General features: G+C 32.8%; 3 protein-coding genes across 3 annotated transcripts; 1 reads left to right on the top strand and 2 right to left on the bottom strand.

Annotated features, from left to right (window-relative positions):
* Window positions 1-59,648: 59,648 nt before the first annotated feature.
* LOC124362884 (activator of basal transcription 1-like) lies at window positions 59,649-76,140 on the top strand. Its single transcript, XM_046817756.1, has 4 exons — window positions 59,649-59,779; window positions 63,430-63,651; window positions 64,878-65,034; window positions 75,815-76,140. The coding sequence occupies exons 2-4, from the start codon at window positions 63,438-63,440 to the stop codon at window positions 76,107-76,109; spliced, it is 666 nt and encodes a 221-aa protein (XP_046673712.1). The 5' UTR covers window positions 59,649-59,779; window positions 63,430-63,437; the 3' UTR covers window positions 76,110-76,140.
* A 323-nt stretch (window positions 76,141-76,463) lies between these two features.
* On the bottom strand, window positions 76,464-84,093 carry LOC124362883. Its single transcript, XM_046817755.1, has 4 exons — window positions 83,026-84,093; window positions 79,533-79,601; window positions 77,829-77,918; window positions 76,464-76,781 (listed from the first exon to the last, which is right to left on the bottom strand). Exons 1-4 carry the CDS (start codon window positions 83,971-83,973, stop codon window positions 76,707-76,709), a joined length of 1,182 nt encoding a protein of 393 aa, XP_046673711.1. The 5' UTR covers window positions 83,974-84,093; the 3' UTR covers window positions 76,464-76,706.
* Window positions 84,094-84,490: 397 nt separating this feature from the next.
* Window positions 84,491-141,316, bottom strand: LOC124363612 (Fanconi anemia group D2 protein homolog). The gene is made up of 28 exons (XM_046818869.1): window positions 140,351-141,316; window positions 135,150-135,301; window positions 132,538-132,677; window positions 130,761-130,896; window positions 129,263-129,339; window positions 126,467-126,662; window positions 123,387-123,556; window positions 121,112-121,262; window positions 118,577-118,674; window positions 118,089-118,257; window positions 113,398-113,567; window positions 113,010-113,149; window positions 111,726-111,845; window positions 111,401-111,541; window positions 111,244-111,362; window positions 110,197-110,270; window positions 106,760-106,870; window positions 106,118-106,376; window positions 102,403-102,545; window positions 101,170-101,404; window positions 99,526-99,771; window positions 98,712-98,871; window positions 97,529-97,735; window positions 94,735-94,960; window positions 94,037-94,226; window positions 92,382-92,531; window positions 89,002-89,169; window positions 84,491-84,872 (listed from the first exon to the last, which is right to left on the bottom strand). Exons 1-28 carry the CDS (start codon window positions 140,985-140,987, stop codon window positions 84,723-84,725), a joined length of 4,935 nt encoding a protein of 1,644 aa, XP_046674825.1. The 5' UTR covers window positions 140,988-141,316; the 3' UTR covers window positions 84,491-84,722.
* Between the last annotated feature and the right edge of the window lie 2,863 nt (window positions 141,317-144,179).

Here is a 144,179-nt window from a genome sequence, read left to right as displayed (position 1 = left end):
GATTGTTCTGCTGCATGATAATACACATAACATGTGGCAAAACGAGCTCAAAATTTTATCGCATCATTTAGCTGGGAAACATTGATCATCTTTCCTATATCAACCTAGCAGTGATGATTATGATATAATTCCAACTAAAGAAACATATTGGAGGTCAGCGTCATAATGACGAAGATGGCATCAAAAATATTGTGCTATAGTGGCTGTTAAAGCAGACAGAAAACCCTACGATTGCAGTATAAAAAGGTTGATCGACATCATGTCATAATATTGGTGGTATTAGATAAATCATACAAAATTAAAATATTTATACAAATTTTACTTTATGTATATATTATTGAACATTTCTTAATTTTGATATAAGTGCAAGGTTAGGAAAATGTATATTTTACAGTATTCATTTAAATTGAGTTTTTTAAGTCATCAAATAGACCAAATTATCAGGTGCAGCCTATTTGTGCTTTGTGAAATGCAGCCATAATAAGAATGTTTTGTAAGTTTTATTGAACATTGGAACCAACTCATTCACAATAGTTTGTTATCTTTTTAACTTATTTTTAAGGATTTTTATCTTTCATTCATTGAAATAAAACAAAATTAATACATAAAACAAATATTTTCATATTCATATTCATATTCAACTTTATTTCACAATTGACCCTCCGCCACCCCCCAAGTACAGACAGTACCTGAGACTACTAAGCTATTATATAATTTTTAACAAATTTGGATCAATTCATGAACTGCAGAGAATGTCAGATCCTAGAATGGCATACAAGGAATGGCGGTATTTCTATTTACAAGAATTATTTTCATCAACTGGTAATTTCAGCTCATGGCTTGCCATCTCGACCGTTGACAGGGGACTGTTTTGTTGTAATCCGTATCAATTCGTTGTTTTTCGCCACTGAGAATTTCAGGTCTAGGCTTGACATCTAGACTGTTGACCAGGAATTTTGTTGTGGCAATCCATCAGAGTTGTTTTCTTCTACAGAGCATTACAGGTCCAGGCTTGACATCTGGACCGTGGACAAGGAATTTTGTTGTGGCAGTCCACCAGAGTTATTTTCCGCTACAGAGAATTTCAGGACCAGGCCTGACATCTGGACCGTGGACGAGGAATTTTGTTGTGGCAGTCCATCAGAGTTGTTTTCCGCTACGGAGGATTTCAGGTCCAGGCCTGACATCTGGACCGTGGACAAGGAATTTTGTTGTGGCAGTCCATCAGAGTTGTTTTCCGCTACGGAGAATTTCAGGTCCAAGGCCTGCATCTGGACCGTGGACAAGGAATTTTGTTGTGGCAGTCCATCAGAGTTGTTTTCCGCTACGGAGGATTTCAGGTCCAGGCCTGACATCTGGACCGTGGACAAGGAATTTTGTTGTGGCAGTCCACTAGAGTTGTTTTCCGCTACAGAGGATTTCTGGTCCAGGCCTGCATCTGGACCGTGGACAAGGAATTTTGTTGTGGCAGTCCACTAGAGTTGTTTTCCGCTACAGAGGATTTCTGGTCCAGGCCTGCATCTGGACCGTGGACAAGGAATTTTGTTGTGGCAGTCTATCAGAGTTGTTTTCCGCTACAGAGAATTTCAGGTCCAGGCCTGACATCTGGACCGTGGACAAGGAATTTTGTTGTGGCAGTCCATCAGAGTTGTTTTCCGCTACGGAGGATTTCAGGTCCAGGCCTGCATCTGGACCGTGGACAAGGAATTTTGTTGTGGCAGTCCATCAGAGTTGTTTTCCGCTACGGAGGATTTCAGGTCCAGGCCTGACATCTGGACCGTGGACAAGGAATTTTGTTGTTGCAGTCCATCAGAGTTGTTTTCCGCTACGGAGGATTTCAGGTCCAGGCCTGCATCTGGACCGTGGACAAGGAATTTTGTTGTGGCAGTCTATCAGAGTTGTTTTCCGCTACAGAGAATTTCAGGTCCAGGCCTGACATCTGGACCGTGGACAATGAATTTTGTTGTGGCAGTCCATCAGAGTTGTTTTCCGCTACATAAAATTTCAGGTTTTCAGATAAAAGGTTATTTAAACTTACGGTTTCAGGTTCTTCGAACGATATCCTGATCACCTGCATGGGTTCGGAGAATTGAATCCTTTAAAATTTGTTTCCACTGATGATTTGGTCGTTGGAACATCGAGACAGCCGGTATGAATCAATTCATAAATTTTCGTTTCCTACTGACGATTGTGAGTCTTGAGAATGACATCCTTGTTTATGCAAGATTTAGAGTTGTAGACATGAAAGTTTACTTGATAATTGATCCATTGCTTTAAAGTGATGATTTGAAGAGCAGTAGTGAAAATTTTACAGTAACTTCTTCTAACTTAGAATTTTGAATGAGATATTTTTCACTTTCCATAACCATAGTTACTGATTTCAACAATACAAAATTAAGTAGTTTACTATCCTGCTAATTTTAACACGTTCACAGCAATATTTTGTACTAAATAATCTTTTACTAGCCAGTACACACTATGGTGTCAGCCGCAGTCAATATGTTAAACGTTCAATAACTGTCCAGCTTGATTTCGTGCCCACAGTGATCCTAACGCACGCTAGTCCGAACGACCTTCAGCCGCAGTCTGTATTATGAGATTTTCATGTCACAACTCTAAAACAAGCGTGAGTCACTGAGCACTATATAATTAGTTGTAGCTTTTTCCTGATATTTTATTAGTATTTCCTCGTCTCGAGCAATAAACGGATTAACAGGGTCTGCCTGTATAAATTATTAATCTTTACCTTGACTCTATATTGAGTTATTTTGAGTACTCCCAATGTTACTCGCAATGTCAGTGTATCTCTGAATATCGCCATATGTCAATTCAATTTCAATTCAGAAAATCTTTTTTTAATCAAGCTATATAAAACTGGTAAACATATGTACGTTTGTAAGATTAAAATAATTGTCTCTGTAAATAATAAGGCAATGCTTTCATTTTGTGAAGTTCTTATTTCTTTATAAATTGTATTTGTATTTTTAACAAGCCACATATAAACATTGCCTAGTAATTATTTTTGAAAAAGTGTTCTACGAAAAGCATAGTAAACTTTATTTAGAAATTTAACACTGCAAATAAGATAAAAATCTTTATCGAATTTTGATTGTTTTAAATTTAAAATTTGACCAAAACTATGATTCAACAAAATTTTTAGCAGGCCGGAATTTCTGTTTTTATAGATTAGGTTGTCTGGTCCTCCTAACTATGGGGCACCTGACTGCCTTTTAAAATGTGTTTTGCGCGTTATGCGGTTAGGTTTACAGTCGTGTCTTAATCATGGTGACGTGAATACTGACATGCTAATAAAAACAACGAGCACTATGTATGCTGCAATATGAATATTACACCCCTTGACACTACAAATAATATTTGCTAAATCTCACACATTCCTAGTCCTTATTATAGTGAATGAGCTCAAAGATGTATTTTACAGAGGATAATTTCCAATTCCTGGAGTTTAAAAACACGGTCTTATCTTCTGTGCGCTCTCTTACAAAAGACCGAAGCCTGTAGAGAGGGTTTGTAAGTATAAGGATTTCAGGCCCTTTATGGAAGACGCCATTCCATTCAATAGAAATCCAGCCGGACATAAATGCAATGATCAACATGTCAAATTGTGTCTGTGCTTGAGAATCAAGCTCCAATAGTAAAAAACCCTTGCAATCCGTTGTGTCGTGTTACGAAGACACCCCGGTGGGAGTGCGATCCGAGCAGGTTCACAACCCTTACTAATAGTACAGCATTTAACTTTTTATCCTAAACCATCTATGAAACTTAAAGAGCCTCTGTTTTATGTGGTTTACAGTACGTAATCAATATTTCATGTCGCTAATTAAAGAAATATGAAATAAAACTTTTTGTTACCACATATCAGTTTCGGGATAGTAGATTTTTATGAATAATTCATCGCTTGTGTGTGTGTGTGTGTGTGTGCATGCGTGAGCGCGCGCTTGCGTGCGTGTAAATATATATTCGGATCATATTTATTGTGTCTTTTGTTTGTAATAGTCTGTATAGTTATGGTCCAGTAACTATCCTTTACTGTGAATCACGTTTACAGTATTTATGAAGAAAAGAAATCATTGTAAAACAATGTACACATTTGGAGGTTGAGATGCAAGAACGTTCCACAGCAGGTAATATATTTCTTGAAAGGCTAATCTTATCCTTGTCGTGCCGATGTTCACATAAATCTTCAAACCGTTCCCTAAAAATTTATCAGGCTCCAATCTCGCTAGTGAATATCCTCAGGAATTGAGACATCTGAGGTGTTTGACCATTTTTCATTTTATTTCTGTGCTAATAATTATTACATGTTGATTTAATTTACATTATATGAGGATTTAATATTTAAAATAATTTTTATAAATTATACTAATTAATTTACGAAGTTCCTAATAACATTTTAGGAGTCGATGTGCTCAATAACTGGATTCATTTATTTAAACGTCAGGATATATTAAATAATAAAACACACTGCCTAAGGTGTTTTCTATTGAAAAGCAGTACATTTCAATTTCTTGATTAATTTGGGAAAGGTCCTTAAACGCTCTCAAGTCAGACGTCGCGTCTCCGTCGCCTCGGAACGTGAGCTATCAACTGGTATATCAGGTTTTCACTAATTTTACCTCAATTTTCACTTTTGTAGGGCTTTGCAAAGTCAAAAAGACAAACTCACGGAAATACCTATTAGCGTCATTTTCCAGTCGTAATTTAGATGACAAATGTTTCAAATATTCTATAACTAGCAGTTACACGCGGCGTCACATGCAACTTCGAAGGCTTTTCACGTGTATGGGCAATTCTGGTTAGAACAATGTTATATTTATGATCATTTTAATTTATACCGGTCTTCCACTATCAAGGCCATTAATCATATATAAATCAAATAAAATCAAATTTGATAAAAATACACTTACATTTGATAAAATACATATGCTACTTACACAGGTCTAAGAACCCTATTTCTGTCAAAAGACAGGTAAAATTCGTTTCATTACAGTCTTTAAATGTATTGTAAAATTTATACAGTAATTTTGTCTTTGATATATGCGTTACAGTACTGACCAAACACTGCATACTTAATATTTGCTAAATTGCACAATTAAAAGTATACTTCTAATTAAACGTTTTATGTCCTTATCAAGATATTTTTATACTGAGCTCAACAGCGGTTGCAGAAAATTTTTACTATTACTGTTACTCTCAAGTTTACTCTAGCATTTACGATTATAAATGTAAACAAATCGAAAATATTTCTTAAACTAATTAAACATATATATATATATATATATATATATATATATATATATATATATATAATTTTTTCAATAATAATTGAATCACAAAAATTGATTCAATTATTATTGTATCACTTATTAAGTTTATTATTATTTATTATTCATTATTAAGTACTTGCTCCGCCGGGTTCGTGTCCCGGCGGAGCAAGTACTTTTTGTGACTCATTTATTATTGAAAAAATTTAATTCGGCTATTGCCATTTATACAGATTAAATATATATATATATATGTTTTGCGATTCAATATTTATTGAAATTATATATATATATATATATATATATATATATATATATATATATATATATATATATATATTCTGTCATAACAAATGTTTACACAGAACAGCTGATTACATTTAAAAGGCTCTTTCAATTAATAATATTTGTTTGCTGTAATGCGACTTTAGAGACAGAGGGGCGTAACCCAGAAGGATTGCCGAAATAAGAATAGGCTTACATGTTAACCTAAGAATGTCTATGTAAAATGTTAGTTCAATAGGTCCTGTTGCGTGATTGAGTAAGACACAGTCAGACTTCATTCCATTTTTATATGACAGTATAGATTGTTATATTACTTGGATGCATACAGTTTAAATATGTCATTTATATTTTTTAAGTCGACGCTGAAGTATCGCATTTCCTGAACAGCTCAATCATCACCTGGTGCCCGGTCACAATTAGGTACCTAGCCAAATATTCAAAGGTTGGGACAAACATCTCCCATAAAATATATGCAACTCAAAATTCTTAAACTTATATAAAATTAATAGCCAGTGCTTAATGAGCTGTAAGGAAAGTAAAATGCTATAGAATGCAAAATCATATAACATACAGTAACATAACATGCGGTAATTATCTTCCCAAAAAGAAAGTTTTATTGAAATAGATGATGACTTTCTCAAAGAAATAAATTTAAACACTTTGAATATAATATTATAGAATATCAAAAGTGTACAATTGTTTTACTTTTTTTGGAATCTTGGCTGGAGGTGGCCCCATTTTACCATCATGATCCATTCTGTATATCCTGTCTCTTTGAATTCGGCAGACACAGGAGACCTTATAGTGCGAAGTTTCTTCAGTGTTTTGTCCTTGGTGTAAAAGTTTATGACGGAAAATAAGACATCACCCACTCTTCAAAGGTTTCTTGTAGAGTCAGATTTCAGAAATTATTCATAAGAGCAATAATTCTCTAGCTAGTACCAGTAAGGAAGGTTAACCATGAACATATTTATGAATAATATTTAATTCTATCATTGTTAAAACCTTTTTTGCTTTTCTCTGCAGACCAAAATTTAAAGTAATATCTGCAATTTTATGTTTTGTTTAGTTTTAACCTCTTGCACAATCTGTATGAAGTTGTTTAGTCATTTCTCTCTATTCCAATTGCCCTGTGTTTGCCTAATGAGTTTCGACCTCATATATGAACAAAAAATTTCGAGTTCTGTATTCTTCAAGGCAGGAACAAAATGAAGCAAGTTTTCAATTGTAAAGGCACTTCAAAGCAAATTATTTCTGAATTTTTTTAGTGGAGAGTTCATCAGTTTCTCTAAGGATGATGTTTCAAAGTTTCCATTCTGTTACTTCAACAAGTCTTTGACACAAGGAGCAAGATAACAGAGTTAGGACAAGTTTGTGGCAACCTGCTGACCACTTTGTGTCCTCTACAGTCCTGGAACTGACGTGAGGTTCTCTTCTATCCTTGTTTGTTATAAAGTATCTATCTGACCAGTTCACACAGGTGTTCGAAGAACACAATTTGCTACAAAAAACCGTTTCAAGGTTTCCTGCAATCATCTGACCACATTGTACAGACGTGAAACTGATACAAATTGTCTTGTATCCTATTTCTGAGGGAAATGTACAAAGTTGTATTTATTTAAGACATTGTCAGCATTTTACAAGCACATAATTTATTTTCGTCAAATTATGTTTCTGACGACTGATTTTTGTTTCTTAAAAACAGTGTTAAACAAAAGCTCTAAGGGTCTGATTTGTCTTTAGAATAGGAACTAAATAAAAATAGACCATACCAATTACATTTATAACTTACATTGACGTAACGGTTTAAAGTGTAGAATCCAAGCCACGTAAACTTCAAAAAAACATGAGAGTTGCAGGGGTGGGTTAGTTTTAAGTTTATAAATATTTGCGTTGGTTTTATAGTTCACGTTCTATAAGGAGACAAAACTCTGAGCAAGTTTAAAGGTTTCCTTGCAATGACAAAAGTTTTATCACAAACTGGTATGTGCTAATTTTATTTTAAGTTAAAAAAGTGTATAGATTTTAGATTTAATTGATAATAATCAACGAGCTATGTTTACTTACCATATACACAATATTAAGAGATAGCTTTCATAAGTTTGTTAGCCAGTCTCAACGAATAACAAGTTTTAAAATAGTGCTGTTCAAAAATTTCCCAACATATATTCAAAATGTCACGCTTTTATAGAATTTAATTAAATTCATAGTTAATGTTGTTTTATATCTTTTGAGGTGTCAAAATGGTAGCTGCTCAGAGTTTGGAAAAGGAATAGTTCAGATACAATGCATCAGAGAGTAAAATTAATAAGAATTTTCAAATGTCCATGTCATTTACAACATTCATAACAACGTCTTTATTTTTATTATAATTTATATCTCATTAGGTCCAAGAAAGAGGCTGTGCTACGTTTTCATAATTATATGACAACACTGAAACGTATTTAAATAAGTTATCAATAATAATTAATTTCTATTCTATTGTAATTGAAACCTATTTAATACTACGTTTTGTAGTAGGGATCCAGGATAATAGAGTTTCTCAATTTTGATAGTGTTACGAGTATTATATCACGCCAATCTGTAAAATCTTTATATTTATCATCATTCAAATTAACCATATATCCTAATAATACGTATTCAGTTTAATACTTTGAGATGATATCCACACGTGAAATCTACTTTTCTGCTGACTGTTTTTCGTCCGTTATAATCTAGGTTTTTTCGGTTCCTCACCCTTCATACTTTTTAGGCTATATCTCAAATCTCATATTCAATATAATCAAATGTTTCTTTTATTTGTTTCTATTTTTCATTGCGGTTTGTCTCAACCACATGTATTTGGATTTTAAGCTAGACGTGCTACACGGTTGGAAATAGTCTTTTTGGTGATTTTAACGTTAAATGTTGGATCTACGAATAAAAAATTGATAGAGTTCTAACGGATACGAACATTCCAAGTGTTTCATTATTTAAAGTCAAAGACCGAAAATATTTTGAGCAATACAATTTTCAGTAAGCAAATGTTAAAGATATTAAATGAATGAAGATGCAAAGTCACGCCGGCTGAAAAGGGCAAAGAAAGTTGTCTTTTCTCAAGAACGTTGAAGACGTCATCAACAACTACTCGAGCGAAGCTGTCCGTGGGTTATCAGCATCGACACCTCAGTCCTCGGCTGCTGGAATTGACATTCCTTGTCACACCTTTCTGAGAATTTTGCATTGTGTTTAACATTTAAATGGAACTTCTGATTTCCTAAATAATTTTAAATTTATTATTTGATTTGTTATTAAATATATAATGTATGAATCTATACTTATAGCCATAGGAATTTGTTGGGTTTTTAACAAGAGGAGTACGATTAGGACCTCTTTATTTGTTTACAAATTATAAAAGCGTGTTAATGATTCAAATGATTTATTCAGCCGATCTACAAATTGTAATAGGCTACGTCTAGTAAAAACAACATTCAACTACAAAACTTAGCTGCGTGCAATAATTAGAGTCCGTGCAATAGTTAGAGTCCATGCACCAATAAATGTCCATCAGGTCATGTATTAAAAATATAAATAAAACTAAGCATTTATGCAGGTATTAAAATTAAACACTAACTAACATTTAAAATAATGACTACATGTAAGACAATAAAGAATTGAATAATAGTTACAAACAGTGTGCAAACATTAGTTCATGTCCATTAACTAATTAATTTATTGATATATAACAGGCCCTGCACTAATACAAATATAAATATAACTAGGCATAAATGTGTAAATTAAAACTAAAATTAGTCATACATTTTGTGAAAGACTACATCTAAGAATACAAAACAGTCATGATATGACTAAGAACCATTATTTAATCAGGGCTCATTAATTCAAGTACATATATCAATCTAAAGAGTATTGGGTCAAGCAATATACAGATAATAACACTAAACACATGCAGAAATTAAAAACAAATTAATTTAAATATCCAAGCAGAAGGGAATGTCAGATTCAGAATATTCAGTTAGGCTGTAGAAAGGGATATCTAACAACCAGGATTTTAGGACAGGCCCAAACTTCTGTACCGGGAGCTTTCTAACTGTAATGGGTATGGAGTTGAACATTTTAGAGGCTATAATAGGGAAGCAATTTGAGATCTTGTGTAACCTAGATCTATTTACAAGGACATCAAGGCATTTCCTGGTTTCATACCTATGTACACCTTCATTAGTGATGTAGTCATGTTCTTTATGCTTAATTGCTAAAAGACATTGGTATATATAAACATTGTACACTGTCATAATTTGGTGTTGAGAAAACAGTGGTCTACAGTGTTCAAGCAACTCTGCCCCACTCAGTACCCTAAGGGTTTTTTTTCTGTAACCGAAGAACTCTAATTACACTGGCAGAGTGTCCCCAAAGCCTGGTACCATAAACAATGTGGGAGTGGAAAAAGGCAAAGTAAGCTAACTTAACAAACTCAAAGGGCATTTCTGCTTTAAGCTTTCGAAGCAAAAAATTACCCTGCTTTTAGCTTACTACACAAGGCATCAACATGCTTATTCCAGACAAGCTTCGAATCAAGATTAAAGCCAAGCAACTTCACTCCCTCCACATTAACACCATTGTTGCACAAGCTAAAAGTAATCGCCTGAGTGTTGTCCTGGTGTGTTGGTTGGTATAACTGAACCAATATGAAGAATTTGTAAAAAGGTGCTTAACAAGTGTTTCTGTGGTTGTACAGTCCTTATGAGTTGCAAACAAGGTTGAGTCATCGGCATACAGCAGAATATTACCTGCTACATTGTAATAAATATCATTAATAAAAATGATAGACAAAAATGGCCACAGAATTATCTACATTATCTTATTGTACTAATATTTATATTGGCTTCTCCCACGAAACTGGCATCCACACACTTTCCTTGAGGAAACCACCAAGAAGAAAAAACAAGCTAAGAGAAAAAAACCTTACGAACAGAAACTGGTAAAGCTAAAGAACTATAACAATAGCTGAGAACTTCATATAATCATGAAAAGAAACTTATTTGAGGGGAAGTGGTATCTGTAAATTCTATCAAAATGCTCAGGAGATACTTTACCATCTGTTATTAGAGTGGAACCGTAGCATTAGTCAGGAGAAGAGCAATAATACTGGACTTAGAAAAAAATCCTGGTTACAGAAAAATTTTTGTTAGTCTTGACCCCTTTCAAGTGATTGGCGTAACTGGAATGTTTTTAGTAAGACATAATAAGAGGAGTTTAATATATAATTTAAGTAATGTTGCCTTTTTTCATCAAACTTAATTAAATATAATGCAATGGTTCCTAGTGAGTCCCCTGTTCGAGGCAATAACTTTTGAAACTCAGGTTAGGTTGCAAAGAGAGGCATTGCTTCCAAACTTAACAAAGATATACTTTTGGTAATCTCACCATCCAGGTTAAAATTACATTGAAGTCTCTGGTGAGGATTCCAATCTTTTTCACTGTATTTGGGTTTATAATCATTAGTATAGTAGTAGTCTTATACAGCAGTAGTTTAAGAAATAATTAAAACAATTTAGTTCATATTTTTAGAACTCCAATGAAGAAACACGCTCAATTTCAAATCTCTGTGGAAGACTTCATCCCAAATAATTTATAAGTAAATTATTTAGGAGGAAAAAAGTGAAAAAAAAAATATACATGGTTAAGCTGTCTCCTTTTTTTATACAAATCAAGCAATGATGCTTAAATATTTTAAACTAGACTTCAGAAACATTGTTTATACACGAGCTAATAATTTATAGGCAAAACTAATGATTTAAAAATCATGCCATTCTCGCACACCACTTCAATTAAATTTAGGTATCGTACGAAAATTTTAATTTAATTCATAACAATAATCGTTTTGTTGGTATAGTCTTCTAATATTGATATCGAATTCACCGCAAAATGACGTAATTTTACTTTAGCAATATATCCAAGTATATTAAAACACATGTCAGTGTATTTGGACTTTATTAAAAAATTATATAAATTTCACAAGGGAGGGTTAATCATAACTAAAAACGGAACTCATTAAGAAGACAAAACAAAGATAAACGCTTAGTGTGCGCTTGTCAGGAAGACAATTCTCGTTTCATTTTCGCCCGTTTAACAAACAAAGAGAAAATTACTGCCATTTCTTTTCCTCTATCTTTAAACAAGATAACAGCGTATGTTTTACCACATACTATTTTTCCCGGTTTCATTTTTAAAAAGATAAAACTTAATTCCATATCTTTCAACACGTATCATGATATTTGTTGTTTTATATTTTTAAATATTGAGGGTTTCTTCTATTTGCAATCTCGATTAAGGAGTTTTTTTTTTAAATAAGAGAGATATTCTGCACTTTATCTGTCATTATATTGTTGATATTGAAACATTAATGTTGTACTATTAAAATTAATCTACTTAGCCACAGTGTAAACGGAAATTGAATATTATAATTTTATAGAATGAAAATATTTACATATAAATTGCAAATTGAAATATATAAGCTTTTCAACCAAAATAGTATTAATAAAAATATATGTACTTGAATTGCGTAGACCACTTGTGCTCATACTATCTAACGAATTCTTTAAAAACCAAATGTATTATTTCCAAACTTAATGAGAAAAATTATGTAAGAAATGTTTTGTTCAAATAATAAATTATAATAATCCATATAATTTAATGAGAGTCATTATTCATATTACTTTAAATTTTTATAAAATAGCCATTTCATTCATAAATTGATTAAAATTTAACTTGACACACTTTTTATTTGTTTAATAGAATTTACTCATTTAACTTCTCCAGAATGGATTCTAAAGTTAAATTTTGTAATTTTTTCTGCTGCGGTTGATGTCTGTGGAAACGTGTAGTTTAATTGTATTCTATTTCTACATTGTAATAATCTTTAATCATGTTACATATGGATTTTTTTAAGTGTACGATTCTTATATACATGAAATATTTTTACATTATTAACTGAAGTCCATAGATCCTTAAACATTCTATATGTTTTAACTATTGAATTGTAATAACCATATAGCCTCAGAACAAAAACCTCTTTTGGGTCAACTTCTATATACACAAATACATTCTAAATTAATACAGTTGACCGAAATATGATACGAGTTTTGGACCGCAGTTTCATTTATACCACAAATGTTTATTTTGCTTCGTGTTGCGCGGAACGACTTTCACGTCCTACCGAACACTTCGCTTGCTCTCACTGGCAATATTTTAACCTTAGGAACTTGGTAAAGTGTTTGTCTCGCTGTCCTCAATAAGGTTGAAGTGTCTCAATCTTACAATTTATTGTGTTAATAATGGTCTGACGCGGGACGACCGTCAAACTTGAAAAGGTAATACGTCGGCTTAGAAAATGATTATGACATAGAATAAAAGGTTTATAGTTGTTGAATAATTAAAAACAACTTACAATATCAGTCAAAGTATATGATCCATGTAGTAATTTAATGTATAAACGGTAATATAATACGTTGAGAAGTGTTTAATTTCAATTTACTTGAAATCAAATTAGGCTATTGCCGCTTAGACAAATTTTATCAAAGTTAAAACTCGTTTTCAGGTATTTGGTCTTCCGAACCTATATTAGTTTGGTTATTTAGACGCATACGTGACAGAAACGGTCAAAAACAAAATAAATGAATCGTGAAAAGTCAGTCAGAGATCCGGGTTCGAGCCCAGGTGGATCGATAATTTCCAAATTTGGAGACGATAAAACAAAATGATCCATCGTTGTACTTTGTTCTTCTTCTTTATTCCCAAAAATCCCTCATTTATTTATAGTGTTATATACATATCAAACATTTACATATACATAATAGGTTTTCTAGGTTATAAGATCGTAACTTTATGTATGAACAATTCGAATAATATAGAAAATTTCAAGTAATGATTGCCTTTTAAGTTAGTTTTAATAAATGCAATAAAACCTCTATCCGCATTCACTTACAGTGGTAATGAGGAAGCTTGTATACAATAAACTAGCAGTTGCCCGCGGCTTCGCACGCAATTTCCCGTTGAAAACAGTACACTATATTCACTTATTCTTTTTCTATCACATTTTAAGCATTGCTGAGATAATTGATAGTCGTTCCTTCGTGAGCCTCTTGGGCGCATTGTGAAGGTGGTACATATTCCTGCCTTTATCATTAGTGGTTTTTGCTAGGTGTTGATAAGTTATTCAGAACAATAAATGTATATGGATGAATCTCGGTAAACTAATTAGGTTATAAAGAATCAAATTCAGTCTGTTAAAATTACTTTTCCGTCTAAGATATTTCCAGTATTATTTAGGAGTGTGCCTTCAAGAAAATGTATCAAAGAAACCCAATTTCGATCATAAAATTTCTTCTTTCAGCTCTTTTCATTTAACTTCGATTTAAGCAAATTCGATTACCTTATGTGCAAACATTCACGGATTTGTACAATGAGGTTATTTTCATAATAGCGTTTAATAGTATTTTCATTTCATTAGATAGTTTATTGATCATTGGTGCAATCTGAATTTAAAATTAGGCAATGACGTCCTCTATGCAACCTGCATTACACTACTGATCAAGCACTTTACAATAAGCATTTTCGGAATTTTAAATGTAAACAAATGTTTCTGCCTCTTTGATGAACTTCAGCTGAAAGTATTAACAGCTGTTAAGTATCAGTTCGCTTTGTATTACGTGTCGTAGCGCAGTCTGTCGGATCAAATATAAAACACTCCAACATCAACAACAATTTATAATTAAAAGATTAATTAAATCTATGTTTCCCTCTCTACAAGTATGCCTATGTTACTTCCAGGAACGTGTAGAATCACTGTACAGAATTTCACGATGTTTCGTGCATTGGTTCCAGAGTTCTAACGGAACATACAAACAAACATTCGCATTTATATATAAGGGTGAGTCAGAAATATGGTAAAATATTTTAAGACGTGATTCTAGAGCTAAAAATAAGAAAAAAATGTTATATAAAGGTAGGTCCGGAAACGCTCCATTACTGAGTAATGGCTGGCGAAAGATTTTGCTTTGTTTTCAGTTCACCTGGTGAAATTAAGTGATTCTGAAAGGTTTTGTTCTTACTTTTTAACTCAAATAAGATGGTTGTTATAAAGAAAATCATCTGAAAAATCAAATAAAACCACTCTAGAGGTTGTAGTGTGAACAGGTTTTGAGAAAAAGTATGAAATTCGCCAAAATAAATCTAATAACAAAAATACCGTCTTAAATGTTTGATGTCGAATAACATTGTTTAAATGACCAATAAACAAATTGTTTTTCCTAATACAGATTGTAGAGAATTTAATTCTGAAAACAACCATAATAAACAAAGTTCACTAAAATGTGTAAAAAAGTTATGATATTGACTCCTCTCACGTATCACACTACACAGCAAACGTTTGCTGTTTTTATAATAAGGAATGAGTATCTGATTGGTAACAGCTAGTAATAATTAATTGTTTAAACAACAACTGTTTAAAACATTTCTAAATAATAAATATTTAGCTGGGCATTTATTATTAGATGACATAATATGTCACCTCATTGTTGAACAAAACAACAAACTGTAAAGATACTATGTGCTTGTGTTAAGTATTTTAACTAGTTATTTCCATCCATTTTATTAGTGATGTTTATGTTGTGTGTGTTTCATTTATTAAAAATGGAAGGTAATATTCATGTGTATTCAAACTCTGATTTAAACAGACATGCATTTTAATGTATGGTTTGGAACGCTGCAATAGTACTTCAGCAAGACGTCTGTCTAGAAAAAAGAACTTTCCTAACCGCACGTGTCAAAAGCGCTAGATTTTTGCCACTATTCATCAACGCCTATCTGAAACAGGTTTCTTTGAAGTCTTCGGAGCATAGTAATGCAGCAGGCATCGTCCGATCATGTAGGACTATTGAATTAGAAGAGTTGGTTCTTAATAAAATTTATGATTATCATGACAAAGAGCACTAGAGAATTGTCACTACAGTTCAATGTCAGCCAATCAAGTATTCGGAGAATACTACACGGGTACCAGTTACACCCATACCACTTCCAGCATTTCCAAGCTACTCCATGGTTTCAGCAACTCTTTTTGCCACAAGACTACGCTCCCCATGTTGTTTTTGTCGATGGCTTCTGTTAAAATGTGCTGATCCAAAACTTTTTGAATACAATTTTGTTTACCGATGAGGCTCACTTTACAAGAAACAGCTATCATTAACTTCCATAACAACCACATTTGGGCAGACAGAAATCCTCATGCTATCAAACCTAATCGCCCGCAACATCAGTTTTCAGTAAATGTTTGGGATGGAATCTTAGCAGATCATTTTCTCGTATTCGTGCTTCCTCCCAGGCTTAATGGGCGTGGTGTACTTGAACTTTTTAAGAGACGAGCTACCTAACCTGCTTGATGATGTACCTCTGCATATGCTCCAAAACATGTGGTTTATGCATGACGGGGCACCTACGCACTACTCTCTGGCTGTTCGTGGACACCTAAATGAGAGTTTCACAAATCAATCGATAGGCTGAGGTGGACCAGTTTCATGGCCAGCAAGATCACCGGACTTAAATTCCTTTGGACTTTTTTACCTTTGGGGACATTTAAAAACATTAGTTTACTCTTCCCCTAATAGATACCACTAAAGAACTCCGATTAAACATTTATAATGGAATAGAAACCATTAAGCAGACACCTGGAGTTTTTGAATGGGGTCCGAAACTTGATGAGAAGACGCCTAAACGCGTGCATTTTGAACAATGGAGGTCATTTAGAGCATCCTTTTTAATCTTCCGGTGAGACTAAAAGCAATTGTAGATGTTTATTGTATTTAGAAATAAAATTTTGAATAAAAATGTTTATTTTTCACCAGCTGTTACCAATCAGATACTCATTCCTTATTATAAAACAGCAAACGTTTGATGTGTAGTGTGATACGTGAGGAGTCAATATCATAACTTTTTTACACATTTAGTGAACTTTGTTTATTATGGTTTGTTTTCAGAATTAAATTCTCTACAATCTGTATTAGGAAAAACAATTTGTTTTATTGGTCATTTAAAAATGTTATTCGACATCAAACATTTAAGACGGTATTTTTGTTATTAGATTTTTGGCAAATTTCATACTTTTTTCTCAAAAACTGTTCACACTTACAACCTCTAGAGTGGTTTTATTTGATTTTTAAGGTGATTTTCTTTATACATCCATCTTATTTGAGTTAAAAAGTAAGAACAAAACCTTTCAGAATCACTTAATTTCACCAGGTGAACTGAAAACAAAGCAAAATCTTTCGCCAGCCATTACTCAGTAATGGAGCGTTTCCGGACCTACCTTTATATAACATTTTTTTCTTATTTTTAGCTCTAGAATCACGTCTTAAAATATTTTACCATATTTCTGACTCACCCTGTATATATATATATATATATATATATATATATATATATATATATATATATATATATATATATATAGAGAGAGAGAGAGAGAGAGAGAGAGAGAGAGAGAGAGAGAGATTTAATGTTCAACATCTGGCCAAACTATTTCAGAATAATCTCGGACTGAAATGTAGCCAATATAAATGTGTGATAACAGCAGCAATAGAGGTGTTCTTACTTTCTAGATCAGCTGATTAGTATTCCGGCTCGACTTCTCAAGTGTTCGTGATGACACCGTCTCCGCCGCGACTTTACATTCTAACCTCAAATTTGTTCCCGACTGTTTCTCAATGTCTAGTGGAATAAAAAGCTATTGGTGAAATTAATCCACTCATTAAATAACATTTATAAATTTAAATTTAAAACATTTACTTATTAACCAAATTCAAATGTTAGGTTTAAATTCACTAATTGCGTTATGGAATGCCGTTCGGGCAACACTGAAACCGACAAATGTTACATCTCCGTGAAGAATTAGCATAAATTTGGTATAGTATGAATTGATTGTTTACTGACTATACAAACGAGGGATGAGAATGTCATCTGCTAATGGAGATAACTCTGGCTGGTCTCTACTAAGTAAATTTTGAATTTTTTTTAAGTTCATTAAATATTTTATACAGTGAATAAAACTAGTAAATAAATTATGAGACATATAATATTGTTAGTAACTTAATTCTCTAAGTACTGTAGTTGTAAAATGGAATATTTGTTATTTGGATAGGATTGTTTGGATTTTTTAGATTTTAGACGCACTTAATTAGTTAGAGTTAATATGTTATGCATGTGGTATTTTGGATATATAAGAAAGATATTATATTATTTAAATGAGAGTGCCTCTTCACCCAGATTGCGCTACATTTTGTAGTCTAGGTTTCCCTGATGTCGAAACTATGCAAGGAGTTCGTTTTAAGCTTCTTCTTTCTTTGTCGCCGACTATTTTTGGATTCTTTTAGACGATCATGACTCTAGATTTCAGAAGTCAAGTCTACAACAGCGTCAGATTTCAGAAGGTGCACGTAAGAGGAAGATCAATTGGAGCTAAACGTAACGTTCGTATTAAATAAACCCTTCCCACCTATGTTATGCAATTGAATAACAAGTCATAATTGAATGACTCGATATCGGTTACTAACCTTGAGGATGCTTTCATGTTTGGGAGTATAATTACTTTTATATTTCAGCGCACATCTTTATTATATCAGTGTTATACTTACTATATCTGATATAGATAGATGTACAATTTTGCACGATTTGCTATTCTTCATTCTTGTTTTGAGTCAATCTTTGGATTAACTACGTGAATACAAATGTAGCTATTTTTTTTAAATTCACCTTAAAATGTCAATCATTATTTTTTTATTTATTCAATTTTTTCTTATCGCTTCCACCATCTCATGAGTATAAAGGTTTCTATATATATCCACAGAAACGGGTTATTCTCTGCAACAAATAAACCACAGTATAATGGTTCAAAACATTTATGAATTTTAGTGTATCTACGTACACTTCTTCAGATAAATATAAATTGTATAAGTATTTACAAAAAATATGACAGAAAAAGAAAGTGAAAAATAAAACAAGAATAACAAATATTACAAATAAATACAATAGATCAACAGCTATTGCACGTCCATGACATTGACGTGCGTGAATAAATTGAAGAAAAGTACATTTATTTTAAATTAAGACCATTGGATGTTTTGTTTGAAGTACCAATTGGTGTACAGTTTCACTTTTTTCAGTTTCAATCTATTAAGGATTTCGTTTAAATTTCAGGGATCTTAATACCTTTGATGGTGTAATAATTTTCTAAATGATTTTCTTTTTGTACATTGATAGCGTGACTGGCTAAAGGTTTTCTACGTCGCTATGGACAATGTCAAATCGGTGGCCAGTTACTCGTATACGTGGATTCGATGTTTGGCTGACATACTGTTTTCACAGAAGTTACAACCAAATTGTTAAATAAGGATAGTGTCCCTGTTTATATTTATTTTGATAGGATATACTTGGTTCGTTGTATTACTTTTGAAAAGTTTACTTGTTGACATGATCTTACACGTTTCTGGCAAGGTTAACGACTAAAAGACTGTGATTACTTATTTACCTCTTTCATAGGACCAGTACAGACATACATCTGTTTAAAATTGGTGAACTTCTTGAATACAAATGTTGGACATTTGAAAAATAAATCTTTAGTTTCTTGAGAATTTTGAAGCAGGTTAAATGCTGTTCTCATGATTGATTTGATTTATGGAAGGGCAGTATAAAATTTGATTATGAATTTCGGATCGTTTTTTGGAAAAGAATTATGGGTTTTCTTTGTTGGTTGACACAAATTGTTCTTGATAGCTTTATCGGAATATCCTAATTTTGCAAAACCATAAGATAATTTATTGATATAATCAACAAAATCGTCCTCATTTCTGCAAAGATTTTCGCACGAATAGAAAGACTCTTCGGTGCATAAGTGGGGTGACAACTGTCACATTACAAGTATGTACTAGTAACATATGTGAGTAATTTATATCTAACCCCTCGATTTTTATCTAATTCCTCGATTACTGTAATGAAAACAATTTGGACAATCGGGTATTAAAAAATGAGCAGAGGCTTTCTTTCTAATGAAGTATGTCATAACAATGTTGTTTATTTTTAAAATATAATAAACATTAAGTTACTATATATTACATTACTGTTAATGAGAACATTTAAAATTTACGTTTAAGAGTTTCCTATATTAAATAATGACAAGGTCTTGGCCAAGGATACACCAGAAACGTTTGAAGAATACCGAATAAGAAGATTAAGATACTTTGTTGGACAAATTAATATTCAAGTCACTACAATAAGTTTATACAGTTTGTTGAAGTATGGAGAACTTTGAATTTAACTTTATCAAGTATCACCACTGAGGTAATATATACTCATAAATTACTTTGTGGGCAAACATTAATGTTCATTGATTATTCCTGTTTGATTATATCAGTTTTCAACCATCAGTGAAAAAACGATTAAAAAGAAATGATTAAATATTTATCTTTACGTATTTCAAGATATGTCCAGTATAATTTCGTCAATGTGCTCTCTCCTGTTACAATGAAAATTGTGATTGTAATAGAAATTTTAAAATCAGCAATACGTTATAAAACCACAAGATATTTTGAATAAAATATAACCATCCTCTGTTTACTTCAAATAAAAATGTAAGTGTATGCACATAAATACCACAAATTATTTACATTATTCTGCCACTACATGCACAAAGATAACTGTTTACTATGAAAAGAATCTATTATTATAGTAGGAAGTAACATGAATACATATTCGAAAACAGTCATTAATAACTATCGAATGAGACAACAAGCTCTGAGAACCTTTATAAAGTATAAAGCATTTACACAGTAAGTATGAGTGCCTACACTCTCCTGTACCCTATAAGCGTAAAAGGATCCTTCCCGAAGAGTCATATTTCTCAATAGAGCATAGAATACTCTGGCGTTCAAAATTTTTGTTGGTGCAAAAAGGATTTTACTCGTTTACTTGGCGAGAGTTCAACACAACTTGGAGACCGAACGTTTGGCTCAAGTGAAAGCGGTCTGGCAGTGCTCCGTCAGTCCCTCTGTCCATCTGTTAATTTAAATATTTATTTATTTATGAAAAAGTGCCAATAATGGATGAAGGTAAATTGGCTTGTAAAATTAATGTGCCCTGCCTAGTATTATAACGTCTGATCCTAAAAATCTTTGGGAAATATTATTACCATATAATGTTATAAGTGAGTTAATACTGAAAATGTTTGGGACCACGTCAGTTTGAATAAAATGTCCAATTTAATGAAACATGTTTTATATCGTTTTTCATTCGTTATTATACAACAGACTTTTTACGGGGATTGCTTATAACGTTTTTCTAAAATCAAACTGAATCCAAAACAACCTGAGCTGAACTTTTAAGTATAATGTGTCTAAAAGGAAAACGATTCACTTGGAATACCTCAACGGGTCGTCTATCCCGCGAGGATTTCTGGCATGATTTATTCATGCTTCAGGTGATTTGTATAAACAGCTTAAGAGGAACCTCTTTCGTATCTGACGCCACCTATTTTGTTTTTCTTCATAGATACTCTTCACAAGTTGTAACACTTCAATAATGTTTAGAACTGTTTCCCGTTCGTCTTAATGATAAACGAGACGGTGTATTCTGGTTATCGTCGGGAACTTCTTAAAGCCATAGATAGACCTTGGATATAACTTTTCTGAACAGATTTTAGATCACTTCACAAACAATCACAGAGATTTAGTGTAAGAATCTTAGGCAATTTTCAATGCGTAAATGAAAATGGCTGAGACTAACATTCTAATAGCTTAAGTTATTGATGAGTTTAGTGATGAGTTATTGCAACATGGAGGGGTTTTTTATAGCGATTTGTGACTTAAAATAAAATTAAATAAAATAACGTGTTTTAATAAAAGATTTGTTTCAAAATTATTATTTATATGTAAAATCATGTAATTTCCTTCATTAATCTTTCATAAACACACCGAAATTATAATATGCTTATCTTAAACAGTTTTTCTCTGAGCCTTATTATAAGATGTCCCTGATTTTAAGGTAAAAAAGGCTATCTCTTCAGAAGGCTATCGTGTTCAGAAGAACAAACACTGATTTTAATACACCGAAGAATTAATAATATTGTAAGGATAGTAGGTATATACATAACTATATTTTATATTTAGTGTGTCCCAAAACTTTCTACCAATATTTTTAGGTACTGTTCCATTAAAACCTTTTATTTGAGAATAGTTAACTGTAACAAGTTGAAATTTGGTTTGTAACTTTATAACTTAAAGGCCTATGTTATTTTAAGGTCTTCCAGTCTTTTAATTCAAAATTATTTTGTGCTATGTTATAATATTTTTAAAATGTTGTAATTTCATTCGGAAACCTGTATAAATAAAGTTATTATTTTTGTGGATTAAAAACATTTTTATTTTGTTGTGTTTATCCAAAATAGACCTAAATGCTGCAATATTTTTCTTTAAGGTTCAATAGATGCAAAGGTGCAATAAGATATTATTATCACTTCAAAAATTTAATATGATAATAAGCTGATTAGAACAGCTAAAAACAGCTGATTGGTGTGGCTCACAAATAGATAGTAGATACTGTTTAGAACTCGGTTTTTTAAAGGAGCATTATTTATGAACCGTATCGTTGGATTTTTAATTAAATTGTTTAACTAAAATGTAATAAATGAGACTTTGTTATTTGTTGTTTTTGAGATATGTTTTTTAAAAATACCTTTGAAAACTTAACTATTAAGTGAATAGTATATAATTTTCTGTGTTGCTGTGCTAAACCATCATCACTTCCGGTATAAGTTAGATTAATATGGTAGATTGTAAATTGACTTTGGTCTCGACCAAATGCGATTCCCCGCATTGTAGCCTTTGGTTCTAATGTTTGTTGCTAGATATTTTTGCAATTATGAAGATTTACTGTTAACCTATGAGTTTGCAATATGGGTTTTCATTTGTCACCATCCGGCCAATGAATTAATCCGGATTAAGATGGAGAACTCGGGAACGGAAGCTCTAATACTACGTAATTAGGGTTTTTCATTTATTGAGATATTATGAAATATCAAGGAACTGTTCACAGCATTAGTAACCGAAAAGCTAATCTCTACACATAGAAAAAGCAAAGCGCTCAATCACTCTTCACTACTTGTTCAACTTCTCGATATTCCAAAAAGTTGAAATTTGATACAGTACGTCTCAAGACTTGAATAGAACATCTAAATCATTTTCATAAACATCAAACATCCTTAAGCGTTCAAATGGGGTTGAAGTTAGTTACTAGAAGGGCTATACAGGGTGTCAATTAAGTCTGGAACCTCTTTTTTAATTTTTAAACCACAATATAAAAAAATACCAAAAGTTCACACGTGCTTACTGGTGATAGTAACGCACATATCTGCCCAATTACCGACCAGATAATCCCTTTGGGGGACGGTCCACAAGGAGTCAGACAAAATTCTTAAATAGCAGCATAGGTCAAGTTTGGTATCAAATTAAAGGTCTTACTTAGCAAAGTACAATGCCGCAAACCGGACTTACAAAAGTGGATTCATTCAGTAATTATAGCTATTTGAATTTTAAAACAATTGAACAATGTAAATTATTAAGTATTACAAGTAAACACCAATTTTTAAGTACCTGTGATCAAAGTAAGTGCTCAAAATGTTCCCCTACCATCTTCAATTATCAATAGGGAATAAAAAGGGGTTGAAGCCCTTAGAAAAACTATGTTATGGTGTTTCAACTTCCCGCTTTCCTATATGTAAAATTTGAGAAATATGTATATTTTGATCTAAACTGATTACTGGCAGAGGATTTCCTTAGACCGGAAATAGTCGCTTTTTGCCAAAAGCCTAAAGTGCTTTCACTAGATTACCATGACGAACTTAGTATTCCTCCACACTTGCCTAATTCCAGTTTTACTGCATTTGTTGGAGCTACTCATTCCAATATTATAGAATTCAGCAGAGGTTTGTATATTTCATTGGCAACAACATTTGAATGTATAAACAATATATCGCTCTTTGACTTCGGGACCCCCGAAACATTGCTATTTGAACTTAAAGTTCAATTATTCTTAATTGGATTAAGAGGCTGGGATGGAGTGTATATTAAGCCATTCCAAAGTGTATGCCTATGAAATATCTTCTGTTTACTAGGAAAACGTGTGCAAAGCCGCGGGTAACTGCTAGCCTCTATATATGAAAAAGAAGCCCTTACTTATAATTAATTCTCTAACATCCCAATTTCTCACCAGGTTAAATTTGGCACAGCCAATAACATAAATAGGAAAACTAAAGCATTTTCATGAAGATCAAACATCCCAAGGGGTTTGAAATGGCGTAGCGACCCAGAATTGACTGTTTAGCAAATAACTGAGTACATTTTTTAGAGTTAGTTATGTGTAAATTCCCTAAAATATAGTTGTAAAAGATCAGTAATTGTTGATTTTAACAATTCATTTTCATTTTTTTTATGAAAAAATATATGAAACCTTTTATATTGTGGAATTTAACACGGTTTTCATATAACATTTTTGAACAGCCATGTTTTCTGAAGTATAGGAAACAATTTCTTTGCTTTTAGTGGAAGGTATATTTATTTTATTTATGTTTATTATTGTAAACAGTCACACCAAATTACAGTTTGTTAACTTAAACAATAAATTGCTAATTTTAAAATGGAAACTTAAAGACTGACGGAAAAAGGAATAGTTTCAGATATACGTATTTTTTTTAAGTTTATGTCTGTTTAAACCGAAAGAAACAATCATTCTGACACATTCAGTTTTAACTGCTGAACACTTTTTAATGACCTGGTTCTTATTTTGTGCAATAAGAGCTTTAAATGATTGTAATTACTCGATGTATCTTTATTATTGATCATTTTTAATTTATTCAAGATATTCAGTTGACACTTACAGAAGAAATTCTATAAGTTTCGGTTCGCTCTTATCAATAAGGCTGACAAGGTGACAAAACTGTACCTTGACCAACTGCTAACCACAGACAAGGGTCTACGTGGTGACACCACATCATGACCCTCAGGGATCTGGGCCTCAGTATTCCCCCTGTAGTTACAAACACAATACCCATAGTACCCTTATAGCTCTTTGTTACATCTGCGTTATATGTCATTTCACCCACATGGTTATAATTTTGCCTAAAATGTACTGAGAACATATTTTTTAATTTTAAAGTCAAACCAATAATCAAAAATTCACTATTAAGTGAAATTTATCATTTTAAAAATATTTTTATGTTAAATTCTAGGCATGTTAAAATAACTTTAAAGACAGAAAGTAGTACATTTTTATCACTCCATTTCAAATCAAATTTATTTATTTATTTCTTCACTAAATACTTTTTAGTTATATACAACTTATAAATTTAAAAAATTACTTTTTTAACCAATCTTTCTATAAAAAAATTAATTTTGTAGTAAATAAAAACCATGGTAATCTCTAAATCTATAATTTGTGTAAAATTGTTGTCTTCAGCTGTTTTTCTTTTGGCCTGATAACAAAATTTCCTAATTTGCCTACTTTAACATCTTTACTTTATAACGATTAATCGGGTCAGGGATAGTTTATAAAAATATATAACCCTAAGACACCGGATAGAACAGTCAAGAGGGGTAAAATCCAAGGTTCGAAAGGGAGAGGTAGTTTCAAAGTTCAGCTCAGACCCGAATTAATGTAAAACTAAAAGCCGAAGCAAATACAGCACCGATGATCAACGGATCAACAGGCTTTCATCATCGCCGACTCGGAAACGAAAGGGAATAAAGTGAAGGCGTCAGCATTTGCTTTAGAATGACTTTTCCACTACCTAAACGTTCCCTAATACGACAGTTGCTAGTTCAACTGAAGTTCTAGCTGAAACTGAAACGATAAACTATATAAAACTAAATGCGAACACTAGTTACTAGTAATAGAATCTAATCCTATTCGTACTGATCTATTTTCTTGCTATACTTTATATCTAAAATTATATTCTATTAGCAGCTTAAGTACGTAATGTCATGTACTTATCTTATCGTTAGTGACTAGGCAAGTGCAGGTAAAAGCGTGTTTTGGCAGGTAAATAAGTACCTACTTACTTGCACCTTATCGTGGCGTATGTGGGGGCGGCGACTCCGACTCGACGACAACTCCAACTGCTAGACACCGACCGAGAGACTCCGACCGAGAGAGCGAGGCAACCAGGCACAGCGTACTTACGTGCTGTAGTACATGAGGTGTCCGCTGTAAGGCGCTTCAGCCCTTTAAGCGAACTCCGGCGGATGTATCCTGAAACTCTGTGTCTTACCCGGTCGAGCCGGACCCCGCCAGCTGACGTCTCCTGCGTTGATGTTGAGCTACTAGAGTATAAAATTGTAGGTGGAAGAAGTAACAATCTTAGCATGTCATTAAGCTAAAAATAATTCTCATCTCAAAAAATAAAAAATGTCTTATTTAAACCCCCTGTAAAAATGACATGTTACAACTTCAACAGGAGTAATGTATCGACTTTAGAACACGCAAGACAATAGTAATGTGCGTCCACCGCACACATTGTGCTAAAACTATGTTGCCTATGTAGCTATATTATATCTTGTTAACCTATGATACCTCTGTAGCTATACTGTAAATTGTTACAGTATGATAACACTTTAGCTATATTATATGTTGTTAAAATAAAATTATAATTTTTATTTACTCAAGGTAGTTATTTTGAAAGGCTATGAATTTAGAACGAAAATAGTCTCCACACATAAATAAATTCATCTGCATCATCTTAATAATTCAATAAGTATAAACTATGAACAACCTTCCAAAAGTTATTTGTGTTAAAGTTGACATCACTTACTTTTAGAATAAATATACTGTCTACTGCTTACAATATAATTCGTATATAAATTCTTGAGGATAATAATAATAAAGTTGTGTAATCATGCAGTGATTCGAGATTTAATCCTAAATGCACCAAAATATTACTCGTGTTGAAAAAACAAACCAAGTTCGAGTAATTTTTGTCTACCCCATAAATATTACAACGGCTGTGGAATAAAACTTGCAAATGATATTGGATTCATGATTAGAATAAACGAGAGCGGAACATAGCTTATGAATTCTAGATTTGTGCTAGAGCAAGGCGTCGGAAGATGAATTGAAATGGTTACCTTGGCGTTTCAACAAAAGTAGATTCTTTTCATGGACAAAATTTAACCAGATGTTCATTATTTATTAACAAAAGCAAATATAGTAAAGAAATTTAATAAAGAATTTAATTTTGTAAGAAACATATTAGTGGCACATATTAACATACTGATTAAATATAAACGCATCGTTTTGCGTAAACATACGTATCTTTAATTTACAATTCCTTGAGAAGGGTAGAAGCAATTCCTGTTTGTCAAGACCCTCCTTGAATGATCTTTATCTTAATTTGGATTTCCGTACAGATAAAAGAAGCGGTGAAACCGGAACAATTTGCCTTATCCGTTTTAAAATGACAATGTCTTTATTATACAGCTTAAGTTTTGCACAGACTAGTATAGTAGGCTATACGACAACATAAAATTTTAGAATATAAGAGTGCTTCCGTATTCTACTAAATCTTTACATTTTACATCACACACACACACACACACACATACACACACGCGCGCGCGCGCGTGTGTGTGTGTGTGTGTGTGTTCAAGTTCAAAAATGTTTTATTCAAAAAATACATTGTTTACAATATTTCACATATCCCATGCGCCCATGCGCAATAGCGCGTGCGGGATACAATATATTTTTATTTAATACAAATGAAATCTCATATTCAGCCAGTCCATTTTTGTTGTACCTGCAGATTTTATACATACACACATCACAGTCAACACACACAATATACCCACTAAGCTTTACTACACTAATACATATATACACATATATACATTTTAATTCCACTACACTACTATAACAAGTCTAAGAGTGCCAAGGTTGCAACAACTAACCACTAAAGTTTTCCAACATTCCAAAGCTGACATGTATCACCCAATACCTTACCCCATAAACTCTTTCATCAATTTAACATTATTAAACTATAAATAATACATAACAACCAGCAATTAAAAAACAGCGAGCAAGTATAAATAAACTATATATAATACTCAATAACAATAAATTATAAATTCTCATTCCAAAGCTGACATATATCACCCAATACCTTACCCCATAAACTCTTTCATCCATTTAACATTATTAAATTATAAATAATACATAACAACCAGCAATTAAAAAACAGCGAGCAAGTATAAATAAACTATATATAATACTCAATAACAATAAATTATAAATTCTCATTCCAAAGCTGACATATATCACCCAATACCTTACCCCATAAACTCTTTCATCCATTTAACATTATTAAATTATAAATAATACATAACAACCAGCAATTAAAAAACAGCAAGCAACAATAAATAAACTATATATAATACTCAATAACAATAAATTATAAATTCTTATTCCAAAGCTGACATGTATCACCCAATACCTTACCCCATAAACTCTTTCATCAATTTAACATTATCTATATATATAAAAGAAAGTCGTGTTAGTTACACTATTTATAAGTCAAGAACGGCTGAACCGATTTTGCTGAAAATTGGTAGAGAGGTAGCTACGAACTGGGATAAGAACATAGGATACTTTTTATCCCGTTCCCGATTCAGGATTCCGCCCCACTGGTGTCTAAAAGTTACAGAAATTCCCGTAAGAAATGCATTGCAGCAAACATATGTTATTAAGACGTGAAAGAGCCTTTTCAAATTTAGCTGTTCTTCAATCAGCTGTTCTTTGTAAACATATATAATGCGACAAAAGAAATATGTTTATATCATTTAATTACCATTTTAAATTGCTTTACATTTATAGTTTGAAAGCATAGAGTAAGTTTAAGAGAAACAGCAAATTTTTCAACTGTTTCTGCAATCACTGTTAAGCATAGACTTTACTATCCAAATTCAAATTTAAATTTTTTGCAATTGAAAGCAATTATCTCTGCATTTCCAAGTCAGATTACATTATTTTCTATCATCATTTCGTCATGCTTTCCATCGAACCCATCTAACCTTTGGCACAAATACAAGGATAATATGGCAGAAGATATTTTACATCAAATTCGTGTCAGTTCAAGAAATTCCAATCTTGAAATGAATTAGGAGATACATAATAGGGCCTTGCTTTTGATCGAAGACATGTGCTATCTCATATGCGGTAGTTTATTAGTCAGGTTAGGAATGCCAGTGCCAAATTGTGAAATGAATGACGCATTTAATCGAGAATTGGAACGGAAACGTGAATATGATCACCAGGAATTAGATTTAGAAGTTCAAACGAATGTACCCCTGATGAATTCCCAACAAATGGAAGTTTATGATACATTAAGGAAGGCAATTGCTGATGGAAATGGTGGTTTCTATTTCCTGGATGCCCCTGGTGGAACTGGTAAGACATTCCTCATGTCAGTAGTTTTAGCCACTGTTCGTGCAAGATCCATCACTGCGGTTGCAGTTGCTTCTTCTGGAATAGCAGCCACATTGCTAAAAGGATGTCGTTCGTCACATTCTGCATTAAAATTGCCGTTAAATCTGGAATCTATTGAAGAACCAACATGCAATATGGCACTCCGCTATGGTCAAATTTTTATCAGAATCAAAGATCATCATCTGGGACGAATGCACAATGGCGCATAAACGTGCATTGGAAGCACTTAACCGAACATTGCAAGATCTACGTAATGACTCGAGATGTTTTGGAGGCGCAATGATTTTACTGCCTGGCGATTTCCGCCAAACATTGCCAGTAATTCCCAGATCGACTGCTGCCGACGAGATAAACGCTTGCCTCAAATCATCGAATCTATGGCACTATGTTAAGAAACTTCAGCTGACAACAAACATGAGAGTTGCATTGCTGAACGATACATCTGCTGAAGATTTCTCTGAGCAATTGCTGACTATCGGTAATGGTCGAGTACCTGTCGACGAATCGAGCGGATTGATTTCATTTCCTCCGAATTTCTATAACTTTGTCTCATCGAAAGACGAACTCATCAACAAAGTATTCCCAAACATCATTACTAACCTCAAAAATAATGAATGGTTGAGAGAGCGAGCAATTTTAGCAGCTAAGAATAAAGATGTAGATGACTTAAACTACATAATTCAGAATGAGATCATTGGTACACTGCATTCTTTCAAATCTATTGACTGTGTAGCAAATGAAGGTGATGCCACCAACTATCCAATTGAATTTTTAAACTCCTTCGATGTACATGGCTTACCACAGCACAATTTACAACTAAAGTTTGGTTGTTGCAATCATGCTTAAAAACTTAAACCACCCAAAACTGTGCAACGGAACACATTTGGTGGTAAGTAAATTGATGAACAATTTTATTTACGCCACAATATTCAAAGGAAAATTCAAAGGTGAGGAAGTTCTAATTCCGAGGATCCCGATGATCCCAACCGACATGCCATTTGAATTTAAACGACTTCAATTTCTGATCCGTCTTGCATTCGCCATGATTGTAAATAAGTCACAAGGCCAATCGTTAAAGTTTGTGGTATTAATCTCGAACATCCATGTTTTTCCCATGGTCCATTATATGTGGCATGTTCACGGGTCGGAAGACCTTCCGCGTTATTTGTTTTCGCGCCTAATAAAAAAAAAACAAAAAATAGTTTATCACCAGGTGTTACAATAAATGGCAAATAAAGAATCATTGAATAATTATATTTTTTTATTTACAATTTTATCCTAATTTAAAAAGTACAAAATGTGATCATGTGATATTGCCTTTAGGCGGAACAAAGTTCGCTGGGTCAGCTAGTTAAACTATAAATAATACATAACAACCAGCAATTACAAGACAGCAAGCAACAATAAATAAACTATACATATATAATACTCAATAACAATAAATTATAAATTCTATACTTAATAACAATCAATAAATCATCCATTATGCAACAATAAAGAAGACCACCTATAACAATAAATAATCTATGAATATCCAATAGCGAGTAACAACAATGAGATTCATCAAGAGCCATCTGTAATAAATTGAAGAGCTTTCATCTTTACCTTCGGTTTGGATTCAAAATAAACTTCATTTCCAAAAGATTCTAAAAAACTATTGAATATTTTTGGCCCAATGTAGTAAAATTGGTGCCTGCTCCTTTCTTTTTTCATTTTTGGATCTTCTAACATTATTCTGTTTGCAGATCTGGTACTTCTCACATTTTCTTTTATTTTAAAATGATCTAGGTGTTTATGTATATACATTACAATGCTGTACATATAAATCTGGTTAAAAGTTAATATACGTTGTTCAAAAAACAAGTAACTCACTCTGTCCATTCGTTTTATTCCATATGTTCCATGTTCTAATAGCATTTCTTTGTGATACAATAACGGGGTTTAACAGCGTATGATAAGTTCCACCATAGTGTATTATTCCATATCTCATGGTACTCTCTAGCCATGAGCAATACAGGTTTCTTAATTGATCAACTTTCAGATGATTTCGCATATGGTAAAGAGAATAATTTACTTTATTTAATTTTTTTCCTAAAATATTTATGTGAGAATCCCATTTTAAGTATTTATCTATATGGAGACCTAGATACTTAACATAATTTACAAACACTATAATTGGACAGCAACAATTATAAATACACAAGTAACTGTGACAGCGAAAGCCAAAGAAATTTTGTATCTCAGTATTTTCTTTGTCCTGATCAAAAAATGATATGCATTTAGACTTAGAAACATTAATGACATTAATGAGCATTTTATTTTTAACTAGCCACTCTGAGATATTTTGCAAATCTTTGTCTACTCTTATCTTCAGAATATCTTTGTTGTATGCTGAACAGACCAACGCTGTGTCGTCTGCATATGCAAACACCTTAGAAAATAGTTTTATTTCTAAAAGATCATCGATATATAACAAAAATACCAATGGGCCAAGCACCCCTCCTTGAGCTGTTCCGTAGTTCAATTGTAACACATCACTTAATACTCCATTTATCTTGACAACTTGTTTTCTTTCTTTAGAAAAAGATTCTAACCATAATAGAGCAGTACCACCAATCCCATACCTTCTGAATTTATTTATTAATATATTTACATCTAAAACGTCGAATGCCTTACGAAAATCGAGATATAAAGCAATAGTGTACATATTTCTATCAACAGAGTCAGTTATGCAACTTACATGCCTCTCTATGGCCAGATCCGTCCCTCTTCCAGGCAAGAAACCGTATTGGCTGTGTGAAAGTAACCCTCTCTCAGTCAGGTATAAAAGTAACTTTTTCTTTATTAATGTTTCAAATATCTTTGCAATGGAATTAATCAGAGATATAGGCCTATAGGACGATACATCCTCTCTGCATCCAGACTTGAACACAGGCACAACTGAGGCAATTTTAAATTTGTCCGGAAATACCCCTTGCTGCAATGATTTATTAAAAATATCATATAAAAGTGGTACAAATAATGCTATATTTTTTTTTACTGTAACAATATTTACACCATCCAATCCACAACTATGTTTATTTTTCATATTTTTAACAATTTCAGTTATTTCATTGCAGGTTATACTAAATTTGTTAAAATATACTTCATGCTCTATAATCTTCATAAAATACATTGTTACCAAACTCATTGCTTTATAACTCTTGCACAATATTCTTGAAATACTCATTAAAAGTATTAGCAATAACAAATTCATTTCCCTCAGATACATTGAGCAGTGTGTCATTTACCTTTATCCTCTCAATATTTGTTTTTTTAGATTTCATCACTTTTTTTATTACATTCCAATATTTTTTAGTATCGCCATGGCTGTTTTCTATTAGATATGAGTAATAATTCATCTTTACTTCCCTAATCTGTTTCGTTACAAATTTCGATAGGTTTTTATATTCTAGGCTTGGTAATAAATTATTTCGATCATTAACATATCTTTTGTACAGACTATTTTTCCTGTTTATTAAACGTACTAGGTTATCAGTTATCCACTCACACCTTTTCCTATGTTTACTGTTTAAGATTTTCAGGCTTTTGGCATTATCATTACAACTATTATAAATTTCATAAAAAATATTTACACATTTATTTACATCTACAGTATTATATTCATTTCCCCAATCAGCTAACATTAATTATCTTTTTAGTATATTATAATCCACTACCACAACAAGCCTAGGGGAGTGATTTCTGCTCTGTACACCAGATACACTAATATCCAGAGCACAATGATCAGTGATCCCAATATCCCTTACATTGCATTTAATGCATAAGCCCTTTGGGTTTCTTATCAAAGCATGGTCTAGCGAGGAAGCAGAGTTATTTACAATTCTAGTTGGGACATTAACAAGATTTTCAAAACCATATGCGCTTATAAGATTCAAATAATCTTTCCCTGAGCCATTGCTGCGCAATGCACAGATGTTCATGTCTCCAACAACAATAATAGGATCGCTATTAATTTTCAATATATTTTCAAATTCACATTTAAATGCATTATAATGAAATTTACATTGACGATATATACCATAGATTGCAAGCTTAAATGTAATACTATTATAACTAAGATTAAGATTTACATTGATTAGTTCAGCGGTGTTTAGAAGTAGAAGGCTGTGGGTGTAGGTCAGTGCAGAGTCCACATAGATAACAACTCCACCTGCAGCGTTATCAGGCCGAGGTTGCAGCAACATGTTGAAACCTGGAAGCTGGAACCGGTCCTCATCCCCTGACTTGATCCACACTTCTGTCAGAACTATTATTGAATATTTTATATGTAAGGAATTTAAATATAATATTAGTTCATCAAAATGTTTTCTTAAGCTTCTTATATTGATACAAAATATATTAATGTCTTTTAAATATATATCGTTCCTGTCCATTTGGAAAAAAACTGTCTATTGGAGACCCAAACACATCCTTATGTTTTTTAAATATAATCAAAAAGAAACTTTTTCTATGTCTTGACCAGCGAGCTTGCTCAAGTCAGCCAGTGTCGACACTTGAACCCGCTGCGCACCTTCTGATTTTCTCACAAAAATCTTTGCGTCTGACACCCATACAAACGCATATCCTAAGTGTATGAGCTTTTTTGCATGATATAATATATTTTTGTAATAGGGAGTAAGGTGCTCATTTACATATACACTTGTGTTCGGGCTGTTCTGAACAAAGTTGGTGGCTTTAATCTGGATGGATTTAGCTTTCTTAATTAAAGCATCACGTTTCTTTCTACTTGTAAATTGGACTATAATTGGTTTTGGACCTTTGTTGCGTTTAGTAGGGATACGGTGAACTGCCTGAATATCTGCCCGGAAATCAACAGGTTCATCAACCACAGATGACAAGTTTTTAATAACATCTGCCATTTGCTCATTAGGTACTTCGGGAACACCTTCCAACTGAATATTCTGAATATTCCTATTCCTGCCATACTGCTCCAAATTTTCTACTTTCAATGCTAGTACATTTATTTCCTTTTTTAAATTAATATTTTCAGACATGATTACATTTTGGTTTTTCTCTAATATCTTAATCTTGCTAAGAGCCTCAGTTAATTTTCCCTCAAGGCTGTCAACTTGAGCGGATATGAAGTTTGCAGACTCCTTTAACTCATTTATTTGTTGACCAATATTTTTTTTTATAAACAGTAAACTGATGTTTTATGGTATTCTCCATTTTAGATAAAAACTCCTTATGCAGATCATTTATAACTTCTTGTGGAAAATGACTATCTTTATTGCTCTGAGACTTACCTGTGACACAATGTTTACACTTCCATGCATCTCTTCTTTTTGCACCATAACGCCTCCATTTATCCTCCTCCACTTCAGCACATACAAAATGATATTTTAACAAACAATTAGAACACTTAACGAAATCAATTTCTTCAGGAATCGGGTCATTGCAGGTTGCACAATCAGACATCTTGATAACAGGGAGCACTGATAATACAAGTCCTTCCTCCACGGCAGCTGGCTGCGCACTGTGTGTGTGTGTGTGTGTGTGTGTGTGTGTGTGTGTGTGTGTGTGTGTGTGTGTGTGTGTGTGTGTGTGTGTGTGTGTGTGTGTGTGTGTGGTGTGTGTGTGTGTGTGTGTGTGTGTGGTGTGTGTGTGTGTGTGTGTGTGTGTGTGTGTGTGTGTGTGTGTGTGTGTGTGTGTGTGTGTGTGTGTGTGTGGTGTGTGTGTGTGTGTGTGTGTGTGTGTGTGTGTGTGTGTGTGTGTGTGTGTGTGTGTGTGTGTGTGTGTGTGTGTGTGTGTGTGTGTGTGTGTGTGTGTGTGTGTGTGTGTGTGTGTGTGTGTGTGTGTGTGTGTGTGTGTGTGTGTGTGTGTGTGTGTGTGTGTGTGTGTGTGTGTGTGTGTGTGTGTGTGTGTGTGTGTGTGGCGCTGTCAACGTGGGACCTGGCTTGTGTGGGGACTATATAATATATTTGTGAATTTTTTTTTCTGATGGTGATTGATATGGACATTATGGTTGGTTAACTTGTTGTATATTGCAACACTTTTGTCGGTACTCGTAATTATTAGTGGTTTTGTTTACTGACTGTTACACCTCTATTACCTTTTCTTAAATTGTGTGAGTGTTCGTTTTTCACTTTGGAAATTTGGTTTCTGCTGTCACCATGAATGCATATTATTTACGGTCGTCATGAAAATGAATATGAGTTGAAACTTAGAGGTTTAGTTACTATAGGGAACATGTTGAGATTCTTATGTTGGGTGATAATCACCGCAATTGGGATATTAAGTTACCTCAGATTGGGTGTGCCCTACGAACGGCAGTACATGAGACCACTCGTCGATCTCCAGCCTTTCTTGTATTCGGACATGAGATCAACTTATCGGGTGAGGGATCTGGGAATCTTGGTGAAGAAGATTTGCCTCAGCTTTCCGATGCAGGTGATCACCTCCAGAAACTGACGCGCTTGAATGAAGTTTTTTTAAAGAGATAAAAGAAAGGATGAAGAAGGCACATGAGATTAATGCTCAAACGATACAACCTGCGGAGAGAGAGAGAGCAGCAGTTTAAAGAAGGTCAACTTGTATGGAAGAGGAACTTCACCCAAGCGGATGCAGTCAACTACAAGTCATCCAAACTCTTTCCAAAATTTGTTGGGCCTTACCGAATTAAGAAGAAAATATCTCCCAGTGACCTATCAGCTCCAATCAGAGATGGGCAATTCATGGGCACCTGGGCATACCTCGGACTTAAAACCTTATCTTCAGTAACGGATGAAAATTTGGGAAAAGTTTCTCATGAGAGAGGGGGGTGGTTGTAACATTTTTTTTGTGAACCTTAAATTTTATAACAGAGAGTAAGAGTTAGATTTTATTAACTTTGGCAGGACAGGCATGATCAACCTGGAAAATCCATATCAGCTGGCTATTAAACAGCTGCAGCTCCAGCTGACCAAACAACAATTGGACTCCTACTTCCTGTTGGACTTTGTTACTTACTGTCAGGCTTCACGAGGCTTAACCTCTCTCTCTCATGGCGATAGTTTGAAGATTGTTCAGTTGGAAATTGAGTCTCCACGAGGTTATCTATAATGTCTTTACCTACATTGCTCCCTTCCTGGCCCATTACTGGATTGTTGCCAAGGTGAGGTATTTTAATATTCTTTTAAGTCAAATAATGTGTGCTGCTACCAAGAAATTATAAATACTTTTGAATACAGATACTTGGAATTAATTTTTCTTTTCTCAACCAACCAGAGTAAATATATTAGTGAAATTAAGAAGCAGAAATTACTTGAGCCTTTATTAATTTGTAAGTTGTACTCATAAATATAAATTCCTTTCAGATTGTAAAATATTATCATAGTGTTTTTAATGGTTCATATTTTCTTAGATCCAAACATATGTTGTTGCAATGGTTAGAACTTTTATTTTAAATAATGCATTTGAAATAACAACAAAATGTACTTTAGGTAATAAATAGTGTTGTGTGGCCTATAAGTTAAAAATTATCTGTTTGTCTGTTTTATTTTTGCTGTTGTTTGTAAATTCAGGATAATAAATGTTGGTAATTTATGCTACGTGCTTTGTCAAAATGTAAGTAAGAAAAGGCATTTGTAGAATTGGAAACAAATATGAAAAGATGTTTTCAAGTGAATTATATTTAAAGCTTATTTTAGTTAATAATTTATTTTTGGAATTTAATTAACTATATCTCATTATATTGGAATACTGTAGATTGAGTAATTGACTAATAGTTAATTTTTGGGGTTATGTACATTACAAACCGATTATATATCTCTCAAAATACTTCATGTTTAAGATTATTTCACGGAAATATTTAGGTTTCATTGTTATTATTGTTAACATAAAATTTTACGTGCTATTCTGAAGCAACTATTATACATCTTTTAGTGTCAAATATTTTTGTAGATTCTATTGTCTGAATTGTGTAAAATGTATGATATACCACAAAACTGTATATTAAATATTTAAAATATTTCAGTTCTTTATATATATATATATATATATATATATATATATATGTATAATTATATATATATATATATATATATATATATATATATTTATATATATATTCATTAAATTTGTATCAATGGCAATAGCCGAATTTAATTTATTTCAATAAACATTGAAATATATATATATACATATTTACATTATATTGAAATAATTATAAATAAATGAAATTTCGTTAAGCTAGTTTTCCTAATGAGATTTGAACATTTTTCAGCAAAATTGTTATTGGAACTAATACCACTCAAAACGGTCCAACATTATTGTTTGGAAAACAATTTTACAATATTGTATTATGTTATTGTTGTTGTTGTATATTGTTACAAACACATTTTTCATCCTTGAATCAAACATTTTGTACATTAGAATTCCTCAATGAGGGTTTTAAGTTCTTTGAAAATATATAAATTTAATCAAATATGTAATCTAATTTTTAAAATCACCGATTCTTTTTTATTATGTCTTCGTCCTCTTCACCTTGTACAACACGACGCCTATTTCACCGTCCGCCTCTAACATCTAGAAACGTTTATCTAGATTAGATTTAGTAGATTGGTAATTTTTAACCTCACTATACGTCTTCTCAGTTTAGATACTTTAACATTTACATTATTTTATTTTTAACATCTAGAAGCGGTGCTTTTGTGTTTATTTGCCACAATATAAGTAAACTTTGCAAATCGAGTATTCATTACTACGACTCAGCGGTATCCAACACCATGTGTTTCGTCCATTCGGTACAACAAAATGAAATTAACGCATATCAATTTGAATTTGAACAATGTAACTCCAGGAGTAAACAGCGTGACTTAACAGTAACGCTGCAGGCGAGTTACCACAAGACAGGCCGGAACATGTTGTGTCGTGTCTGACTGGGGTCAGACAGGCTCACATCGTTCACGATACTTCCTGTCTGTTTCGCTTCTCTTGTCAAACAACGTACAAAATTGTTTACTGCACTAAAAGGGAGTCCTCATGATTTCTTCACGCATAGATTTTATTCAACATGTTTAGTTATTTATTTTTGTAGAACGTTAGTTGTTTCGCGTTCGTCATTATCTTTATTGGAGTACAGAATATTTAAAAATGTGGACCAAAGTGTATAGTAAAAAAATAAATGGATCCAATAAAAAATTTCTTGCGACCTTATATATTATATTCCAATTAGATTAGGATATATGTGCATAAGACACTACCTAAGGCAGGTGAAGCAGAAAATAATTGTCTAACAGATATCTATTGCTCGATCAAGAAATCAACAGGAAACCTGGGTAACATCGGTGTGGTTCAAAAGTGGTCATGAAATTAATTTTAAAATATTTTAAGCTATGGATGTTTATGCAAAACTTCATATCGTACCTAGCGTGAACAGTTAGGAGAGTCCGAACAACAGTTTCCTAAACAAATCACGATAATAATGCTAGGGATTCATCAGGTCAAGATTCATAAATATCAAACCCATCTCCGCCCACAATTTTGTCTACCTAGGCATTTTTCATGTAGGCCGCTACGCCTATACGATTGTTTAAACGTGCCAATTTTGTTTAAAATATTCTTTGTTTTCTGGTTCACCAACTTGGTTCCACTTATACTCAAATTTGTTTAAACCAGATTGGCTAAAAGTTAGGTAATATTTATATTACTTTATTACATTTGTGTTGAAGACAGATTTATTCACTTGTTAGGTCATAACGATTGGTGATACAATCTGTAGACGAGCGCTGCTAATGTACTAATAATAACTCGCTTTCTTGATCGTTCGTTAATGCGAATTTTGTAATCGATTTTAAACAAACCTTGCAGACTTAAATGTTGAATATATCTTTTAATTGAATGACATTGCAATATTAAAGATGGTTAATATAAAATAAATATATAATAATATATAAAATATGGTTATATACTGCATATATAAATTTTAAGAATGGAAATAAAATTCCAAAACTTTTACATTGATGTTATAGGTAGATAAGAAGTGGTAATTGTTTTCTTAAATTCAAAAAATCTATTTATGTACACAGAAATGAAAAGTAGAGAGCTTTACAAAATATTTTGACTATGTCAAGAAACACTGCGCCTATAGTTTCCAAGTCCAGCCCCGAGGAATTAAACGTAATTATTTTTAGACATTGGGAGGTTTGTAAATACTGAACTCCAATAAATAAAGCCATATTGAATAAGATATATTTTATTGAATAAAATCTGATAAGATTAAATCAGATCATTTATCTCTTTGGACAACTCACTTTTAAGTTTCAGAATAAGTGGATTTACTCGTAAGAAATTTTAAGAAATTAATTAGCCTTTGTAAGGCAACTTCGTCGAATGAGGACCGAAAACCTATCTGAATGGCTATCTGAATCTGATTAAGTCAAGTAGGGTAGGAAGGCAGTTTCAATACTTCCCTTTCTCGACGTTGGAATGAGACCGCTATCTTCACCTCATTTTTCATTGTCCTACACAGTGCACCTAGAAAAATGTATTTTTTTTTAATTATAAATGAATTGTATATTGTGAAAAATCATAAGTTTCCTAATTCTTTGCTTACAGTTTTAAATTAATTATTTCAAAAGAAAATATTATTTCGGACTTTTTACTTTAATTTAAATAGTGTTTCCGAGGATTCGATTCTATTCCCTTTATCAGGTGTCAAAAATTGTAAACCTGTAATAAAATGTCTATACACAAAACAATGAAGACTTGAGTTGTTTTAAAAAATACAAATTTACCTGTAGATAGAGACTGATGGGAATAAACCAAAAAATCGGCATGAATGTTCTTCCCAGTCTCTCACTTTATATGGTGCGTGTGACAAGCCTTGTACCTCTTGATTCTGTACTACTGTACAGAATCAACCGAATCTATGTTACTACATAGATTCGGTTTATTCTCACCTGTCTGGACTTTTAAGTATATGCTTAGATTTTAAGTACTGTTTTTTCAGTGGGTTTAACCTTACGTTTTACTGTATGTTAACAGCTGAAGAAGAAGCATATTTCAATCATCGAAAGGAAATACTATGCTGAGTTTTTATAACGTACAATGATGGTAAATTGCCAAGATCCTATTATCCTATCAGCTTCCTAGTCCTTTGCTAACAATCACTAGACATTCCACTATACGGGAGCTTTCAGTGAGGGAGATTCGAAGAAAGATTATTTACACTGGTTTTTGAAAAATGTGCGAGAGGCCAAAGACAAAGTACCGGTAATCTGGCAGTTTGAATAGTAGATCTGCTAAATAAAATTTAACTTGAGAAAATTATTATTCATAGTTTGTGGCCTTCAATTGCCATTGATAAATACATATTATTTTTACAAGATGGCTTTGCTGTTGACTATTTTATATTTTATAAATACCCTGAACCCTTAGGTATTGAATTGGCCAAGATCCTTGCAGTTCCTACACTAACAACATTAGTTAACTTGAACCAACCGCGCAACAATTCAGTTATATCCTTTGACATCAGTGTTCCGTCAATGTTGATACTGTCTACTCCTTGGTATAATTACTGTTATGTATTTTATAGTTGGTATACATAGTTGTTTTTGACATGCCATACTGCACTCAAGCCAATCCGCTCTACGAACTGAAAACTGATATAAGGGCAAAAACACACTTTGCCCCAAGTACAATTATCCTCTGTTTCAACAAGAACTATAATCACCGAGATTTCTTTTATTTAAAAATACATTCGTTAAAAACGCACGTACTCACTTCGTGGATTTATTCCGGATAAGTTTGCTCCTTTGTTTGGTCAAACCCAGCCTGTCCACTTAAAAACAACAAAAATCGAAAGCGCCAAATTCTGTTCTGTTTGTTGTTTTGTAATCCTAACTGCCCCGGTTGGTTGTGCCCCAACCAATAAAGCTTTTCATAATAATGAAAAAATAACAGCTGTTTTTCATACGATAACTTGACAGTATTACTATGTTAATTTTTTATTTCATAAAAATTATTTAATTTTGTCACTCGTTTAATAAATAATGTTGTTCTCCACACAAAGTGGCTTTAGACGCTATTAGTATTTCCGACCACGGCCTCACCTCGTTCGAAAAGCGCGATTAAGTACCGAAAACAACCCACTATATTGTTAAGTACGGCTACTCCTTTTCGTTATGTTTGTACGTTTGTCGATCTCCAATCTCGGAAATATATATTAGGAAACATCATATAAATTAACACTATTGGTACATATAAGTCCAAAAGAAAACTTGAATTCAAGTAGAAAGTTTCTCAACGTGATAATTTACCACGAAATTGTTTAAAATAACGCATTACTTAAAAATATTTGAATTTTAAACTGAGTGGTCCAACATTTTATTTTTATTGTTATCTTTGCTTTACTATAATAAGCCATAAAGTATGTTTAATGATTTAATTCACAGTTAGTTTTTTTATATTAAGAGTAACTTAATTTTACCTTTTCCAAAACATTGAAGTTTTACATATTACTAGACTTATAAATCTCTTTTATTTGGTACTACATTTGAACATAGTTTATACGATTATTTCGAAAATATTGACAGGATCCTACTTTCCGGGCTATCTGGTAAGATATTGTTTCTATTTATAATGTCAGGGAGATAATTAGAGTCAAAACAAAAATGCTTTCAATTCTGTACATCAATTATTAAGTTCTAAATATTTGGATTTGTCCTAAATAATGTGATATAACTTCCAATTTTAGCCAAGGTGACAGCAAATTTTATCGTGCCTTTATGACAGTAAAATACTAATATCTGTTCCTTTGCTGTTGCTAGGTGACTTTTAATTTGGTGTAAGGTACGATGTACCAGTAGTCTAACATTAAATTAATCTGAGTTAACTTTACCTTTAGTAACCTAATTATCAATCGATACTCTCTTATGGTGCTTAGTGACTACATTATCCACTCACCTTCCATCTCTTTCGTGCAATTTACTCATTTGTTTTTTTTTTTTTTTTTAAAGTAAACCGATAGTATCTGAAATCGGAGGTTTCGTGAGTCTAGTAGAGTTGTATCTGGCTAATTCTAGAGAAATCTAAAGATCGAGGACCACGCAGGTTCAGATTACCTAAGAGTTGGTTGGTGTGCCTAAGAAACCTTTGAGGGTATTGTTGTTAATGCCCGGAAGCTTCAAATCTGCTGTAAACATAGGCTACAGGTTTTTGTTACTTTTTTCCGATTAAAAAATATATTATCAAGTTGCATGAAATGCCTGTAAACACTAGGAAGTCCCATACAAAGTCGTTATTAGTTCAAATCTAGTTATGCTTTTCGTCAATTGGCCTATAAGAGTAACTTATATAACGTTTTATAACATTTTATTACATTTGTGTAAGTTTAATGCGACAAAAATACGGCAACTTTGTAGAAGTGGCGGCCACTGAAGACACTAACATGCAGAAAGTGTAAACAATAAGGGAGAGCCAGTGACGCGTAAAGCGCTGCGGGTGGCGACTGCGAATACTAACGAGCTGTGAGACAAGTCAAGACGTGTAATATGTCGGGCTGACACGTCATAACATGTAGTTGAGAAAAGTTATAGAGGGCGATTTTGTTGTACTTATTACCGTGCAACTGTAATACGGTAATAAGTACAACAAAAATTATTTACCGGCCTTATGTATTAAGGCCCAGTTTCATGGCTTCCTACCATATTTCTCGTAGTCACCATAATACGTGATATATGTGACTAAATTTATTTCTATAGACTCGTTAATAGTTTATTATATTCTTAACTAATGTTAAATTATTGCTCTAGTATTAATGAATTTGTTTGGGACATTTTAATTTAATATTTAATTAGTGAAAATTATTTAAAATAAATATAAATCGAATCAAAATACATAATTTTGCTAAAATGATATAGTTAGAAAATTAATAGGTTTAGGAAATTGTTTAGCATAAACTAACAACTACAGTAATGATTCCCCATGATATATATATATATATATATATATATATATATACATTCTACAAATCAATACGTTCTTCCTGAAAAACAAAATAATTTTATATTGATTATTACCAAATATTTAGTAATTTGATATAATTAATTATTTACACCCTACAAAATAACAACACAAAACTATAATGGGTTCAATTGTACTCTTTAAAAGAACTTGCAGTACACAATATCGGTAAATGAAGCGTGATGAAACGTTTGTTACGATCGGTTTTGTTGATTTATGCATGAGTAATCATCTTGAATGTATTGAAAGGTTTCTAAGTGTGAACTCGTTGGAACCACCAGAGTCAACACACAGCCAGGAGACGTATGACATCTGCAACTGTCTGTGTAACTTACCTCTACATCGTTATGAATAAAACATGGACCATCCCCACAAGAGTGAGCCTCCATCGTCTGTGAAAACATTATCAGCTTTATGTTTATATCAGCTACAGCATTTCTCTCTGACCACAGTTATCGTTAAATTAATTAAATATTTCATTTACCTACTACCTTAGGTGAGTAATATAATTGTTAGTTTAATTTTTATTCGTTTTTTTGAAATAATAACATTTGACTGGAAATCCTAGCACACAACTTCGATGAACTACAGAATTATGCTTTTAGTATCGGTACCAGAAATCCTTCAATATGAAATCGGGGATACGAGTTCTAATACTATTGTAGAAACGTTTCAATTGACTTTCATCGTTAAGTGTGTATAAGGCTACAGCTCTCTAACAGAGAGGATTCGATTTACGAGGAGGTGATCAAAATTTTCAAATGGATTGGGACAGTTTTTCTTTAAAGAATTAGCACAATACATAAAAATACCACTGGTGTAGAGAGAACCCCTAAATACATTCCATGTTTTACAAAATAACTAATACCAGAACTAACTTCATTTTGCATACTCTTACTAAATACTTTTACACTAACTCATGTCTATACATTGTAATTTATAACATCATTAAAATAAATAAATATTACACGCAATGTGTATATCACCTGTTATTGAGAAGATTTAAATTTAAACATTAGTATTAGAACTAATAGTTTACAGCTCGAATGTAATTTCTAATACATATTTTCTGTACCAATCCATTTCTTTATAGCACTTCATTGATATTTAAGTGTATCAATTAGTGTTCTTTACCAAATTTTAATAATAAAGCTAATTATTTTTTCTGATTCACCTCTATATATGTAATCTAAACTATTATTAAAACTGTTCTCTTTCTGATCTAATAATCTAGCAAAAAATTAAACATTATTAATAATAAAACGTTCACATAGGCTGTCAATTTAACTATAGTCACTGTCCGTGCTGTAGTAGGCATAATCTACGAGTATATTCATCTTTTTTAGGGATTTTGTATGGTAATCATGTGTTTTTGGATATGTACATAATGTCGGTAACATTATACCTGTATGTAGAATTTTTACTGTTTGAAAGTTATGTGTTAATGGGAATACTACGATTTTATAGTTTCACATTTGTTTTCCTTCTTCTAATATTGGTTAAATACTCTCTTCTCAATAATTTAACAATTTTGTTCAAATTCCTACATCGTAGCTTGCAAAACTCACTCGTTTGTCTCCATCACCCTAAGTGTTGTTTAGACAGAGATTGCAAATAAAATAAGATGATATTGATGAAAATATGTAGTGTTTCTGTATGCACGATTACTCACTGTACGCAAAGGTCAAATGAAACTGCATTAACATTAATGTAAGAAGCCTACCTATAAACCTATAACAACAACCGGCTACAACACTAATATTACTCTGCTACCCTTCCTTGCTGCGAGGTATTGTCACAGATTAGGAACAACGGAACGCTTCAATTATACTGGACAACACGAGGATGATAACGTCTTTAGGTTTCCTGTTAGTCCTCTCTCGATAAAGAAGTTTTTATCAGACGCTAAAATAGTAGTTTCTCAGATAAACATCTCAATAATTGGCTGATCGTTAGCGAAGCTTATTACTTGTAGGATATAAAATTTTCATTTCTGTCTGTCTGCTCGCATGATAACTTGAAACAAACTGACCTTCAGATTTAAACATAGGCAACTTCGAGTTCTATTATGGTGCATGTCACTCCATGGGATTTGGTTGAGCATTAGTGAACAATTTAACGTTGGTCTTATGGGTATATCCATCAAATCAAATCTCTCTTTATTGTCGTAAGGCAGTTACATGCATTGACAACGTCAAAATTATCTACCAACAGGTTTTGTCAATCATAAACTGGTAGCAGTCAAACTTGGCATAAGTCCTAGTTTGGGTTACAAACTAATTGAAAATTCAAACATTTTAACAATAATTATAAAATAGCCTAACAAAAAATTTAACATTTTTTTAGGTTTACGTTGGCAAAGAGGCATCATGGCAAAGAGAAAATCACAAACCAATACTATAGACTATAGCTATAGTACTATAGATATAGACTAGAAATGTTGATGCAACCTCAGTAAAGCCTGTTACACAATACAGGTGGTGGGATGTGCTCCTTTCGTGTTTATTGAATAACAAAATTAAAACTGAGATAAATAACACTTAATACGAAATATCTTGATGAAACTAAATATTAATCTTAAAGCTCATTTGTTTGTTAGCTGAAGATGTGTTCTCATTAATAAAACATTGTGAAACTAGATATAGTATTTATTAATACATTACTCTATCTTTATGTTAACGTGCTTGACTGTTTTATTATCAATTTGAGCAATTTACTTATACATAAATAGTGTACTTTTAATAATATTTTTTTATTGGGTAAGTAAATATACTTCGATGTCATTTACATAATCCCCATAATTAAATATTAGAATATATAACAACATAGAGAGAATAAGTAAATATCTCCAAATTGCACTGTAGCTTTACATAATTTAGTTATTCTTGCTACCAACATTTAGCTGGACCAGACGTTTAGGTTTCCGGTCAACCTCAAACCCCTCCCTCTTCCGTTCTTGACCCTTGCTTCCGCTGGCGTCCCTGAAGTTGCAATTCTAAATGTAACAGGATTAAACTACATACAACTGGCAGAGTTTTACTACTGCTGTAATCAAATTAAATTGCTTTGAGGTCAATATATTTTTATTACATAATACTGAATTATATTAACTTACTTTTTTACATATACATAGACATATTTTCCTGTCTACAATATTATATCCTTTTGTTTTAATGACAAAAAAATTGTTTATATTATTATTGTAACCACTTTATTAAACTGTGGGTCTGATTATGTTTTCTTTGAAAAAGGAAAGGCCAAACACAAAAATTATTGTATTATTGGAGTTTGTTTTAAAATTAATCAATATATAATACTGTATTATTATTGATATTTTATTAAAACCATATTGTATGTAAAATGTATTAATCAAGGTTAATTTTGTACTGATTATATAACGTGATAACATTTCAATTTGGCACCATTAGAAAGTACCTTTCAATTTGATTCTTTCGAGGAAAAAGCATGCCAAATAAACCCTTTTGAAATAAATTAACCGCTGTTCAAAATGAACGCGAGAATAAAGGCTGATTGAAAGGTCATGCGTGCTTTATGAATGTTTAACTATTAAAAAATTGATCATTAATTAGTACAGTGTACACATTTTATTTTGTGTATAATTCATCACTGCTAAATCCCATGATAATCAACCAAATTTGATGATTTTTTTCTGTTTAAATAAGACGCTTGCATAGTGTATAAAATATATACAACATTTTTAGTTAGAGTACGCTTTATGTTCATTACTTATAATAAGACTCTTTACTATCATTTAAAATAGTTCGGTGAACTTCTCTATAAAACTCAATGAACCGGATTGATGGACTTTGCCTCTGAGACCGTTTTCCATTGGTGGTCTGATATAGAGAGGTCCCAGTCTGTCTGTCTGTCTGTCTGTCTGCCAAAAGAAGCATTGCTGGAGGTTTCTCTTCGGACCTCGTCTCGTCATTTTGTAGAGCGGGAGCGGTCTCATTTTATCTTGGAACCAAGAAGGGGTGTCGAAACCCCACTGTCGATATTAGTGCTGCCTTGGACCTCGGCTCGTCATTTTGTAGAGCGGGAGCGGTCTCATTTTATCTTGGAACCAAGAAGGGGCATCGAAACCCCACTGTCGATATTAGTGCTGCCTTGGAGCTCGCCGCGTTATGAACAAGCATAAAGCGGTTTTATTTTCCCTCTATCAAAGTGAGGGGTAGTTCGTGACCACCTTGTCCCCCGCTTAAGAGGTTGTAACCCATTAAGAGTGTACCGTCGTACCATCATAGTATTCTATGTCTTGACCACACTTTCGTGAATTATTTTTGGCTGGAAAAGTGTTTATTTCTTATATAGATAGATAGAATAGAAATTCCATTTGATAAAACATTTTACAAAGTAATAGCAAGCAGTGTTCTTTGACGAATTCAAAAACATTTAAGTCAAGAAAATGGTATTGGTATTACTAGTCCAAAAAAGTATTAACTATATAATAATTGGAGTTATAATTATAATTCAATGAACTAGTAGAATAAAATTACAATAGCAATGGAAGTAAATATTTTTTCGTAAGCAACAGTTAATAAAAATAAAATTCAAATTCGTCTTATTCTGTCACCGCAATTTATGGAGTAAAAAAACTGAATCAACTTTACCTACATAGCATTAATTATTATGTTGCTTATATTTATATTACTGGTAACATATAATATACTAACCAGTTTTTTAAATGGAGCAGGGCACAATTACGTGTATATTTCAGACAAGTACCAATTCTTCGTTGTCAATACTGAACTGAGAAGTGGCATTTTGCGCTTTTGATGTGTTTTTTTCAAGTATCAATATTAACAAGGTGGTACACCCTAAATTGTTTGTATGTTGGAATATTTTGTAAATATAAAACGCTTTGACTTAACGTGCTATATTATTCGACAAAATTGATTGTAAAATTTTAATTCTATTAGACTAATAGAAGGACTCTTAGAAATAAGAAAGAAAGCAAATGATTTCAAACGAGAAGTTGCGCCAGATTATCAAACATGTTGTCAGTTTGTGTTAAGGAAGCCGTATACTCGTATTTCACTGATTGATTGAGCTTTAGCTAATTACAATATATTACAGTCCCAGTATCAGTGTAAAATTTAAAATACACATTTTAAACTAGTCAAATATATAACAAAATGGCAATATTAAAAATATTGGATAACACAAAACGTATATTAGTAATGTATGGTACTGGAAAATTAACAAATAATGCAGTTCCTTAAAATGCCGCGCGCATGAATAACATTGTATTTTATATTTAAAATATCACTTGTCTAACAGGCTGTGCTATTGAAAGCTTCCGATATTATTCCATACATGGCTTAGGTAAACACCAACTCTTCGTTGTTGTCATCTTTCATGGTCATCGCCATCCGTGCAACCAAGACTCATGGTCCAGTTAAAGGGAAGTATTTCTTTATTAAAAAATTATGTAGGGTACTTTGCGATGTCATGAAGTGTCTTGATTGCGGCTGATAAGACTATACATTCTAAATAAGGCTATGTCAGTCAGCGATATTCCTCCCAATACAAAGTGTCAGTACATAACATCAGAGTGTTATGATATATAATTATTATCATCTCTGTTGGCTGATTTATTGTTTTTAGAGTACACCCTGTCTACTTCGGTAGAATGTATGCAGTCAATGGTGGACTAAATCCATGCTTTGTTTAATAGGGAGCTTCGCACAACGTACACAGATTCAAGTGAGGTTGCAACCAACTAAAACACACACACACTAAACCTGAAATGAACTGATCCATCGTAACAACAAACAATGTACGCTCCACGGTTCTGCGGGTTTGCCGATGCTGAAACGAGAACGTTGATTGATACTGAGTAAACATTCCGACATGATAACAAGGTCGCGAATAGAGATTTGCCCCATTTTCCTATCTCCAATTATAATTGTATCTCACCTCTATTTTAGTATACCCCGCATGTTATAGTTAATAGCAGAAAGAGAGCATTCTTTTTACTATATTTTTAACTGCAGTATTACGTATGTATGGTATTCATACCGCCATATATATAGCCATATTCATAATAACAACTATAAATCGCAGTTTTAATGATGCCTCAGCATATATCAGTAATCCATTAATTCACAACGACAAGCAGAAGCACGTTACAACATACCATTTTAGACTCATTACAGCTTCAAGGCTTGAATTTTCATTACTATATTCGTATCGATTTGCATTTTTTTTCTGCCTTTTCCGCAACGGCAAACTAAAAGTGGCAAGTGGCTATACTTTTCTGGCTATATTCGAACAGACAAACGAATTTGGAACATCTTCCCAAAACGTTTTTAACCCTATGATACTTATAAAGGATTTCCGTATATCCTCTTTAATCATTCAATATCGGTGTAGGACTCCAAGAGATAAGATACTCATAATATACAACAACATTTATAATGTAATGTACGGCCAGATAAAACAAAATCCGGTTCAATATTTATGAGTACGCCAATGTAGCAGATTTGGAATGAAAAAAGGCAGATTAAAGCACACAAAAAAACATTTAAAAGTAATAAAGTTATAGGCATTAAATGATACGTGAGGAAATTGCCAAATTCATCTGTATGTTTTTTTGTCTTTAGATGGTGTGGTAACATATTCACTTTTGCAGATGAATACACATTTAAAGAAAAAAAAAATATTGCTGTGTATTCAGAGGCATGCACCTAACTGTTTCTTTTTGTGTTTGACATTGTGACGTCATAAAGCATCGAATCGTAGAATGTCCTATGCATGACATTTTTGTCCAACTGTAGCTCTATATTCAAACTCAAGGACACATTATATTGACAATCTTCCTATACCAATCTTTGTAGAAAATCAACCTTTATCAGGTTTTATTTCAAGAATGAGTATTATTCGCAATAAACATTTTGATTCCACTGCACTGTCTCTACTGGAAACGTATCCTTTCCATGCCCAGTCTGATACGATGATACACTATGACCTCGTAAAGAAGACGACTAAAGGATTAAGCGATCTGAATAGGACCTAAGTGACCTAACTCTGTAGCATTCTCTGCTGCTTGTACTAGGAGCTATAAAGAATTTCTCAAAAGGTGGCATCTCTTAGATTTAAAGCATGCTGATTATGGTACTTTATTACTAAATAAACGCTTGCTGACATACACAGTTGTATTTTAGACACCACTGGAGAAGCCTGGGATGTTTATATAGACTATGATCGGTTTTCATATATCGGTGTGTGCTAGGCAGAATTATTAACTAGTCAGCAGAGTCAGACCTGTTATATATTTACAACGTACGAGTACACCAGACCACATGTCGCGTTACAGGTTTCACTGTAGCTGCATGAAAAATACCCCATTTATAGTTAATTTCATTTTGATAGTTGTGTGGTGCTATGTCGCATGCTGCGATTTCCACGTTGCCATCATGGTTTTCTATAAGATTGATGTTACAATGTTCGCTAACACTCAGTACAATTCCATGGATTAATATCATTTTGATAGTTGTGTGGTGCTATGTCACATGCTGCGATTTCCACGTTGCCATCATGGTTTTCTATAAGATTGATGTTACAATGTTCGCTAACACTCAGTACAATTCCATGGATTAATATCATTTTGATAGTTGTGTGGTGCTATGTCGCATGCTGCGATTTCTACGTTGCCATCATGGTTTTCTATAAGATTGATGTTACAATGTTCGCTAACACTCAGTACAATTCCATGGATTAATTTCATTTTGATAGTTGTGTGGTGCTATGTCGCATGCTGCGATTTCCACGTTGCCATCATGGTTTTCTATAAGATTGATGTTACAATGTTCGCTAACACTCAGTACAATTCCATGGATTAATTTCATTTTGATAGTTGTGTGGTGCTATGTCGCATGCTGCGATTTCTACGTTGCCATCATGGTTTTCTATAAGATTGATGTTACAATGTTCGCTAACACTCAGTACAATTCCATGGATTAATTTCATTTTGATAGTTGTGTGGTGCTATGTCGCATGCTGCGATTTCCACGTTGCCATCATGGTTTTCTATAAGATTGATGTTACAATGTTCGCTAACACTCAGTACAATTCCATGGATTAATTTCATTTTGATAGTTGTGTGGTGCTATGTCACATGCTGCGATTTCCACGTTGCCATCATGGTTTTCTATAAGATTGATGTTACAATGTTCGCTAACACTCAGTACAATTCCATGGATTAATTTCATTTTGATAGTTGTGTGGTGCTATGTCGCATGCTGCGATTTCCACGTTGCCATCATGGTTTTCTATAAGATTGATGTTACAATGTTCGCTAACACTCAGTACAATTCCATGGATTAATATCATTTTGATAGTTGTGTGGTGCTATGTCGCATGCTGCGATTTCCACGTTGCCATCATGGTTTTCTATAAGATTGATGTTACAATGTTCGCTAACACTCAGTACAATTCCATGGATTAATTCATTTTGATTATATGAATGTTATTGCTTGCGATTCTACGTTGCCATGATGTCTATCATTGATGTTACAATGTTCACTCAGTACGGATTAATATCATTTTGATAGTTATGTCGCATGCTGCGATTTCTACGTATCATGGTTTTCTATAAGATTGATGTTACAATGTTCGCTAACACTCAGTACAAATTCCATGGATTAATTTCATTTTGATAGTTGTGTGGTGCTATGTCACATGCTGCGATTTCCACGTTGCCATCATGGTTTTCTATAAGATTGATGTTACAATGTTCACTAACACTCAGTACAATTTCATGGATTAATTTCATTTTGATAGTTGTGTGGTGCTATGTCGCATGCTGCGATTTCTACGTTGCCATGATGGTTTTCTATAAGATTGATGTTACAATGTTCGCTAACACTCAGTACAATTCCATGGATTAATATCATTTTGATAGTTGTGTGGTGCTATGTCGCATGCTGCGATTTCCACGTTGCCATCATGGTTTTCTATAAGATTTATGTTACAATGTTCGCTAACACTCAGTACAATTCCATGGAATTAATTTCATTTTGATAGTTGTGTGGTGCTATGTCACATGCTACGATTTCCACGTTGCCATGATGGCTTTCTATAAGATTGATGTTACAATGTTCGCTAACACTCAGTACAATTCCATGGATTAATATCATTTTGATAGTTGTGTGGTGCTATGTCGCATGCTGCGATTTCTACGTTGCCATCATGGTTTTCTATAAGATTGATGTTACAATGTTCGCTAACACTCAGTACAATTCCATGGATTAATTTCATTTTGATAGTTGTGTGGTGCTATGTCACATGCTGCGATTTCCACGTTGCCATCATGGTTTTCTATAAGATTGATGTTACAATGTTCGCTAACACTCAGTACAATTCCATGGATTAATATCATTTTGATAGTTGTGTGGTGCTATGTCGCATGCTGCGATTTCCACGTTGCCATCATGGTTTTCTATAAGATTGATGTTACAATGTTCGCTAACACTCAGTACAATTCCATGGATTAATTTCATTTTGATAGTTGTGTGGTGCTATGTCACATGCTGCGATTTCCACGTTGCCATCATGGTTTTCTATAAGATTGATGTTACAATGTTCGCTAACACTCAGTACAATTCCATGGATTAATATCATTTTGATAGTTGTGTGGTGCTATGTCGCATGCTGCGATTTCCACGTTGCCATCATGGTTTTCTATAAGATTGATGTTACAATGTTCGCTAACACTCAGTAAAATCCCATGAAGAAATATGCGCCATCATTAATTTATTGTTTCCCATATTAAAATGAAGTTTCATACACAATTTGGGCCTATACAACTTGTATAGGTTCTCAAGATATTATGCTGGCAGACACACATTCAGAAATGATATTTTTCAGCCCCTCGAGTGTTAAACTTCTCTAATGCTCAGCCAATACGCAGTTTGGGTCCATGTTAAACTATACGATTATTAGTTTTTCAACCACTTATTATTTAGTGACACTTTCTAAGAATCAATCAACATTAGTATCAAAAACTACACAGGGCATCCACATTCATTCTATCATACGTCCATCGCTATAAGGATCTTATATGACTTTTTCCCACTAAAAAGTTATATAATAATCCTGTGGAATAGAAACAAACAAAAACTAATACGAGAGAAACTTATATTAAATATTAATATTCATGGTACTCCGCAAAGTTTCACCGATTCGAGAAAACCTGGAGAACTTGAGGAAAGTTATATTTTCAGAGCTTTTATCATGAATCTAAAATTTTTATGAATCTTTACCATCTAAAAACGCAGTGATTCAGCTAACGGAGGGATCATTAAATGATTTCAGTTAAACAATGTTAAAGGATTATTGATTTTACGAGAAAACAAACATGAACTTGAAGTCCATGCATAGAAATGTCAAGGCCTCATAAAGGAAGGGGGAGTTCACTTCCCCCGGGAACAAGCGGTATCACCCCCTCCTCCTCGCCATCACCACCCACCACCCAAGGGACTGTTCGTGTTCACATGTCTGTGGTCAGCTGTCTCTTACTTCCTGATGTTCACGTCATTGCCAACATATTGTTAAGTTTCAAGAATGCAATTGTATTAGATCTTCAGTCACAGTAGAAAATATTTTATAAATAGTGTTCAAATACTTTTCAAATACATTCTTTTGAGATATACTAGGTTTTGGGTGCCTCGTGTATGTTTTCAGTTATAGATGTGAGGTATAATTTAATTGCCTATTATATGTATAATTAAAGTATATTTAAATTTCAGGAATAATTAATAATTAAATTGATTTACTTGTCAATAAATCAAAGGAAAGTCCGGATGTTTTTCAATAAACTCACTCGTGAATTAAGAAATTTAAAACTATATCTTTTTGTTCACCAACCACCAATCATTATGTTAAACTAAATTTCAAAAAAAGTTACTTCTGGGCTATAAGCTTCCCAGCCAGTGGAAGCTCCAGGTTTCGAAAGCTTCAATTTTGTAGAAGGTCTTGATGTATGAAAATTCTCGTTCCATGAAATATTTATGCCGATGAATACCCTGAGCGAATGAGAATTCAAATGGCTGGCTACTGAAACAAACCGCACTATTAAGGTAAATTTGCATTGTAGTTTCCGAGCTTCTGCCCACTACCTTCTAGACTATTAGAGATATCAGTCTCTGGGGGTTTCCATCTTCTTGCAGATCCCGGTCTTTAAAATCTTTCAGAAAACATTTTCTTATACGAATTTCCATTATCTAGAAATCCCCCTACCCTCCTTGTAGAGATCTCATGATGTCCACAAAATTTCAGCTTATGGGATTTCCCGACTTTTGGGAGTTGCCAATTTCTAATAAATTTCGGTGTCTACTAGCTGCCGACATCTGAGAAATTTCGGTCTCTGAAAGATCGCTTCAAGTGGAAGATACAAATAATTCGGACCTCCCGGTTTCTGCAAGCCCCCGGACTACGGAAGCCCCGTCTTTGAGATCGATCGCCCTCTGAAAGCTTTAAACCTCGTATCTTTGTGCCAAAGTAATGTTGTGTACGTGATCTCTCTGCAATTTTAATAAGAAAATAATAACTCAGAAACATTCTAGGTTACGACATTGTAATTTTACCTGTTAATTTTATGTATGTGGTGTTAGGGTGTATATTCCAACTGAAAGAAAACAAATTTTATCGTTATAGTTTCAAAATGGCGGTCTTTTAAAGCAAAATTTCATGGATACCGGTATTAAGAGAACACTTTGTAGGAATACATAAAAAGGTAGCATGTAAAAAAGCAGAAATGTTAATACCTTATTTTTACAGATATCGTGCAATCCACTTAATATATGAGATACTTAACCACTTCCCAAAATATTTTCCCAAATTGCTTTGAACATCATGTACATCATATAACAATTTTGATACAGTAATTTAATAAGACTTTGTACATAAAACGGTTTCTTCCAACGCGAACAAAACGTTGAAGCATAACAAAATACATCAACGCAAACATTTACATGAGGGAATAAGTCAGTTGAAATTAAATTTGTTATAGCTATTGAATTAAAAACGCAGATGGCAGCATTCTAAAACTTTTCCAAGCATTAAAAGCATTCTGCTAAACGCAGTATGTTTTTACTTGACATATTATTTCTGTTCCAAACATTTTACTGCTAAAACTACCGATTATAGTGTACACCTAGTTATTCTATTATTGGCTGAGCGTTACCGTTATCACTGGAGGGGTAGGAAATTCCATTCTTTCTATTTGTCTGTCTGTCCGCACGGTGAGTCGTACTACCTTGTATTAGTTAAGATATGAAAAAGCGTTCAATTATATTAATTTTACCATTTTATCAGCTAAATAGCCATAGGAAATAAACATTCAACAGACCAATCCGAGAAGGTGGTATGCTTGCAAGAATAAGTTATTTATAATGATTATATATCCAGAGACCGTAATGTTCGATGATGCATGATTTCAGCCAAGGCTGTTGTTAGTTTAAAACTAAAGTTAATACACTGCTATAATAGTACGAGACATATCATTGCAAGCCTGGAGCAACAAGAAGACGAAAGGAAGGTCGGCAACTTGAGACTGCTCCCCACAAAGCAGCCTAACCTTATTTAACTCCTTTGACTTCGATGTCACCAACACACTCGGTTTTCTCTGTTCTGAATATAAATTAATTTCAACTTATGACAGTCTTAAACTTTGTTTTATCTCAAGTAATGAACTCTGCATATTACTCGTGTTACAAGGAAGTTAATTTCGTGTCTGACAGTTAACACTGAAAGATACTTCTGCTTGGGACCGTTACAAATAGCTTATTGCAATCTTAAAACTTTGAACGCGAATCTCGTAACCTGACATATATAGAACTTTTGTCCTTTTGTTATAAGTAATGTAATAAACTAGCGTCAGTGTTAATTTTTGAGAGCATAAAATACAATAACTAAATATTACACGTATTTCATTACAGGATGCATTTACAAGGTAGAAATATCACACAGACCACATGTCGCGTAACAAGTTTGAAGTTGCATTGTAAAAATTTTTGGATAAGTCTCAGCCAAAGTCCATGGAGTGACATGTGCCATCATCGAACTCGATGTCACTAATATAGAAATGAAGCTTGAGTCAATAGGTTAGTTTGTTTTCAAAGTATTGTGTGGAAAAGCATCTAAAAATTAAAATTCGGGACGCTCAGTTAAATAACTTTGAATTTATAAAATATGATGCCTCGCTTAATATACTAAAGTTAGTTGGCATAGTTATGGAATTGTGAATATTTTTACAGTATGTAGCACGTTTTCCAGAAAATGGATCAGACACATACGCATGTAAATATATGCCGAACTATAATGTATTTAACACATTATTATATGTCCGGGAAATATTCAGATTCGGATATCGGCGAAACAAGTACTTTTCGCGAATCAATCAAACTAACATTATCCTACTGGTTCATACATAGGAAACACCTGTAGGTTTATTTAACGATCTTGAGCTCATGGTCTCAGTATACTGCAGGTAGATGTGAATTATATAATAGAGTATGAAAAAGTTTTTATGAAATACTGTCTATATGTATTTTGTATTTGAATAGCACTATTGTTTTATTTTTCACAAAATCCTTTAACGCTATATAAATTTTTCAACTTAAGTGTTGTCTAAATCATAAATTCTACAATTAAGCAGAGAAGATATACATCTACTACAGCTTGTTATTAATTACCATACGAATGTTTTACATTAACCACATGCAAGAGACATGAGCCAGACATCACTAACATTAGATTATGTAATTCGCCTTGCTTTTGTAAAAGACAACCATAAAATCAATTGTAACTTACATGGTCTAGAAAAAATCCTTGTTAATAGTGGATTTGTACGGTGTATTAACAACACAAAATCAATTTAAATATGACCAGAAAGAGTGGACAAAAAGTGAGAATTATACAGATCCATAACACTGCATGCGATACAAACAGATGTGCGAACTCTAAAAAATATGAATAAACCTAACATTGGATAGCAACTAAAATGCACTCTAGACACTAATACACTACCCAGCCAATACTAAAAAAACTCCAATACAAGCATAAACATATGTTAAAAATAGGATATGTCTAGTCACCTTCAGTTAAATAGCCACATAAAAATATGTTCACTACTGTATATAAAACACAAACAACTCGACTTTGATTATAACTTTGGTCTATATATTGGAAATTGGTTTAATAAATTGGTCTATATATAACTTTGTCATATTTTCCCTCAAAATACTAAATAGACACATGAAACATGAATAAATTAGGGACATCCTTCGCTTGATTCAGTACATTATACGAATTCATATACCACGAAATATTACTACACTCATAAAAAGCTATACTTTTTCAGCTATACTTTCGATTGAGCCAATACCTGAGAAGACCTTCTTTAACAATGTTTTGCCTTCAGAAGTGGTTAGATTGAAAATACAAAATACAATACCTGGTCTTCCACACACTTCTCTTCGTGTTTAATTTTGTTGTTATTTTTGAAATTTTATTTCGTGTTTCAATATCTTAATTTTTTACCCTTTGACGAAGAAGAATGTGAACACCATAGACTAAATAAAACCAATATATGTAGTATAGGTAAACGCGACGTGAAGCCAAGAAAAACGCGCGCTTACAAGATAGCGGCGGCCAAAGATGAGTCATCCTAGTGGCGAGCGTTAGACCAAATGTATAAAACAAACTAAGTTACTCGATTGAGTATAACCTACACTCTACGGGGAATTCTTAGACCAACTGTATAATATGCATAACATCAAACAAATTGAGATTCATAATTATTTGAACTAAAATCGTATATTTTGGCCTTAAAAATACTAGATATGCTAGATATTTTATTAATTCCCAAACAAACATCTAATTAGAACATCCTAGGATGATTTTTTTTTATACATTTTTTATTTAAAAAACCCTTATCGACAACCCTTATATAAATAAGGGTACCATGTAGAATCAGGTAACTACATATGCCTACCTGGCTGTTGTTGGTAGTTTGAGGCCTAAACCTTTTTTTTAGAGACATTGAAGAAATAAAACTTAACTCTATTTATTCAGAATGCCACCGTCTTGAATTTTAATTTATATAGCCATAATCCATCTATAGGTCTTATGTAGTCTTTCGTAAACACAGAAGTTTTTCTTAGGAAGCGTATTGTTTCTGATTTCCCAAATGGGCTTTGGAAAATATCCATGAAACTCTAAGTTACACTTTTTATTGACACTTTAATGTTACCTACTTGATTAGAAAGTGTTTTAATAAACCAATAGAATGTTGTTTTTTAATTCACATAAACGTTTTAATGTATATTACAAAATTTGTTTATTTTCTTAAATACTGTAAAATTAATTTTACTCAGCAGCTCAACTAGAGTATTTTGACTGCTAGGAAACAGCTAGTTTTATAAATTTAAAACTCTGTTGTCTAGCATATGTATATTTCGGTAATTTTAATAACATTGTAAAACTTACAAAACAGAATGTTGCTAAGTATCTCTTGGTTTTATACAAATTTGTATTTAGATTTGCATGTGTTTGAGTCAATGCTTCCTTGCCTATTTTGTCCACTGTCGCATTATATACTTGCATCAACTAACAGATTAATAATCATCAAGTCGATACCGCTTGTCTTATACCCAGAGGCTACATGTATCCAGAGCCTTTAATGTTGATTAAGAATCAGAACAAATCGGTATATTGTCATTATTTAGGGTGAACACAAATTTCACTGCAAAATACATGATACATATCTTTGCTGTACAGTTTGATATGTACTTATTTAGCTTATATTCATGTTGGATGTTTAATAATGGAATATATAAAGCATATAGCCAAAGCATGTGTATCAAAGAATCTGATGATGAAGTACCGAACCCCGAAATTAGGGTAATGTAAAGTTAAACGAAAATAAGTGTGACGGATGAATAGGTATTAGGTATTGTAACCATATTTATTAGACCTTCTTATGTTCATCTCAGACTAATGAATAAAAACATTAAATGAGTGCAACCAGAATTGTTACACTGGCATTCCTCCATGTTATTTTGTCATAACTAGATAAATGAGCATTATGTATTCAGGTAAACCAATTTTCCAATATAAACAGTGAAACAGTCTTTGACATTCATCGTGTAATTGCTTATCATGCTCACACAATGAAAACACACCACACCTGGTCTGTTACAAGTACTGTACTACAAACGACATATACTGGAAGTACTATAATGAAGCAGGAAAAAACGTAAAAACAATTTGATTAAATTTAGTTCATAAGTACATGCAATCATGTCCGTTTTCAAATAACATAATACAAACACGTTTATAATGCACAGTTAAGTGTTGTTACAGTATGTACAGTTAAGTTTAAGTGTACATACTGTTATAATAAACCTACGTAAAGAATAAGTGGCATAATCAAAGAAGCTGTGGAATTGAAGACAAAAAAAAGGGACAAAACAGCCTGTAAATATTTTGGCATGTACGTGTTGAGGTTAGGTTTAAGGTTATACGCAGTATACTAATTCAAGTTTAACTTAAGTGTTTCTATGTAAGAAAATTGAAGCCCAGCGAACACAATCAGATAACTCACTAAAAATATTGTAAGTACAAATAACAATACTGATAGTAAATGTAAACTGCTGAAAATATGTTAATTCTTACAAGGCCTAGGCTTACAGCACTCCACAATCCATATTACACAAACAGATATTTTCTGAATATATAGGTACTAAAGCAAATTAACCCTTAGAGTGCAGCTGACATTTTCCCAACTCAAATGCATAAAGTGCTAGGCAGTTGTTTTACATCTTTGAAAGCTTTTGTGGGGAAAAGACTTGTAAAATAACTATTGAACAGACTTTCATAATTTTTTTAAATAAAATGAAGAATATGAAATATAGCCTATCGCCACAAATAAAATTTGCTTTATAAAAACATAAAAATTTCAGTTTTCACAAAAAAAGTTTCACATTTAAAAAAAAGTTAAGCTAATTATCATATAAACGGCCGGAGCGGCAAAATACGAGTTTTGCGTTGTTAACTTATTGGAATCGTCCCATAGAACAAAAAAAGTATAAGGTTTGATGGGGTGGAAATGAGAAATAACGAAGTTCTAGAACATAAAAAATTAAACAACTATTCACACACTGAGTAATATTTCCATGTTCTACATCCACGTCTAGCGTCACGTGACCTTTTGTGACCATGATTCAACCTCGTGATGATGTAATCGGTTGCGCCGCCATCTTTGCAAACGTAAATGAAAAATAATACTGAAATGAGCAGAATTTAGATCAAAATGAACAATGTTTTTCTTAATTTCGAGCAACAAATTAATTACTTGTTATCGAAATGAGACGAGTGCCTCCGGCATTAAAGTAAAACATCCCTCGAGATAGTACCTATCAGTAAAATATAAAATTCTAGAGGGGCTGATCAGAAATATAAATTGAAATGTAATGCAAAGGCAATTATGTAAAGTTAAAAAACTTAATAAATCATGAAAAACTCAAATATAAATATATAGATGGATATTAACAGAGAACACTTACCATTAGTGTGTTGGCGGATATAGCTGAGCAGCAGCAAAAAAATTGGATTTTTAAAAATTGCAACATTTAAAAACTTCTTTTCTTACTAATTTTTATAATTTTCCTATCGCAACGAAACAACAAAGTCTCCCGGTTTAAAAACAACACGCGACTGCACGACGAACAAATACACTCATTATTAAAAATTCCATGTTCAATTAAAAAGGAAATTATTTAGTTTCGGCTAAAACGTAAACTCTTTACATACATGACCTACTAAACACTCCGACACACACAATTCACTAGGGTTGGTCGAACTAGTGGATGGTTGATTCACCTACTGAACACGATATCTTGTGAAGCACTGACTCTGCCCCAGAGAACTCAGATAACAGATACGTTATCAGGCTGCTATCAGTCCCGGCCGCAGATAATATTCAAGTAAACAGATTATCCAGGCACAGCACACAAACTGAACATTAAAACATTGGAAACTTAACCACTTATGAATATACCCCCTAAAATCATGTTATTTGTCATTTGCACCCCCTAGTACTATATATATTTTTTGTTCAGGAGGGTGAGCAGAATACGTTGATAACATCAAATTCGTGATTTGCCGCTCCGGCCTTTTATCTTACAGCTACCAAAGTTAAGATTGAATCTAATTTTGAGTGTATACAGCATTTTTAAGATTTTAAAAATAATATAATTTTAAGATGTATATGTTCGTAGTACTTTCCTTGTTTCATAATGAATCAAAAATTACATAGTGAGTCATACTTCTTGTCGCCAAATCGCTTCCAAATAGGCCTAGATGAGCTACCCTTCAAGTAGGCCTAGACGCACGAATCACCCGTAACTTTTGAATATTAATTGTTGTTCTTTTAGTTTTTGTTTTCATTGATTGTTGTAATGATCTGTAAATTTCAAATAAAGCCATAAATAAGTTAAATAAAGTCTGTTCTTTTTAATACTGTAATTTATTTTGGTACCCCTGATAAGGAAAACTTGTCCAAAATTAGTGTTTCACAGATCAAAGAGTAAGAAAAACAATGTAAAATTCATATTTATCGATAGTTTGTAACTTAATGAGTACAGCTTTATGGTTATTTGGCCTAAATAACCTTGTACTTTATGTAATACTGTATCAAAATACAAAACGTCAAAATATGCGATGGGCACTTGTGCACTTTTCACACCATCAAAATTAGCGATGCTACGACACTCAAAGGGTTAATAAGAGTAGTATTCATAATAAGTCAAATCAAAATATACTACCAAAGAAGTAATAGTAAATTTTTGGTTAGGGAAACACCTACTTAAACCTCTTTTAATGTATTCCTGACGATGTACACTGATTATATTAGTTAAACTACTAGTAACGGTAATTGTGAAATTAACGGCCCAGAGCAGCAAATTACAAATTTTGCGTTATTAACCCACTGCTATGGTCGGACAAAGTACGTTAAACGGACCCGGTTTTTATCTTGCTTATTACAATCATTGATACTTTATCAATGTATCTGAAATATTAAATTAATATAAATAGTTTAAACAGTTACAGAATGTCTTAAATACTAAAGGAACTATAACCATTATTCAAATGATACAATTAAGACACGTAATGGGAGGAAAAATGTCATTTAAATAATAAAGAAAATGTAGCAACAAAACGTACATCTTGAAACCGAGAAATACACAGTAAATCACTTTAAGTGTTATTTTGTTTAGTTTTCTAAAGTTAACTATTTTTTTTTTATTTAAAAGAAGTTAGTTATAGGAAAAAATTGTGTTTAGAATATGAAAATGTGTATACAGTTGGTACAGATGATTTTATTTATAGTTCAAATGAATTACTATTGGTTAATTATATCAATGTGTATAATAATTAAATATCGTTTGATAATTTCGATATTAAAAACCGGTTCCGCTTATCGTACTCTACCCCTATCGTCTTCTTGAAGAAAACAATATAAGGTTTCAATGCGTGGTAATGACAAATAACGAAGTTATAAAACATTGAAAGTGGAACTACTTTTCTCACACAGAGTAATATTTCATTGCTCTACTAGGTCTTGTTATGATAGTAAGTCAATCTCCTATTAGTTGCTATTGCTTCTGACATCAGCCGTTGCACCATCTTTGGATATGTAAAATATCAATAATGCTGAAATCATGGGAATTTGACCCAAATAAAAGATGTTTTTGTTAATTTAGACCTTCTAAAAATAAAATTTCATATCAGCCTGACACAAGTGCCCTCAGGCCATCAGCGCTAAAAAAGTAATAATTTAATTTAATTTATAGAATGTAACAAACAAAACAGTGTAACATTTAGTTACTTTTTACTATTTTGAAGGATAAACGTGTCTGACACCTTGTACCACAAACAACACATATACATCACCATTGTACTTGCAGCTATTATTATTTAAATATCATACAAATTATTTTACTTTTCTTGAATTAATTTGGAATAATATTGTTACTTGATACATTAAAAAGAGATGGCATTAATTAATAGTAAATAGCCATAATTTTAATGTTTTTGTATTCAATAGTTTTAGTATTTCTAATCAATAATTTAATTCGATTATGGTAGTGGCCATTTACATATTGCTGTCAATAATTCACATGCGTCTGCTTGCATGGCGTTCTGATTATAGTCCTAAAATTAATCCTGTTGATGTGAGATCATTTGAATCTGCTTTATTTAGGTTAGAAAATGAGTGATGAAGGTCATCCCAGTTCTTTGGAGGTTGTTGGTGATGAAGACAGCAAGGTTAGGAAGACAAAGAAAAAGAAATTGCTCAAGAAAGGTATAATATATGTTTCAACAATACCACCATTCATGAATGTAACGAAGATAACAGAGATCATGAGTCAATATGGTGAAGTTGGGAGAGTTTTCCTTCAACCTGCTAAGTCAAAGAAACCAGGTAGGCCGAACCTAGTTGACTCTATCTCTAGGCCTAAGTTGTATACACATTTTTTTCTTCCACTAGTACTAGCTAATACAATTTAAAATTCAAAATAGTTGAGGTAGAATGATATTTGGATCCTTTCTCTGTTGTCATACAATATATTTTGTAGTTTAAAAAGAGAATTTCTTTTACCTCTATTACTACATCTCATTATGAAAATATTTTAAGAAGACATCATAATAGTATATACAATTACGATCAAAGTAAAAGAATTTCTTTTATAATCAGAACTCCATAGATTTGTTTAAAGTTACTTCTTAATAATTTAATATCTTCGTAAGTTTAAGTTAGGCCTGTAGGAAAAATTTAAAACATTGGTTTACAGAAAACTTAGTTTCTTCCTTGTATTTTTACAGACAGAAAAATAAAATTTTAGAGTGTATATTTATTTATATATATATATATATATATATAAATTTTTGTGGGAAAACATATATTTTATTTTAATTCCATGTATGAGAAACCAGAAAAATGTTCGAACATTTTTTCAGTTCAGTTCTATTTCATTTGTTTTTAAAATAAAATAAGAAATTAGTACCTAATACATGCATGTTTTATACTTTGAATATGCCTTTCATACTAAAACAGATGTATAAACACGAACTCAGGTAATTATTTTATTAATAGTGGTAAATATTGTGTAGTCACGTTTTTGACATCATATGCAATTAATTGTCTGTATAAATATGTAATATTTAAATTAACTTTCTGTAAACTAAATAAACATTTTTGGCTTAATTTAATAGAGTATAATACTGAAAACATACTTAATTTATTCTAATGTGAATACTGTTGGATCTTTAAAAAGCTTAAATAAATAAGTATGGTGTCTTACATTAACATTTGAACAGTTTTAGAAATAATAATTCTGAAATATTTAAAACTTCAGCTCACAGTGCAAGGAAGTTTTTTTCGTAGACACTTATCAAGTGTATATGTAATGTATGAAGAGAAAACAAACTCATTGTAAAAGTAAATACAAAAGGACACATATGTTATCTTCACAATTGTGGTGAAATAATATGTAAAAGTATAGGGGAACTGCAGCCATTCTATCTAACCATCCTGCACCAAGTTCAAGCAGGAAAATAATTTAAATTTTCTGAAAAGAATATGAGCTAAGAGAAAAAGAGATAACTTCTATAAAACTACTTTAAATTATATTAATCTTTCTTTTTCAGGAAACAAACCTTCTAAACACTTCACTGAAGGCTGGGTGGAATTTTTGAGTAAAAGAGTTGCTAAGGAAGTTGCAGCTAATCTGAATAATACTATGATCGGTGGAAGAAAGAAAAGCCGATATTATGATTATATATGGAATTTGAAGTATCTTCCTAGGTAAGTGTAATCTGTTGAAAAGACTACTAAATGCAAATTGAACTAAATAGTTAATTTACAATTCATTATGGGCATTTTTAAACTCACGATAGTTTTTTAATTACTGGAATAATTTTTTTTTTTATATATATGTATCCTGCATTTGTATATATTTTAGTTCGCTTTGACTAGCCAATTTTCTTTTTAAGTTCTATTGTTACTATCAATTCTTAAATCTGTTATTTGTTATTTAATTAGATGGATATCATAGAAAGTTGTCAATTTCACAAACTACTATGACAGTTTGCGAGAAATGTTTGAACTTTGCTGTTAATAATCCCAACACTGCAGAACTAAAACTCTGTGCAAAAGTGTCACTTTGCTTATAAAACACATAATGAATTTGTAAACCACGATGTTTACAACCAGTAAATCACATATATTTTCACAAAATCTGTCTAAAGAAAGTAGTATGCTTCTTAACAGTCATTCTGATAAGAGCAAAGAGTAAAATGTAACATTCCTTAATTTTGAGTACGCAAATTATTTGAACTTTTTATTTGAAGTATTTAAATGTGTGTATGGTTATAATCAGTAAATCAAAAAACACATCATCTATTTACAAAAAACACGTATTTAATTATTTATTCTTACCTCCCTCTAATTCTCTCAGTTGGTGGGAAGGGAGGTGTTCTGATATATCCAGATGTTTTTAGTTTGTTTCTAACAAGATTGTCTGTGATGTGTATTATGGGATTACTTTTTTCTTTATATCAAAGAAGAAACATTTTCAATAAGAAATATACAAATATTTTTGTTTTATACAAAATTTTAAAATTGGTTGTGACTAACTATATAAATATGTGTTAATATATTTCATGATTAAAGAGTTCAAAAAGCTAAGTTTTAACATAAGAGATGTCTTAGGGTATAAGATGAGGCTTACCTTTACCACATTGAAAAGTAATTCTTCTTCTTCCTACATAGAGACCTTAAAATATACACACAAACAGGGCTGATGTTACTGGGGTGTATAACGTACAAGTTCAGGTAATTGCAGCAATATTTTCCAAGCTCACAGATAATGAGGAGTGACCAAAATTTAAATCAAGAAGAAATTACATTTAAAATAATATTAAAATTATTTTATTTGTTAGCAAGAAATTAATGAATGGTATTTATTTTCATAGTATAAATAATTTTAAAATGCAACAATTGAAGTTTGAAGAACTTTCCGTGACACTTTTATTTAACATCCATATGATCAAAGGGAATAATTATTACCTACTTAAACTGAACCCTCTAAAAAGAATGTTTGTACTCTAAAAACAGATATAAAAACTATTGAATACAGCTCAGTATAAAGAAAATGAAATTTTGCTCTCAAACAAATTTAATAAATAATGATTTGTAGTTGCACATACAAATTTTTTTTTTTTGTGGCTTGTGCTATTGGTAGATTTGATATTTTATAGTATCTTGATCTTAATTTTAACTTACAAGTAGATTCTAGTAGTAGTAAAACTACCCAGTAGATTCTACTTTTTTTTTAACTGGATACATTACTACAGAGTCTCTGAAAAAGAATGCCAGGATTTTGAACAGCAAAATATTATTCAAGATAACTAAATGATTTAAATGTCAAATTGAAGTTGAAATAAGTTAGTTTTGTTTTCCTTGTAGCATAAGAAGAAACATTAAACTTGGCATGCTAACGTCTGGCATCCATAATAGCTGCGTGGTGGCAGTCCGCTATTGTGACTGACACGCCTGATGCCAGTCATGAGTTCGATGTTTACAGTGTAACAGAAGATACAGTGTGTTCTGTGGTACACAAAATTAAAATTGATTGTTAGTGTACACTGTTGGTTTTGAGTCATATCTAGGTCAAAATTCGCTAGATGATAAAACAATTTTTCAGTTTAACCAGTTTCGAGATACAGGAAGTTTGTTGAAAGGACATTCAACTGCCCGGCCATCGGATGTTAGGTGAAGTCTTTCGATTAAACATACCCAAATCAAGTCTACAATGTTCACAAAACATTAAGAATTCATGCCTACAAAATACAGTTAAGACAACAGATTAAACCCACCAATTGCCTTAAGTGACATACAACATTGTAATTCCAACATTAATTCCACTCTCACACTCGCTGCTACAGCTAGTACCTTATTAGTAAAATATAAAGGAACAGTTTTTAAAACTGTTAAATTTTCACCACTTAACAAAGAGAATCAGGCAAACTCTTTCCAAAAAACTGTTTAATTTTCACCAAATAACAAAGAGAATCAGGCAAACTCTTCTTAAAAAACTGTTTTTATTTTAACCATTTTAACAAAGAGAATCATACAAACTCTTTCCAAAAAACTGTATTTATTACTACTCAACAGAGATAAATCTGCACCTATTCTCTATCAACTGCTTACATATGGATACTAAAAATAATACTGCTCTAACAAATGGGGAAATCGTTTTTGCCAAAATAAAAAGCTACCCACACTGGCCAGGAACAATAAAGGAAGTAATAGCGTCTGACAAAGGAAAACCGCCCAAATATGAAGTATTATTTTTTGGAGACTACACAACAGCAACTATCAAAAATTTGGACATATACCCCTATCAAGAAAATAAGCAGATTTATGGAAAACCAAAAGTTGACTGCCCAAAAAACAAGCGTTTTAACACGTTCGCTGCTAAAAATTAAGTAATGTATGTTGCTAGAGGCTAATTTTTTTTTATTAGTATTCACTAATACCAATTTAGTTGTTGTGACACGGGTTGGTACAGAAAGGTCATCAAACACCAAAAAGAGCCGAATTTCGCCATTTGAAAACGTGCAGTAATCTACCGCACACGCTCCTGGGGCCAGTCTCTCTTCGAAGCGCGCACCGTTTTCCTTATTGTTTTTGAAAACAGACCACTAACGATTGTTTATAATAATACTGGGAACAAATCACTTAGTATAACTAAAAATATATTGATAAAAAAACACTAAAAACTACTATTTACAACCCAACCATCCTCCCCAAGGTACGCTTCATTAGTCATGGAATTGGTCAAAACAATGTGGGACACACAACCCAGGCTGTCCATCACATTCTAAACACTGCCACATCACGTATTTCTTTCTGCCATTTGCATAGCAAACTCTGCACCTCTTTTGTTTACTTCTCTTTCCACAAGAGCCACTTTTTCTGTAATCCGTGAGGGGTACATGGGGGACGCGGCGGCGCTTCAGAGGTCGAGGAGGCTCGGGAACGTCCCGGGAGTAGCTTGTCAATACCTCCAGACGGAAGTCGTACAATGGCATTTTGTTTTCTCCACTTGATGTGGCGAACTTCGTTATAGAGATAGTGTGCATTCACTAACATCGTCTGAATTACGTGGACAAAAATCTTTTAATACCACCGCAGTGTTTTCCTTTCGCAAGGATAATATGACATCATTTGGTCACTGCGGTCCACGCCTTTCATAAAATGGTTGTATTGAACAATTGGTAGTGGTTTTAGTCTCTCCAAACCACCTTGATTAATTGAATTCACCATGTCATTTTCAAATTCAGTGGATATGTAAGAGACAACGCGTTTGTCTTTCCATTTGGCGACAACAACACTTTCGGCGTAGCGGGCGATGGTTTCACCCTTTTTCAGGGTTGCCGATTTGACTTCAGGAGATACGTATTTTCTGTCCAGCCGAAGAGTTCCAGTGCAATATGTATTCCTACGGAGCAGGCTTGAGGCAAGAGTAAAACTATTATAATAATTATCCATAAATAAACTGTGGCCACAATTGAGTTTCCCTTGCATCAGCTTCAATACAACATTGGCTGCATGCCCCTTACCACCGTAATCATCTAAAACTCCGCAATACATAAAAAAACGAAGTATTAGGCCATGGGGGTCACACAAACTGTACAGTTTGATGCCGTACTTATGGCGTTTCCCTTTTATATATTGCCTAAAGTACAAACCGTCCCCTCCATAAAACCATTCCCTCGTCAATGCACAACTTTTTTTGAGGATAATAAATTGAGTCCATTTTATTGTTGAAGTAGTCAATTAGAAACTGTACTTTAGAAGCTCTGTTGTTTGGGTTAGGGTACCTTTCAAATTAATGCATCGCAAAAATAAGCATGAATTTGTCCCTGGCCATGAATTTGGGGAAGCACGTTGAAAACAGCTTACAAGTTTTCCAATAGTCTTGTTATTCGGGGTAATTGTAATATTCCCATGTGCAGCAATAGGCCAATAAAACATTTGAGATCCTCCACGGTAATGTCTTTCCATTTATGGATTCGTGAGCCTGGGGTTGTAGTAGGTCCACAGAATAACTCCAACGCGTATCTATTCGTTAGTAGCCACAATGCCCCTCCAAAAAAATCACATCCACCAGCAACAAGAAAAAATTGATTGGGGTAATCTCATTAGGCAAAGGGGACTAAAAACTTTTCCTCTTTTGTAAACGGTACATCTTTCATACCTATATTTTGAGGACTCCATTGTGGTGGTCTTACGTCATAGTCTGGGTCTTCGACCTCTGACTCATCAGTCTCGTATTGTTCATCGTCGAGGTCCGGAGCATAACCAGGGACACCAGGGTCGTCTTCATAATCAGAATCACTATTAGCCACAAACTGACGTCTTTTCTGGATTCCACTAGTTCCAGGAGGCAAATCCATGTCTATTGTATTATAAGAATAACACTAAACACACAACAAAAACGGTAAAATTTGAAGTAGTCTAAAAAACTAACCACAAAACGCTAACTGAGAACGGCGACCACAAAAACACGGGAAAAGTATATCCCCACGAGCGGCAAAACGGACAACCATACACGACGAGTGCTGAGAGCACACTGACTGGGTTTCTAAACAATGGCGCTGTGCAGTAGATCTACGTCATGCGCGCCTGGCGCGAGGCACGCCGTGCAGTAGATCTACCGCAACCGCATTGAACGTGTTAATGAGGCTTTAAAAGAAGCTGAATCTGCTTTTTCCAAAACCCAAAACACACCAGACAACCCTGATGTATCTTATCATGACCTCCAATACAATCATATGAAGCCTCAAACAAGATCTTCCGCCAGCACTCCAAAATGCTTTAATAACAGGCAAAATAGGCCACATTCAATACTGGAAAGCACATTACCAGAGCTTGAAGAAAGCCTTATGGAAAATGAACTCCAAAACGAGGAAGAGAGTCTAATAATTGCAGCAAAATTAGGGAAAGCTTTGCTTGAAGAAAATGAAGTCCTCAAAGAAGAAAATAATAAGCTGAAATTTAAACTATCCGAAATGGAAGCTAAAATGGAAGACTATGTAAGATCCGAAGAAATTTATCTCTCAAGAACTGAACTTCTGGAGCAGAAAATATCTGATTTGGATAGGCAGCTTATGAAGGAAAAACAACAACTCTCTGAAATACAACACATCTTCGAGGACCATGACAGGACACTAACAAGGACACTAAATGAATTTTAACATAAAAACCAGGAGCAGGAAAAAGAAATACTGATGTTAAAAAGGAAAATAAACTCACACGAATATTTCCACAATGAAGAAAAAAATAATAAGGAAAGTGCTACTCAAACAGACTCTTCACAATTTTCAACAGCACAGTCCACCCCGCTGGTGATAGAGATAGCCCAACTCAAGGAAAAGTACAACCTACTTAAACAGGAGCTGAAATCCTCTCAAAAACAAACACAAAACTGTTCTGAGCATTTAAGTAAACAGGAAAGAAAATACAACTCCACTCAACGTCATAACAGGCTGAAATTTCAAAATAAGAAAACTAAAAATAAATTCAGCATCTCCATGCAAGTAAAAAAAATGCAAGAACATTTAACCTTCACAGGAGCAGCTAAAAATGACCAGAACCTGACTAAACTAAATACACACTCATCACTTCCAGTAAGTGATAACGAAGACTCTCAAATGATTCAAGTGAAAGCGATGGTACATAGAGAACAAAACTCTTCAATAAATGAAGCTGAAAATCTGAACAAACCCCCTCAGCAACCTATAAAAGACACCACCCTGCACAGCTAGAGTTAAAGCACCAAATGAAACATTTGAGGGATTTTTTTGCTGAAAATATTGAATATTATAAGATAATAGACAAAATTTACAAAGACCAAGTATACTTTTCACCATCATACTCTTTATCTACAACCAAAAGATCTATTCCTGAAACTAGAATGGAAGAATCCAATTCAAACAACGAACATCAAGTAAACAACTCTTTTTTAGCCCCTGCTCACCGGAAAATGGGAAATCTCAAATACAAATCAAGAGTTTTCAGAAAATGCCTCATTGCATCAAAGAACCCATAAACAATCCAAATTATCTCCTTGAACAAACCATTAATCCCAAACATGTTTGGACATTACAACAAAATGTACAACCTGCACAAGAACAGACAAAAGAAAGAACTCTCACTTTCCTACACCAAAATAACGACAGGATATCCAACAAAATAGAGCGCCTAAACACCCTTCTTTTTGAATTAAAACCAGACTTTGTGATCCTAACAGAACATGGACAAAAAATTGAATCACTGCAAAATACAAGACTTATTGGGTATATACTCACTGCCGAATACTGTAGGAAACACCACCAAAAGGGAGGAGCTGCTATATTTGCAAAAGAATCTTTAAACCATCATGTTGACATAATTGACACATACAATTGCAGTACAGAATTGGTATGCGAAATAGCTATTGCTAAGATTACCCTTGGTAGGTCCCATCTCTTTCTTGTTGGAGTTTACAGAACAAATGGAAACCTGGAAGCCAGCCTGGAAATTCTAGCCGAAGCACTGGAAAGCATACCAACGAACCAACCAGTATTAATAATGGGTGATATTAACATTGACAGCCTGACCAAAAAGAATGACTACACTTTAATGAATGAAATCCTGACTAGTCACAACATCCATCGTCTTGACTTACCACCTACAAGGATAACGCCGACTTCAAGGACATCCATTGACTGTGTTTGTACTAACCTCGAACCAGAAAAGATTCACGTTGAGGTCATTAATACGGCCATCTCGGATCACACTGGTCAACTCTGCACCATTCAATGGAACAAACACATACCACCCCCTCCTGCTACTGAGCGCAGAAACATGAGCAACAGAAATCTGCTTAACTTGAAAACTTTGCTCCGTCAGTAAGACTGGACATCAGTCTTCCATACGAATGATGTAGAAGAATCATACAATAACTTTAACAGTGCCCTTTCTTTTACCATCAATTAAACTTGTCCCATAATAAAATTGAAAAAGAGGACCAAGCGGGCCATACAAACTTTAACTGACCCCATAGCAGTTCATCTGAGGAGGCAATTCACTGAAGCCCAAGATTTGTACAACACTACAGGAGATGAAACTGACAAAAGAAATGTAGCCCATCTAAAAAAAGAGTACGACCTACGACTAAAACATCTTAGACGCCAAGATAACATAAAAACAATTTCATCAGCAGATAATAAATCCAGTGCAGTCTGGCAGGTTATAAACTCAGAGAGAAAGCCAAAAGAGGAAAAGCACCTTCCTGCAGCACTAGACGTACAGGGAAAACTCATAAGAGATCCCACAAAAATTGCAGATTATCTCAATAAATTTTTCATAAACGTAGCTGAAGATACTATACTAAACAGTAAACAGCCAAGAAACCACAAAATCCTACCAGCCCCAAACCCAGACATACCAAATTTCACACTGCACCACACAACCCGAAAAGAAATAGATCAAATTATCCAATCATTGAAAACTAAAACCTCAGCTGGATATGATAATGTCTCAACAAAACTTTTGAAAGTTTGTAAAGAAGAACTAATTGGACCTTTAATTAACATAATAAATAAATCTTTTAATTCTGGAATATTCCCGACAGCACTTAAACTAGCCAAAGTGTATCCTAAATATAAGCAAGGATGCACTACACAGGCAGCTAACTACCGCCCTATTTCATTGATACCCACCTTCTCCAAAGTTATTGAAAAATTGGTACTAAACAGATTGCTCCATCACATAATAACTAATCAACTTCTGACACCCCACCAACATGGGTTTTTGACTGGAAGATCAACAACAACAGCTCTTATTAGCCTGGTGGAATTTTTAACAGACCAATTGGAAGAAGGTAACACAGCCACTGCCATTCTAATTGACTACAGTAAGGCATTTGACTGCCTTAGTCATGGACATCTCTTGGAAAAACTGACGACTTTTGGAATAAATGGAAAATCACATGACTGGATAAAAAGTTACCTGACAGGACGAAACCAAATGGTAGAAATAAACCACACCTCAAACAATTTAACACGTGAAATAAAGTCAGTACCACAGCCCATCACGCGTGGTGTACCTCAAGGCTCTGTATTAGGACCGGTCTTATACATTTTATACACTAATGACCTACCTAGCTTCATGAAAAATCTCGGACAAACGCTGATGTATGCAGACGATACAGTGCTCCTACTAGGTAAAAAAGAACCAGATCAACTTGAAATAGCTGCTTACACTGCTCTGAATATGGCTTTTCAATACAGTCATGGAAATGACCTTGTCGTAAATGAAAATAAAACTAAGCAGCTGGTTCTAGGAAGACACAAGGAAATTGCAGGGAGACTACCAGAGCTGGAGTTAACAGACACTTCAAAGTACCTGGGCATAATAATTGACGACCGCCTTACATGGACAGACTACATAGACTCTCTGTGCAAAAAGTTGAGCACAGCATTATATGTAATTCGCAGGATAAAAAACACATGTGACACAGCAACAGCCAAGACTGCTTACCACGCCCTATACGAAAGTCACCTTCGATATGGGATTGCTGCCTGGGGAGGCACCTCAGCGAATAACATGCAACATCTCGTAGTCCATCAGAAGAGAGCAATCAGAATTCTTAGCAACCTCCAGCAAAGGGAATCCTGCAGGCATCCATTTAAAGATCTAAGAATTCTCACTGTTGTCAATCTCTACATCTTGGAAACTATCACCTTTCTCCATATTAAGTCACCTGAAGCAGCAAGAACCGGTGCACAATATCACAATTACAATACTAGGCATGCCACCAACTATCAACTCCCAGTACACCGACTCACTATGACAGAGAAGAAACCTACCTACGCAGGAGCAAAGTTATGGAACACCCTCCCAGAACACCTTAGAAAGACTGAAAAACAGCAGTTTGTACGAAGACTGAAGAACTGGTTATTGGAGCATCCGTTTTACCAACTGAAAGAATTTTATGAGTGGACTAATAACAATGAATGTCAGCAGTGAAACAGTTTTATATTAACTTGACAAAATATTCCATACTAGACTTCCATGACCCTTGTTCTTATCTCTATGATAATGTACAACAGAATGTAAATAAAAATAAAAAAAAGTGACTTTGCCAGTTTTATGGTCAATGAGATTGGTGACAATACCAATTTATTTAAGAGTGCTGTTCTCAGATGAAGCTACATTTCACACAAGTGGGGTTTTTAATCATCACAATTGTCATTCACAACAGTATAACATTGTGCAGAAACATGTGTGCGATTCGCCAAAAGTTAACGTGTGGTGTACATTACTGTATGACCAAGTGATAGGTCCTATCTTTTTCAATTAGAAGCTCACATCAAAACATATTGAGATGTGTAAAACAAAATCTGTCCTTTTCTCTTCTATTTCACATTTAAATCGTTGTTATCTTTAATAGTTTTTAAGTAACAGCCGTTTAAAATCCTGACATTCTTTGTCTGAGACCCTTGTACTTGGAATTAGCTCTCACAAATAGTTATTACTTAGTCTAGGTAGATTGTACTTTTTTATTCGCTTTGCCCAATATAGTGGCAACCCCGTAGAAGTTAAGGGTGCAGTGAAGCATGTGTTCGGTGCCGGTGTAGTTAACTAATAGGGTCTAGTAGCACCGTGTATGTTTGGAAATATTATGAGTGGAAGAAAGTTAACATATAAAACACTATCTACATAGTCTATACAGTTCATGTTACCAGGTTTTTTATAAGCCTTGGGAAGTAGGGGATTAAATATAGAAATTATATTGTGTTTAGGTTAGGTGGCTCTCTAGATTTGGTTGTTTACCTCTTGGCAAGCTAACTCCCATCTACTAAGTTAGGATTGAAGAGTCTGATTGAGTAGGGTTTTTATTACTTTTACTATGAGCCAATTGTGGAAGAAATTTATATTGTCGCTGCCTGAATATTTAGTATGGCAGGTTTGTCTTTGTATTTTATGTCAGTGGCCTTTCATGTGGGTGCTTATGCCATTGGATGTTAGACCAATGTACTAAACAGAGCAGGGTCTACACTCAAATTCGTAGATAAGATGTTCAGTGGCATTTCACAAGTCTTGCCCTTCTTATTTCCATGTCTGCGTGGATAAAGCCCTGATCTGCGGTGGATTCTTGTGGTTGGGTTCTGGAACTTTGGGATGGAACTTTATTGGTTTTAGATTGGTTGGTTGTTTCAACATAGTTGTAGAATATGGTATTAAAGAAGATATTCGGTATGGGGAGATTGTAATCTTCTTTCAGAATGTTATTGAGAATAGTGGTATGTAGTGATGAGTAATGAACCTATTGCCATGTTTTGTGTGAGTGTGTTTTGGAATGTCTGAACTTAGTGCTGTTCTGGCAGACTAATTTATCATCTTATACACATATTGTAACTTCTTTATCCATTTTATTTCCTTTGGCTAGTTTTTTTTTTTTTTTTTTTATTCGTTATAGAGTTATTATTCTATCTCATGTATTTCTTGTTTATTTGTTGTATAATTTTAGATTCAAATGGGTTCATCTGAATGAGAGGTTAGAGTATGAGAGAGCTGTTCTGAAACAACGACTGAGAACTGAAATAGAACAAGCCAAACGGGAATCCAGTCACTTTGCCCACACCATTGAACTGAGTGAGAAGTTGAAGAAGAGAAAGGTTAAAACCCAAGAACCTGTTACAAGTGAAAAGATTCAACGGTTTGATACGTTTAAGCAGAGGAAGACTGAAGAAGAAATCTTGAAGAAGAAGAAGCAAGTTAAACCAGACAGGACAGAGTTCTTACAAAACTTATTTGTTAAATAATTTTGTTATTAAAATGTGCCTTTTTATAATATTTATTTAATTTTATTTGGGTTTCTTCCTCATTACTGCTGTCCATTTTGAATTTGTCCTCAATTAAAAGAATGGTTTACTTAAAATCATATTAGTCACTTTAGTATGTTTGGTGATAACTTTTTGAAAGATACATCATTTTAATTGTGTTCTTATTGTACATAAACAAAACAGCCATCAGTATAGCCAATTCTTAACTCTACACTGCAATACTCTAAGATTATTTCTGTGTCATAAAGGCAAAATCAAAATTAAACAAATCAACTTTGTGCAAAGCTATTTAATATTTTTGTTCAATTTACTAAATAACACTGAGGGTAAAGACTGTAGCATATTAGAGAATATTGTTGTTTTTATAAAGAAAATTATACATAATACCAAGTATTATTGAAATAAAGATTTAAAAGGTTTTTATTTCATATCTTCAGGGAAATTATCTTAAAGGCTATGGCTATAAAATTTTAAAAAACTAAGGTTTTAAGTTGCATCACTTTAAAGTAATCTGGAGTGCTTGTCCAGTGTATACTACATGTGGTTGAGTAAAACGAGTTTCTACCATGAACCCATCTACCATGTGAAGGATCCCTCCGTGGTAGTCATCTGAAGAATGGCTATGTAGTACATAGTGATTGCCCCAGCCATCTGAAATGTCAAATACAGAGCTTAAGGAGTTTCTAACATGAAGCATTTACCATGTTAAGGATCCCTTAGTGGTAGTCATCTGAAAAATGACTGTGTAGTACATAGTGATTTACCCAGCCATCTGAAATATCAAATACAGAGCTTAAGGAGTTTCTAACATGAAGCATTTACCATGTTAAGGATCCCTTGGTAGTCATCTGAAAAATGACTGTGTAGTACATAGTGATTTACCCAGTCATCTGAAATGTCAAATACAGAGCTATTAATCATAGGAGATAATTTCCAGTTAGCACGATATCTCAAGAACAAACAAACTTATAGACTTAAAATCTTGCACAAAACTACACTTCTGGTAGGCAACATCGACTTTGATGATGGTATGAATCACTCTATGGGATTAGGCTGTGCATTAGCAAACAACATTGGTCTTATGGGTTACTATGATGGTGTCAAGAAAATTTTCAATAATCAAGTTTAAAAACAAACTTAGTAGTCATTTGAAGTATTAACATGTGACCCAGTAACATTTAGTGTAACTAGTTCAATGCATGCAATATCATCACTTGGTTTGTAGAGTGTTATTTTTTTAAACAGTACTATGAAGCCAAACTTAATGACCAAAAATTTATGATACTTCAAGAATAATCTGCAGACTTTTTATGCAATTTTACATAAAACATTATTTCTGCATAGACGAAAATGAGTTCCAAGCATACTGTTTCTCCACCCATGAGATCTAGCTGACTTTCATTGAAGCCTATCAGTTCTTAGACTGGCACAATTTTTCTTCTTTCAATTTGTGGGCTGTAAAAATTTCTTTTCCGGTTGTATGTCTGTCCATAAGACATCTCAAGAATAAAATGAACTAGACTTGAAATTTTCCTTACAACTTCACCAAAATCTGTTACACTACACATGTTGTAGCGTACTCCTGTCTTTTAAATAAATAGCCTTAATTTAATGTTTCATCATACAATCTTAAAAAACTACTGAACAAACTAACCTCTTTTGGATAGAACTAAGGTAAGATATAGCTGGCTTACTTACACCCAACAGCAGTGATTTTTCAACTGAGACCATTCCACTTGCTGACATGTGCACTTGAAACATTTCACACTGGTGAAAGGTATGATCCAGCTGAAATTTATTAAATTAGAAGTAATAAAATCATTTCTATTAGGCCAAAGAAAAGTTCACTCATTTGATTTGAAATTAGCTGCTTAAATTATACAGGCTTTGGTAAAAATCTATTTACTGAAAATGCTATTGTTACAACTAATATTTAATTTAGTTTGTGAGGATTTAACAAATCTGTAAACAATAATTTCTCTATTTTCAATGGTACATACTAATCTAGACCAACTATTTATGTAAATCATTACTGTACCTATATTTTCAAACCTATTGTTTAATTTATAAATTACTAACACAATACACTCATCAACTTAACTTAAGTTTGCCAATATGTAAACTAACCACTTAATCTTAGACACAAATCAATCCAGACTACATCTTAGATTAGATAAGCAGGGAAAATTCCATTTCCATTTTCTTCCAAATGAAAAATACAATAAAAGCACAGTTGATACTATAACAGAATATGTTATTCTGAATTTTGAAAACAGAATTTACATCCACTACCTTAACTGACAAGTAAAGCCTTTGATTTTGTTCGACATGTTCTCCTCTTAAAAACGTTACATGTTTTATGACATAACAAATAATTAACTAAGGTTGTTAGTCCTCCTCCGTAGACTAGTGGGTATAGTCACAGCTCTCTAACTAAGAGATCGCAGGTTCAAATCCCGGGGAGGTCCAATCATAGAATAATAGCCACAGTGATTTAAAGAAGCCAGCATAGCCTAAGAGCTGAGGCTTAAAAGAGAATTAAAAAACTAAGGTTGTTTTGTATCATATTTACAAAAAAGAAAGCAGATGGTCTTACAAACAAAGACAACGAAGGTTTCTAAAATGTTTCACTAGGGCTAACCACCATAAGGGTCAGTACTCTGTACTTTGCTGTTGGTTGGAGCAATAAACGATTTTAAATTTAATATGCCTTGTAGGTCTATATTATATACAGATATTATACAACTATTTTGTATAGCAATACAAATTTGAAAACTAAATTTTAGAACAAGATCAGGCAATGGCTGGCTTGTGCTATATGTGCTATTATTAAATGGTTTAAAGCAAATCTTGTGGTAGTAATAGTGATAGTTAATCAGAACTCTTGAAACTGTAAGTATAAAGAACCATCGTTTTCTAAATGCCACATTACAAATTATAACAGCCAACATGCTCCGGTTGAATTAGTTCGACTGGTACTATTACCGGTGAAATAAAGTTATAGCAATCGAAACCCGTGTGGTGATCTTAATATTTAGTGGTCTTTGGTAATTCTCATAATCTGTTCAAAATGGCTGTTTGTGTCTTTTTCTTCCAGTTAAGAACAGAACACAAGTGTTTTCTTGTTTTGAAAAACACAATAAATTTTTCAAAGAACCCTATAACATTACATACATCTGTACTCGGGATAAAATTTGCTACAAGTAGGCTATGTATTATTTGATAAACATGTGCAGACTTTGACAAAAAGTTTTGAAATTTTTTTTATTCTAAGTAACAGTTTTATAACTTGTAAAAAGGAATATTTTTAAATTTCATATGATTAATTACATAATTTGAATTTATGCATCTTTACAAAAAATAATTATATGTATAAGACTTAATGGAAAATATAAAACATACCTGAAATGTTGTTGCCCAATCAAGATCCTGAGTTGGAATTTCCATGAGGTAACCATCTATTCGCTGGCTCTAAAATTACAGTAAAATCATTGGAACATTCCAAAACTTGGTACAACAAATAAACCAATTCCATAAATCTTTTAATCTTCTTTTAAATATATTTGGTTGCAGGAAAACAGTTGGAAGAAGATAATTATGATTGTTAAATGAAGACCTACTAATTAACACATTTGAGAAAATGGTTTGAAAGGAGACCAAGATTTTAGGCATTTGCCCTTGTTATGTGTTACAAAATAAAACACAATGTTATGAGGATTGGAATCCACCTTCCTTTTCAGGTGTAAAAAAATCTTGAGGCATAAAGCTAAGCAACTGCAAAAATTAAAAACTAGTCAAATAAAAAGGCATTGAACTTGCATAGGGTCAAACTAGACAACAGAACAAGTTGTATATCGAAAAATTCAGAGTGGTTATCACAAGCACAAACCCTCTCACTGCACACAACAGGTTTATTGTACACACGGCAATATCGATACTTTTTGTGGCATCGAGCTTGTCGCCTGAATAGCGATGGCCTGGAGAAGGATAAAAGACTTGAGCCATACGTGTTTCTTTCTAATCTCAGAGACATAGTGTGTTCGAAATTTTTTGTTTGAGATTTCTTTGATTGTTACAATTTGTGATATTGGTACCCTCAAGGACTTGAGGGTTCAGAGTAGTTAGAGTAAGCACAAACCATGTCACTAAACAACACATAACCTCACACACCAAAGCAGGTAAGACACTGCAATGTTTTTCTCAGCACCTATTTTGTGCAATGATATGGTTTGTGCTTCAACCACCCTGGACTCCTTTCATGTACATGCTTGAGTTCTCAAAGTAAAAAAAGTTTTCTATTGTCAACATTGACTGCAGTGAGTTCATCCCATACATTAATTTGTTTTTAATGTTTACGTCTACTTACCCGTAAGATTTATTTTACAGTTGAAAAAGAGGATAGATTAAATTTATTAAAATTATTTTCCACATTAAATTTGAATAAATTTAATGTGGAAGTATAAAAAATGTCTTTTCCATTAAAACCTACTCACTTCCACCAAGAATACAAAGCAGAAAAAGAGGATAGATTCCAATCTTTAAAATGCATTGTTGATATCTTGTAACACACAAACTTGGCAGATTTCAGTAAATCTCCACCTTTTATTAATGTGTAACATAATCCTATTCAAGAGATTTAGATCTATTTGTTGTGTTGAAGATGGAGCTTATACTGGTTTTTTTATAATGCAGTTACTGAATAAAAAAATCACAACAACCAATATTAACTTTAACTTTTTATTTGTGAGGCCTCTTGACAGCAAGACTGTCTTCACCAACACTTCACAAAATGAAATTGTTTATACTTAACAACAGTTAGACACATATGTGATTCTAATTTGGACTTATACTATGTAAATTTTGAAATTTTATTTTTGTAATCTTCATTAAAATAATATTGAACTTTGTAGTGGTATACCTTCTATGTTAACTTTATTGATATAATATGATTCCTATGTGTTTAAATATATCAGTGTGATGACATATTTGTTTTAATAATTTTAATGTTTCTTTTGATATGATAAAAGATATTCACACAAGATTTTAAAAAACATTACTCCCACAAAAAATGTAAGAGGGAATAGAAATCTGCAGTTTCAAACCATTGTATCAATCTTACACACATCATATCACTAAACACATTGGAACTGCATAATATCAAATATTGGCATTCAAATTGTATGTGGAATGTTATTTACACAATTTCTCCACAGCACAACAGCATATTATGTAAGAAGGGGGTATTTATTAAACCCATAATATACCATTACCTTGAGGAATATTTGCATACATTTCTTATTAAATAAATGCTAATAGATATTTTGATGCATGTGTAATACAAATGGTACTTTCTTATCAATATATCAATAGCCTATACATACCAAGAAATTTTGTCCGCTCTTACTTTAACAATTCTTTACCAATCAATATTTTATTTAACAAATATTTTTTATTTTATTATCCATGTTTTACATCGATGCCCTCAACTGACATACTTATAGCGTTTCGTGTGAGAATTTCAACATTGTTATGATTCTTACAATTTTACCAAAATCTCTTCTAGCTGGGTGATTAGTACCCCAGTTTATCACTTCAGGAACCTGAGTTCAAATCCTGGTTTAAATTCTGAACAGCAGTTTGGCACACTAACATAAATCATCTGGGTTTAGTTTAAAGTTATTTGGTAAGTGGTTCTGGATTAGAGCTTCACTTAATAAAGCACACTCTTCTCATGTAAAAATTCTAATTAAGATGGAGTATAAATAAAGAACACAACTAACAAATCAAAAAGGGGGCCAGAACATTTTCTATGAATTTGCATAACTAGAATGAAGGATGCAGTATCATACGTATTCTAATTACTAGTATTTACCATTTTTCTAACATACTGATCCAAAATAGAATCACTTGCGAGATCTAAATACAGTATGCCTCATGGGCTATCTTGATGTGATATTAAGTAGGTAAACAAGTGTAGTCCCATTAAGCATTTGTAACAGTACAGAAAAGTTTCTAGGGCATCAGAGAAGTGATATATATATATATTTTGTATATATATTTATATATTTTAATTCCAATAAATTAGGATATTGATTGTCTTTAATAAAGGTAAATATATATATATATAGTATTTCCTAAATTTAAACATGTAACTCCGAACAAAGTTTATGAATGTTTATAATATTGTGATATCAAGCCACACAAGAATAGATATGCGAATTGAGTTCAATATTCAGGGAATGGATGAGAGAAACCCCTGTATAGGAGGGCAGAGGCAGTCGGGGTCAAGGAGCTTATGTCATTTTGTCCAAATGGATAAGAATTCAGCGTCTATAATTTATTTCTTCCAATATGTAACTTTAGAAATCAGTAGGGTTTGGCAGAATCAGGGTATTTTGGTGCAGCAGTAATATAATAACATGTAGATCAGTCATTATTTTAATCTTTAACAGCCAGTTTTCAAATCAGTTTATACCCGTGTGATCTGTTTGTCAGTGTTTATAAATTATAATTAATCAATATTAACAAAGCTGTGCTAATACTGTGAAGTCACAGTCTGAAATTTTAATTTTATTATGTTCCTCTGGAAGTCTTGGTCCACGTATCAAAATTGATAGTAGATCATGATTACAATCTGAGGACCTCTCGGTTATGGGCCCAGCAGGCTTCCAATGTGCTGGATCTCTTGATGTGTGGCTAAATACCTCCATAAAAGACAAATAATAGACTTTATATTGTAGTCATCAATACCATTAAGGTATCAAGAATTTTATTCTAACATTACAGTTATTAAGTTTGTAACATAAATATTCCAAAATATCACTTTTTAATCTTCATTTTGTTTTATACAATTTGAGTTTTTATGTTATAAGACATTGTAATGAGTTTGACTCACCTCCTTAACCATCAAGTCTGTGTTGTGGGTCAAGATGAGCAGTAGAGCAAAGTTAAAGATCTGAGTTAGAACATCAAACCCAGTTATGACATAACCTTCCTCAGTGTAGTAGAAGTACAGCAGCCAGATAGCGTTCAGGATGATAACTGCAAACATGAATACGAACCTCCAACCGAACACATCATTGAGAGTTTTGGTGCACTGGATGAGCCAAGCGTACTGCAGGCGATAATTCTCCAGCTGAGAGTGGTTGCTCACTGTCACATTCTTGCCGAGGTACGAGGTCTTCACAAAGTCGTAGAAGGCTACATTCAATGTTTTGAATCTTAGCTTGATCTCATAGCAGAAGAACATGAAGATCGTAATTTGTAGGTGATGCTGATAGCGAAAGAACCCTCTGACGAGCTCCATCAGTGGACATCTGTACTGAGTGCAGGACTCTCCATTATACAAAGAGAAGCCGACTACTGATACCAACACAACTGGGTATATGCAAGGGATCAACACCCAGACGTACTTACTTACACTCTTGAAGTAACAGAGTTTTGAGCAAAAACTCAAGGAGAAGTCGAAGCGATCTATTTTTTCAATGAGGCTCAAAAATGTTTGTTGACCGAACATAAAGAAGGTGTTGGAAACCAGGTAAGCTGCAGCTTCCCTGATGATGTTGGGTTTGAAGTCATCATCGTAGTGGATTTTAGAAACCAAAATATATCCTATGCAAGGATTTAACAACATTGCACTGATCACTTCAAAGCTGGCAAGTTTAAAACTCAAACTGCTGTCAGGTTTCAAAATATTTTTTATTGGTAAAACCAGGCTTATTTTACACAAGAATGCCAAAGGGCGGAAGTTCTCTAGGAGATGAGGTGAATCACACTCTGTGTTTTCAAGTTCCATCTCGTAGTATACAGGCCCTAAGCCAATCCATTTGGGGATAACCTTCATGATTTTCAATCAGGAATAACAAATCAAAAATTTACACTTTGTATTTTAGGGCAAAAACAAATTATTTTACAACATGTAAGATATTACTTTACAGACTGTGTAGAAACTTATATACACTAATGTAGCATAAACTTGAAACTTTTGGCAATAAGTGTTGTTGAATTAGCAATTATCTTAAACAATAAGTTCCAGTAAGTCATTACCCTGTCTATCAATAAATCGGCTGACTGACCCAACAAATTTGTTTTCTGAAACAACTAATTTACCTCATTGATTTGCCAATTAAGTCCTCTTCGGTTATACCAGTACTATAAGATATATTTTACTAATGCCACAACTTACAAAGTGATGAATAATAAAGGGAAGAATAAAGTTCTTTATTAAATATAATAAATTATTTGTTCTAGACAGAAATTCCCATATAATACAGTGCATACTTCTCATAATTTAACTGAAAATATTAACTATATACTGAATTATACTTATATTAATGAGTAAAGGTAATGTAAAAACATAGTGACGGCTTCATAAAAATTATATTTTATTAACAACTCACTTACTCAATATAAATTGTATTATAGTTTTTAGTGTATGAAATATGCTACACATTGCAACATTTTTAGAAAACGAAATAAAATATTTTACTTACATTACTTAACAAAATATAACAATTTACAAGTACACAAAGGTTCATGTTGTAAAAACTCATTAGTCCCAAATGGGAAAACATAGCTCACAGAAACAAACAATTAACACAAGATGCTGACTGATTCTCCGGTTTCTTCATTTTCTTCATTGTCTGTTTCATTTCCAGCATTTTCATCATCCTCATCACTTTTATCTGCTTCAGACTCACTTCCATTTTGGAGACCTTCTTCTTCGTCTTCTGGTGGGGTTTCCTGTAAAAATTAAAATCAACAATTAATCTCTAAAATATTCCTTCCGGCTCAGTTAGAATAAGTAGGTAGATTTTTAATAACTGAAATATTAATAATTTTTGTTATGGGATTTACACTTACTTAATTTAAAAAAAAAAAACTGTTTTAGATACAACAAAATTATGTATGATAAAACGTTTAGAAAATGTTATATGCATTAAAAACATCTTTTTCATTTGGCCTAGGTAAATAATGTAGTTGTGAAATTTTTATAATCTAAAAGGTTGCAATATTAGAATGAAATGGCGTACCAAGCTGGCCAACAAACTTAACAGATATTTATACCTGTACAATAATTTTTTTTATCTTGTTTCAACATGTTTGGCCAGTTTTAGGACAATTATTGTACAAGCCGCGTTACATAGCTAAGATATCTAAATAAACTGTGAAATGGTGGGTGGTTTTGGGCTCTAAGGGTACACATCGAACTGTTCAGGCAAGTTATTCAGAAATATTCAGTATGTGCTACAATGAGGACAATTACAATAAGGTGATTTAGTATACAAATATACCTAAAATTATGTGACAAAAGAAACCTATATTTACTCACAGGCACATATAAATAAAATTAACTTAACTCATTTTCAAAACAAAGAAGAATTCCTATTTATGGGAAATAAATGTCTTGATTATCATAAATTTGTAAATTATAAATTTGCTAACATTATTTAGGTTTACAGGTTGTAACTGACAATCTAATATACAGGGTGGCGCATATGTCAGTTTGTGTATAAATTGGGATATTTTATTTCAATAGGTTGGTAACAATGTTAAGTTTTCAGCAATATGGAGTAAGTCATTGTTGTCTGTTCCAGTGGCTAGTGTAAAGTGACGCTCTTTGCATCTGTTATTTGTTTGTGTGTGTTTTTAAAATGTTTACAACCCAACAGTGAGTTTATATCCTTCAGTTGTCGGTGGGAGCATAATAAAAATACTGCTATAATAATTGAAGAATTTAGTGGTAAATATCCAGGTGTCACGATACCCACTCAACAGTATATGCAGAAATTAACCTGCATAACCTCCAACAAGAAATTATATTGACTCTACCGTTTTATTATTACTATGTTTAATTTTGCTAATTACTTGACACCAATTCTGTACTTTAAGTTCATGAATAAAGTCTTCTGATTTCTGTTAAAGCAATTAAAATTTAAGCCATACCAACCATCTTTATTCCAAGCGCTTCACGAGGATGATTCCGATAGGCGATTGGAATTCTGTGAGACAATAATTATCTGCTCAGGGGCTGATCCAAATTTCTTGTGATCAATTTTGTGGTGTGACGAGGCATGTTTCAAACTAAATGGATGCGTTAATCTGGATAACAGCGTATACCATATGCGTCACCCTGTATATGTTCGGTATTGGTGAAGCATGTAGATATTATTTACCTTTTTCCTTTACTGTTAGAAATTGTAATATTTCCCACCAGGCATTCCACCACTTTTACAACTTAACCAACACCAAAAAAACAGATTATCAGAAACATTTTTTGCAGAAATTTTTAAGGATGATGATTTTGGAAAATGCTCTAATGAGTTAAGAATAGATATTACGGAAAACATTCAAAATTATCACAGAAACACAACTAAAAGATTTCGTTTGGGTTATATACTAAATCAAAACCAAACAGATTGGGTGTTATCACACTTGCTGAAACGTCAACAGCAACAACGGGGGTGCTTACACATCTGATAGTAACAGCACAAGAATAGCACAGCCTCAGTCCTTAGTTTTCATCTTGCGTAATAAAGTACTTTGCAGAGTTAAAAGAGCCCATGACTAAACTGTGACTACACTGTAAAAGCAATAGCAAGAGATGTTATACACCTAACAGCAATGGCAGGAGAATGGCACAACTTCAGTCCTTAGTTTCCATCTTGCGTAACAAAGCGCTTTGCAAAGTTAACAAAGAGCAGGACTGAACTGCGACTGCACAGCTACAGCAGGGGGTGCTTAAACACATAACAGCAACGGCACAAGAATGACACAGCCTCAGTCCTTAATTTCTTGCATCACAAATAAAGCACTTTGCAGAGTTAACAGTGAGCAAGACTGAACTGCGATTGCATGGCTACAGCAGGGGATGCTTAGACACCTGACAGTAATTAAAATATATTACCGTACGTAACATATGGGTATAATACTACTGTATATTATAAGTTTTTCCTATATTTATATTTTGCATGATATATGGTAAAACAAAATAGAATCAAAAGTAAAGTTTTTCCACACAAGATTAATTTTTATGTACAAGGTGAACGAAACAATTATATAACATTTTTAATGTGACTAATGAATGTTCTTATTCCTTTTAATTGCGCAATCAGCAATTAAAAATTAAATAAAAAACGTATACAGATAAACAGTTTTAGTACTTAACTGGTACAAATTGTAGTCAGTAAGCTGTAACAAAAAAAGGCAAATTCTCTAAACAAAAGTGAGGATTATTTTTACATTGAGAATAAATGTTCATTGAAAATATGTTCAACTATTCATGACTGAACACTAGAAGAATCTATATTTTTTATGCTACAAGGTAGACTGTGACATCATTTCTTGGTTACATCTGAGAAGATTCCAGTAGAATTTAGACCATGTTAATCTAGACCAGTACGATAGAAGTTAGATTTATTAGTAAATCTGGCTTTTTACTACTATTATAGCTGAGTAATTTTCTATAATGCTACTTAGTACAGGGTCTGTGAAATAAGTATCGGGACTGATTCGCTGTATCCTCAACAGAGTGGTGAAGGGCGGCTCTCAAAAGAGGGGTCGGCCTCAAAAGAGCGGTCTCTCACCACTCAGGATTTTTGTGACGTGATTTTTTTTAATCATATCACCCCAGCATGGAGCAGTCCATCGAGCAATGCTACGCTGTGAAGTTTTGTTTTAAACTTGGGAAATCCATGTATGAGATCCTGGAACTCATTAAACACACTCATGGGGATGATGCCTTAAGCTGCAAAGACAATCACAGTGTCGAACGCCCAACAGACCACTTGAACCGATGCTCAGATGGCCAAAGTGAAAACAGTTTTGGACTATGACAGGCATTTAACAATCGCCCTTATTAGTGAGGAGATCAGCCTTTCAGTCAGAACCATCCACACCATTGTAACAGAGGATTTTGAGATGAGAAAAGTGTGCTTAAAGCTGATGCCGAAAGTATTGAGCAAGGAACAAAAACTGTCGTGGGTGGAAATTTCGCAACAAATTTTGGGCTGCATCGAGGAAGATGAAGATTTTCTCGACAAAGTTATTGTCAACGATGAACCGTGGATGTTTCAGAATGACCCAGAAACAAAATGTCAAAGTTCAGAATGGCACATGTAGGGGTCTTCGCATCTGAAAAAATAATTTCAAAATAAGAACCATGCTGATTGTCATTTGTGACCGAAGTATGGCATTGTTCACAAGGAGTTCGCGCCTACTGGAATGACCGTAAATATTGCGTACTGACACACCTGTGAAATCGCATAACACGTGTGCTACCAGCCATTGCAAAGAATTATATACTTCACTGTGACAACGCACAACGGTGCAATTGTTGTGCGGCAGCTGCTGGCGAAATTCGGCGTGGCAACATTGTACCACCCACCTCCCTACGGCCTAGACCTGGTTCCACTAGACTTTTTCTTGTTCCACAAATGTTTGACTCCATCATGGCGGTTCAAGAAGCGAAGACAAAGGTTCTCAACAGTATTCTGGTAACCGACTTCCAGAGAGCTTTTGACGAGTGGCAGACATGTCAAACTAAGTGTATTGATGCTGGAGGAATGTATTTTGAAGATAATTAAGTAATTTTAATGATACCTGCAATAAATTTTTATTTTTTGAACCATTTCTGATACTTATTGAACAGACTGTAGATCTTCTTTCTTTACACATGAAATATAAACCTGATCTAATTGTTAATTTGTTTATTTTGGTTTGTTTTTCATTTTACCTCAAGAATTGTAGTCTAACATGTTCACTGCATTGTTTATTTGGCAAGAACCATGACTTTTAAGGGATGCTCTGAATTACAGCCTTGATAATATTCCATCACTCAGTTAATATACTAAAATGAACAGAGTTGATATACCTGAGATTGTATTTCCTGTCCTTTCAAATCCCTGTTTTTCATGCTGCCCATGAAGAATGCATCGGTACAGTTGTTGATGACAATGATGCTCTTGACACGTAGCAGAATTGACTCCATCACAGCCCTGATTGGTGGGAGGAACTGAGTTAACCCCAAGTCCTTACTGACCTACAGGGCAACACCATCACAATTAGTAATATTATAGCCATACACCATTTTCATTACACACACTTTTACTTACTTTAATCTCATACAAGTTGATAGCTAATAACTTTTTAAAATTTAGCTCATTTTTATCATACACTACAAATTTAATTTATTTTGGCAGTTCAGTATAGGCAATTTATGTGGAACGCTTTCTAGCTATGTGTTAAGTAATAACGCATACCCACATTTTGGATGCTAAAAATATAAGCACCTTATAAGTGCTTACAGATCAGTTTTAAAATTGAATGATTCACTATTCCGAGTTTTGAATGTCCAAATAATAAGAAACATACAATATTTCATCTTTTCAATTCCAAGTAAATCATACTTTCATTGTTCCTAGTTTAAAATATCAAAGTAAATATAGAGTGCCATTTCCAATTAACCCTATAAGGGGCAGCTAAAACTTACCAAACAGCAGGCTGATTTTGGTTTTCATGCAGAAATTTACCCGTGTAGAATACACATATCAAACCCAAACCTCATATATTTTTGTGATCAGTGTTAAATATCATTACTATAAAAAAATCATTATTAGTAAAAATAATAAAGACCTGTGATGGTTTATACCCTTTTGTGATGTTTAAGTTTTATAAAATTCAAAAGTAGATGCCTGTAAAAATAGTAAAAAAACTTTAAGAACTAGATAGATAATAGTAATAGATTATTATATAAATGTATTACTGCTTATAAAAAACCTACATCATTTTAAATGTTTTATACATTTTACTAACTATGAGGCTTTGCTTAGAAATCTAACATGGTCGTTTACCTTCTAAAGATAAGAATTAGTGAGTGCAGTGAAAAGTAAGTTTTTAGCTAAGAAAAAGATAATGAGAAATCACAAAATGCTCACCTTTAATTATCACTGAGACTGTGAGTTAAACTAGCTATTAGGTTTTTATTACATACTCACACAATTTTTAAAGATCAACATGACATATTACTCCCGACTAAGAAATTAGTAATCAGTGTTCAAATGTATGTCTCATTAGAACACTGACCTGGAGCTGCTGATTGTGCACCCGACAAACACACCACCAACACCAGCATTTAACTGTTATTGAAGTGAAAACTTCTTTAGGCGCGTTGAGCGTTTTGGTAGAGGGTAAAATCCTCGGTTCGCGTCACCGACATGCTAAAGTGGTTTCCATGGAAACGTTAATAATCTTTGGAAAATTTGTTTACTCTATTTTAGTCACTTTGTGCTATTTATGATATATTAAACGCCTAATACTAAATCTACGCAATGTAATATGCTAATGATAATAGTATATCTATAGCTATGGAGAGCCAGACTAGCGCACGCGCAGTAGCCTGTGTACACGTATACACTAATACATCGACTATTTCTGACTGTATTATGTGCGCGTTGGACGCTTTTTGGATAAGTATAATTTTGTGAGTCACGTCAACAATACGTTATAGTAGCAGTACATCTGTAATTGTAAATGTGACGCGTTGTACATTAAGTATTAGAGTGTAGAATACATAAGTAAAGTTAAATTGACCACGTGGGAAGTTCAACTTGTGTGTACTGGATTTTGTTTATTTAAGTGAATTTTTAATTTGACTATTATTGTAATTATTTAATTGAAGGATTACTGTTTATTTATTGAATTTAAATTCATTGACTTCAGTATAAAAGTGAGTATGAAACATATTAATATTTTTATACAGATAAATGAATAATGAAAACAACGAATATATTTTTAAACATTGATATTAAGCGGAGACTTTAATATAAACTTCGCAGATGACAAAAATTTATCATTAATTGAATTTTTGAATGAAACATTAGGTTTGACTATGTCTAATGATCGAAAAGTCAGTACAACAAAGTATAAAACGACTATCGATGCTGTTTTTATACGATATTTAGATAAATTTCAATCAAACATTTTTATTTCTTATTTCAGTTACCATAAACCTATTGTATCTTTTTTAGAATACAATGAAATGATTGAACGAACAGATAATCTAAGTATTGTCGAAATTAATGATGACGATGTAAATAATGAAAATAATGTTCAAACTTGAATTCATTGAAATTTGTGTAAATATAAATATTATGTATAATTAAGATAATTGTATATTAATTATTTTTTCAACCACTTTGTATTTATATTTTGTTCATGATTTGTTTAACCCATCATATGTAACTAATAAATAAAACATAAAAAATTTCATATAATTTTTTTTTCAACCACTTTGTATTTATATTTTGTTCATGATTTGTTTAACCCATCATATGTAACTAATAAATAAAACATAAAAAATTTCATATAATTTTTGCATATAGTTTTAATTACTCTCAACTTAATAGTTCCGTTTTCACTTCTATCGGCAGTCCCACGACTGCTATTTTTTATGTACATCTGACTCCCGTCTCCTATTTAGTTTGGGCTTTATGGGTTTTACTATCTGACAAGGAACTGAATTACTCCTTAAATCAAACAAAATTGTTCACTTCTTTTTATTAATCAGGACATGTACACACTGACAACAGGAACCAAATCCTGATTAAAAAAAAAACTTGTTACCATTGATTTATGAAATTAGCTTAAACTGTCTTCCTTGGACCTTCATCTCCTTCCAGCTGGAAGGAGAGGGATGATTTAGGAAAAAGGTAAAATAATTAATTAGTTCAACAAGGACAGGAAATGACACTGGTGAATCACATTTCTTCTTTCTTGCTGGTCATTTCACTGTAAATCGTTTATGAGGGGAAATAAATTTACAATTAAAAAAAAATCATAAACAAGAACACTTTGACTTTTTGTAGATTCCCTTAAATTTCAAAAACTGTTATATTTTAATTCAACTTTTCAAAAGAAATTTAATCCCTACTGAAGTACTTGGATATTTTGTATCACTTTTCAATATTTTAACAATTGGGGTTATAAATTATTTGACTGTGCATGTTTTTAACAACAATCTCAAACTGATCGATGTACTGCTTCAATTGATAATATTTGTTAGTTTCCACTGCAAAAAACATATTCAACCCACAAATTTTGTTGGTTTGGTGCTTTTTGGGTTAGGAATTCTTTTTGAAATGAGCCTATTTTCATTTAATACTAATTTCAAGGTACACTACTCTTTCAAAATATTATTTTTTTCTTAATTTAAGAAGGCTACACCATATAATAAGGTAATGTAACAGTACCTACCTTGACAAAATTGCAAATGGTTTGTATGTATCTAGTGGTAACTTGCAGCTTCTTCAAGATCTGTGAGACTATGGCTGGTTCATGTTTGAACATGAATGTACAAGTCGACATCCCTTGAGACAGGAATAACTTCAGGATAACTGTGCAACCCTGAAGTGCATTCAAAATTATTTACTTTTTCACATCGAGACACGTGTAAAATAAAATTAGCAAACAATAAGTCACAGTAAATACAAATACAAACAATCAGATACACAAGTGAAAAATGTATTAATTGTATTTTATTCATATTCAAAATTATCTTACATTTGAGCTATTGACAATATAAATATTAATACTTGAATGTTGGGCACTACTTTGCTAGTTGTACATATCACCATTTAAACCTATGTCGAATATTTATTACTCAAGTAATGTATAAACTATTATATGTTTTCTTTTTCAGTACATTGCACGGAACATTTATATGCAGTTGGATCTATTTTTGTATTTCAATTTAGGGTTTTTTTTAGGATTTCAAATAAAAAAAGAAAAGTAGACATAACAATTTTCAAAGTAAAGCCTTATAAAAAATTATTTTTAAAAGTTTTAAAAATATACTAAATGTTTTCCCAAAGGGTTTGTTGTGCAAAACAAAAAAACAGGTTCCACTTTATAAAAACTACTTAACATTTCTTATTAATAGTAAAATTTTTCTGTTCACAAAAACCCACATATTCACATTCAAAAACTCTGAGACACTATCAATATGATTATTATATTTTTAAACTTTCGCTATTATATCACTTGATGAAACATTTTTGTCAATAAGCAGTTTGATGTCACTTGATACAATCACAAGTCTATGATAAAATTAAAATTTACAAAATACTAGTTTGACATTACAGTTTGCAATAAGTGTCTTTCTTCAGACAAAAGAGTAATAAACAGATGTTTGAAGCAAATGGTCTTGTTGAGGAAGTAGTTCTGAACGCATTGGTGTAGCCAAACATTTTCCTGAACAAATTTCCCACGTCAAAAGTAGAAGATAAAATCCCATTATTTGTCAAGCAGAAATGGCAAACGTTTGTGTTGCAGCTTTATAATTTCACTGCACACTTATTAAGAATTATTCTTCAATAAAAAATAAATTAAATTAAACTGTGAGGAAATCCAATTAATCTGATATACAAATTGTCTTACCTAAATCTGTTTTTTATAGCAAAAGTTTGATTAAAAAGATAACTGCAAAAACGACAAATGACTAGTTGCTTAATATTGGAAAACCGTTTTAAGTCACTAGTCATTTGACAGATTCAGTTCCTGTTTTTTAGATCCAATCCTGCTAAATTAATGGATATCACTACATTGTATTTTAATTAGTTTTAATCATAATAATGTGTAAATGGTGTAAAAGTGTTGTTATATAACTGTAAATGGTTTGTGCTGTGAATGTGTATTTATTTATATTATTATTATAGTCTTTCAAGAGTCATGGGATCCTCAAATTTAATAATGACAGAGATTTTTTTATAGGTTACACCTTTCCTTAATATGCTTTTATAATGAATGTGGCTTATTACATAAATTATATTATCACATACTGATTTTGTACACTTTTACATTTTATCAAAAACAAATTATTTGAAAGTTTGCAATTACTGTTTTTACTGTACCTTCAAAAAGGCTCTGAGGTTGGGTTTGGAGTCGTTGGCCTTGACCACAGTGACCAGGGTCTCCAACCCTTGAGTAAGAGCAGTCCATAGCTCCAGTTGCTCCTTGTCACTTGGTTGCTCCTCCAGCTTCTGTCTTACAGCACCCTCCAAGCCCTTTAGCAGTCCTCCGATCAGGATGTGTACATTTGATCTGGACAAAATTTAAATGAATATTCAGTAAAGTGAAAAACAGCAACTCTAAGCAAAATGGACTTTACCGTCCATTCACCTAGTTTTGGCTGAGCGTAGTGCGACAAAATTCTTCATGCTCTTCCTTCCAATTAGGATAAAGGAGGCGTTGTACTGGTAAAGGTTGTCAGTACCATCATTACTTCTAGAAAATTGCCTATACAAGAATATTGCTTGTTAATTGTTATATCATAATGTTGTCTTTTGACATCTGAGGTGATTTATCCCACTGACCACTCTCAACATGCACCATCTGCTGCCATCTCAAATGGCATGGATCACTCATTCTGATGCTGTGTTTTCAATAAACATACCATTAGTAAAAAAGAAAATATCTTACGAGGAAATTACATTTTTCTGTAAGGAGCTCTATTTTCCTTCCTATTGTTATATGACATTACTACAGGAATGAAAAAAAATTATCAAGACTATTTCCTGAAAGCTATGAACTCTACTGGTGAAGTAGTCACCTGGAGAAGGCAGGGAAGGTGGAGAGACAGGCGTCCTTGTCAGTGAGCTGCTGAGACTCGGTGGACAGCCAACCCAGTGTCTTGGTGACAGCAACCAGCTGATCCTCGGAGTGGCAGAGGTAGGCAGACAACAGCTCACTGGCCTGACTATTTAACTCAGCTCCCTTTTCTCGGTTCCCCTTCATGTCGTACCACTGCCGGCTCAACAACTCCTCACAGATCGACGCTGTAGGCAAACAACAATTTCATCGTACTCTGCCCATAAATACTTTGAAATTAGCAATATCCTTCACATTATTAAAACCTTAATTGCTGTCTGCTGATTTGAAAAGAAACAATAAATTACTACATGAATTTAGATAATAGTGTAAATATGCTTTTGGGAATCAGAAAATTTTTATTCAAATAGCTGATCAGGCTTCGGTTACTTTTATACTACTTTATAGCAAGTAGTACTAGAAATTCTAAATAACACCAACATTTACAAAAAATACAGGAACAAAGAACTGATCACCTTAATCCTAGAACAAGTAGTTACATTACATTCTGGTGACAGACGAGTTTTTTTAATATTTGTATTGTTTTTAAAAGTGTAAAAAACTTTAAGACATAAGGTGTTTAATTTTAAGTAATTCTTTTCAGTGTAACTTTTTTTAATCACCTCATTGATAAAGTTCATATCAATTCATAGTGTAAATAATGTGTAAATTGTAATTTTTCATTTCAAGAATCATATGAACCTCTCAGAAATCAATACCATTGTTTGTCAGTATCTAGGTTAATTTAACACCATTACTTAATGAACCAAAAATATACACCTTAGTATTCACTGGCTTAGTAGCTCGTCCTTTTTTATTATAGGAGGTTCTGGTGTATATGTTTTTCACTTATCTTCATTGTTCAGTAGTTATGACATAAAAAACTGTATCCATATGTCCCCGATTTTTGAAAACCCAAATTGCATAACTTAGCAGTTTGAAATTAGAATTGATAACCAAATTTTTAAATATGTGTTTTGGTCAGTTAAATTTCATATCTGTCAATTATTTAATGCTTTCACTTATTAATTAATTGTATTTTGACTACACACACAAACTGAAATATGTAAATATGAATAATATTTCACAAACTACACAATAGCAACAAACAAATCTCTAAAACAAATTTTAAAGCCTGGATCTTGTATACCAGGTTTCTGATGAACCCCTATAAACTGATAAGCACTATATAAAAGGATGACAAATAAATCATAATGGGATGAAGTGCAAGAGCAGGACTAAGGCTCGATGCACACTTGCGTATTTGCAAGTAGCGTGCACGCCGCGGGCAAGCTGCGTATGACCGCCGGCGGTTTAGCAGTAGTGAGTTGTTAGTTAGGTAATGCACACTCGAGCGGAGCCGCAGCGTGCACGCGACTAACAAGCGACTTGCAAGCAGCGTGAGCTTGGAAGGACACCACTACTGCTACGCCGCGGCGTGCACGCGGCTTGCACAAGTCTGGCGGCTTGGCAGTCTTTGCTAGGCAATCAGCGAGTACACATTGACCGCGTGATGGATATCAATGTCGATACTGAACTGTTTATTGCTGCTGTCAAAAACCAGCCTGTCATATGGGATACGACATCAGAACATTACCATGAGAGGATTAAAAAGAGAGGAGCCTGGTTCATCGTTTGTGAGGAGTTCTTCGAGGGATTTAATGAGAAATCCGACAAAGAAAAAAATTAAATAGGTAATTTTTACAAATTTATCTTAAAAAAATTTAATATAAAACACTTATGTTATATTTATGGTTTGGTTCAAGTTTTGCTTCAAGTTCATCAAAAAATACTACACTCATCCTAAAATAATTGAAAAATTTCTTCTCATCTCGACGAAGATCTTAGAAAAGCGTAACAAACGCCCCTTTTAACAAACGCGCACTAACTAAGGGATGCAACCACATACTTCGCTTTTTGTCATTGTATAAATAATCATACACAGCAAACGCAAATGCAACACGTTGTCTGTGACCATCCATGCTGCTTGGGCGGTGCAAAGAGACTGAAGACGCCGAAAAAAACCGCTGTAGTGTGTATTGACGGAAAAAAACAAGCCAAGCGCACGCAGCTTGCCCGCGGCGTGCACGCTACTTGCAAATACGCAAGTGTGCATCGAGCCTAAGTTTCGTTCACATATCTACTCCAACCTACTACAAGACAGCAAAAAAGGAGTTTCTTCTGCACAGCGTTTATTGCTATATTTGTGAAACCTCAGTTTCAGTTAGGAAAAAAGATGTAATCAATGTGACATTGAACCAAACACCCAGAAATTACATTGTTATAAGTGATAATCTAATTAACAATGGCTAAATTCAACCAATTTTCTGATATAACATTGTTTATGTGGGCGTTTGGCATGATAGCCAAGAACATGTAGAAGACTCTTTCTATTGATACTTCATGCTGCCCCGAATCTTAGAATAACATGAGAAGAATGTAGTTGATTTTATTTGATGCACCTTAAAGTAGAATCAATGACTGATATACTCTTTAGTTAATGAAATTGGCAGAGAAATATTAATATCATAGCATACACCTCAATGTTGAAAGACAAGGTTGACATCATTTTCATGCTAAATAACTTATACAGCAAATTCATGAAATGTTTTACCACTATGTGTACTTCTTTTCATACTACTTTTCCTTGAATTATATTTAGTAAGATAGCAAATGCTTGTGGCTTATAAGGACAAAATAGACTTGAAAATTAAATTAGCCTCTTCTTATACTTTGAATGAATGAGTCTCACTGACCGATGCTGGCTCGAAGAGTGGAGTCATCATCTGCATGATGCACCAGTGCCTTGATGAGTTCCACCAGTGTGCATGCTGATGCCAGGTCCAGCACATGTGGGTGGCACTGGCTCAGATACTGCACGCACTCCCGCACAAGCAACTTCTTGGACTTGCTCTTGGACTCACATCCACCACTCATCCGACTAGCCACCTTCTGCAGTCCAGCTGTAAGTGTCACTCTTTACTAGTACAATGCAACAGATAAGTTTTTATGTATAAAAAGTTTGAAAGATAAATATGTAATAAGGATATAGTTTGCAATTCTAGTCTCCCCTGGTAATAAAGTGGTTTGACTGAAAGTTCACTGTTAAGCAGTTATGTAATACAAATAATTTTTACTACAACATGGATAATTTATAATTTTATAACTCAAAATCATGTGTAATTTGAACTTTCTACTTTTTCTTCTGCTTTTCATACCACCAAATATGGCGTTTGCTGAAACTAAGGCCCTATACTCCATATAAATTCACTTTTCTGTGCTTGTATAGATTATACAGGGTGAGGCAGACCACCCGTCCTTGATATATAGCGGCTAGACCGAGAAACCTACCTTCTTCATTTTAACTAAAACTCCAATATTTCAATCCCAAAGAATTCGGAAAAATAAATTTTAACACCAAAAATGCACTAAGGACTCAATTTTTGAAAGATTTTATATTTTAAAGGTTTCACTGACCATTACAAAAAATTTATTTTCTTTGCTTCTTGTGTACATGGTGGTCAAAAAGGTTAAAAGTAGTACGGTTTCAGTTTTCTCCTGTTACCTCATTAAAAATTTTAGCAAATCCAAATTTTTATTTAAGGTTACTAAAGAAGTACTCTTTCTAAAAATATTTTATGGTTTATCAGTTTTCAGCAAATTTCCAATATTTTAAAATAAAATAGCTCAAATTTAGTATATTTTAAACTTGTAAACCTAAAAAATTCCAATAGCCAAATTAATAAATTGTTGATTCATTACACCTATCAGTAGCTCTCTTGAAAACAAAATTTATTGTATTTAAAATTTGGCTTTATGTATGTTTGAGAAATGACTCCAAAAATACTAATTTTCATGACGTTTGCAAGACAATTGGAGTTAAAATTTTCTGATTGTGAGTTATGAATTTCGTGTACTCATATCCTAGATGTTACTCACCTACTAGATAGCTGTGGTTTACTTGGTTTTGAAATCCAACCCAAGAAAATAGTATCGCCAAGATCTTCAATATCCTTCCTTGGCATTTCTTAATGTCAGCAGATCCCTCCATAAACATGCCCGTAGCATCCAGTATTCCATCATTCACTTTGACCAAATTCTAAAAAAGTAGTTAGTGTTAAAAATCCTCATTTACCTTTTATGAACAATATAAATTGTCACGCATTATATTAGACTAGTGACTCAATTATACAATTTGAACCATAGAGCAAAACCCGGGCATTTTTCCTGCTCTCCTGCAGGAAAGAGCGGGCTTTGGTGATACTTTTGTTCCTACAACTGTATAGAATGAGCCTAGTGACAGGAGTCAAACCCTCATCTTACTAGAGAACCAAATAAATCCTCCTATGATGTTTCAAAGACTTACAGACGCATAATTCTAACATCCTTCTTCTTCAAGATCATGGAGAAGGCTCTGGATAGGCATTCAAGACATACAGTTCTCATCAATTGTTCTTTACATTAAAACAAATATACTTACCAGAAATGTAAATCTTGTGAAACAGCCCTACAATGTTTGGTCGGCAAGATTGAGCAAGTTATTGGTTAATGAAATCGTCATGAAGCTGTGTTTCATGAAACCAGTGACACGAATGTATGGACACACACATAGAGGTAGTATTTCAACTTAAGGTATCCAATAATTATTTTTTAACATATTATTTTCAGAATTATCACAGTAATTTCTCCGATATTATGTATACGAGAGAAAGCAATAAGAGATAAACCATGCAAAACAGTGATGATGATTTACCTGAGTATATTCCATAGTCTTCTCCAAGAAAGAACACAGATAAGATGACAGTTTTATTGTGTTTTTTGCTAGATGGAGTGGCGTGAACTTGTCCAGATTTTCAAAGCCAATGTTCTGATTGACAGTGGTCTTGAGGAATGACATCCGCTTGTTGGATGTGGTGAGGACACGAGACAGCTTTGCCACGTAGTCATCCAGCAGGAACAACAGCTCGCTTGGCCCCAACTCTGGTGTAAACTGTCCATCCTACAACACAGCTCACAGTAGTTGCAGATTAACACATTATTTTTAAAGAAATGTTTTTTATAGTTCTCTATCCCAATTGTTAAAAACTACATTTGGCTCTTAATTATCATACTACTATGATAACAAAGACTAAATTAATAATTGTTATTAAGTCAATTTAGTTTTTGGGAACTAATCTTACTAAGGGTAGTCAGACAACAATGTACGACCAGTACATTTGCCCAGCCCCTCCCAGTCACATCAATTAATACAGTATATACATAAGTAACCATGGAGAGACGTATACTCTGCAAAAAAAGTGCTTGCTTATTTATCGCCAAATACCTACCCAAGGCTTGCTAAACCTAGATTTATTTGAAATACTTAGAAACTATTTAATTTATACTTCAAGCTTTTGAACTATGATATTATGAAGGACAAATAGTGTTAAATATGTCATTTTCGTAAAAATATTAAAGTACAACCTTCCTACACGATTTCAGAAATGACAAAAATCTTAAAAAAGTTCAATAAATACTTTGAATTATGACAAAAATGTATTTTTACCCTGCGTTTTTGATCTTTTACAGATACATGAATATGGATACCAAACAAACACAATTTTTTCTGTATACATCCATCTTCTTTAGCCTCTTTATCTCTATGGGTTCTGAACACGGCCAACTAATGAGTCAACTTGATCAGTTGACTTGAGGGAATATCTATGTTTGGAAACTAAAACAAACACAAAGACAGTATTCAAGCAATATAAATAAAATGTTTAGAATGGAAAATTTGGTTTACATTATAGAAATATCTTATAAATATTATAATGATGTTATTTTAACTTTTGGTACATTTTTTATATTTGTATGTTGAGTGTGAAACATTTTGGTTTCGTCAACATTCAAAAGTACAGTATTTTTGGATTCAAAAGTAACTCCCTTTAATTTGATACATCTTTAGAACACTTTACATAATATATAATAATAATAATATTTTAAGGAGTAATTATTTAATTAACAACCAAAAGAGTACTACATAGTTAAGATAATAGGCTAATAGTTCAATCAGCAAGTTAACTCAATTTAATTAGGTTGCCATAATTATTATGATCAAGTGTTCTCTGTAGATAATTGACTAGAAAATTACAGATTTTAAATTCTACAATAATAGCGTTTATATGCCAAAATGTTTTACGCTATTTATTAATGGCAGAAACAGGATTTTTCCAAACATTTTCCATCATTTAGTAAAACAAGAAATCATTGAAATAAAGAAATGATCTTAACTGATTTCTTGTTCCACTGAACAATGACAAATATACGGAAAAATTCTGCTTGCTTCACAACCCTTCCATTGTCAAAAACAAACTTTAAATAAAGTATGTTGCCATGAGTATGTGACAGTATAACTCACCTTCTCTGGGGAAGGTGAAAGTGTAAGGGGTTGTGTCAGTACTAGCCACATATCAATGTCTATTTCTCTAAAGTAGTATTTATATTTTGATAAATCAGCTGCCTTCTCTTCTACTGGTTCTTCTTCATCTTCTTCTTCTTCTTGTTGACTGCCATTATCTTTGCCTGTCAGAACACTTTCCTCACCATCTTGCTTCTTTTTCCCTTTTTTCTTCCCCTTCTTTTTGGTGGCTTTCCTTAACAAAACAAGAACACTTGTTAGAATGGAAGCAAATACAATTGGACACAAGAATAGTATTAAATGCAAACCAAACAAACATAGGAAATCATATAATCCATTCTGATAAATTGCTTATAAGAATGGTAAGACCCTCAGTAGTTATTTACAGATCTGTCACGGACATTGAGTAAAATACAAAATTATTACCGCATCTATTCTTACTCATCAGAAACGATAGCAAACAGCCTGTTACGTAACTCAATAGCCACTGTACTAATAGCCATCTAGATTGCAGTTCTATAAAGACAATGTTAAAGTCACAGAGTTGTGGAAGATGTCTCATTTTAAAGAGATAATTAATAAGCACCCAAGTGTATTTTTTCAATAGTTTTATAGTTTATTCAGGAGAAAATCTCAACCTCCTTAATAAACTTAATATTTTAAAAATTCAAAATGTATAATTTTTTTACCTAAAATGTGTTTTAATGCATATTGTTTAGATCATTAAAATGAGACATCTCACATAATGCTAAGATAAAAAATAAGGACGTAAAAGTGCATTAAATTTAACACTGTAGTTATGGGGAAAATTAATAGTCATTTTATTACAATCAGCCTTTAATAAAAAAAATCTATGTTACAAAGTCACAACACTACTATAATGGAGAAACTACTATAAATATATACATATAACACATACTATATAAATTAAAACACTACGCAAAACATGCACACGCACAAAAAATAAATTAAAAAGCCAGTATGGTCTCTCAGAGATTGAATTTAGGTTCATTAAAACCAACATTCAAAAAAAAAAAAAAAAAAAAAAAACATACAATGATTACAAAACCATTTGTTTCATATTTCAAAATAAAATAAATAATACTAAATATCTTACATTGTAAAAATCAGCTAATGTATCCAACAGCAACATATGCAAAATTGAAATGTTAATAAGTAAAAAAATTAAGATTACAACATTGTTAAGATTCTTGTTTTTGGTTAATGACTTACTTAGTTGGCTTCTCGCCTGAAGTCAGTTTCGGCTTGGGCAAAGCCTGAAAGTGACACATCGGGGGTGTGTACTCCATGGCCTGGGGTAGGCAGCGAGCTAGCAGGCCACGTAACCAGACAATCGTTCTCAACCTCATTAACACCTGCCAGAGTAACATCATTACATGCAGTGATAGATAAAAGTGAAACGTAAAAATAAGGAAATCTTTATTATCTGTACAAGGAATAAGTATAATCCTAATAAATAAGTGTTCCCAGTTATTTAGTGAATGACAAAATGATCACACTCTCACCAGAGTATTTTGATACTATTACCCACCCCTACAGCTACACATCATCAAATACACAACTGGTTGAGTTTCCAATAGTCCTGAGGCCCAAGTATGTTAAAATAGGAAAACACATGTTTTTACTTAATTCTGTTTCTGATGTGATTTGGATTAGTTAGTCTTAACAACCTACAACTGCAATCAGTCGAGATTTCCAGATTTTCATGTCAAAACCTGAAAGCTTATGTGAGTCACAGCTTGCAAAAATTAATTTTAGTTCGTTTCTGATGTTTTATTAGTATTTCCTTGACAATCTGAACATCTCAATCAAACTAACAAGTGATCTGGCTATAAACAAAAGTGCAAAAGATTCAGAACATATCAGCATTGCTCTCAAAAAGAATTTGTATTTAATTAGGGAGGCATCCAATAACTATGGTACTAATAAAATAACAAGTGGTTCAACAATGAATTATCTTCCATGAGGGATAGACTTTTCTTTTTAAAGTCACTGAATGGAGATACTACCAGCAATGAGCTTCAGCAACATATTAAGACCTTACAAAGAGAATATAGACAAGCAATAGTAGATGCCAAAATGTTGTACAATTCTGAACTTATAGAGTCCAGTAATAATAAGTGTAAGGCAGCATGGAGAATAATAAATAATAACATAGAAAATGGTAGTAAAGTAACAAGTGGTATACCTCCTGATGACTTTAATGTTTTCTTTATAAATTCCGTGAAAAATATTAAACAAAAAATAAATATGTCAAAACATGCTCCGAGCACTCAAGATCTTGTTCGGAAACATTTAATTCCATCTTTCTCATTTACTTGGAAACATATATCTCCCAATGACATAATAAATGCTGCCAAGCGTCTGAGTAACTCCAATAGCTGTGATATATATGATATGTCAAATTTTCTTATAAAACAGGTGATAACAACGTTAGCCTAACCTTTTTCATACTGTTTGAACCTCTGCCTACTTGAAGGAGTTTTCCCAAATAAACTTAAAATAGCTCATATTTGTCCTATTTATATGAAGGGGCCCAAGAACGAGCCAAATAGTTACCGCCCAGTATCTGTTATACCAATACTATCAAAATTATTTGAAATTTTGGTATACGATCAAATTAGCATTTTTTTGGAAAGTAATGGCTTCTTGAGTATGTCACAATTTGGCTTTAGGTCAGGAAAAAGCACCTTTGATGCAATAGACAGCCTTATTAAATTTGTGCTAAATGCTTTTGAAAACAAAGACTTTGCTCAGGCCACTCTCTGTGACTTGAGCAGAGCGTTTGATTGTGTAAATCACAATGACATCCTTATGAAATTGAAATATTATGGTTTAAGTGAGAATGTTGTTAGGTTTTTTGAATCATACTTAAGTAATCGTAGACAGAAAGTATTTGCCGAGGGAAGGTGGTCGGGAGAGCTCTTGGTTGAGTATGGAGTTCCTCAGGGCTCTGTTCTCGGACCACTTTTGTTTTTGGTAGCTATTAATGACTTACCTTTCTCAGTCAATTCTAAAACTATATTATATGCAGACGACACAACCATTTTAAGTAGTAGTAATGATCTGAATGAATTGAAACAAATTTTCAATGGAATCAATTCAACAAGCATCATTGTGGTTTAACTCTAATGGATTTTTGTTGAATGAAAACAAGACACAGCATATAGTTTTTAGCCTCAGACAAGTAAATTACAATATTTATTCTGATATTGAATTGTTGGATAATGTGAAGTTGTTGGGTGTTTGTGTGGATGATCATTTAACATGGGGACCCCACATTGATCACCTATCAGCTAAGCTCTCCAGGATTGTTTACCTCTTAAGACGTCTCACGTGTTGTGTGCACACTGATTACCTCAGAACGTCATATTTTGCTTTCTTTCAATCAGTGCTCAGATATGGCCTTATTCTATGGGGAAACTGCAGTAGGATATCAGAAATTTTTACTATACAAAAAAAGCCATTAGAATTATTGCACGTTGTCAACCATTAGCTCACTGTAAACCAATTTTTATTGCAAATAAAATTCAAACCATATTTAACTTACATATATTTGATATTGTGCTCTACATACTCAAACATCCTGAACCTCTGAAGACATACAGTGACAGACATATGTATAACACCAGAAATAAAGAAAATGTATCCATAGAATTTTATAGACTAAACAAAACTATTAATAGTCACACAGTTATTGCTTTGAAAGTATACAACTGTTTAAGACCACTTATCTTGAAATATAGTTTTAATGAATTTAAACAAAAATTGTATTCCTGGCTTTTAGTCAATCCATTTTATTCATTGAAAGAATTTTTTGACTGTAGAACTGTTAGTTTCTAGACATAACCTATTTAGTTTAATGATTAGATTTTAAATGTTAATGTCATGGTTTTTTATTTATACAAACTATATTAAAAAATTTATCAATGTTATATAATTCTGTTGTTGTAATTTCTGAGGCTGTGTTTTACTTGTTGTTGTTATTTGTTATTTGTTTATTTGTTACATACCTGTTTTAATTTGTTATTTATTTATTTATATTTTAAAATAATTTAAATTGTGGCGTGACTGTCATGTTTTGGGTACTGAATTTTCCTTGTCTGGACTTATGCTAATTTTTATATTTTATACATGACTTGTGTCGATGCTCGTGTAAGCTCTATGACAATAAACGAATTCTTATTCTTATTCTTATGAAATAATGTGAGTTCGATATTTTTCTTCGGTTTGCTAAAGTAGTCTATCTTTAATGTACAAGTAGATGAAATAAAAACTTTTATTTAGTTTATTGTTGTAGGATAATTATTTAATAATAATATATTAATAACCCATAAAACACTTATTTATACAAAGTTTATATTATAACATCATATCAACGATATTGTAAAATTTAAATACTTATTTATAAATAATTCACAGTAGTGCTGATCTTCCTTGTGTTCACATTTATTAGCAATAATTAAACAAGATCAGCATTTTTAATAACTTTGTTCAAATAAAATACATCATACAAATTACAATTACACTATGATGTTTTAATTTTAAAAGTTAATTAAGACCCTACCATTAAGGGCTAATATTACAATTAGAATAAAAAGCAAATTTTTATCGATGGTTTTGACATTATGTCCTTCACAGTCCACAAACAAGCTTAGGGAGTGCCGATTGCCGAGCCTAAGACTTTGGACTTTGAGCCTGAGTTAGAGATAGCGCAGGTTCGAATCCTGTCTGTGACCGTTGCACTTTTTATCCATACCATCGACCTTGTACTGTATCGACTCTCCCCCTTAATCTGTTTGATAAGATCCTTGCATAGGCCCATGTGGACGGGCAGAATAAGGCATAAAAGGAGGAGATCGGCTTCTCCTTAAAAAAAAAGAAAAAAAAGCCCTTCAAAATGACACAATAGTGTAAAATGACTCACCTTTTCAGGTTCATTCTTCTTGACAAGAAAGGCAAAGCAGTTGACAACTTCGAGGAGCCAGTTAATACAATGGAACAGACAGTGCAGTGCCAGATGTTGCTGGTAGGCCGAGAGCTGGCTGAACTCTGTATATACAGCAGGCACTGGCATGGCGATGGCACAGCCCAGCAGAGCGTCTATCTCGCTTAGATCATTCATCTCCAGACCTCTCAGCAACCGCAGTAGAGGGTGCAAGCAGCTCATCCCCATCATGGGTCTTCTGTTCACAACAAACAAAATCAACACTTTATCAACCTTAACCTAGTACTTGAAGATAAATTCTCTGAATTTTAAATGTACATAGCAATAATATAAATACAATTAAAGTATTATAGGTGGTTTATACTTCTTAACATGTTATTACATTAAATAGATTATTTGTATGTAACATTTAAAAATGTATTTCTAAGCACACACAAATGGCTATTCCAATACATTGGTGGTAGAATTACATAGTAAATAACCACCTTAGTAAGTGAACAACTACTGCTGAAAACAAAGCTTAGTTGCAAAAGATTATTAGTTGCATCAAACTAAAGTTGAAATTTTGAGAAGTGACAGTTTTGTATATTGAGCTTTTAATGCTATAAGTGCCAAACTTACGGTTTTGAGCTGTCTGCTTCTACTGCAACAAGTTGAGAAAGATTCAATGCAATTGCTCCATCTGTATCATCGTCCAAAAAAAACTGAAGAGATGACTTCACAACATCGTCCCTGGAAATTAAAACTTACTTAATTTCTTTATAGTTCTGGTAATAGTATATTATACTGACACACATGTGCCCATGGTTCCAATATTGAGGCAACTCCAAAAAGTTGTCTCAGGTGGTTTTTAAAGTCTTCTAGGTCTTACACAAAAACACCTATAAGTGTGTATATGTCTTAACTTGTTACCTTATAAGGTAATGAGTTTTACACATTAAATAAATAACATTGCAAAACAATTCAAAAAAATAACTTCTAGAGTTTGTATGTAAAGACTTCAAGTTCTTAATAGGTAAACAAATTTCAAATATATCACTCATACGACAATATACAAGCATAGAAATGAAACGTGCCAACAAGCGCAAATTGTGAAAAGCAAATTTGCGAGTTATATTTATTGTGTAGTGGTATAGTGTAAACTAAGTGTATTGTACAAACGTGCATTTGTAATAATCTATAAACAAACTTTTCAGCATTTGATTTATACTGTGTTAAAAAATTAAATGTAATGACCAAATAATGTTTAATAACCAATATAATGTTATCTCTTTGAATGTTACACAACAGAATATTTTATATATACGTATAGGTAAATACATCAACTTTAGTAGGAAATTAAAAAACATATTTTTCTTTTAAACACAATATTCTAATTTAGTTTTACTGCAGGACAATAATCATGAATACTAATTGTAATTGTTATATCAGTTTTTAATATCTGGAAAGAGTTTATTACTCACCCAGTAACTGTACAGACTATAGAATTTTTACAAATAAAAAATTTTACTTTTAATAATTTGTTTCATCAAAACAATATTACATTTTTGTAATATTTTGGAATTTTTTTAAAGATATAACAATTAGACCAACAGTTATATCTAAACTCAAGTCATAGGATTCGTTATAAAACAATCTTTTTAGCTGAAAATAAATCACAGTGCAACATAAGGTAGATGCACAATGGATAGAAAAGGCTTTCAGCCTACTGAATAAATTTACCCAAATTTGGATTACAAGTAATTAATGTAATATTTATGAACAATTTTACTGCTTCAAGTTATATGGAAATCAACTCAGGTAAAGTATTTGACTTAATCTTGTACAAGAAGCATCCAGATATCAAGTAATATTTTTAAATAAGAACATACAATAAATATTTTTAAAGAAAATTTAATTTTAAATGAAAGACTTTGCCTAAAACTATCTTTCAACATATTTGACACCATTTTTCAGGCACTTATCACAGTGGCTGAATACCTTAATGAAATGTTCCGTAAAGAAAGATCCAGCCAGTGAAGCCATTCATACATATACCCTGTTTTAAGCTTGTGCTTCATGTGTATTGAACACTCAGAGAGGTATGGGCTGTGCAGCAGATGAGTGAACAGCTTAAAACTCCTGTTCAATGAACATCTGAACTTTTTTGACATTTGTGAGCATTTTTTTTAACCCAGTGGGAATACAACTTTTGTGTTTTATTCACTTATCTTATCCACTCTCTAAACCAAGTTATTATAATCAATAAAATGCCTTCTAATTTGTGCTTGGTCATGGACATTTTATCAGTCCATCACTAAATTGCTTAAATAATGTTTGCACCACTCCATCACTCATTGCACTTGGATCATACTCCTTTCATTGCTGTAATGTTACGATGAATTTCAACTGTATTTAACCCTGGAACTGGCGGTCATATTTCCCTCAGTGGCAGAGTGTTTTAGTACTTCATACATTGCCTTATATTTATTTTATTATTACATGTTTACTATAAAGTACCTATAACTTATTATATATTTCTTTATTCAGCATTGTTCAAGGAACATTTTTCACATAATATAATTAAAACAAAAAAAATACCCTTACTCTACCTCTTCAGGAAAAAAATGTTTTTTAGAAAAAAGAAAAGTTAGTTCAAAGTTTTTGATTTGTAAAATTGTTGTTGTTAGTGATACGCAAAATCCAAAATATACAAAAGGAAGAGCATTTAATTCTGAGTAAAAATAAAACAACACATAGTTTATAAGGTATTTACTTTTACATGTGGTAAACGATACAAAAATCATACACTGACATTCGTAAGTGCTACTTACCAACAAAAGTAAGAACTTCAAAGCTCACTTGGATTTGTACAATCTTGTAACTATTAGTTTATATCAATTTTCTATTTTTTAATTTTTTATTATATATTTTTTTACTATGTTCTGATTGAATGTCTAAATCGGAATCCTCATCGTTGCTTATTTCATGTACAACTAGTTCTCGAATGTCACTTGAACGATCGCGGAAATTACGATCCATTATGTAAACACGCACAAAAAACTTACTATTATTGTGTCATATACACAATCATCATTACAACGACCTCAAACAAACAATAAACCAGACAAAACACCATGCAGGTGACGAAATAACAATAGCCGAATGAACCAGTTGACTCATCGCTGCGCGCGCGCAACTAGCGCGGTACGCGGGAGAATGTAAACAAACAGTTTAGAGATTACAAAACGTATGGACGTGTAACGAAACGATAAAATTATTTATTAGTGTATTATTTACATAAATTGGACCTTCCTCTTTCGATTGGTATCAATGTACAACTAGTTCTCGAATGTCACTTGAACGATCGCGGAAATTACGATCCATTACGTAAACACGCACAAAAGACTTACTATTATTGTGTAATATACACAACCATCATTACAAAGAACTCAAACAAACAATAAACCAGACAGGACACCATGCAGCTGACGAAATAACAATAGCCGAATGAACCAGTTGACTCATCGCTGCGCGCGCAACTAGCGTGGTACGCGGGAGATTGTAAACAAACAGTCAGAGATTATAAGACGTATGGACGTGTAACGAAACGATAAATTATTTATTAGTGTATTATTTACATAAATTGAACCTTCCTCTTTCGATTGGTATCAATACCGATACTCTTTGATCGTGTTTTAAGTACGTAATATTGAGGAATAAAAGACGTATTAAAACGCCATCTAGGATGCGACTAAAACGCCCGATATCGGGCGTTTGCCAGTTCCAGGGTTAATATTGCATGTATTACAAAATTAAACAGCTGATAGAATCTCACAGTGAACAGGATCATCAATTGTTCTATACAGCAATATTAAACACAAAACTAAGCAACCATAATGGTGTAAGTCTGTATTGATGAGCTAAAAAAGTGAGTGCATAAAGTGCCAACAGTAGCACTATGATAACAAAATTGTATGTATTTCCATACAAACCTTGTGTCTTACTATTTGCCACACTTGACATTAAAATGTGTAATTAAATTTAAAGAACTCATAAATCATGCATCACATACTTACTTTGAATCAAAATCTGAGTAGGATATTAGAAAAACATCTTGAAGGCTGTCCCGCATCAGGCTTGAAAGGTTTTTCTATAAGAAAGAAAATTAATGAAGTGTTTAATCAATAAATTAATCAGTTTTGATGAACAATAAGAGTAACAAGAAAATATACTACTTGCCCTAAGTGAAATACAACTATATCAAGATTAAGGTATCAAATAACGTTATTCAAAAACAAAATGGGAACAAATTTACTGTACCAAACATTTATATCTTCCTTTAAAACATTTAGAACTGTGACCAAGTCAATAGATGATTTTCTTCATGTTCTTATTCGTACGAATCAAAACTCTATAATTTATAATGAAATAATAGTACAAACAATAAATGTAATTTGCAATATGGGTTAAAGTTTCTAATTAATTATTCACTAGGGTTCTGTCCAAAAAGTAACCACTTGAAATAAATGTTTTAACACTTTCTCGCCCACAGTCAACATCTGTCTTTTGCAGATGTTTTACGCTATACAAAGAAGCAATCTCTAAATAGCTCAACTTTGAAAAACAGACATATAGGGTATGTCTTTGTGAGCAATAATGCAGTGAAAAATCAAACAACAATAGACAATAAAAATTTGCACTAAGCCAACAAAATTACGTAAAATCATAATGTTCAAGGAATCTTTCAGTGATGAACATTTATCATGAAAGTAACATCTTTCTGCAGTAAAAACAAAAAATCATATTTTATTATTTACACTCCAATAATGTTACTAGGACGTAACAAGCAATCAATTGCAGAAAAATCATTTTATCTTAAAGTAGCAATCTTAAACGAATAAGATTAATTAATAGGCCACATACTTTCATCCTTTACACACAAGCCAGTGTAATTTTGCCATGGCAAATTTTGGAAATATTTACTAACACCATACCAATTTTGGATTGGGAACAGAGCATTAAATTTTTTGTACTTAACCAGAGCCAACCTGTGAGTCTCCTGGTGCTCGACAGCAGCATTTCCATCAAGGTCAAAGTTATCTACCACAACTTAATATACTCACAATGAACGAGGGGTCGAGCATCGTGCCTGTGGTAGTGCCAGATATCAGCAGGTGTGACAACTGATCCAGAGCCAACCCGTGAGCCTCCACACACTTCCTGGTGCTCGACAGCAGCATTTCTATCAAGGTCAAAGTTATCTACCACAACTTAATATACTCACAATGAACGAGGGGTCGAGCATCGTGCCTGTGGTAGTGCCAGATATCAACAGGTGTGACACCTGATCCAGAGCTAACCGTGAGCCTCCACACACTTCCTGGTGCTCGACAGCAGCATTTCTATCAAGGTCAAAGTTATCTACCACAACTTAATATACTCACAATGAACGAGGGGTTGAGCATCGTGCCTGTGGTAGTGCCAGATATCAGCAGGTGTGACAACTGATCCAGAGCCAACCCGTGAGCCTCCACACACTTCCTGGTGCTCGACAGCAGCATTTCTATCAAGGTCAAAGTTATCTACCACAACTTAATATACTCACAATGAACGAGGGGGTCGAGCATCGTGCCTGTGGTAGTGCCAGATATCAGCAGGTGTGACAACTGATCCAGAGCTAAACCGTGAGCCTCCACACACTTCCTGGTGCTTGACAGCAGCATTTCTATCAAGGTCAAAGTATTTGTCTGTACAATATATTTATACTACATTCTTATACATACAGTAAAGATAAATTAGTGAATCATCATAAATGTAAAACTACTGAACTTACATACCACATCATGTTACAAGGAGCAATATCCAGCATATCAAAGTGCCTCTAAAAAGTCTGAGTAATAGCCAATCGCTGAGCAGCACATGGTTGCCACATCGGTATTCATAATATTTTTAATATCTTAGTTTATTTCACTTTAAAATCAAATAACCACAATTACTGACTGAGGAATATGCACACTATTACCCTGGTTGTCCTAGTTGGTATATGACTAGTATCACCCTTAAAGCACTAAAGAAAATTTAACCTCAGTTCAATTAGTGTGCATTTAGAGATTTTTACAAACTCTCCTTTTGTTAAATTTTTTTTCTGTTTTTTGGAAGAAGAAACAATATACAACAAATTTTTTTTAACAGCTGTACCGGTACTGGAGGGTCACGTTTTACATGTAGACACACTGCATACATGGGACGCACCTCACGCCACAAGATGAAACATCAATAAAAGAATAGCATTGGTTATTGATTGATTTTTCACATGACTCGCAATCTAATTTGCTTTCTGACGCTCATAAATCAATAGCTGTAATCGTTCCTACACATTCACAATATTTTTGTGAATTACAATGTACACAATAAACTTATAATAAAGCAATACAGATATTCCCCTATACAGTGTTTTATGCTATTCTGTCAGTACAGACATATCCATATGCCGTGCTTTAAGGGTTAAGCTAATTAATTTAGGCAATTAAAATGCAAATTAGTTCTGTTCTTAAGTCACTATTAAATAAACTGCATCACTACTCTGCTCCTATAAAAACTTTACTCATTTCAAATATTTTAAAAATACTCATTATAAACTTAAAAATAAAAAATATGTATGAAAAATAAATAAATATTAATAAAAACAAACTTTTCAATTAAGAAAATTGAGTTTAAAAAGAAAAAATATGTACAAAACATCCTAATTCCTACATTTTGGCAAAAATCATTACTGCTACCATCCCCACTGCAGAAATTCACTCCCCTTGTTCACCTATGCCACCTCTAGGTGTTATGTTACTGAAATTGTTGATAAAATTTTAATCTCAGCTCAAAGATTTGCTCTTACCCAGTAGCTGAACTGCCCTCTTTGCCTTTTCACTTATCTCTTCATTGTTTGTGTCGCTCATCTCTGAGTTCTCTGGTTGTGGTATAGAAGCAATATGTTTTATAGTCATCACACAGCCGACAACACCACTCCTCAGGATGCTAAACACCACAAACAAAATTGTATATTCTACTCAATATAATTAGTATTTAACTTGAAATATACTTTCATTTTAAATAAATTTATTTGATTTTAATAAGTGAAAAAAAGAACAAAATCTTTTGGGTTCTGTATTTTTTACTGAAATTACCTGATAATTTTGTAATAGCACGCTGAAATCAAACGATTCACATTGTCCAATTAAAACTAATCTAGAACTGGTGACACAATAACTACAATTTATTCTTACTTGAGCTGGGAACTTGCAAGTTGTTTTTGGACCAAGATGTTGATCTCCTCCTGCAGGATAGAGCAGTCGGACAAGCTAGTGTCATCCTCCGAGTAGGCTATGTGACAGAGTATGTCCATCAGCTGACACACCTCACTGAGAGCCAGATCGCTCAACTTGTTCAACAACAGCTGACAACATCAAACCATCAGTCGCTAGTCATTATCTTAGGAAATTCTATACTTAAATAAACATTGCAGAATGAGATCCTTACAGGTTATAAACCAAAAAGATATGTAGCTTAAACACTCAAGAGTTATATTTCAAACTATAGAAATTGATATTTTAAATGTTAGAATAAAAGTGAATATAACAGATAAAATTAACATTGTGATATACTAGCTAGTTTAACCCTCATCAGCCCAGGTATTGAAGTGAGAGTGCTACACTCGGGAATAAATACTGAGTGTTCACAGTTCACAGTTCACAAACTCTTTATTCATTTTAATATAAGTCACAATACATTGTCCCAATGCACCCTGCAAGGTGCGTGCGGGAACCTAAACTAAATAATTATATGTCCATTTACTGCTGACTTGCTGCATTTTTCTTGTTACGATATTTTAATTTATATAAGTATAGCCTGTTTCCACTGCAATCAATACATTTCTCTGTTTTACAGTTTTCAATAATTAAATTTGGTTACTGAAACAACAACAAAAAAACTATATTTTACCTTAGTTTCGCACAACACAACCGCATACATACACATGCATTATACGCATTTGCATACACATACATATGGCACTACAACAAATAACCATTATATAAACTATGAGAATTTACAACGATATAAACTGTGAGAATGTATAACAAAGTAGACTATGAGAATGTATAACAATATAAACTAATGAAAATGTATAACAATATAAATTATGAGAATGTATAACTATATAATATAAAATAACAATTAAATAATAACCAACAACATATGTACACAACCAATAAATTAACAAAACAATCAATAACCAGACAATTATCTTAATATGTAGTATACAGATATACCAAATAAAACTACAAATATATTATCACAATATTTAACATATAACCAATCATAGACTTATATATGAAGCATATGGTAACCTAACCTATACCAAATGGATCACATTTTTATTCAGGGATGTTGTCGGAAATAAACGATATTGCTTTCATTTTGACCTTAGGCTTTTTTTAAAAAATTAATTCATTGCCGCAATCCATAATGAAACGGTTAAATAAACTTGGACCCAGGTAGCATAACTGACGTTTAGAAGTACTTGTAGTAAAAAAAAGGTGTTTCCAATTGTAAAAATGAGCACTGCGGGTTAGTCCTGTTTGCAGTTCTAAATTTTAAATTGATTTATGTATTTATGGATATGCATTAACGAACAAAAGGTTATACAAGTGATTAAAGTTTTAATATGTTTTTTTCTTTTAAAATATAACTCATTCTATCCATTCTTCTAATCCCATACACAATACGCAATGCATGCCTCTGTGCCATTATAATTGGCTGCAGTAGTGTTCGAAACGTTCCTCCATAATGAATTATTCCAAACCTCAGTATACTCTCAAACCAAGAAAAATAAAGTTGTTTCATATGTCTATCTTTTATATGCTGCTTGAGATGAAATAGAGAGTAATTTATTTTCCTAAGTCTTTTTGAAAGGTAATTAATATGCTGATCCCATTTTAGATGATGATCAACATACAAGCCTAGGTACTTAACACTTTCTACTGTTTCTATAGTTGTGCACCTACATGAATACTTACACTGATGCGTGTGACAAACCAAATTTAATCTGTTTCTCAAAAGGTTTTGATTGCAATTTTGATCGAAAAAAAGAAGACACTTTGATTTAGAAACATTGATTAAAAGTTTATTGTTGATCATCCACTCGGATATGATATTTAGATCCTGTCTTACCCTAGTAATTAGTGAGTCCTTATTAAATGCCGAGCACACTAATGCTGTATCGTCCACAAAAATGAAAATATGGATGAGTATAAAGGTAACTTTAACATGTCATTAAATATATATCACAAAGAAAAAATGGACCAAGTACACCACCCTGAGCTGTTCCATGAAATAACTCTAAAATTTCACTGTATACGTTGTTAATCCTAACCATTTGTCTTCTTTTGGTACAAAATGATGTCAACCAATCCAGAGCAGTCCCCGCCAATACCGTAACTTCTAAGCTTATTAATTAAAATATTGATATCTAAGGTATCAAAGGCCTTTTGAATATCAAGATAAACTGCTAGTGTGAATTTACGTTGGTCCCTTAGAGTAAGTTATATTTGAGACATGTTTTTCAAGTGCTAAGTCTTTCCCCTTCCCTGGGAAGAAACCCATATTGGTGTTGAGAAAATAATGAATTACTGTTAAAATAATCCATTAACTTGTTTTTAACTATTGTCCTCAAATATCTTGACTATGGTATTAATGACTGAGATAGGACGGTATGATGATATCTCGGACGGATCACCAGATTTAAAGACAGGGGTCACAGAAGCTACTTTGAATTCATCAGGAACCAAACCCTGAAAAATGATTTAATATATATGTTATAAAAGTAAGGGACCAAATACATCAATATTTTCCTTGATAGTCAGTATATTCAAACCATCGATACCGCAACTATGTTTATTTTTTCATTTTTTTAATAGTATCAAATACTTCTTCACTTGTTAACTCAAACTGAGAATAAATACAGTCATAATTATTTTGATCCTCTAAAAATAAGTCACAGCCAAATTCATTTGATCGTAAGGTGGGGACACTATATTTGTAAAATAATTATTAAAAATATCTGCAATCTTATGTTCATTCCCCTTTACCTCCAATAAATTTCCATCTATCATTAGTTTGTTCAACAGGTTCTTTTTATTTTTCACAATCTTCTTTACAATATCCCAATATTTTTTTGAGTTACCATTCGCTCTGTCAATCATACTTGAGAAATATTTCTATTTTTGCTTGCCTTATCTTTTTAGATACGATTACTGAAAAACGTTTGTATTCCGCTCCTAACACAGCATTGCTCCTGTCTCTAGAGAAAGTTTTAAAATAGATAATTTTTTCGATTTATTAAGGAAACAAGATTATCTGAGACCCACTCACGTCTTCTTTTATTTTTACTATTTAATTTTTTTTTAGATAAGATGGAGACTTCTCTACATTCATTAAATATTCTATAAAAATTCAGCCAAACATGCATTTAAATTATTTTCACTAAAAAACCCTATCCCAGTTAGCCAATATTAATTGCCTGTGCAGCATTTTTATGGTCTAACACTTTAATAAAACAGCTACTATTGTTATTCATACGTTTGTACATCAGACAATTTTAATTCTATGCCAAAGTGATCCGTTATACATAAATCCAATACATTACAATTAAGTTCTATATTTCTGGAATTCCTCACAAACACATGATCAAGACAAGAAACAGAGTTGTTATGAATTCCAGTTGGGGTATTAATACAGCTTGTAAATCCATATGATGACAAAATATTCAAGTAGTCCTTTACCAGAACCATTATTTTTTAATATACACATAGTGTGTGTGTGTGTGTGTGTGTGTGTGTGTGTGTGTGTGTGTGTGTGTGTGTGTGTGTGTGTGTGTGTGTGTGTGTGTGTGTGTGATGTGTATGTGTACTGATGTTTGTCTACAAGGCACCACTAGACTGTTACAAGTCACGGACAGATTTAATTTGAAGTGTCCATTCGTCTCAGGTTCAGCTGTGTTAAATACTATGAAGGGTTTGGAGAGTGGAAAAATATTTTCCTCAAGAAGAACTATAAACTCTAATAGATCAGAAAATCAGGACGCTGCTGTCTGCTGCTGTCTTGCCAATGCGTGTTCGCTAGAATGTGTAGTTGTGTCTGTATGTTTAATCCGAGCAGACTCAAGCCTGTATTGTTAATTGTATACTTACCTCATATACTTTCCGATCTATGTCTTGGCAATAAATTGAACATTCTGAACATCACAATAAAAATAGAAATTATAATCAAATATAGAAACACAAATTTTCATTAAAAGTTTTTTATATGAGACTTGGTTAACACACAATTATATAAAAATAAACTAATAAATTTCAGGACGAATGCATTTTATAATTTGTTTTATACAATTATTCATTTGTACAAAAGTGTGTTATGAGTAATCTCATGTTCTTCATCAGTCTTCAATACATATGACTACACCATGTCTCATTCAAACCCCTTTTGTCCCCCCAGCTGTCCTTTTTGCAACCACGCAGTGAATCCTGATTTCCTCTCTTCCCAGCTCAGCGCAGAGCAGTTATTTCCAAAGAGCAACATCAACATCCATCTACTTGTTAACCTCTACTTGTTAACCATGAAGTACAGTACTGTTCACCACACAAATTTAATAGGTTTCCTATTATAATAGTGGTGCTAATTTTATCCTAACAACTAAAACAACAGATATTAATTTATTATTTGTCAAGTGCAATAAACTTACTTGCAGACTTCTACAACATTTACCTGACAAAACTGATAAGTTATAAAATTAAATTACCTTTTTTAAGACTGCTGTACTTATCTACAATACCCAACACACCATAGCATAAACATTAAATCACCATTTTCCCTCTCACCAAGTTTGTTATACACTAAATAATGCCAAGAGTGCTCTCACCATGAGTATGACTCCGAGAGGCTTGACTTTGTTGTGGTGTTGATTGGTCAGATGTTGAAGGACATTGAGAGCAGCCCGTGCCACATTCGCATCGCCTGCACCCACACACACCTGCAGATCTGACAACACCCACTTACACCACAGGCCCTCAGTGTTCTCGAACATTCCTCTGCCGACACAGATCAACTCTTATCTTTGGCATTTTTGAAAAATCATTCTAAAAACATTTACTTTGTTATTCAAAATAGATTGAATTATATAGAACTGTACAACTTGTTTTCTTGAAAGTGACTTATCTATTACGATGATAAATGCAAAAGGTGATTTTATACATAATTTACTTTATATTAATTTTTAATTGTAAGATTGTTGGTAATTTGTACAGATTAACGACACTTCACTCATTTTGTTTATCTACCTAGGTTGACTATAGGGTTTCCATGAATTTAGAAAATTGAGATTAGGTTCAAAAACACAGAAGTACTTACATATACATTTTTGAAGCAAACTCGACTACAGCAGGCTCTGTAGATCTCAGCAAAGCACCGGCTAATTTTGTAGCAACTTGAAAGTATTCTTTGATTACCTATAAGAGAATAAAAATTAGATGGAATACAACAAAAGAAGTAAAATATAAACATATTATAACATGTACAAACCACCAATACAATTTTGTAATTCTTACTGGTGATTTTTCTGAAGTTTGTTTTGTTCCAACAAGAAATTATATATTTAAAAATCGGTTGTACAGAACATTTCCGGCTGCTAAACTTTAGTGTGGTACACAAATTTGTTCCTTAGTTTTCAGTACAGCCAGTGTACTTTCAAGCTTTCATCCTTGGTTCTCAGTAAAAACATTTATATAATAAAAAGAATTTAGTGTTTTATCCTAAAACTATTGAAATACTTGTTGAATCAAATTAAAACAAACAGAATCCTTAATTATAATACTATGTAAAGGCAACTAATGAAATAAAAGCATGTCTTGTTACTAGAACTTAAGTACAAGGTGAAAATGTTAAGCTACAATCAGCAAATTTACATTAAGAAATTCAATTTCTAAGCTGAGTAGAATAAAGACTTCTGAAAACTGTTTTAAGAATACACTATTTAATAAATTAGAGACCATACAAGTATGTCTTGGCACATTTCCTGATTGTTTGTATGTTTCACATGCACACCTATACAGGGTGAGTCTAAAAGGACTTTACAACTTTGAAATTATATAGATATTTATTGACTTTACTTACAGACTTGATATATGTGTCATTTTGTAGCAAATTACTTCAAGTTTATTGTCTTTTATTGTCATATTCTTATTTTGGTTCAATGTGACTTACATTAGTGATACGGCAAACATCCCACCGGTAATCAATTTCTCGACACACCCGTTTTAGCAAATCTGGTGTAACTTCAGCAACCACAGCTGTGATTCTTCTCTTAGATCTGCAAGACTGGCTGGTAGAGGTGGAATATACATCTTTATTGAAACCCCATAGAAAAAAATCCATAGGAGTCAAATCGGGGAACGAGGTGGCCATGCAATTGGTCCTGAACGCCCAATCCAGCGATCTGGAAAACGACCGTTTAGGAAATCCCTAACATCTGTTAGGTAGTGAGGTGGTGCTCCGTCTTGCTGGTAGTAGAAAAGAGCATCCTGTTGTTCATCTTCATCAATTTGAGGAATCAAAAAATTATGCAACATATCAAGGTAAATGATACCAGTGACAGTTCTCTCCATGAAGAAAAATGGCCCGTACACTTTAAATTTACTCATCGCACAAAACACATTCACTTTTGGACTGTCCCGAACTCATTCAAGGGATTCTCTTGGGTTTTGTTCCCCCAGATTTTGCAGTTGTGAGTGTTCACTTTACCACTGATATGAAAGGTACTCTCATCACTGAAGATTATTGAGTTCAGGAATGTCTCATCTTCTCCCATTCGATCCAACATTACAGCACAGAATTCTCCACGAGCAGCTTTATCTAAATCGGTGATATGTTGTACCATCGTAAGTCTGTATGGTTTTAAGTGCAAACGTCTCCATAGCACTCGCCAAACTGTCTTTTGTGCAATTCCAGTCTCCACAGCTGCACGCCGCATTGATTTTTTAGGACTACGGGCAGAGGTTTCCCTGACCTGTTCTACAGTAGCATCACTAACCTGTGGGCGACCTGGCGATTTCTCATGACGAACACAAAAACCTGTCTCGACAAAATTCTTGCACCAACTGTAAATAGAAGGCCTGCTTGGAGGGTCTCTCCCGTATTTTGTGCAAAATCTACGCTGAACACTTGTAGCAGAGTTTGTTTCATGAAACAATAACACACAGCAAGCAAGCTCCGCACCAGTGAAAGTAGCCAATTTAGTAAAGATGAAGCTGGCGCTCGCAGTGGCGGAACTTGGTACTACAGCACTTCGGGAGTCAAACTTGAAGTAATTTGCTACAAAATGACACATACATGTATAATTAAAGTCAATAAATATCTATATAATTTCAAAGTTGTAAAGTCCTTTTAGACTCACCCTGTATTACCTATTTTACTCGTAAAACTCTTCTCATTTATTGTGCTGAGAATTCGAGGATCATAAATGTTTTTACATAAATTGAATTTATTATACATCTTTAATTGTTTGTAATGCTCATGGTTTGCTCACATTTTTTTTTTTTTTTTTTAAAGGAGAGGCCGATCCCCTTATGAGCTTTGACAATGACATAAGCTTTGGCTATGACATTATGAGCTTTGTTCATTACGAACTGGAAATAATTGTCCTCTGCATAAATTATTAACTTCTCTGAATTGTCTACTTTTTACAGAAGTGTTTTAATTTATTGCTACGTCAATTATTTCTTAAGTTACTTCATCTTTTAAACCAAATATTTATAAATTTTTTATATAAAATCAAACTTTTACAAAATACAAACAAGAATAAATAGATACTTGTTACTTGTTTTGTCTATGAATGAAAAGTTTAATTCATTACAATATCCCTGGAGAATTTATTTGAACAACACTTACAGCTATGTAGTTCTTCAATGTTTCATTTATCAATGCCTCAGTAAACAAATCTGAGCGTATTCTATTCCGGAAAACTCCTTCAACAGACTTTTGGCGAACTGGATCATTTGTTGTCGAAAGAAGTATCAACAGCATTATAACATCTATTGGCCTGAAAAAAATTGGAACTAGAGAGTAACTAATTTTGCTATTAATAATTTTACTTTTAATTCAAAATTTTCATGTATATGTACTATGAAATTCTATGAGACATGACCATGTGTACTATTTGTATATTTGAACTACTAAAAATCCACAGTAGTGCTGTTTAATTGCTACTACAGTCTGGCGGTCAACTAAGGAACTATCACAAAAGCACATGAAGTTTTACCTGGCCATTAGAAACAGAAAGTTATTGTTTTCTAGTTTTTTCAATTGTATTTTTGAAGTTGTTACTGTAATTTCTTCATGAAATGGCAAATAAGCCCAACAGTACCAGATCACAGCTCTGTTGAAAACTTAGCACTTACAAGAGTTAAATAGACATGCCATGGAGATACAGCAACTACAGTAATATTAGTAAATGAGCAGGCCATTATGTATATGAAAACAGTCTTCAAGATAAGTGCTGAACACAATTAATATTCTTTGAGCTTATTTAAATAGTAATTTTTGATACCAGCAAATACATATTGTGCTGTATTGCTGTATTTTATTATGATTATATAATCTTTGTTCAGTTTTTTAAGTTTGAAGTAAAATCAATTTATTTCAAATAAATTTATTATTATAATTAATTTTGTATCTAAAACCATTACTAAAAAACATATTAAATAACATGTTCAATAAGTATGCCATGCAACTACCGTAGACTTCTGTAGTCATAGTCCTGAAACTTAGTTAACTTTTAAGTTAATAACAGTAAACAACTCAATGCAAATATTGAGTTTAGCTCCAGATTATCTTCCGCTTAGTAAAGTCTCTGAAATCTGAGGCTGTCACAGACTTGACTCCTGCAGTCTGGTGTAATGTCCATCTGAAAGGGATCCAAAAAAAGTCAGTGACAAATAAACTCAAAACGAACTTTGCATCATTTTGACATCAAGGGTGCACTACGATGTTTTAGACATGATCCCAAAGTATGGTAGAACAACCGAATTTTCTGCACATTAACTACGGTGGGAAGGGTAGATTCAATGTAAATATTGAGTTTGGCTCCAGTTCACCTTCTACTTACGACATTGTCTGAAATCACCTCGGAGTGATTAGTGTTAGTGTTTCATTCATTTTTTATAATCTGAGTTCATTTGCAGTTATTAGTACTTAAAAACCTTGCACTACTACTAATTATCTCTAATGTTATAAATAGCAAAGTAGACTATGTTTGGTGTAGTTTTTATAAAAAATTTTTTTTATCCTTAAGATCGTTTTGCATACTGTTTATGAAATTTTACAACCCTACACAGGATTTTGGACTTTTAAGGTTTTAAAATAAATCAAACTAAAAAAATACATAAAATTTAGAAAAATATTAATTATTTCTAATATTTTTGTGTGTTAGGTAAAATTTTAAGTAACAATTTCTTTTCTATTGGCAATATCTGGGCTATGTTACATCACAAAAAAATAAATGAACTTTAAGAAAAATTTGAGAAAATTAATATATTGTATAAGTGATTTAAAAAAAAAAACTATTTGCATAATTTAGTTATACACACACAAAAATATAAATTGGTACTTTTAGTTTTTTTTCCACGTAATTTGTGCTTAATGTAATGGCTAACCAAAATCTACAAGCAAAACATTAATTTAGTAGTACAACTAAGTCAATAACAATATTTTATTTAAAGAAATTAATTTGTGCTGAAAATACGTGTAAGTACAAGGAAATTACAGGTTCCATGAAATTCGAGTAGAAAGAGTTAATATTATTAAACATATAAAACTCTGAGTATGCCATATTTCAAGTGGTTATAATAATTAATTTTTAATAATCAACTTATTTTCAAACAATTTTCAAATAATCAACTCAAAGAAGAAAATTCAAACAATACAAATAATCTTCTGCACTAACAAGTTATAGTAAGCAGAAAGGTTATTATTTAAAATCTATTGTGAAAAATGTCCGCATTTCACTCTAGTTCAGTCTATAAAATTAATAACTAACATTGTATAACAGACTTGTTCACAGATAGCTCTAACGTCTATGAAGAAGAAATTAAAATAACGGACAAAACAGCTACGTATGCAGGGCTAAAAACTCAAGACTATCTTAAAATTAATTTGCCCAACTTACTTGTGTTCCACCTGTGATTTGACAGAAGAAATGTTTTTCTGCCAAATGTTTGGCAAAGTTCTAGAGGACAAGAGAGCATCTCTCAATGTGCTGAATACCAGCACCTGAATACTGGCTACATCACCCTCTATCTCGGCTAAATCCAGCTCATTGCGTATGTAACTAATTATCTGTAATCCCAAGGTAATAGTTCATTAGTTTAATTAGGCTTTTATAAAGTCTTATTCAAACCATTTAAAAATTACTTTTGGAAATTAACATCATATGGCCAAACTTATAGACAAAATATAAAATGATTTCCAAAAAATATCCTCATTATTTTAGGTACAGTATTTCCATACAAAGTTTGTTTTAAGTCAGTTATAAGTTATGCCAGTTATTGTATTAATAAATAATAAATAAATAAATAAAAATGCCTTTATTGCAAGCGTTTCTCAGTATAACAACTGCTTTACAGAACAACTCTTGTCATATCTTACACTATTTACAATACTGGGAAATAAAAATAAAAACTAAAACCTATAGACTAAAGAAAACACCCAAACAAGACAAATAAATTACTGTACAATCATTTTTATTAATTTACTTTTAAAAACAGTAACAGAAGTCTGTTTAAGGGTCTGGGGGAGGTCATTGTACAACTTTGGGCCAAAATAAGAAAAGCTCCTCCTCCCAAACTCATGCTTGACTCTGGGAAAGTGAAGCAGGTCACCATGGCGGACACTGCGTTGAGAGACCTCCTCCCGAAATTGGAGCTTCTCGATCAGGTACCACGGCTCACCCAGCGCAAGCACCTTGTGGATCATGCCACATGTCAAGATCCTGCATACATTTTCCATGGGGGACAAACTGACAGCATCTCGGAAGGGTGACACATGATCAAAGCGCCTCAAATTGAAAATGAATCGAACTGCAGAATTTTGCAGTCTTTGAATCCGATCTGTCTCCCCTAGAGATACTGTTGCCGTATGCAGGATAGCAGTAATAAAATACAGATAGAACAAGGGAACTCATAAGCCGGAGCTTAGAGGATTCTGGCAGCAGACTTCTAAATCTGTACAGACCCCTCAGCCTACCAAGGGCATGCTGGATAGCATGAGTGACATGATCAGAAAAGGTGAGCTCACTGTCAAGCACAACTCCGAGAGTCTTGACTGACTCAGAGACAGACAGGCTCTCCCCACTGAGCCTTACTCTCACTCCTCTCTGACCAAGGGCCTGCACCAGATTGTGTGGGACAAGATGAAGGACAATGCACTTACCTATATTGAGTTTAAGGCCATTGTTAACCGACCAAGTGTTGATGTTCACTAGGTCGGAATTTATTTTCTCAATAACCTCATCAAGCCTCCCTCGTATGACAAGCGCAACTGACAATCATCTACGTTCAGGTGAGCTGCACAGCTTTGAACACAACTGGGGAAGTCAGACGTATATAGCACAGCTTTGAACACAACTGGGGAAGTCAGACGTATATAAGTTGAACAATATAGGTCCAAGACAACTTCCTTGAGGAACACCTCGCCTTTTGACAAGTGAAGTTGACGTCCTACTTCCCATCTTTGTAACCTGACTTCTGTCTCCTAGGTATGATTTTACCCACTCGATTGAATTTTTGTCAAAGCCATAAAAATGCATCTTAGCGTACAAAAGTTCATGGTTAAGGGAATCAAATGCTTGTGAGTAGTCCAGTATCACTAGTGAACTACACATCCCTTTATCTTTCGCATCAATTAAGTCACTGAACAGACTTACCAGGGCAATGCATGTGCTATGATTTTTTCTAAGTCCAGATTGTGTTTTTGGCAATATGTTTACTTCGTTCATATACTGTGCTATTTGACGTGTTACTATCTTTTCCATAATCTTTGATATTGCTGATAAAATCGAGATGGGTCTCAGTTGTTGGATTCATTCCTATCGTCGTTTTTACCGTATACCTCTTAAAACATTGGACTTCTGCCTTAATAAACTTAATATAATGTTCAAAGAAAGATTTTATTTGTAAAAAAATTATTATTTATAAATAATTAAAAATATTACATATATGTAACAATATTCATTTGAAAATATTCACACAAAATTTGAATGGCAGCTATCTTGAAACTGGTGTAAGATGTACAGTATAAAAATACCAATTATTACAAATCTAGTTTTCAAATACAGCTGAAACATGTACTTAATGTTTCTAAAAACCGTTTTAGATTATCCTCTTGTGTAATAACTGAGACTTCAACAAATGTTTTAATGAAGTCTGGTAAAGAATATTTTCAAATTGCATATAAATACCAATTATGCACAGAGTCTGATCTGAATCATTTAAAAATTATAATTTTCGTATAAATCTCCTTTGGAGACATGTAACCAATTCCTGATCACTCTTTTTGAAATAGGTACTATTTGAGCAAAGTTAAAAGTCTCACAATTGGATAGAATGTTCAATTGTATTTAAATAGAGACATTTAAAATAAGGTGTTAAATAGTGAAGTTACTGTTACAAATCTTTGTCTGTTCACTCTTACACCTTCCCTAAATATGGGTGTTTATAAGTAAATATGTTTCATAAATATACAAAATTGGGGGAATTGCCTGTGGAGCGTATGAGTAATAAATTCCTGAACAATTTTATACAAAGGTTCTATCTTCTACAATATGTAGAATACAATATATAATAATATGTTGGTTAATTTTTAATCTTAAGACAATTTTAGAAAATGTATTACATAACCACCAACTTTAAAACATTTATAGATGAAAAAACTTGTGCAGTTAAATCAGTTTAATTTGTCTTACTTTAACCACATGTATCAGGTTTTTTTATTGTGAGGAAGAGATCAGATTGCAGGTCCTGAAAAGAACTATTTTTATTTAACAATGAACTATCAAAAATGTATATAAGAACAGAACTATATAAGGAATCTGTTATTTTGTCAAATCCTGTGTAAAAAAAAAACCTATTAAAAAAAACTTCTAAAAAAACTATATATTATTAATTTTATATGCATATTCACAATGCAGCTAAACCATACAAATATTTGTTAGGGATACAAGAATTTTAACAGAGAAGAATATATAGATACCTCGTCCAAGAGAGGGGGGTCATTATCGGCAAACAGAAATTTTAGGATGGCTGGCAAGAATTCTGGTTGAACTTTGTGGAGGGCTTTCATCAGGACAGGTTGCACTTGGGCTCTGACCTCAGGTTGCAGGGAGAGGTTCGTAAGTGCCTCCAGAGCACTGGCCATAAGCTGGGGATTACTCTTGCGAATCAACTTGCTGAAACATTTCCCGAGTATTAGGTTACAAGCACATATCAGGACAGGCTGCACTTGGGCTCTGACCTCAGGTTGCAGGGAGAGGTTCGTAAGTGCCTCCAGAGCACTGGCCAGCAGCTGAGGATTACTCTTGCGAATCAACTTGCTGAAACATTTCCCGAGTATTAGGTTACAAGCACATATCAGGACAGGATGCACTTGAGCTCTGACCTCAGGTTGCAGGGAGAGGTTCGTAAGTGCCTCCAGAGCACTGGCCATAAGCTGGGGATTACTCTTGCGAATCAACTTACTGAAACATTTCCAGAGTATTAGGTTACAACCACACATTGTGGTTATAATCCATATACAATTACAATCCAGTCTGTGGGGATAGGCAGTGGGAGATAACCACACATGTGCAGACTACAATCAAAGGCTAAGTCTCTGAGCATGAACAATTAAAGCAAAATCCTTTTAGGTAAAATTATCAATATTAAGATAAAACTATTATAATGCAAAAAAATAAAAGCAAAGAATAAATAAATGTAAATCAGATCATATACAAATTTTACTTCTAAACACTACTATTAAATATAATATTTCATGGATAAAGAACCCCTATGGATCCTAATGGTTTATTGCACACTCAAATAATATTTGTGGGTTGAAAATTGTAAATATTTTAGCCATCTTTGCAGTTTTAAACATATATTTCACACAACGACCTGTATTGGAAATGTGCAAAATATAGCTTTTAACATACTTTTATAGACTGTTTTAAGAGCATTAATAATACATAAATGTGTTATTCAACTTCTTTACAAGTTCAAAAACACAAGTACAGTGAAATTCCATTAATACGGCATCCTATAGTTCGGCACGTTTGGTAATATGCCTTTAGGAAAAAGTAACATATTTTTGAACAACAAAAAACATCAATCATATACTACACATATACTGCAATACACTATAATATCTTTTCTTTTCGTGGTGGACACAGCATTTAAGCGGATAGAAGAGATTAGGCACCATATTCGGGCGACTTCGGGTGATATCGATTCACGTGACTGACCCTGAGCGTCAACTGTCAGCCTGTGTGCCCAGTTGCACTTTCATATTTTTGTATCAACTCAATTGAGCTTAGTAATGGTAGGTCAATTTCACAGTTAATGTGCTCAACACAGGTTTGTGACGGAAGGACGATTCTAAACGACTGACGTCTCTCGCCACTGCCGTCTGAAATACGCCAGCAGTGTCTAGAAAGACTAACAGTGGCAGTATGGTACAGGGCTGTAATGAGCCGGGATGAACAAGCTCTCAACCTTAACCGTGTTTCACTCAATCATTGTGATGCTTAGACTATGCACTGTAAATAGACTGTTTAAAATTAGTTCTTATAGATCCACATATAACGAGATCTACCTTAAGGTTATATTTGAATAATAGAAAGGTATTTTACTGTTATTATTTGTTTATTTATTATGTCCACATTATTTCTCTGAAAAATGCAAAAATCGGCATATTTGGTCATTTTGCATGCCTTAAGTCCTAACAATGCCAGATAAACAAAAGTTTACTGTATTTCAATTTGACAGCTGTAAATATAAAAATCTAACCTTTTTTAAATTCGGATTATATTACTGTACTGTTATCATTTTTAAGTTTGCAGAAATTTACATTATTTTTGTTTCCCAAAATTTAATTTTAAACTGTTTTATTTTTAAGCCAATATTTTAATTTATTAAGTACTGTCTAATTATTTCATAAAATTGTATGTTTTGATCATTTAAAGATAGGTGAGCTGTTATCAGCATCAACATTTTTTACGTAATATGATGCAAAAAAGGTTAGATTATTAACTTAAATTACAAAATAATAATCAATACAATTACATGAAAAAGGAGAAACTAATACAATATAAAACAGAAAATGTCATCTGTCATTCAAACTTTTTAAGCTGTTCAAAAGAACCTATGAAAGAATATATTCTTTTCTGAATTATAATTATAATTCATGGTCCCATTTAAGTGATTATTACATATGCATTTTATATTCTGTTAGATCAATTTTCTTGTCTTGTAAATTATGATGTGCACACATTGCAATTGTACAGTAGGAATGAAAGTTTTGTCTAGTTTTGAGTATCAGAATTATGAAATAAAAAATTTGTTTATCAAATAGGCAGATTTAAAGCTCTCTACCTCATATAAATAACAGAAAATTAAAAATTATTCAATACAAACACTTTACAATTTTAAGATAATTATACTTTATAATAAAATTGCTTCATTTACATAAAATAACTCATGAACTTAATAATGTAATTCTTTTAGTCTGATTGCTCAACAATCAAATCACTGATCATGATGTCACAGTGGTTAAAGTGTGGAAGTATAAGTGTCTTAACCAGCATCACCTTAATACTGAATGGAAAATACACAGCAACATCTTTACACTATGGATGCCAGCAAATACTCCATTAGAATTTTTATAACAGTCTCATAGTAATACAGTTATGTAATGTAGTTATGTCTTGTAAATGAGACTGGACATTTCACAGTTTCCCACAACACTCAAAGGGTTAAAGAACAAAATTATCCATAAAATATTTCCAAATCTTACCTCAATTCCAAAGCTGCATGATGGTGCTCAGCATCACTGATGATGTCTGGCAGTGATATCACGACTTCTTGTTGAATCTACAAGTTTCAAACACATTTAAATGGTTGTACAGAAATGAGTGAAAACTTAACAAAATGATTATTACAACAGGACTATAACATCGCATCTTTTATATAACTTATATAACTTTTCTTTCAAAGTAAGTACTTGAAGATAAATTTTTTATGCCTTTAAACAATTATTTAACTTTATTTCTACATATTCTGAATGATGTCATACTACTTTGTGAACTTTTAATTATATAAATTAAAACAACACATAACTGTACAAACCTACTATTACTATAACCGTTATAAGCAAATGATCGACATATATAAATCTTCCAACTATCCAGAAATTATTAATTATGTTATGAGTTAATTAAGGTTGCTCAGAAGGAATAAAACAACAAGTAACTGCTCATTGAATATGTAATGTCTAGTCTGTATATAACATTACAGACGTCAAACTATAACAGCAATAAAAGCAAACATTTTATAGTAGAAATTTATGTCTTATCATAAAAAAATAGATACAGAGTAAATAACAAACTGATATGATAAAAAATAATAGAATCATAACACATATAATGAATCTAACCAATACATACAATAAAAATATCTAACATTTAAAACTAAGTGTTGTGCTTGCAAGCCAATTAAATGCAGAAGAGGGAAATAAATTATAATAGAAGAACGCTCAGTTGTTTGAAGCAGTGCTAATACCAGATAGGAATCTGGCAGTAAGGTCATCATCACCAGTGTATAGTCTAAGCTGGGCAATGATAAGGTGAGGAGGATGAAATCTGCTCGTTCTCCAGAGGGAAAGTCAAAAATTGGTACCCATGATCTATACATCTTAGAACGTTGTTTTATTTTTGTCTTTAGAGTTCACTTGATAGTAAGCTATCATCATTTTTTAATTACATTTAATTATTTTTCCCAAGAATATGTTGAAAGCTCTATATAGACAGTACATCACATGTCATACCATCCCTCCCGAGACAAAGAGTGCTTGGGTCTAGATTAATATACAACATAATGACATTCCAAAACAACTGTTCAATTGTAATAAATATACACTAAACTGATAGTATAAAATGTATTCACACAAGAAATGTATTCCTTTCAGATGTGTATAATAGCCTATACAACATGTTTATAACACTATTTTTGGGCACATTGCATGGTAGTCAAAACCAAACTTTTTAAAAATATTTACGAAAAAAGTTCATGTCTCATCATAATTAATATTTAAAATACAATTCAGTTGGATAAAAGATCAATTCTATTTACAAATTCAATTAGCTATACTATTGGTTTTATTAGTAGATGTATTTGCATTTTGACTTGATATTTAATCAACTTTGATTCTGTCATTCATGGTCATTGTATCTTTAATCAATTCAGAAAACTGTAATCCGAGTTACATTATAGAGTACCAATGAACTCATACTCACTGTCACGTCCGATGTTGCTAGTACAACATCTAAAAGTCGCTCATTTACAGAACTGCCATCCAGCACACTGTTCAGGAATCTAAAACACTGAAGTATCATCCTCACCCAAGATAAGACAGGTGTATCATCGTCTTCACTGAAAATCATTAAAAATAATTCATGATTAAAAGGTTTAACAGTTTAAATAATGTTTCTAATAAAACAGACCAAAGTACAAAAGAGACTCCCATCGTAAGGTTTCTTATTTGTACCACATTAAAGCTTCTGTCCCAATAAATCATGGACACACACCCATCTCAATAACCCTTCAAAGTAGTTTCACATGTCTTGCTCAGTCCGCAAACTCACTGCTCTGTGATGGTTTATGTAAATGTCACATTTTTGTGTACATTCCTCTACAATCTATCGGCAGCATTTGGAACTATCAAGCATCTATTTGTTTTACTAGATAGAGATTGTTTTTTTATGATACATTCTATCTTTTTGTCATTTTTACACGGTTTTGTTAAGTTAACATTCCATTAATTTTTTTAATGGAAATAGATGACGGTTTATACCAGCTGATAGTTTCAACATTTTAGAATGCAATATTCTTTCTGCTATTTAGAATGGCTTAAGTTTACATTGTTTTCATTGCAGTGTTAAAATATAATAGTTCTTTTTTTTAATACAATAAGTGAAAAATAGCTTGTCACAAGTGTCATAGGTGGACTTTTTAAGCCTGTCCTGATTGTGGACATTGGTTTTTTTTTTATATAATGTGAATCGTTATAAAAGAACAATAATGTAATAAAGTAATCCTATAATTTTGAACAGTTATTTTTTATTACATTTTAAAAATTAACCTTGAAAAAATGGCAAATAACAATAACCAGGTTGCTGACTCACGATGTTACTGATGGCATACTGAATAACTCCCACGGTTGGGAGTGGACAGGCCCATGAAAAGTACTGCATTCACTAGTTCATGTTGTACAGTATTGTCTACTTTGCTAGTATAGTGAGTTGGCTTAAAGCGGTTTATTTCTGTTACAACAGCCCTACTGTTAAATCACCACAGCCTCAGTTAACGTTCATCATTGATTTTGCATACATGCTTCATGTGAGCATAAAGCACATTGTAAGCACATTGGCATAAAGGTGTGCTTCCAACTCTGCAGTGGACTTGTTCTGTGTTTTATTCATAATCTATTGATAAACATAAACTATTAACTAGGTTCGTCAACACGAATACATCAGGATAGATATAAGAAAGTAAGTTACAAACCACTTTGATTAAATCTTAAGTTAATGTTCTCTATTTGCTTCAGGAGAGCACCTTACCCCACCCGCTTATTTACACTCTCCTAGGGGGAGGGGGAGGGAGTATTCTGTATCTCTCTTTATTCCCACTCATTTCTTTATTTTGATACCACACCCCTTAGTGTATCTAAATACAACACTGTGCCTGATAATCCAGGACAATCATGATTCCAGTGCACTGAAAGATTTACAAAAATACTTAAAAATAAGAAGTAGTACAGTAACAGTTTACTTTCGGTCATTGTTTCGTTCCTATACAGTACCAGTCATCTTTTCTAAAACATTTTTTTTTAATGATCAATATTTCATTATCAAAAATTGAATAAAAAAAGATTAATAAAACTTGAAACAAAACCAACATTTGTAGTCAAATAAAGGATAGTATTGCACAATCAAACCAGTAGAGACAGTGTTATTTACTTCAATCATTGAAAATTAGGTTCTAACAATCATGAATAGACCAAACACTACTAACCCAGTTCCATCCATAACAATTTTGGCGAGTTTGTCCATCAACAACTCCGTGACTGGAGTCTGCAGGCAGTTGACTTGTAGCAACATACGCATCAGACTGTCCTGTGTGTCGCCTCGGGATACATCACACTCGGTGGATGTCTGAAACATTTCAAGGTAATTACGGAGGGAAACTAGAAATTCATCAGTTTCATAAATAATAAATCTGTATTGCACATTTACAACTATCAATAATTTCAATGCAAATTCAAACTTATGTTGAAATTGTTCTGTTTATATATTTAACTATCCGAAATGTGAGTTGCGAATTTGTCAAGCACTTTGCAACACTACATACAGCACCTATTGTCATGAACAACAAAAGTTCCATGTTGCTAGCAACATTACACTACTAAGACAGAATCACCCTTGATGACAGGTTATTTCAAGATTTGGCCACCTTCTTCTGATCGTGCAAACTACCAACTACAGGCACACCATTTATTCACTGTATTAATATCAATGGCATCTCTACCATACATGAATAATGATGTTCACTTCAGTTTGGACCAACTCTTCAGTATATGACCAGACAAACAAATCTTTTTTTTCAACGACCATAAATGGAGAGAGTGGTGTCAAGGATGAAAATAGGACAAAAATGCATGAGAGGAAAGGTGCTGGTACCCACAATACTCATAAACTAATTTAACTATCTCAACATCTCTGAGATGGATGGATGTGTTAATCTGTTCTTACACAGCTCACCAACCCGGTTGTCTTGACCCACCTTGAGCAATTCTTTTCAACAGCATATTTTAAGTTGACACTGTACTGATCTTCAACTTGGGGTAATAAATCTATATTGTTTTTGACAAGGAAAAGAGCAAACAAACTAACTTTCCCAACACTTTATTACATTACAATCAAGACAAAGAGGAAAAATAGCAAAAACTCTTTCCGCACTGCTTGAGCTTCAAAAGGATTATTATCCAACCAAAATACAAGTGAATACGACAACACTTTTCATTCTGAAAACTTGAAATTTATATCAAATTATCACCTCTTGTCGTAAACAAGCACAATCTCCTTTTCACATGGGAACATGGAAGCTATATCTACCTTAAGGTTCTTATGGTATACCCGAACCATCAATCCACTTAGCCAGAATAGAGGCAAGTCGCTGACCCTGACTTCGTGTACCTGGCAGTAGGTACTTTTCTTCATCTTAAAAAGACGAAACTACAAATTTTGATGTAGCCCTTAAATAACATCCACAACAGGGAAGTACACATTCAGTTATACAAATTGTTCTTCCTTACACTAAAATTACATGATAAATCCACAACTTCTCACACTGTCACTTCAAGCAATTTTACATCTAAAAATGATTTTTAAACTTCTGCGGAAACCATTGGACACATTAAACTCAGCCAAAACTTATATTAAATGGTTCACACTAACAAATGTCCTTAGAATATCTAACAACACAACGTGGAAATTGATGTAATTTCATCAACATTTCTGATAATTTTGTCTGTGACATTCTCATAGCCATTTTCAAAAGTACAATGACACAATTGATTGTTTTATAGATATACTCAGCCAAGATCTTACAGAGATAAAATTACGTACAATGGATAAGAACACAACGTCCAGGTATCCATTAAGAATGGAAATCCTTGTAACTACAGAACCAATACACAGGGCAGAGGACAATCCGTGCTTCCATGGACCAATCAACCACCATCAAAAATAGTCCTTCCCGCTCAGTCAGAAGAAGTACAGTAGGTAGATTTTGTGACAACTGATCACATTATTCATTTATTGTTATGGGATTTATATGTACTACTCAATATCTCAAGAACCGTTCAAGATACAACAAAATTGTATATAACAAAAAGTTTAAGAAATTTTATAACCATTTCAAAACAATTCTTATTTTTCTAGTTTTATAAATGAAATGAAATGAAATATGCCTTTATTTAAGAGGCGGAGTTGTTATATATATATAACAGAGTTATGAATTTTTTGAGTTTGAACATCTACCCTAATGGAACAAAATTGCATACCAAGCTGGCATTAGCTTAGCCGAGATATTTAGAACATAAATTTTTGTACCAAGGTTGAGCTTGTCTAAGCATTCCAAAAGCTACCTTTTTGTTATAGAAAAATTTGTATAGGATTTATACGTAATCGATATCTTGAAACAATTTGAGAAAAAATATTTTTAATTACAAAATGCTTAATATCCCAATAATATATTCCCAAACACTTTTTGCTTTTTCTCCATGTTCATAAATATCAGAGTTTTCAACTTTTGTATACAAAATCTACCTAAAACAGAGGTATATACAAAATACAAAAATTCCTTATCTCTAGACCAACAAACATTTCCTTAACATCTCAAACTGAAATAGAATAAATAGGTCATTGATTTTGCCCACTATTTTTTAAATGTGTCTCACCTAATTAATGAGCATTCCATTTGTATAAAGCATTTTATTTCATATAAATATTTTCTGTTTGAATTATTTTAGGTAAAAATTGAAAAAAATAACTCATTTAAATTTAGTTTAAATCAGTCACAACAATTAAAAGGCTAACTTATTGAAAAGGCATAATATTTCTCACCTCAGTGAAGAACACAGCAAATTTCAAACATTTGATGTTATTACAATATGTTTCCAAGTCCTTCATTATGTGCTCAACATTTCTTTTCAGCTCTTTTCCATCAGACGAAATTGCATTGTTGATATCTCTAATAAAAATTGCCTGGTCTGTTTCTGAAAAAAACAAAAATTGGGAAATTATTTGATATTTATTATTTAAATGAGAGAAATTGTATCAAATACGAGATAACAAAATCGGCTGGGAGCTTCTGTGGGCTCAGACTATTATACCAAATACTAAGAACTAAATACACATTTAAAAATAACACATTAAACACCTACTGAATATTATTGAATTTAAAGTTGTAAATTAAATATAAACTCTAAAAGTTATTTTAACATACAGTAAATTTAAATAAGAAGTACATTTCAATTTGCAGTTAATGTTTAGAATCAAGCTCACAGAAATTTTCTTATTATAATAAATTAACTTATGCCAACACTTCTGGAGTGTTTTTAACAATTTCTTGGTTAATCATGATCCTACAACATTGAAATTCTAACTATGCTTGTTTTAGAAACTTGATAACTAACAAGGTGAGGGAGGTAGAAGGAGATTTATCTCAAAGAACTTCACTGACATTGAGAAAATATCATTAACTACAGACTAAAGAAAAAATTCCCTTGTGAAACATATCTGTAACCTCTTTGTTCCTTGAGAAAATCAGAAAGCCAGTGACTTAGATGGTAATTGGTAATGATAATTTTCTTTCTTTTTCCGGGAGAAAGAGGGGGAAAACACACACATTATCAAAATGGGATGGTCAGGATGAAGAAATGTTATAATCTGTCCTTTGATTCCTTCATGTTATTTGAATAGTAATGATTTGGCTTTTAATGATGTCTAATCTGGGTTTTAAGACAACAATCCTTTCCATTAAATCTTTCAAGTCCGTCTGAACTTATTTGACATCAACAAGGATATCACTAAGCAGATCCAGTTTAACTACATACAAGATCAGAGACTTTATTTACAAGAAAATCAAACTTATTAAACAGAAGATTCCATGGCTGGGAATTATTATCAAGACAATCAACATGTTTATAAAGAAGAGTCTCTCCTCTGCCGCGCCACTCACTGTGCATTTGATTATCTTCATAAATTTTACTAATTGGGCAATCTGAATGTGTATTCATGCCTTGCTTCACAGCTGTTATTGTCAATGCTCCATCCCCTACCACTCCAATACATAACCCCCTCCTCCTCGCAAGTCTTCCTTTTTTAGCTACCACTATCGCAATACATCTGTCAAAGTAAATGTAAAATTTCAAGTCCATGCTCAGTTTGTTCTTGAGATATCCAGCAAAAAACATACACACTGGCAGAGTAGACAGACAGATTGACAGAAGAATAATTTTGCCAGACCCTTTAATGATAACTAAGCAAAATGTAGCCAATAGCAAAATATAAAGTTTATTGCCCGATTCATTCTTGAGATATTACTGTGAGTTATAGGCTTTCCTAATGTTCAGTTAAATCCCATGGAGAGACATGCACCTTCGAACTCTCTCTTGACTAAATAAAAATAAACCGATACAACGGAATACAGTATTGAAGGACCCAACGAAATAGGTCTTAGTGACGAATCAAGCAAAGTAACCTCATTATGTGCCTTTTCATATAATAATTTGTTTATCCTATGATTTTCTCCTTTCTATCAGGGTTACCCATAAGACCAATGATCAGCCAGACAATTTATATTCACTTAAGTAAAATACATGTTTTAGTATACAGTCATTTCTATTATTACTGGAACTCTCATGGCAACACCAACACCTTGGCTCCCAGTGCTGAGCAATATAGCACCACCTGAGATTAGACGCAAAGAGGCTCTTCTGAGAGAGTTCAATAAGATCGTGTCCAATCCCGAATTGCCCGTTACGCGCGACCTTCCTCAGCAAGATAGCCGGCTCAAATCACGCAAGCCATCACTACGAACAGCATCCCAGTTGATAGAGGAGAACTTTACGCCTAATGCTAACTGGGCGTCATCCTGGGAATCATTCGATGGACGGAACAAGTTCTTGATATCCGATCCTACGAAAGCAGCGGGTGGCTTGGAAATTCCTCGAAAGGAATGGGTTTTTATTGAATCGTTTTCGAACTGGGGTTGGGAGAAGCAATCACTGGAAATTCAAGTGGGGTATTACTGACGACCAGACGTGTGATTGTGGCGCAAACTCTCAGACAATTGAGCACATTGTAAACGACTGCCCTTTGCGATTGTTTTCTGGTGGTCTGGCTGGTCTGAGTGGTTTAGAGGATGGGTCTCTAAACTGGCTCAGTAATTTGGATTTAGCTTTGTGACGGGAGATTGTAATATTATTTTTAATTTATGACTCAAGAACTTTGTTCTTACGTACTTTTTAATAATTGTAATTTTTAATTTATTTATTTATGGATAGCTGCCTTTGTCCCCCATACGATATATATATATATATATTATACAACCGCATTTCTGAAACAATGTTATGATATGTTACCAACATGATATGAAAGTAAATTCTGATATTTTACGGATAGGTACTATTACAAGGGATGTTCATCACCATTAGCACAGTTCGGTGCTGCGGAAGCCTATGCTGATGGATGGATTTCTGTTCTACAACTATATTTCTTTATTACAAGATCTCATTTCTTGAAGTCTTCTAATAAAGAAATTTAAACAATATTATGTCTTACCAGATTAAGACGGCCTGCTAGGTATTGTTTTTTTTCTATCATACCAGTTACTCAGAATTGCTCACCATGTGTCACCATCAGTGTACAGTTGGTGCTCGTATGCTATGTCATTTGACGAAAACATGAAGGAACTGATCTCTTCCAACAAATTATTGAAGATATCAAAGTATTCTGGGGTAAACTTTAAAAAGCGGCCTACACTCTCTATTCGGTTGTATTTATCAGATGGTTTGATTGTTTTTACCCGAATGAATAATTTGACATTACAATTTATGTAACAAAACATATGATTTCTACTTATTAGTTACAGTCATTTCTCATGTAAACAATAAACTGCAAGAAGTAACTAATTTGTTGAGAATTTAAAAATGACGATGAATATGATAAAATTCTAGATATGCATGTGGATTTGGCTACTGCCTTCACAAAAATGGTTGCTCACTGCTATCCGTGCAATCTATAAATACTGTAATGTATTTCTGACATGTAGGTTTAGGCCAAAGTTGGATTTGTTATTTTGTAATGTTATTGTTGAATTTATGTTATTTAAAATTGTAATATATTATTCTTGTTGTTAATGTATTATAATTCCTGTTTCGTACAATTAATATATAATATCAAATTTGGATAATATATCGAATAGTTCGATAATAACAACTGAACGAGTGTAGGCCACTTATAAAAGTCTCCTTGTATTCTATCCATCAGAAGTGTAAAATTAATTGTTTAATAATATTCACATTTAATAAGTTTTGTCTTTTGAGAAGTGTGCATGTTTATGTTGTGAACAAACAAGTAAAACCGTTAATTTATGAATAGTATCAATTCAGATTATAAGAAGCCAATTTACTTTCATATCAGTGAGATTTTATACAAAATAGTTTAATAAATGCTGTTATACACTAAAAAAACCAGCATGCAAACAGTTAAGAGGCCTGATTTTACTACAAAACAATTGCGATACAGATCTGCAATAATGGAAAGATCTAGGACAGACCTTGGGTAGGGTACGATAAGTGGACCCGGTTTTTATATCGAAATTGGCAAACAATATTACTTAATCATAACCACTGATACAATCAATCAATACTGGTTAATTATTTTGAACAAATAACTGAAATATTCTATATCAACAGCTGTAAACACTTTCAAATAATAAACGTAAGGTAATATTTCAATTTTACATATAAGTAACATTTGATTATTAAAAATGGCAATGGTCAATTTTAGAAAACTACACGACATTGCTTTGAAAGGTGATAAGGTAATTCTAAGCAATATATGGGTCAACCTCGATTTCTCTCATTTTACAATATAATGTTTCAATAGTCAATTAGAAAAGGAAATGACTAGAATTTCTTGCCGGAAAGCAGTTATAGGGAGCAGGCAACTCATATTACAATATAATGTTCCAATAGTCAATTAGAAAAGGAAATGACTAGAATTTCTTGCTGGAAAGCAGTTATAGGGAGCAGGCAACCGCGAGAATTACCTATTAGTGATCAGGGGCACTGACGTGATCTGGGTTTCAAATTTGGAACTACTCGAGTTAATTTTTTTTTATAAAAGAGCAAGCAGCGCGAAGCGCTGCGCAGCGGGCAAGCATCGTGCGTGATCTTCATATATACTGAATTGATTCAGGCCAAAGGAATAACACATATTCCTTTACCAGATTTTTACGGAGATTTTGTATTGGGCGGATTATATTGGTTTACTTTGCTTTCCAGCATGTAATTATGTGTTTAAAATTGTTTTACGTACATTACCTACATTATATTGTAATATGTAATAACAATTTATCAGAAATTTTTAATAAAAAAAAGGATCACGCACGATGCCTGCCCGCTGCGCAGCGCTTCGCGCTGCTTGCTCTTTTAGAAAAAAAATTCACTCGAGTAGTTCCAAATTTGAAGCCCAGATCACGTCAGTGCCCCTGATCACTAATAGGTAACTCTAAGCAATATATGACCGTCTGGCGGTTGCCTGCTCCCTATAACTGCTTTCCGGCAAGAAATTCTAGTCATTTCCTTTTCTAATTGACTATTGGAACATTATATTGTAATATGAGAAAAATCGAGGTTGACCCATATATTGCTTAGAATTACCGATGATAAGACATGTTTTACGTGGCTTCAACATGTTGGACTCGTACCGAAAAATCCATTATGTGAAATTTGTGGGAAAGAAACAACTGTAACTGTGAGAGGAGCAAATATGGTCGTCTTCAGTTTTCCTAATTTTGCTTATAATAGGCCTAATTTGTTTCATCACTGTAAATATTAAATCCATATTTTAATTTAAAACATATGATTGTTATTGACGACTATAGATACTTTTATATCGATTGATAGTCTAGGATTTGAGATGCGAATATTAGGTATCGATGATTACATTCTTCGATATAAAAAACCGGGTCCGCTTATCATACCCTACCCCAGACCTTTAAATAGTATTATACTATTTATTAATTAAATACTTACTCAGAACATTCGGAGAGGTCCCATCTGACAAAGTTAAACCTGCCTCTTCAAACAATTCCTCAAGATATGTGTCTTTCTTGTTATATACAGGATTCTTCTTAACTTTCTTTTGAATACTATTATTGTCAGAGGGAGCACATAATGAAGGTTTAGCAAATGCTTTTTTATTTTGTTGTGTGCTATTGTTAATTTCTATCTCATTCAATTTGTTACTAGGAACAACTTTAGGTTTAACCTTGTGCAATTTTGATGGTGTTTTATTGTCTCGTGTTTCTTGTAGAGTACTAAAGGAAAGATCTTTCATAATAGAAGAACTGTCATTAGTCACAAACCTTCTAGACCTCTTCGGCGAAGGCTCAGGATCAGAATGAATCTCATCATCAGATTTGTTAAGGTCAACTTTTGAAGGAGTTCTGCTAGATGATTGAATTTGCAAAGCTTTGTTAGGATTAGGCCTAGTATTTTCAAATTTATCAACTACATTCTGTTGTGTTTTGGTAATGATTTTACTAGGTAATTGAATTTGTGAAGTTTTATTAGGATTCACATTTTCTGATTTATCAGCTACATTCTGTTGTGTTTTGGAAATAGTTCGGACTATACCTAAGCCACCAGACTTTGTTTTTCGTTTATACATGATATTGCTCGTATACTATGCTAAATCAATTAAGTAAGTTAAAATATTTTAGATTCTTAACTAATTGCAAATATTGTAAGTAGCCTATATCAGTCAAAAACTTATGTTAGACAGGTTATGTTTTTTCCATGATTCCTTGTTCTTGATGCACAAACAAAAACTATAAAATATTTTCAATGAATGTTGCACAATAGGTAAAGAATATTTATGTTTCAAATAATGAACTTCACTTTCATTGAATGAATCACAATGTTTGAAAAATCCACTACTTCTTGACTTCAATTATTGTTACACCACTACTGACTGTGTGTGTTAGTGTTTTCGTTTTCAACTTCTACCTCTTCACGTTGCGTTTCCCGCCAATACCTATAAGACAAAGACAGTCGATTTTCGGTCGGCAAATTAACCAGCAACAGAACCATGAAACAGCTGATGTATTATATGTATTTTAAAATATGATACTCATATATTTGAACTATTTTTGTCATCCAAACACTATTGAAGGTAGCCGTGGTGTTTATTTCCAATTTTTTTATTGGAATTGTAATTTTGAACCATTATCCCGCACAACCAAAGAAATGTAGCATTAGTTTAAATAGTGCAGTCATTGAAGCTAAAAATACGGTCTTACCTCCGAATTTTTTTACTGTGAAACCGATTTGCATGAAAATTTTGGAATTAGGCTCATCTTTACCCTTAACTTCAAAAGTGAAAATGATCTGAACTCCGCCTATTATTTTTAAGGGGTGTAAACAACCCCTTAATGGAAAAATTCACATTGAGCCATTTTATCGCTAGAAAACATGTCTAATAGTAAGTGGTGAAATTGTAAAAGTGTTTTCTAAAACATTTACCTCATATTAAAATCAATTTTCAACCCCTTGAAAATCTTACAATCCTTGCAAACAACCCCTAAATTGAAAAAATCACAAAAAAATACTTTGGTATGACATAAAAAGATGTGTAAGTATAGAGTAAGTAATATTTTATATTCTCTATAATAATTATCAAATTATTAACCCCCTTACAACCCTTGAAAACTACCCCTTGATAAAAAAAATTTAAAAAAAACTTTTATAAAATGAAAAAGATTTAAATATTATTCCACACTCTCGAAAATAATTATCATATTCTTAAGCTTTTCTACCTCAAAACTACCCCTAAATTAAAACAGTAAATATATATGATTACATATGTAAAAATAATTTAATTTAGAGTAAAAAAATTGCCATTTATTGAATAAAAATATTAACAAATTATATAAAATTCACTCAAATGTGTTATATACACATATAAGAACGTTGGTATGTATTCATGCCTACGTTTCCAAAATATATGAGCCATATTATGTATATTTATACACATTACAATAGTTTTGGGTCTCTATTATTACTGCGTACTTTCACATTGCTCCAAATATTTACACTCCGAAATTTTCAGTTACTAAGTAGAAAAAATATGATAAGTTTTTGGACCATAACTCCTTTAATTTTCATGCTATCACAATTTATAGAAAAAACCATTGTAAAGGGAATTAAGAGATCTACAACATACTTTATTGCAATATGTAGTAAAAAACCTTTTTCTAAAACGGTGAAGGGTTAAAGGGCTTAAGAGAGGCTGTGATTGCGCTGCCACGCGCTCTTTAAACAATCATATCCCCGTCAATTTTCTGTTTGACAGAAAAAACAAAAAAAAAACCAAATTGTTTGTCAGAAAAATACCTAAATTTTTCATCCTTACACTTTTATACGTATCTATCGTCATTTTTGATATATTATGAAAAAGGTGTTTTTTTTTTAATTTGAAATTTTTTTTAATCGTGACTTTTTTTGAAAAATATTTGTCCTGAAGCAGCCAAACTGATGCAATCTATCAAAACTCTTCATAATAAGTTAATTCTATGCGGAATACGATTAATTTTAATTATGGTAGAAATGGCACTTATGAAAACCCATTGATTTAAAAGAAAAAACATTAGATGCTCCTCTTATTTGCAATACAGCTCACTTATTTTACGTGCAAAAGACTTTTAATAGTGCTCATTGTAAAGCTTATTTCAAGCACTACAAAACACTTTTTTTATTAGAATGCCTAAAATGGCATCTCCTTGCCGCTAGATGGCATTGACCACATCGATTAAATTTTAGACAAAATAAAAAAACTGCTTTGATCTTTAATTATCTAGCTTAATATTACACTTAGAATACTTTATAAAAAACCAAATTATTTATTTATTTACCTGCTATAATTTTGTTCTTTATAAATTTTTCGATAAAACGTATATTTTTAAAGATATTTACAAAAATCCGATGAAAAACGTGAAAAAAATTGCGAATTTTCATTTGCCAATAACTTGAAAAGTATTAGATTTTTCAAAAAACTTTATAGATAATTTTTTTGCTTAAAATTAAGCTTTCTATCGGTATCCGAGGTTATTTTGAAAAAGAAAAAAATTCACCCTCAAGAAGGGGTGGCAACCACCCCCAGGGTGGTTGCGGAGTTTCAAATCATTTTCACTTTTGAAGTTAAGGTTAAGATGAACCTAATTCCAAAAAATTGTATGCAATTCGGTTCACAGTATAAAAATTCGGAGCAATAATGCTTCAATGACTGCACTATAATTTATATTTTCAATTTATAGTTTTTATTTTTAAGAACCAGCCACAGGTTTGAATAAATATACGACCTACTACATCATTTAATAACAGTATTTAAAGTTCATTGGATTCTCAATTGAATTTCAGCACGGTTATTATTTGTTTATACTCCAGTTCACTACTAATTTCGTTCTGGCGATATTTATAAAAGGATTTAAAATAAATTGATTGGATCTTTTCTAGCTGAAAAGTTGTAGTGCAATTTAATCCTGGAAAAAATTAGTATTTATGTTGATTATAGTTATAACCTTTACTCAATTACATTGGGCCTTATCTTACATTCACTTAATAAATAAACTACACGAAAATATATATTTCTAATACAAATTTTACAGAAGAAACGCCAAAATCATTAATTTACTTTTTAAAAGATAAATTAAATGTAGAAATGTCGGACGATATAAACATAAGTAGGTACGAGATATGGAACAACAAGATATTTAGCAAGACTTTATTCAAGAATGTTTATTTCTTACTTCAGTTATTAAAAACCCATAATTTCAACTTTAGAATATAATGACAATGAAAATTA

Source organism: Homalodisca vitripennis, chromosome 5 (genome assembly GCF_021130785.1).
Source record: "Homalodisca vitripennis isolate AUS2020 chromosome 5, UT_GWSS_2.1, whole genome shotgun sequence".
NCBI lineage: Eukaryota > Metazoa > Arthropoda > Insecta > Hemiptera > Cicadellidae > Homalodisca > Homalodisca vitripennis.
This window is presented reverse-complemented; position numbering and strand designations above follow the sequence as displayed.

Bases quoted from the DNA above. Each gene is read 5' to 3' on its own strand.
- LOC124362883 (XM_046817755.1), bottom strand. From the start codon at position 83,973: ATGAAGGTTATCCCCAAATGGATTGGCTTAGGGCCTGTATACTACGAG. The intron at 79,602-83,025 runs GTGAGTCAAACT...CTGTAATTTTAG, and splicing joins CAGACTTGATGGTTAAGGAG to AGCCAGCGAATAGATGGTTA. The intron at 77,919-79,532 runs GTATGTTTTATA...AATAAATTTCAG, and splicing joins ATTGGGCAACAACATTTCAG to CTGGATCATACCTTTCACCA.
- LOC124363612 (XM_046818869.1), bottom strand. From the start codon at position 140,987: ATGTATAAACGAAAAACAAAGTCTGGTGGCTTAGGTATAGTCCGAACT. The intron at 118,675-121,111 runs GTAAGTGTTGTT...ATTCTCTTATAG, and splicing joins CATTGAAGAACTACATAGCT to GTAATCAAAGAATACTTTCA. The intron at 101,405-102,402 runs GTAAGTCATTAA...TGTTTTGTTAAG, and splicing joins TCAGGCGAGAAGCCAACTAA to GAAAGCCACCAAAAAGAAGG.
- LOC124362884 (XM_046817756.1), top strand. From the start codon at position 63,438: ATGAGTGATGAAGGTCATCCCAGTTCTTTGGAGGTTGTTGGTGATGAA. The intron at 63,652-64,877 runs GTAGGCCGAACC...TTTCTTTTTCAG, and splicing joins TGCTAAGTCAAAGAAACCAG to GAAACAAACCTTCTAAACAC. The intron at 65,035-75,814 runs GTAAGTGTAATC...GTATAATTTTAG, and splicing joins AATTTGAAGTATCTTCCTAG to ATTCAAATGGGTTCATCTGA.